The 144179-nt window shown below is 37.5% G+C and overlaps 2 protein-coding genes across 2 annotated transcripts; both read left to right on the forward strand.

Annotated features, from left to right (window-relative positions):
- The first annotated feature begins 20522 nt into the window (after positions 1-20522).
- On the forward strand, positions 20523-76497 carry gabrb2b (gamma-aminobutyric acid type A receptor subunit beta2b). The gene is made up of 10 exons (XM_087807035.1): positions 20523-20712; positions 20865-20962; positions 21146-21213; positions 46429-46649; positions 57872-57954; positions 66340-66477; positions 67152-67304; positions 70385-70629; positions 70714-70854; positions 71653-76497. Exons 1-10 carry the CDS (start codon positions 20639-20641, stop codon positions 71992-71994), a joined length of 1563 nt encoding a protein of 520 aa, XP_087663161.1. The 5' UTR covers positions 20523-20638; the 3' UTR covers positions 71995-76497.
- Positions 76498-108604: 32107 nt separating this feature from the next.
- On the forward strand, positions 108605-109462 carry LOC148066400 (insulin-like). The gene is made up of 2 exons (XM_087807317.1): positions 108605-108788; positions 109302-109462. The coding sequence occupies exons 1-2, from the start codon at positions 108605-108607 to the stop codon at positions 109460-109462; spliced, it is 345 nt and encodes a 114-aa protein (XP_087663443.1).
- Positions 109463-144179: the final 34717 nt, after the last annotated feature.

Raw genomic sequence — 144179 nt, forward strand, 5'->3', positions numbered from 1 at the left:
ACAGAAAAAGCAAGAACATATCTAATGAGAGAGTCTAAGCAGTATGCATATGTATTTCTGTCGGCTTATTAGATGGTAAACGATCACCGAAGGCATAAAAAATATGAATAAATAAATGTAGTAAATGAATACATAATGCAGGTGCTTCTTATCTTGGTTACTTTGTGTTATTTCTTGACTTTTTAATGGAGTTGGTACCATCAGTTGTGTTGTGCAGAAGTCAGGTTGAAACACAGCCCTATTGAACAGCTGTTGGAATTTGCCATTATGACAAGAACCAGCTGATTTAAGAGAAACAAGTGACCATCGTTACTTTAAGAAACGAAGGTCAGCCAGACCGGAAAATTACAAAGTACTGTTTGTAAATAATATATGTTCATTTTTTTAAAGAAATGTGGACGCTTTGGCTCACCTCTCACCAGTTTGGATTGCTGATTGCTTCATGACACATTGTTATTACAGCCACTTGCAAAAGTGTATTGATCATTTTAAATGACCAAACCAAGATTATCTGAAATCACATCTCTACCCTGTTTGTATTCAGTCTGAGTCCCTCTCAGTGAGGGATTGTGACGCTTATTTGCTTAAATGTTTAACCATTTCCAATTGCACACTGTTCATTATTCTTAAGTGGGCTTGTTTTTGACTGGTCTTAAAATACATTTGGGCAGTATTTGGGAACGCAGATGGGGTTCAGAACAAACAACTTGAGTGATTGTTTGACATGTAAAGTCAATGAAGAGGCGCGATAGACGAGAGAAGAGGGATTGTTGTCGATTTGAGGGTCGTCAGAGGCTTCTAATTTGTGTTTTGCGGAGGAAACGAGAGTCATCTGTCAAGGTTTAATAAGGCGTAATTTAAACCTCTATTTGCCAAGCGTTTGCCAACCAGAACCCAGATTACCCAGTGATGTATGTTCAGAGGAAGTATTCAATATAAAACCATTGTTTTCTAAGATACTCTGAGGTTTTATGACTCAAAATGTCCGTCTATTGGGACAGAATTTCGGAAGGATATTGCCTGTAGCTAAGTCAGGGGCACAGTGAATGTTTAGCTTGTTGATTTTTTGACATGTTATTGTTATTTTTCTGGTATATAAGTGTGTACATTTAAAATAAAAATCTAAGTAGTCCCTAATCATTTTTGCACCACGGAACGGTTTATTGTGCATTTATTGTGGTTTATTATACTTATATGAACGTTTTCCCACTAGTTTACAGTTTTATTTTTTAAGTAAACTTGACTGAAATGAGTACCTGCAAGTGTCAAGAGTCACAGGCTAATGTTACTTGAGAAAATACAACATTTTTTCAAAACAAAACACCTGTAAGACAGTAATAATCAATCCCGATAACTAGTGACGGTTAGATGAAGCTTCATGAAGCAGTGCCATGTTGTTTAGAGGTCAGTAGGTGGCGCCATCAGTTTAAAAATGATGTGATGTTTCATTAGAACAGTTTTTCAAAACAAATAGTACAGAGACCGCCATCTAGTGGACTCTGAATATAATGACACTGCTTCATGAAGCTTTATCAACTCATCGCTACCGGTAACCAATGCTTGATGGACTAGTGCTGTTCACTGTACCGGGGGTTGGGGAAAACTTGTCTAAGGGAAGCTAATTTCAATGAATCCCCAAAATAAAGCTTAGTTGTGTATGGATTTTCAAGACATTACAGGGCTGTTTACAAATGTATTTGATTATTGTATTCTGTACTTCCATCTGGACTACTGAATGTTTTGGAGGTTCCTCCTTTTACATGTTTTTTTCAACTGTTGCAATCAGAACAAATAAACTTTGTGTAACCCAGCATATGATGGAATCACTAAACACGTGTGTTGTTGTGGGTCATTCAACAACTCAGTTCAGAGATTAAGTGCAATGAATGAAATGCCATTAATACTATCTGGAGTAGTGGTGAGGACAGTACATAGTCTAATCGCAGTTAGAAACTTTTTTTCGTATCACAGAAGTTTTGTTTCTTTTCGTCCTTCCGCACCAAGGCCACATCATCCAGCTCATCATGGAAGTTAATTTATCGATTTGATCGTTTTGTTTCAGTTCTGCACTGGTTTGTACCACAGATGCTTCTTCATAACAAGTTTGTTTAGATGTCTAACTCGAGCAATTTCTTTTCACACTTTTCCTCACTGAATTAGTCAATCGCTTGGTTTTTTTCTGTTGAAAGTCAGAGCGAATGCACGGTTTGGTAGATGTTCCTCTCATCTACCTTCACACGGGAAGAACCGAGCTCTCCCCAACTTGACCCTCACTCAGGAGACGACGCGTGTTTACCGACAACTCGTCGAGCGCCTTCGCTTGTCTCACTGCGTCCAATCAGTAAATGATCAATGCGCCTGTAGACTTGATTTCAGCAGCACATTATTATTTCATAATAAGTGGTATCACAGTCATGCTATCAATAATTCAAAAATGTTGGAGAGAGGGACGGTTGGGGGGGGTAAAAAAAATATAGGATATTCTTCTGACAGCATTAATATGTGGAGACTGAATATGCAACATAATCCTTCAACTCTGGTCCCTTTGTACTCCAAACAGAAGTTATATAATCGCCTCAAAATATAAATCATTCAGGGATAACAATGGATCATGATAGATTTAGCGGAGTGGGTTTAAAGGAGCTAATATCCGACAGATTCGTCTTCATGCCAAAACAAATACGCAGAGTAAACACACTCACATGGCTACAAATAAGGGCAACGCGCCGCCATCCACCTTGCTAGCGGGCCGCTTTAAATAGCATGCTAGGGACACACCCACCGTGGCATCATTAATCTCTGCTTTTAAAGCATGCCACGCCGGCACACACACCTTCTGTTCGGTATTAACGCACAATCTCCTGCACGTTAAAATGATGATTTTAGACACAGTTGTTTTTAATCACTGAGGACGTATGTCAGTCAAAGCCATGGCCTTGTTTAAACTGGAGCAATTCGGCGGAAACACTATTCATCTCCGGAGCCCTTATTTGGTGTCCAACTTAATGCACAGGAACCAGAATTTTGGCCCAATAAGATGGTCAGCTCAACATAAAAGTTGCCTTATGATCATGTTGATATCATGATAAATACAAATCTCAGTTATTTATTTATTTATTCATTTACTTGTCAGGGACAACGCAGTCAACATAGTTACAATACAATACAATACAAGTTTGCAGTTGATGCGATGCATAAAGAATTTATAGCTTGTGCTGATTTTCAACTCCTGTCCCTAGTAGGTTATAAATGAATATTTGATAAAGAATTTTCTGTACAATAATTGGAAACTTTCAAAAACAATGAGCAATGAAAAACATTTATTTTCTTGAGTCGCATAAAAGTTTATACATATTTTAGGGATTGGAATGTAAGCAGCGCTTTATACTATACACATGAATAAAGAAACCTTTACAACTTTGCAATTTCTTGGGATGTACTTCTTTAACTTTTAAATTATTCTAATAAATTAACCATCACCATTCCTTGGTGAGGAAAATGTTGGTAGATTTAGCCTCCAAAAAAGAAAAACAAATACAAGTACTGTAACTATAATATTTTGTTCAGTAGACTGTGTTTGGCTTCAGGTAAGAATGAGTTTGAGACCCCTGATCTGTGTACGTTTGGCTGACCATAAATTATGAGTACAGCTTCTTTGTTGCCTCATAAACTGAATAAGCAGCATATTTATATATAATATTTTTAATTTACATTTGTAAAATAATTCTTTGGGCGGCAATTTTTCATTAGTTAGTGGCTCACAAAACAATCAACACAAGAACACCAAAAAATAAAAGTTAAAATGATAGTTCACTAAAGATTCACTTATTTTCTACTCACCCTCATGTAGACTAAGGGTTGGGATTATTTTCAGAGAGATTTACTCCTTTTTTGAGTTACACTCAAAATTGTATGTGTATTTTAATGTAGCGCCTGGAGCTTGGTTGTCCTCACTTTCATCTTTGCCAAAAAAATACACACAAGAAATCCAAATACCTCAATGGTGCTCGTCTGTATATTTTAAATGTATCTGTAGTTGAAATTACCAGTTTCTCAGCTACTGCTTGTGTCTCATCATTGAAACTCATTACAAATGTCAGTGGACATCCACAAGATTTGCTCAGTTAGTTTAGCGGCTTCTGCTAAAAAATAAGCTCAAAATAAACAGTTAAAACTTTTTGGGGATAAAATAGAGTTGAGGCTTAAATACAAGATGTTGCAGACAAGATGCATGGCGGTATTTGTATGTAAGTGTAAGTGTGTTTTTTAGATGACGACACTACATTAAAATGGACTTACATTTTTGCCGATAACTTTAAAAATGAACAGATTACCCTGAAAATATTCCCAACCCTTAAACGACATGAGGGTGAGTAGAAAAATGAATTTTGAAATTTGGCAGAACCCTTAAAGAAGGTCTAACGATAATGTAGACCCAGTTAAAGAACTGAAATTCACTAACACCAGCATTGGCTTTTCCCAAAAACCCATGTTTCTTTAACTTACTTGGAAACTTAACTAATAACTTTTTTGGTGGTATTACAGATTACAAACTGTGTATTATTATAAACCCACTTCATTACCTGTAATGAATGATTAGCTTCAGAAAACTCACAATCAGTTAGCAATTATAGCTAAACAGCGGTCATTAAACATCATAGATGGCCACTCTATCTATTGTAATCACCAAACTCTCATCAGACTTGAGGTCGGATGAAGAGGAACTGCGATAATGATGGATTGCGACGCAGCACGCTTCCTTCCACGGGAACAATACGTACGCCAGGGTGGGTAGCAATTCAATTATGTCAATTTAGAGAATACAATTACTTGGTGGAGATAACACAGGATGGTAGCGGCTGTTTAGACGGCGGGAGGAAAGGCCTTCAAGAAGATTTTAATTAGTTTATTATTCAGCAAAAAAGAGCTTAATTAAACATGTCATGATATGTGCCTTGCGTTTTGATTCTCCGCTAACATATCAGCGGCGCGGTGCCATGTCAGCAGATTGTTTGCAAGACTCTTTCCAGGACAATTCTGCTGACTAACGTCAAGCCTCTGAAAGTCTTTAGTTGTTCTTTTTGGGACGTTTTTTTTTTCTCCTGAATATGTGATCTTGTCAATCAAGCAGATGCATAAAAGAATATACTTTAAAAGAGTTCAAAACAGGGATTCAAAGGTCAGTTCTAATGCTCTCGATGTCGATGCTCTCGATGTCGATGTCATCCAAAGTTTTTAAAGTGAGGCTAGTTTTTGTCACCATCGTACAGGTCCAGCTTTGGTAGAACTTTTGTACTTCTACTTGTGTGTTTTGTGTAGGCTTTAATGCAAATTAAGATGTCTATATATTTATAGTTAACGTGCAGGATAGATGACCTCCAATGGGGGCTAGAGCTCTCCTATTTATGCTTTCACTCTCAAGATTGATACTCATTTGTTATCTTAAATCTGTTAGCAAAGTGTTGTAGCTGTTGATTTCTGAAGCATACCACTGTAACACATTCTTCTTCCCTTAAAATACATGACCATCTATTTTTCATTTTCACCTCCTGGTAACCACGTCAATCATCAATATAGTATCTACAGTACAGGCCAGAAGTTTGGACACAACTTCTCATTCATTTTTTTTGTTCTCATGATTATTAACCCAATACACTCCAACTTTAATGCATCAAAACTATGAATGGATACATGCGGGATTGTGTTTTCTCTGATGACTGCTATGAAGGCATTTGGCATTCCTTTGATGAACTTCAAAATAAAGTCAATTTAAATGGTTTTTACTTCACAGGTTTGTCTTTTTAGGGTTACTTAGTGGAATGTATTGCCTTGTTTCACTAACAAGTTGTGACCATTAGTTGTGTTGTGCAGAAACAAAGTTGATACAGACCTATAGGACAAGCTCATAATTCATTTTATTACAAATTAGTTCTACACTTGGATATTAGATTAAACAGATTATATTAATCCCACTGTGGATCTACTTCGGGAAATTGGGTTTCCAGTACACAGCAGATGATAGAAGGTACAAAAGTTCCATAAAAACAAGAACAAGTACAAATGCAAAAAAAGAATGAAGGGCAAGGGATGAAAAAGTATAGATTTAAAGAAAGGATACAAGATTAAAAGAGTAGAATACATTATCCTTCCCTCAGCTCATGCCCCCAAAGTCAGAATTATAAATAATAGCACAAGGAATGAATATTGGTAATATTTAAAGTTGCTATTTATTTATTCAAAGATTATTTTTGAAAATAAATCAATACGTATTTCCACGTACTAACTTATTCCAGAAAGGCAGCAGTTTCTTGACCACGCAATCCAGCTTCTATTAATACACGAAATGCCCCTCGTGAGATGGACCAACTGTACTTCAACAGCCTCAGCATGTGGTCTCTATGGCAACCACTTGGAGTAGGAGAAGCTTGTGTGTGGTGGAATGGATCGCTTCTATTTCTACTCTGAGGGAATTAAAAATAGTTCACAACAGCAGGAAAGTGAATAATATCCCGGGTTAAAGCACACGATTGACGTAAAAAGAAAACCAAGCTCCAAATACACAGAGTCAATTCAGTGAAGTACGTTTATCTTCTAGTATTTTTTACTTAATGTCAATATTTATTTATTGTTATTTACTAGGGATACTTTTGTTTGACTAAACTAACTTTAATGAGCACCGAAGAAATTGTTTAGCTACAGCAAAGAATTGGATCAAGATTTTAATTTATATTTATTTGGTTATTAATACCTTGCTAGGGTTGCTAACTGCTAAATGCAAGCAAACAACTTGATTTTGCTAACCCCAAAAAATAAAATGTTCAATTTTGTCTCTAAACCCCTTTAATTGTCTATTATTTATAACATCTTCTGCTATGACCAATATATATATATATAAAATATATATGAATTATTTATTTTTTAGGGTCATCTTGCTTTGCTTTTGCTACTTTATTTAATTATATATATCTTTCAAAAGCTACTCCTTCATCCAACTTGATCGATTATTTCAGAAAACCACCTCAAATAACTGTTATCCAAAACTCTAAAAATAATCTTAATTCTCTATCGGGGGAGCTGTTGAGCAGCGGATTTCATATTCAATCATCCGTGTTTTGATGTTGTTGTGCTGAAAATCCTCTCATATATATTTAAATGTGCTCAGTATTGTGGAGGTTATTGATTGTGTAAGTGCGTGGGCTTCTTGGTTGCGAGTCTTTCAACACATTCCTGCTTCTCGGCGACCGAATTTGCTCGACAGTCGAACTAAACTTTTACGTTTCTTTTTTTTCACCAACTTCGGAAGTCGGTCAGCAAAGTAGTCTTCCATTCCCTCAACCCCCTGAGCGACACGCCAGCTTCTTTTCCAGTCTCTCCTCCTCACACATGATGAGCTGCTCCGCCACCTCCAGTGGATCTTACATCAGGATCGGAAAAAAAAATAAAAGTCTCTCCAGTTTCCATGGAGACGGAACCATATCATAGTAAGATAAAATAAATGTTGATCTTGTCTTCAGTGCTTTTGTTGACCTCACTACTGATTTCTTCCCCCGCATAGCTCTGGACATCATCCAAAGCGTGCTATGGACTGAATATCGCTAATAACCGTCAAAAACATCTTGTTTACCCAGCAGCACTAGCGTGACTGTCTTTACACAGCATCAATATTAATGTATTATTTATCAGACAATCTTAAAAAATAAATTCCTTCTCAGTCAGATTCTGGGAAAGAAAATAAGTTCGGCTGCCTCGACTGACCTGCATGCTAAAGTTTGCCAAACTCTGCCAACAGCCTCCAGTGGAACACATTGACAGACGAGTCTAGAACTCAAAAGAACTTTTAAATTTCAAATGTAAAAATAATCTTTGTGAACTGGGGCTCAAGGGTTCTAATATTGAGAGCTGGGGATTTTTAATGTTGTTGTTAAAATGCCAATAGCATGTGTGTGTATCACCAATATTAAAAAGTTCACTCCTAACTGTAATTTAGTAACTATTAGTTTTTTTGTATGAAAAATAGTTTAAAATAAATGCAAAGTCCATCACATGTTTTTTTTGTACCGTCTTGTTTTTAGAAAATGCTGAGAAAGAAGGAAAATGTGTTATTTTTTTCATTTAAAAGAAATGTATATTGTATGACTTCAATACAAATAGCAATTTTGTAAATGAATATACGAATACTTGGATAAATAGGACAGAATATCAATGCGTAGTAGATCTTTACGTATTAGTATCTTTAGACAAACACTGTGAACATATGGTTACATGTGACAAGATTTAAAATTATAAAAGTACAACAATAAAAATGGCTTAAAATCAAAATCAAAACAAAATAGAGATTATAATTATGTTATACATTATTATTATATTATAATTATTAATTGGAAATTCTTCATCATTTCCAGTGCAGTTTACGTCTGATCTAATTTTACAATTCTAACCCATGAGTTATCTCAGGGTCAAGGTGACCCAAAGGCTCGGAAACAAATGTGTTTGTGGTATCCCTTTTCTTGTCTCTGGGTCAAGATGAACAACCTCCATCACTGCATGTGTATTTATGAAAGCCAGGGATGTTGTTCACCTTGAACCCAGAGACAACACAAGGGTTAACATTTACCAAGTATTTTTCAAATACACAAATGTACGTATAAAAAAATATTGTTGTTCTGAATGTTGCCAAAGAAAACCCCGTAAAATCCATATTTAGCTTATCTTAGTCACACAATGTCTCTTCTCACACAACTGTAGTTCAAACTTGTACTTTGTGTGTGTGATCGTTGAGTATTCACTTCCGACAAAGTTTGTGCTTAATAGTTAAACTTGCAGGAATAATGGCGTTCAGTAAGCGTAACCTAAATTACAGTGACGTGCGGTCAGGGGAACGGGGGGGTGTTGTTGGCGACGTCTCACCTAGACTGAAACGAAACACTGAGATGACATCCCGGCTTGAATAATTCACCATCATCATTCATTCATAGAGGTGCTTCTCATCATTAATACATTTTCTTGGAATTAAACAGCGGAACTATTGTTTGCCGAAGTCGCTCGGCTTGACACGACGCAGGACTTAACACCGGTTTGCACTCCCGCCGCTGGGTCGCGCTCCGGCTCCGGCGGCTGGAATCACTGCTGGTGGTCATGTGACTTAACCTACTTCAACCGGGTGTCACCGTTGACGCTCGATGATGGGAATCCTTCTGAGGTCACAGCCAAAAAGGTCTTATATAAGACGGGTAGTGTTGGAAGGTCAGTGCCCCAAAGTACCTCCCAAGCGGAATCCAAACTTTGACTTGCGTGTCAGAGCTTAGTTTTGTCTCTGGAAACCCATCGTGCACCAGGATGTTTTCCACCGTTAAACTCTTTGCTACTGTGCTTTTTTGATTTTGTGTTGTGTATGGTGTCTACAAATTTGTGAAGATGGACCACAAATCCATGTTGTTACTTGGCCAGGCGGATCGATACAACCCACACAGGTCTTCAGAGATCCTGGACAATGTGAAGCTTATCACAACCAGTATGAATCACTCTTGGACACCAAATGTGTGATGAAACCCTCCCTATTACTTAATTCAATGAACAAAAAATACAATGTTTTAGTCACTGGAACAGACAACCATTCCATTTTTTTAAGCAGCATTTTTACGACCCTGGGGTTGTTTGTAAATGTGTGTGTTTCTTGTGTGCATGCGACTGCTGTTTTTCCTCTCAGCTTGTGTGGAAGGAGCGTGGCCTAACAAGGAAGCTAACAAGGCAGCCTAGAGATTGGAGACCCATGGTTTAAACAGCAATGGATCCCAGCCTGCTGTCTCTCTCTGAGCACCAAACATACTGTGTTGCTGCTGTGGCGGGTGTTTGCTAGCTTAGTTAGTTTGCTGTGAGGAAATTAATTCAAGTTGTGTTTGCGTCACTCCTTGTGTTTTAGATATTTTATATATTGATTTGACTAGCATTGAAGTCCAGAAGCCCTACTTTAGTTGGTGTAAACCTTTTCATTTATCATGGTTTTTTGCATCTGTTAAAATGTATCTCTTTTTTTTATTGCCAATTTGTTTTGCTCTTAATAAAGGAGATGTTTATTATTTTCATTTTCATTTGATCCAAATTATTAAAAATAGAATCAGTTCTTAACCATGATTTTCAATGTTAAACTTTTTTAAAATTCTGGTTGATATTTTTCTTAATCGACCCATTTCATCTTTATCAACATCGACAATAAAATTAATTAAATACATATATATATACATATTTAATATCTTATAATTAAACATGAATAAGAAGAAGAAATAACATCTTTTTATTATAAAGAAAAATGTGTTTTACATTTTATTCAGGAGATGTTTTGTTTTTTTCCATTTTTTCATTTATTAAACTTTTTTTTAAAAATACAATCAGTTCTTGGGCATGATTTTAAATGTAATTTCTTTTTTTGTATTTTGATTGATATTTTTCTCTACTGACTCATTAAGTCAACATGATAATTAAACAAAATCAAATAAACATTCAATATCGAACAATGAAATGATTTATTTATTCATTTTTTCCTTTTATTCAAATTATTTAAAAAATAATTCTTTTCTTTTACTTTGGTTGATGTTCTTCAACTTATTAACCGTGACCTGACCTCAGGAACTGTGAATAAATTACTATAATAATACTCAAATAAAATAATAACTCTAGTCAAAACTGGATTAAAAAGTTTTCATAATGTGTCAAAATTAATTTTAATAAAACAAAAAAGTCACGGTCAAAGTTAAATGACTTGAAAGAGAAAGAATAAACACCCTAGCTTATAACCCGAATCCAGGAGAGTCATCTTTAATGAAAGAGCCGGTATTTTATTCAACAAAGATGTGTTGAGCAGCACTTGATCTCTTTACAACCGCAGGTGAAAGGAGGTGAAACGCCAAGCGCCGCGTTATCACTCTGTGGCACACCACACAAACCGTGGCCCCCGATCCACGACTCTTCCAAAAGAGCCTGTACATAATCCACCTAATGAACCCCTCCATCACTCCCTCCACGTTGAGAGCGGCTCAAGCCAGTGCACTCGCCCCGACAGCCGTGTTGGCAGTGAACAGTGACCGAGCGCCGGTGGCACAGTGGAGCATTAGGAGATGAAGCGGGTTAGAGGAGGATGGAGGTGGGCGACGGTGGAAGCCAACTGTTTTTTGGTGGCAGCGGAGCCAGAAAGGACTTGATAACCTTGAGAGAGCTGCAGTAAGTGTCTCTTTTGCCAGAAGGAGGGTAATGAGGCAGAAATGTTGGAGGATTGGACTTCCTTTTTTTTCCATTTTTAGTTCCCCTAAATTGAAAGTGGCTACAGCTGAGAGAAGAGTAGATGCTTTTCACAAGCTTGTTGGCCCAACCACGAGTTATTTTACTCTTGACTCTGAAGTCTGGACTTTAAATTACATTTCTACGTTATATATGTCAGGGGGTTCCCAACCTTTTTTTTGTACCACGGACCAGTTAAATGTCAGGATTATATTCACGGGCTGATGTTCAGAGAGAAAAAAAGTAAGAATTATAACAGCATGACCTGCTAAGAACTATGAGTTCTGGACTGGTTACAACAAAATGTTTCTGTATTTGCATCGATGTATATTTGATTGTATGCCGACGATGGTGTTCTGTATGTGTGTCTCCTAGCCTTTAGATACCTAAGAGAGAGTTAAAGGTCACACGCTTACGTTATTTTATAGAAAATCTGCTTTATTTTTCTGAATGAAACACCCTTAAGGCAGGAGTAATAAATAGATTTTTTTTTCTTACGGACCGTAGCACTCCCCGGACCAGGGGTAGGGGACAACTGATTTACATCACATATAGGCATATTAAGAAGAAAATAGAAGTGAAAATATTAAATAAAAATGTAAAATAAAACATTTGGTCTATGAGGATAGTAAACCTAAACAATCTGACCTTTTTAATGTCTTTATATTTATTTATTATTAACCTCTGCAGCTTATTTTTCATATGTATTTCATTTGTATTATTCATTTTTTAATCCATAAGGTTAAAGAAAAAGTGTGGTCAGTTCCAGGACATAACTTCTACTGATATGTTGAAACATAACCTAGAACATTAAGTCGTGCATTTCCTGTTTATCACAATGAAATGAAGTTCTGGAAGTTCTTTGGAATAACTGGCAGCAGTACCACATCAAGCCTAATCTAAGATGATGATTGAGCGAGGGCTGCGTTGACAGACAGGATGTAGCCTCTCCTGATTATTGCTTGATGCGTTTGTTATTCTCTGATAACCAAATCCATTAGCATTCTTCACGAGCTACTTCCTGGCTGGACCGCGGGATGCTGATGACTTGCACACAAGTCGTGATGCGTAGATTGATGACCGGATTGAGTGGTGTTTTTTTTTCTAAACTGCACTTGTTAAACCATCACTGAAGACGTATGTCATTGAAAACAACTTTACAAAAGCACTTCTTTTAATGGAGGGTTAAAGCAGGAGAACATTGTGCTCAATATGTCAGAGACAACAGTTGCATTCATTGCCACCATGGCTTTAGTATCAAAAATACTTCTTGTATTTTAAGTTTCATGAATCTCCATGAGAATTGTCTATATCTTCAGAGCTTGAGAGGTCGTACTCGTACTTTAATAAAATAGTGTTAGTAGCCCATCAACCCTGCTGAAGGATCCCAAAACCTTCAAGTTGTTTTTTTTTCATTGGAGTCATCTCTGAATCTTTTACTATTGAAGAAATACTTTGGCTATTATCAGCAATCACGATGTGTATTTGTTTGAGACAGGTACTTGTATTATTGCCACACTTGTAACTGACCATCAGGCAGCAGGGTTCATGGGCTGGAACCCCCCGCTGATCACAGACCAGGTGTCGAACCACCAGTGACGCCTGAAGCTGTGTCGCTCGACCGGCCATTTAATTGTCCTCCTCTCTCTCTCCTGAGCCCCCTGGATATTTCTAAAGATGTGAGAATAAACAAATCTGATCTGCGTTTTACTCCCTTTGCCAATATTTTTAAATCGGTTGAGCTTTTATTGAGGCTTGTATTATGAAAGTGCCAAGTGGTGGGCAGGAAAAAAGCTTGTTGTTATCATCATTTCAGCCTTTATCTCACAATTAAAGCAAATAAATGCTGTGTTTGATAAAGAAAAAACATCAGTTGTTAACCATGATTTTCAATGTTAAACCTTTTAAAATTTTGGCTGATATTTTTCTTTATCGACCAATTTCATCTTAATCAACACAAGAACAGTACAATTAAAAGAAGAAAATAACAATGATGTTATTGTTTTTGTGTTTTTATTATTAAATCTTTATTTTATTACCTTTTCTTCAGATGATGTTTTTTCATTTATTCCAAAAAATTCAAGGTGAAGTAAACATCGAAGATGCTTTAACACAAGCTGTTACTGCGGAACTACTCTTAAAAAGGTGCAGGTTGTCCTTTTGGTATGGTGTTCCTTCAAGCAGCCACATATGAAACCCCTCCGCATCGTCAGCAAGCACTCAGGTTCACCGATGTTTCGCCCCTTAACCGCTACACCTCGCCTGACTGGGGCAGCGAAGACTGACTAGGCTTTGCCTGCGGAAGGGTTCCAGCCGTGAGCTCTCTTTATCCACAGCCATCTTGAGCTGGATTCGGCTACTTCGGCTATATCCCTTGTGGCTTTCCTTAGTTCTTTGGGCTCCAGCCCCATCCTCTGGAGGATAAAACGCACCGACTTTGCAGGAAAACCGCCGCAGCCGACCTCGATGGGGAAGCTTGTTCCCTGCCATCCTTTTAGGATGGCTTCATCAATCAGGTATTGGTACTTGGCTTGCTTCGATTGATGAGCCAACTCCATACTTTCATCCCGGGGCACTGTGAGCTCTGCCACTATGATGTTTTTTGTGCTCCTGGACAGCAAGACCATGTCTGATCGCAGTGAGGTTGTTGCCACGTCCTGTGGAAAGATGAGCTTCCTCTTCAAATCCACGGTCATCTCCCAGTCAGAGGCACGTTGCAGGATAGAAGGTAGGTGCTTTACCATTCTGCTGGTCTTATGAGACATCTCCCCTTCCCTTACAAAGGTTATGGCTTTGGGAGGACATGCTTGTTTGTTGTTGGCGTTGACCCATTGCTGGTCCACCCAATTGGCAATTTCCAAAAGGACCTTATCATACCTCCATCTGTAGTGCCCTTCTGCCAGCACCTTTGGGCATGCCGTGAGGATGTGATTCATCATACAGGCAGATGCTCCACATTGCTTGCATGATGAGCCTTCTTCTTTGCCCCTGATCTTCAAGTTAGTTGGGGTGGGCAACAGGTCACTCACAGAACGCAGGAGAAAGCTCAACTTATATTGGTCGGTTTGCCACAGCTCCTTCCAAGACAGTGGCCGCTTCTGTGCCTGATGCCACTGCGTCCATCGACCCTAAGTGGTCAGTCCGATTGCCTTCACCCGACGATCCTCTTCCGCTGCCTCCCGGACTCTTTTCACGACAAGGCTTCTTTTGGCTCCAGCATCAGCTCTGCCCCACCTGCTCCCCCTGTAGTGACAAAGGCCAAGGCGTCCCTGGTGTACAACATCTACGATTTCCTGGTGTTTCCAGTGGTATCCCACATCGATCACAGCTCGTTGGGTCTCCCACTTCCTGCCACATTTGATGTTTTTGCTTGCGTGTCGAACCTTCCCCTCCTTGGACAAAATGAGTGTACTGACTGCCCTTGCCTTAGTGGCCTTGAACTCCTCCATCACTGATGAAACAGGCAACGAAAGCTTGAATGTCTTGATTTACAGGTTGACTGCGCTAAAAGATTGAGGAACTCCCTGTCATTTTCGCAGCAACTTGCTGCACAGTCTATCCAATCCTTCTACTTGGGACATGGGAAAGTCATAGAGTAAGAAGGGCCATTGGAGGTGCGGTATGATCCTGTATTGAAAGCACCATACTTTGAATCTCCCAAGAAGCTGGCTGTGCTCGATAGCTTTGAGCCAGATGTTCAGCTGGGCTTTGGTGGTGTTGAGATTGTGGCGGCCCTTTAAGAAGCTGTCATATTGTTTTCCAAGGCATCGAATCCCTTGTTCTTGAATTGTTGGGATTTCGGATCCTGGATACTAAAGGTGTTTTCGGTTGGCTCTTCATTCAGAATGCTGACATGAAGCGACTTTTCCGGCGCCATCTTCTCCAGTGCGCTCAGAATCCACTGTGTCCCCTTGATTGATGGGGTCATAATTCTTTGATTTATTAAAACAAAACAAAAAATCCATTTAGTTCTTAGGTATGATTTTTAATGTAATTTATATATTTTTTTATTTTGGTTAATATTTTTCTCTTTTGACACATTAAGTAAACATGAGGACATGCAAAACAAAAAAGCCTTCTTAGCATTCTTCACAAGCTACTTCCTGGCTGGACCGCGGGATGCTGATGACTTGCACACAAGTCGTGACACGTAGATTGATGACCGGATTGAGTGGTGTTTTACACTTAACAAATGCACTTCTTTTAATGGAGGGTTAAAGCAGGAGAACATTGTGCTCAATATGTCAGAGACAACAGTTGCATTCATTGCCACCATGGCTTTAGCATCAAAAATATAATTATTTTATTTTAAAGTTTCATGAATCTCCATGAGAATTGTCTATATCTTCAGAGCTTGAGAGGTCGTACTCTTGATTCAAGTTTTTAATAAGTCTAAGTAGCCCATCAACCCTACTGAAGGATCCCAAAACCTTCAAAATTCTTTTTTTTATTGGAGTCGTCTCTGAAGCTTTTACTATTGAAGAAACACTTTGGCTATTATCAGGAATGTACCCTGTCTGGCCATGGATTACAACATCATTTTCCTAAATTGTGCTTAAACGAGTACATTGAACGCTAGTTTGTGAACTACCTGTATTTCATATTTTGGTGACGCACTTAACAAAGTATTAAGGATTTTTTCTATAGTCATTTAAGTTTTATGACAATAAAAAAAAAAAAAACTGTAGACTGAAGAGACAGAAATGCTGCTCGAAGTAAACCTGGTTCTTGAGGGTTCAAAATAGGACATTTATTAAATTAATTATATTCTGTACTGTGTTCAACAACAAACAATACCTGTGTTGATTACTTTGTTTATCTTAATGATTTTGAAAAAGAATATTAACATACAGTTTGTACAAAAAAAACCGTGAACTTGTTAATATTAGGAGCGAGGAATTTTTGAAAGTTTTGAACCGTGATCTGAACTAGTTTATTTTAAAAGTAGTGAACTGAACTTTAAAATGGTTCACATAGAAAGAAAACTTTTCTAAAACTGGTGAGGACGACAAGGCGCTTCAACTTTTTTTTTAAAATGGGTGATTAGGCTTTTATTTAGATTGCTTAGATCTATTTGAAAAATATAGTTTGTGGATATGAATGTGTATTTTAAAAGTAAAACATTTGTTTGAATTTCTCAGCAAAAATTCAGATTGAATGGTGAGTTAAATCTAGAGATTGTACCTTGAGTAGTTAGCATCCACGATGTGTATTTGTTTGAGACGGGTACTTGTATTATTGCCACACTTGTAACCGACCATCAGGCAGCAGGGTTCATGGGCTGGAACCCCCCGCTGATCACAGACCAGGTGTCAAACCACCAGTGACGCCTGAAGCTGTGTCGCTCGACCGGCCATTTAATTGTCCTCCCCTCTCTCTCCTGAGCCCCCTGGATATTTCTAAAGATGTGAGGATAAACAAATCTGATCTGCGTTTTACTCCCTTTGCCAATATTTTTAAAGCGGTCGAGCTTTTATTGAGGCTTGTATTATGAACATGCCATGTGGTGGGCAGGAAAAAAAGCTTGTTCTGATCATCTTTTCAGCATTTATCTCACAATTAAAGCAGATAAATGTGCATCTGCTGTGTTTAGTAAAAAATAAAAAAAACAATCTGCCGTTTTCTGAAAAAGTTTACTTATTCCTCAGTCTTGGTTTATGTTCGAATTCCTCTTTTGGTTTAACTGTGTGAACAGCGTCAGCGCCCGAGATTTTATCTGAAGTTGCCAAAGGGGGGTGATCGACACTTCAGAGCCGGCGCTTAAAACCGTTATGGTCCATCATCGTTACCATTTGTGTGTAGTTGTAAGCTCTCTGTCTCCGTGTGGCTGGGAGAGTCTCCCATTACAGGAAGAAGTTGGCAAAATGAAATAAATGAATAAAAACGTGCTGCGATATTCTAGGGGCCGCTATTGCCCCATCATTCTCAGCGTGGTTAGTGAGGCTTCATGAAGCAGGATCTTTGCTCTTCAAACTATGGTAACAGCTGTATTATCATAACATCACATCATATTTGAACTGAGGGCGCCACCTACTGAGCTCTTGAATCACCGACAGTTCTTTTTGAAGCTTCATTGATCCATCACTTGTTCTTCACTCTTCAAATCTCCTCAAAATCACCGTGTTTTTAAATTCATAATAAAATTCATAGGAATAATCCAGCAATGTGTCTAGCATAGGATGTTTATTTATGAATTTGTAATTTAATTACAGTTTTATTATAAAACTTGAATTACTTTTACACCTATTTTACTGAACTAACATGCAATGGAGAGTCTAATAGAAAATAAATGAATTGATGTCTTTTTTTAAAATAATTTCCCTTATTTTAACATTAAAAAAAGCTATATTTTCACATGTATATTTCTGTTTCTGATTCTTATCTATAACTAATGTCAATTTGCATGTCAATTAAACCAAATAGGTAAAATAGAAACAGCCTAAATAGTATTATGCATACAATATATATACACAAATTGATTGAAATCTTGTATAAATAACAAAAATAAATAATTAAAAAAAAATGTAACACACTAATCCGTACCTACAGTATCAAATTTTACATTATTTTGATTTTCAAATCATCAATAAATTATAAAATAATAAATCAATCAAGTTTCTGGTTCTGATTTTGATATAATCATCGGATTAACCTTATTTGTTTCATTAAAATATAATATTATGGGTTTTTTTTTAATTTAATTTTCATCTAAAGAAAAATATAGTAAAAGCAGGATTTTCTTGTATACAAATCGAAACAAAAAATATGCAAATTTTAAAGATTTATTTGCTGAACCACATACCCTGTATCACATCATAAAAAGAAAAAAAAACAGTTACTAAATTAGAAACTTAAGTATCACATGGGCTCAATTTAATGTTGTCCTTGATAGCTTATTGGCTAACAGTAGTGATGGTCCGCGAAGAAGCTTCATGAAGCAGTGTCATGTTGTTTAGAGGTCAGTAGGTGGCGCCATCAGTTTAAAAAGAATGTGATGTTTCATTAGAACAGTTGTTTAAAACAATAGTGCAGAGACCACCATCTAGTGGACTCTGAAAATAATGACACTGCTTCATGAAGCTTCATCAGACCATCACTAGCCAACAGTGCTGCCGTCGTATATATATAAATATATATATATATATGTCTAGATATTTATTTTCAATATATAAATTGTATTGCTTCAGTTTTTTCATGGCAAATGTTTCTGAACTGTCGTGTATGAATAATGACTTTGTTCAAACTTAAGTAAATACATGTTTCATTCTTCAGCTCGTCCAAGGTGTTCCTGTGCGAGGGGCCTGGGTCTCACCTCCTGTATCAATGCTCCTGCAGGGATCACTGCCCTGGCATCCGCCTCTGATCCCGGCGTATCTGTGACCACGTCGACGCCGCGGCGCTCGTCCTGTTTTCTGGTGCGTTTCACGGAGAGTGGAGGCTTCACTGCTTCCCTTGGTTTGTGCCCGGAGCGATCCGAGCGATCCGAGCGAGCCGCCGCGATGAGCACGGAAGCCTGACGTGTGAAGATGGAAGCGTGCCAAAGTGGGAAGCCACGGAACGCTGCCTCTGTGTTCGAGCCGCTCAGACGACAGATAGTGTTCTTTGCAAGATAGTGACTGTGAGGAACTTCAATATTTATGACACTCAAACGTTGTTTTTATGACTCCGTTTGGAAGAGTTTTTTTTACAAGTGATATCTGACCCTTGTCCGGTTCAAGTTGTTTACTGCATTTCCCACCTCAGGAACAAATCCTTATTATTATGTTTAATTATTTTTATCACCCTGTAACATCGGGATGGACTCCATCTAAGACATCCTGCATACAAGTATTTGTAAATATTAATAATTTACTGTCATTAAATTGTAGAATTGTGGAACTAAACCTCAGATTGACAGCAGCACGGTTAGCCAGTGATGGTCTGATGAAGCTTCATGAAGCAGTGTCGTTATTCTCAGAGTCCACTAGATGGCGGTCTCTGCACTATTTTCCTTTGTTTTGAACAACTATTCTAATGAAACATGACATCCTTTTTAAACTGATGGCGCCACCTACTGTCCTCTAAACAATATAACACAGCTTCATGAAGCTTCATCAGACCATCACTACTGTTAGTCAATAAGCTAACAAGGACAACATTAAATTAAGCCCAGGTTATATAAAAGTTTCAAATAAATAATAATAATGATAATAACTGTTTTTTTTTCTTTTTATGATGTGTGACAGGGGATGTGGTTCAGCAAATAAATCCTATCCTTTAATATTTGCATAATTTTTAGTAAGTTATGATTTGTACGCAAAAAAAAAACATCATTTATAATCTTTTATTTTTTAGATTAAATTTAAATAAAAAGAAACACAACATAGTATTATATTTCAATAACATAAATAAGGTAAATCTATATTCGGGTTAAAAACAATGTTTTGATGATTATATTAAAATCAGAACCAGAAACTTGATTTATTTATTATTTAATCATTTATTTATGTTGAAAAAATTAAATTTGTTACTGGATTAGTATGTTAAACCATTTTTTTAATGGTTTATTTTTGTCATTCATAGAAGATTGTAATCGATTTGTGAATATATTTTTACAAAAGTGTATGCAGAATACTATTTTAGGTAGTTTCTGTTTTACCAATTTGGTTTAATTCTCATTCTTGTATTTCAGGTGTAATAGACACAACATAGGTATTTTTCTGTCGTGGCAGTACCGACTAAAATAATAATAATTATAATAATATAATAATAATAATAATAATAAGATGACACACAAAATGAGCAATAGAAAAACAGAACCAAGTGTTAAATGTAATTAAAAAAAAAAGAAAGATAACAATAATATTTACTATGAAATTGAAATATTATTCACAGTAATGTTTTGATTCTATGATGTATTTATATTGAATCATTAAATATACTTATTTTTGTCAGAGCGACAGCCACGTGATTGACATATGGTTTCTGCACTATTTTAAGACCCGACACTTAAGTGAAGGGGAATCCATCTGTTTTTTTTTGTTGTTTTTTTCAAAAAAGCTGCCTTGCTCAAGGGCAGCTCATTAGGAGAGACATCCCTTCCCATCGCGCTGGACTCAAAACCATCTCCTACACGGGGAGACCCTCGTGTTTCCCTCCCTGGAGACTCCTGTTTCTTTTTTTTTTTCTTTTTCTTTTTTTTCTAAATCCAACCCGATGCTGAATCCTCCTCCTCCTGCCACAACCAGCGGCAGCGCTGCCTCTTAGATGTTGTGGTCCGGCGTGCGCATGCGCCCGGCATTGGAAATACTGCACTGGCAAGTTGTGCCTCGTCTGTCTGTGAGTTGAAGAAAACAACCCAAAAGAGGTGGAAAACAGTCCGGCGACCATGGCTGTGAGCGGGACGAGGGGTGCGATCGTCTGGATGTTTCCTCTGGTGGTGGCGACGGTGTGCGCTCAAAGGTACGTCCAGGATGCTCCACTCCTTTTTTTTTTCTTTTTTTTTTTTTGAAGTGTTGTCGCGGAATTACTTGGAGACTTAAAAAAAGAAATGCTATTTAATCCACCGTGTTTTTCTGCGTTTTTTCTCCTCCTTCCCCCCCCACCACACACAGTGTCCGTGTCAATGACCCTAGTAACATGTCTGTGGTGAAAGAAACGGTGGACAGGCTGTTGAAAGGATATGATATACGATTGAGACCTGATTTCGGAGGTAAATCTTTTATTATTATTTTATTTTTAAATACTAGTAATTGTAACCACGTGCCTATGAAATAGATTTTTTATATATACTTACATTAAATAGAAAAAAATCGGTTTATCCGTAACTTTTAATTGCTTTAATTCTAATATTCTAATATTATTTTTGGTATAATATGTACTTTCTACTCTGTAGGTTTACCGGTTGGAGTGGGCATGAATATAGACATTGCCAGCATAGACATGGTGTCAGAAGTCAACATGGTAAGTATCACTTTTCCTTAGTTGGATAAATCTGGTGTGTATGGGACGTGAAAATGGTGGGGAAATACCCACTATAAGCACCGGGGATTCCCCCCCTTCTCTCTCTCACGCCAGCGGAGGTGCTTCACTCACCATCGATCTGTGGCTGAAAAAAAAAAAAGCCAGTGATTGTGATATGAATCTATGATCTCTCGAGAACTCATGGATCGACATTGTTTTTGTTTTTTATTTTTCCTTACATTCCTTAGTGTCTGTCGTCAACCCCCCTAAAAAATAGCCATACAAATAAAATAAAAGGTTCACTTCTCATTCGGGGGCTTTGTGAAGATTTAAAAAAGTGACTCCGTGTGAGGGATTGTTTTGGAGATTGTCTGTCACAGCTGCTTTATTTGTGCCTTTGCTAGAAACTCTGACAGTAAGAGAACTTGAAGGCAGTGCAGATTAGAGGTGGAGATCGACTTTTGCTTCATACAAGTGCAACCCCTAGCGTTCATATGGCGGTACTGCGTCCGTGGGGCCAGAAGAGGATGGATTTGCTTTTTCTTCAAATGCGTTTTAACACATTCACTGATTGGTCTCAAAATGGCCTCTTTTTTTCTTTCTTTTTTTTTGTCTCCTGGTGAGTCACGCACTGATGTCAGGAAGTCATAACACGCCGGAATATTTTCGGCAACATGACCCAGAGGCTTTTTGCTCGTGTTGTTATCTTAGCGCTCTGGTGGAATATGTAGATGATGAGAGATAAACTTAGAAACAATGCTCCCACGCAGAGGACCGGTGCAGACACAACATGCATCGCTCACGGAACACGCAGCCCTCCAGAGCCCTGCACGGCCTGGAATTTCTAATTAAACATTTCTTTTTTTTAACTCTGCAGCACCGGCTTGAAAGCTGTCTAACAAAGTGTGTCTGCATCAAAGGAGTGTATTTAAGTGATGTTCTGTCGGCAGCGAGTGTAGTTGTGAACTTATAAATATATAAAACGTGTAAAATTATCTTATCATGACATCCTTTAACTATGTGAATTGAACAGAAATTGAGTATTGAATATATAGCTATATATTTTTAAATTATTCTTAACAAAGATGTGGCCAACTTTTTTTTTAGAAATAGCACCTCAAACATGAATTTATTTATTTATTTAAAACACATTATTTTTACTTAATTTATTATTGAAAGTTATGTCCTGGACACTATACTATATATTTAAAACTATTTACCACACCTTATTTGTTGTGGATATTCCAAAGACATGGTTTCTTTAACTGCCATGACTCAAACACTTACAGGAGCCAAGTTCTCAAGCAGGCACATACTTATTTGACTTATTTGCTCTTTTTGTTACTTAATAGAGTTAGTTAATCTCAACTTTACCACCTGTTTTGCATAACACATGTTAAAACTACATTTATTTTTTCAATACAGTAAGATAAAGTGCTATACCTGCTTGCTATAGCAATGCTACGGTCATTCTGAGACTACACTTTATATTTTTGTATATTCTGAAGATTATAATATACATCCTGTTAATGTCAAATTAAATATCAAACCTGTCATTTGTCATATATTTTGAATGTATTTTGTGTATCTTCAAAAGAATACTGCTGGTTTTGTAGGATGACAAACTTAGCAATCAAAGCAACACAACTTGAGGTCTTGTGGTGACAAAGAAAACACTTTAAGCAGCACAAACCTACATGTGGTTGAAGTCCAAGATGGTAGTTTGATTAAGAAAATGCTGGACTGTCCTGTCTAGGACTGATGGTTTGGAAATGTAAAGAGACATTGACAAGAATGTTAAAAATGGTAAAAGAGGAAGACAGTTAATTAGGTTCATAGTTGAATGTTTATCTAAAGATGAAGGCCTTAATAACCATAGAAGAAGGAATCAGGAGTTAAGTCAGTTTGTGAAATGTTTTTTGAATTGTCTTTAGTTACAATAAGCCTGATAGAAGCTCAGGCACCCCTGGACTCAGAGTAGAGCAGTTGCTGTTTGGGCTTAGCATCGTATTTTGAAGTGTGTACCAGCAATAAGTGCCAATAATTTTGTCGTTTCAGGTGCGCTAGAAATGTATTTTTGTTTGATATCCAGCACATGTTAGCAGAAACTCATCTTTATTAAGAAATCTTGTTCTTTTGGATGGATTTCGATTTTTGAACTTTCAGGGTTACCTACTGCCCCCTTTTTGCGTCAGTTGTGTGATCTTTAACATTGCAATTTGGCCATGTTGTTTTGTACTACTGGCACCTAAGTTATCATTGGGACGGCATCCCAGTCCATATTTTAAAAAATGTACCTGAGACCACCAGGGAGTCTAAAGTTAGTGACAAGTCAAAATGGATGCTCAGATCCCCAAGTTTTATTTAAATATGCCCTTTTCCTTCCAGATTACTTTTCCCTGCATGGTAAACTCCGGGCTCAAAATCCATTAACGTGCTGCAACTTATCGCCCAACTTCTGATTCCACTTCAACTTGTGTGTTTGATAGGAGCGACTCGTAAGAAGTCTGCTCACGGAAACACTCATCAGGTCGGGGTCCTGGTTAACTAACAACACTGTTTCTGTGTTTTCGCCGCCTCTCTCTGTTCAAAAACACATGACAAAATGCCACTCTCCATCCAAAAATACAAAGCCCGTACCTCTTTGATCCGCTCTCTCTTTTGTCCCTCTGAAAAACACGCCTTTAAACCATTACCGACCGACCAATCTCGTGCCACGCGTCGGACAACTTTGATCTTAACACCCCATCCTTTTTTTTTTTTGGGTAGAACTGTAACCACTTTTAGAGATGGCAGCTGACGTAGGAGTACTTTTCTTTTTATTCCATTTCGTCGCTGGTGCTGGTGAAAACCTCCCCGCGGTCTTTAGAAAACACATGATGAAAATGGAGAGATGTCACTGAACTGTTTTCGCTCGCACGACAGCCCACCTATGTTTATTTTTATATAAAAAAAAGATCATTTATTTGCCAGAATATCCTCTTAACCCATTGGTTTTAGCACCAAATGTCGCAGAGCAGGAAATCCATTTAGAGACCACGTCTTGGCCCCGGGTCTACTTTAGATGAGTCACCATGCTCCAAGCCTTCAAGCATGACTGACCCGGAGGACGTCAAGTTCTCTCTGGAGTTCGCCATGTAAGTGCTTTTGATGCCAAAGAGCGAAAACCCCGGTGTATGCGGCGCAAGATCTGCTCGATCAGATACTGGAGTCCACCAAGACCCGGGGCAGACAGTGAGTCATCTGCAATTACATCCTAATTCGTCTGAGGTCGCTCTAACTTCCTGCGTAACATTTCCCTGGAGGGGAACCTCCCCTACATTTGCCGACTTGTTTTTCAACTTTGAACAGATGAGTCGCGTGTTCTCCGAAGAGATGCCTGACTTGAACATGAGGGGAACCATCATAATCAAGTGTCACAAATATCAATGGCTAAAAGGTCGGGTTGGACATCTTTTCTTGAAACACATCATGTAATCTTGCTTGAAATCCAATTAATGTTCCTATTGAAGCTAATTATTTTAAGTAGTAGTGACCCAAAATTCACCCATTTTCTACTCACCCTAATGTTGACTGAGGGTTGGGATTATTATTAGAGTAATACATTCATGTCTTAACAAGAAGGAGTTGTCTCGCCTGCAGTTGATTCAGAACTCTGCAGTGAGAATTCTAACTCGCTCAAGTAGAAGAACTCACATTTCTCCGATCCTTAAAACTCTTCACTGGCTTCCAGTTTCTTTCAGGATCAACTTTAAAATTCTGGTTCTTACTTTCAGACCATTAATGGTCAGACTCCTCCTTACATCAGTGATCTGATCCAGCCTTACACCCCAGCTCGGGCTCTGAGGTCTGTGGATCAGAATCTACTGATGGTTCCACGCACACGGTTCAGGACCAGAGGAGAGAAATCCTTCCAGGCTGTTGCTCCTAAGCTTTGGAATGATCTTCCTCTCTCTTTGCGCTTGATGGAGTCTACTGACTCCTTCAAGAAACATCTTAAGACGTTTTTATTTGTTCAGGCTTTTCCTTGATTTTCTGGAACTCCTGTTGTGTTATCAGTTTTATCTTGCATTTGAAGTTGCATTTTAACGCACCGATTGACTGTCACATCTTGTATTGAAGCCTCGACAAAAGGAATCTTTCTTAAACTTAAAAGTCTATATTTTAAGCTCGTTTGAAGCAGAAGTTTAAAACATGAAGTATTCCGGGTGAATACTGTGATCTCTTCTGTTGGTCGAACGAGAGCTTAAGGTCATCGAAAACTTCCTGAAGGTACCAGCGTGGTGTGTGTCACAGAGACTCCAGTAAAGATAACTTTGAACATCACCCATCTCGTGGCTTCGCAGTGCCCTCAACTCTCTCTTTCTCCCTCAAAACCCTTAATTATTTGTCTTTTCTTTTTTCGCTGAGGTTTATGAATTTACCACTGGCTGTGCGATAACGAGCAGACCAGGGTCAGGAGGATGAAGCTGCTTTTCATTAGGCGCTAGTGTCAAAGTCAAAGCGTTGGACCTTTGAGGGTGGGAAAGTGATATGTGTGCGAGACCAAATTGACCACCTCTGATGGAGAGAAGGCAGGACGGAGCGCGATGACATTAACAAGTTGCCATGCGAAACGCCCGCTGGTGTCGGAGTCGAAGGTCGCGCACCTAGTGCCGCTGAGGTTTTTAAGTCCACATGACTCAGAAGTGAACACACAAAAAGCAGGAAACACACACACTAAATAACAATGTCATGTTAGACTATTCATCCTGGGGAGCATGACCCGGGAAGACACGTGTTGAAACAGAGAACATAGATGTTTTTTTTTTATTTCCTAAAACTCTCTTCTCTAATATTCTCAGCATTTTCTCTCACTTCAGCATCTTAAGCCAACAGTTTTCAACGCCAGAGAAATACCTCGGTGTGAGGATTAGCTGAAGGAGCTCCTTCAAATCGGAAGAAAAACCATTATTGATGCGAATAAAAGGTCAGGGGGAGCTTATTGATCGGGTTTTAGGGCACTTGAATTTCTCGATCTCTTCACAAGCTTACATGGAGAACGGTGCACGTGGAAGGTCTGCAGCTGGAGCACAGAAATAGTTGTTTTTTGTGTAGGATGCAACTGACAGTTGTGATGCATGAGAGGGGAATAGCTTCCCTCAGTGGGTTTGAAGGAGTCCAATAGTAGCGCAATCTATATTCAATCAGCGATCGATCACAGTTTATTCAGCAATATTAGGGAGTCTGTGGCCTAAGATGGTTCAATCTAGAGTGAGAACAAATCTTTTCTAGGAGAACATTCTCCAAATACATGCAGCAGTTGGTTGTTTGGCAGCGTGTAGACCTTTCCAGGGTGTCCTCCACCTCTGGCGCGGCTTCAAAGCAGCACTACCTAGTAATTGTACGTTTTTCTTTTTATTCTTTCTGTGATAATTTAGTATCATGTAGAACCACCACATGACCACCAAATTGCTTGACAATTATATCAAAAGTACATCAAGTTTCTTTTAAAATTCCAGGAGAGTAAAATGGAAAATAAACTTAAAAAGATGACTTGTTTTCTAAACAATGTTAATGCGGACTGAAGTTTCAACAATGTTGCACTGTTCTAACACTGTTGGGGAACTATTATTCATTATAAGTTTGTCACTTTAAGGGGCTCAGGCAGAAAAAGGGGAATGAATAGTGTTAGTTTTGTAAAACTCAAGGTCTAAGGTTGAAAACTGGCTTCTTTAGTTGTTTAATGTAACACTAAAATTGGACTTGTGCGAATTGGTATCATGACTAAGGGACCAGATGTTTTATCATCTGGAAAGTAAGTTCTAATTGCATTAAAATGACAATGTTTTATTCAGGAGCTGTACTGAGTAGTTTGCATTACCCTCAGGCATTTATGCCTGGGCTACACTGGTGGATCCTTTTTTGAGGTTCTTTGCAGAAGTACTTGGGTCTACCCGGATGACTTCTTTATGAGGACATTTTTGGTGTTCGTTATCAGATTGTCAAGGTCTTACAAACCTCCTGGAAGCTGTGGATTAGTAGAGGACGTTCTACCAATGCTAGCTTGAGTATAGCAATGCCAGAAAACTCCATAGAGGAAAATAAAACATCAAGAAACATCTCAAGACATTTTTATTATAGTGTTATCTTGACCTTTTAAGTATATATTTTATTCAGGTTTGTTTGAATTATCCAGGTCCGCTCTACAAATATAAATTACTTTCTTACTTTACTTACATGAAAAAGTATTAAAACTGGAGTCCCATAAAGAAAGCCAAGGAATAAACGGTGGAAAAATACATGTTTTAAACACAATTCCCTGAACCCTCTCATCTTATTTGTTTTCCTCATAAACCGGTTTCTAAATGTCGCCTCCAGGAACGCGTAGAGTGCGTTATGCAACAGAACGAGCGGCAAAATCCAGGAGTGTTCGACTTTGAAATAAAGCTAAAATGGAAAGAAGAAAGACAACAGAGAGTTTTCAGCTCCACTTATCAGAGAGAATGATGGGTTCTGGCTATTCAGATTTTAAGGTGGTTATTTTGCAAGGATCTCACATGTATTGTTGTCTAGGCACTCTGGTTTCTCTCCACAATGGTTGACTGATAGCTTTAAATTTGTATGCATGAGTAAGTTGTGTGTACTTTATCTCTCGCCCTTGGTAGCTGGGACTGGCTTCCCCCCCTAAGAAAAAAAACGCACATTTAACCAGCAGAAATGAAATTATCAAGCAGCCTTTTCATCGCTCACATCCTGACTACTGTGCAGTTGTGACTAAATCCCTCATACTGTCCTACTGCAGCGAATACTCCAGCATCCATTCTGGTTTAATCCACGACTAAAAATAGCCGACTAGAATCGTGAACAGAACAACAACAACAGAGCAGTTGAGATGATGATGTCAATTATCATCTGTCCTTTTTTTTTCCTCAGGTGTCGAGTTTGGTTTTAAATTCATCACAATTGTCGAAGGTATCCTCACACAGGACTCCTGAAACACATTTCATTTTTAGCACTGTGGTGTTCCGAAGCCAATCCCCGACACCATGAAATCCGATGTGTGTATTTATGATGCCTCAACCCTTCAGCAATTGAAACATTCACACCGTAGCTCATCCTCCACTCATCACTCAGTTTCCAATTATTCATCCATACACATCAACATCTTGGACCATGATCTTCCACAAGAAAGATTTGCATAACTATGATGAAAAATGATCTCTTAATCATTAAAAAAAAACTTTAATAACAGTTAGTCTGTTTTTTAAGCTAAATAATGCACTTATAGAGTCGATTAAAATATATAATTATAATCCAATGTCTTTTTTAAATAAAGTTTTACAAATGTAAGTTCCTATTAAAAATTTTAAAATAAATATATTACATATTTATGACAATAACCTACTTAAAAAAACATTTGTTATTGCTATTACTGATATTTAATTGCATTTTATTCATGACATTTTTAAATTCAATAAATGAACCAAATTAAATTAATTTCTGGACAAGAAAGATACTGATGGTTCAACAGGTGGCATTTTTTGTTTTAATTATTCGATTTTTTAAAATATATTTATTTAATACTGATTTATTTAAGTTACTATTAATGAAATTATAGTCACTTGCTAAAACATACATACAATTTAATAATAATAATAAAAAAAGGTTTTCTGATAAGCTCTGTGAAGTGATGATTTGTGGGAACACTTTATCGGGCTTGATCGCACTGAATATAAGATCAGAAATTTAGGCTAAAACGGGACTTATGGATACTTTTAAACAAAACAAAAGGTCAAGTTTTTGTGTTGCATGTAGTTGTTTCCTGCCTACAGTAGTTAATGGTACACGGATAGTAGAGAGATGAGTTCAGGGCGACCTCACCCAGTTAGAATTAGCACATGCAAAACGAGTTCTCAGAGAATCATCCTCTCAAAAACGACTTAACTTCATGACCTTTTTTGAACCCACCTTTAGAAAACCCTCAGTTTTGAAAACCACATCCGGTGGGCAGGTGAAAAAAAAAAAAGACACAAGTTCAGTTCCGAGCCAAGGCAGAGGCAGTTGACGCGTCGCCATGACAAGATTACCACAGTCAAAATCTCATAAGCCGTTCGAATAGAGACGTCAGGATGAATAATGAGGACAATATTATTTCTCTCTGCAGGTGTTTCTGCTTTCAGCGAATTACTTGTGTTAATATCTGATTTATGTCTCGCAGCCCTTGGTGTCTGTTTGAATAAATTATCAGGAGTATTGAACGATCTGTTTTCTAGACTTGAGTTGAAGTTTTTTTGTTCAATAATTAGCCCAATATTTCTGATCTGCTCCTCAGAGTGTTTGCTTCAATTACAGGAACAACAGAGGACCAGTATAAACCTGATTTGGTTTTCTTCTATTAAAAAACAAAGCAGACACAGTGACGTAGTGTCTAGAACAAATACATGAAGGTTCGTGTCCAGCTTGAGGCAACCTGCGTCCTTTCTGTGTGGAGTTTGTATTTTCCGGGTCAGAGACTGTGCTTGCATTCATTTCCATTATATCAAAAGTGTGTTATTTTTTCTTAATTTACATGAGGACAAAATGGGGAACTCTTGTTTGTTTGTTCTCTCCGTGCATCTGTGTCGGACAAAAAAAAAGAGATTGTTGATTATTTTACAGTTAATACATAGTTTTGCACCGGTTCTTGGCGCTCGATCATGGCTGGTTCTGGGAGTGTTTTTATTGAAATATATGTAACAAATAGATGTTTGTTTGCTCACATTGACAGAAGTATTTAGTCTTTTATTTGTGTTTATGTACTCCTGCCCAGAAAAGGACGAGAATAAGTAGTTAAGGGAAGTTGTTCGGTTTTTGTATTTGAAGGAAAAAGTGGAATATAGCCACAATGATTTGACTCTGTTGAAATCCAATTGTTGCATTATCAATAAAATTTGTTGGCAAAAAATAAAATAAAACGTCTTTGATTTTAGATAACAGACAGTAAAAAAAACAAATAAAAAAGGACACCTAAAAGTAAAATAATAAAGTAAATTAATAAAGATTAAACCTTAAATAAAGCAACAACAAAACAAAATTAAAATACACTTAATAATTAGGAACATATTTATTAAGTTTTTTACTTCACATAATTAAATGGAAAAAATAATCAGTGAATTTGAGATTATAGCAAATTTCTAATAAATAAAGGAAAAAGTTCAAAAATAAATTATGTAAATAAATAAATAAAGATATCTGAGAACACAGTGATTTCTTTTTAATTAAAATGTGTAATTTCATAAAAGAGAACAAAAGTGGGGTTTTTATTTCCGAATCATTGAGCTGTTTGACGTCTGTTTTAGGCAAAAAAGTGTGAAGAAGTTATCTGGAACCCGAGAGCAGACGTGCCAACATGTCAGGACGGCGTCTAACGAAGCACTTAGATCATTATTAATGTCCCTAATGCTGCTTATTGTACAATTAGTAGCACGGCTCTAAATGTCAGGGGAAAGAAGGCGTATAATCAATTCCCCCGGGTTAAACAAGCTCACTAGTTAGGCGTCTGATTCACTGCCGCCTGAGACAGTGAATGATGGGATGGATGCTTCGCCGTCAGACAACAACTGCAGGTCTGAGCGTTAAATAGCAGCATCTTGTTGTCCTGTCGGGCAGAATTGACAGCATATTACGCTTGCGTGTTTGGCTCATTTCGGGCTAATAATCCTGACACCTGTCCACTGTGCTGATGCTTTCACCGGCGCGTTGTTGTTGTTGCACGGCGCTCTCGCTCGCTTTTGTGTTTCCCCCGCCTGCTCTGATAATGACATGAGGTTCAGAGCCACGCCGCCGCCGGGATTAGGCCCAGTTACAAATGGAGGTGGGTTAATCGGCTGGCCTCGCATTTCAGGAGGAGGTTTCAGCATTGTTGTCTAGGTAGGGTCGCGCTTATCACAGTGTTAAGGACACGACCTGAGGTTGTAGAGAAGGTAAGCTGCTAACTACTAGCCATGGTGTAAAGTCACTGTGGTTGTACATCTTTTGCGCTTATCATTAGTTTGACAGCTTACACATCCTGTAGATATTGACTTTGTACATCCTATAAGGGTTGAGGTTCTTCGCCACGTTATGATGGACATTTGGCTTTAATTGTCAATAGTAACAGCTTGTACTTGTCAAAAAATCTTGGGGGAAGGCAATTATTATACAACCTAACTTATTAATAGTGCACACAGAACTGCAACCTCCCATGATGCATCACTGCCCAATAGCGAAAGCTGATTGGTCACTACAATATTGATTAACTATTAACACAGGTATGTAAGGAATAAGATCTGTTTTTATAATACAATGAACCAAATTATTCGGGTTCGATCGCTTAAAGTGAAGTTGTACATCTGAAAGTACGAAAGACCGGTCCGCGAAGTACTGTATGACATGAAACTGGTCCCTGATGCAAAAAAAAAAGGTTGGGGACCAGTGTCCTAGATGACAAGCCATATCTCTGTACCAAGAGTCATCATGGCTTAAAAACCAGTACCGGGACCAGTCTCTATCCTTCCTTGCTTGTAGTCTCACTTAACTATTAACAGAAAGTCAACCAAAGCCGCAACGTTTTACCAGGTACATGCAATTCCAGGGAACATTGTTTAAGGCGGATATTGGTTCGCCAACAACTTTCTCAATGCTAGCCTTATTTGGAATGTATTGAATGCAATTTCAATAAAACATACGCACATAATACAGTTTTTTTAATTCCCTATGGGGTTGCATGCTATATTCCTGCCTAGGGCATTAAATCAGCCACGACAGGCAATGCTTTTTATTAACATAACATTGATATTTCTTTTTACTCGAACACTCTTTTGAAAGCAATAGCTTATAGACCAGTTTTGCACCAGTCAACTCCAAAGTCTACGCAATGACAGACAGTATTAACAAGAGCTGTTGAAGTTTGAGGGAAAAATGCTGCAGAATTATCCACTACTCATTAGAAAAATGAACAGAAAACCACCATTTAACAATGTAGACGATCCAATGTTCTCCTCACAGAGCTAAAGAAAACAACCGCACCAATGTCCAACGTAACGTTGCTAACCTCATTGTCACTCCAGAACAATGACAATGACAATAATATACATTTGTACTGCATCTTTTTCCATTCTTTTTTCTTTGCGTAGTATATATTTTTTAAATGGTAAGAAAAAAAATTGACATATAACTGGTAGTCCCATGACTGTGCCTTTAAGGTGTGAAGTCTTATCTTCAACAACACAAACACCTGCGCTAAGGAAGCCACATAATCTGCTCCAGCAAGTATAGATCTGCCTTCACTTCAACGCTGACACATTCAGTGTCAAGGATTTAGGAAGTGTACGGAATACCAACCCCGATATCAGACCTGTGTGATGTGAGCTGGGAAAGCAAGCCATCTGGAAAATTGATTGAAGAGGGACACAGTCCATCACCCAAAACTACCAAATCCTCAAAGGGCTCAGTGTGTGAGTGCGTTATTTAGAACCATCATACCGTGGAGCTTGACTTTAGGGTTGCATCTGCGTCACTTGATGAGTTAAAAGTTCCTAAGTGTTTTTTGTGGAAATGCTTCTTGGATTGTAAATGACCGTGCAATCAACAATGCACTGCAAGCTTCTATTTTTGGAAGCTTATAATCAAGCTAACATGCCTCGCCTGGATATCCAGCTGAGTGTGAGATTGCCTAATCTCGGATCATCCACCTGCAGGTCATCATGATGTTTGTGTTTGTTCGCCACTTGATTGTGGCGACGTGTGCGCGCATATTTGTCCGATACCCACACGAGTTTGATTAGGTTTTTTTCAGATCCGTGTTTGTTTTTTTTTCAAATCTGATCCCACTGTTGCCAGTGATTCCAACAACTGACTAGTGTCCAGACTACTGTTCATATTTCTTGTATAATTGCCACCCTTAAGTGATATTATACAGAAGTTCAATGAATAAAGGGTATATATCTAAATTCAGTTTAACAGTACACACAACAATCGCAATGTGTTAACTTTTTTTGGGTGAGTAGATTTTTTTTTTCAGTATTATTTACGGAACCGGAGCCTGCTAACGTTAAAAAAAACGTAATCATGTAATTTCACAATACAGATCATGTAATAAAGTAATACTTTGGAATCATGTTATAACAAAAATACTTTACTTTCATGAAGTAATGTAATAATTCAGTATCATTTAATAACGTAATTATTTGGAATCATGTTATAACATAATACTTCACTATCATGAAGTAATGTACAAATTCAGTATAATGTAATAACTTAATACTTTGGAATCCTGTTATAACATAATGCTTCACTATCATGAACTAATGTAATAATTCAGTATGATGTAATAACGTAATACTTTGGAATCATGTTAAAACATAATACTTCACTATCATGAAGTAACGTAATAATTCAGTATCATGTAATAACGTAATACTTATGAATTATGTTATAACATACTACTTCACTATCATAAAGTAATGTAATAATTCAGTATTATGTAATAACGTAACACTTTGGAGTCATGTTATAACATTATACCTTACTATCATGAAGTAACATAATAATTCAGTATCATGTAATAACGTAATACTTAGGAATTGTGTTATAACATACTACTTCACTATCATAAAGTAATGTAATAATTCAGTATTATGTAATAACGTAATACTTTGGAGTCATGTTATTACATAATACCTCACTATCACGAAGTAACATAATAATTCAGTATCATGTAATAACGTAATACTTTGGAGTCATGTTATAACATAATACTTCACTATTATGAAGTACCATAATAATTCAGTATCATGTAATAACATAATACTTAGGAAACATGTTATAACACAATACTTCACTATCATGAAGTAATGTAATAATTCAGTATCATGTATAAACGTAATACTTTGGAGTCATGTTATCACATAATACTTCACTATCATGAAGTAACGTAATAATTCAGTATCACGTAATACTGCACTATCATGTATTACGTACTAATTCATTATCATGTAATGTAATTATTCAGTTAATGTTATAACGTAATAACTTGACCTGGAAAAACGCAGAAACACTTCCGCTTAACAACATCGCAATAGCATTTAAAACATTAAACATTTTGGATTTATGACCAGTCATGTAATTAATATATTTAATTTTATACAAAACAGTTAAAAAAGGTTAATGTGCAAGACAAAACTATGGTGGACAACAACAATCCTTTAAAGTGATCCTTGTTTGTTTGACCATCAGTATAGAAAGCACGATCTGTTCTGTAAGGTTTTTCCGGCGTACTTGTCAAAGAAGACGAGTTGTACTTGCAGGAAAAACGCTTAATATTTAAAAAGCAGAAATGCGTTGAATACACACATCGGGAGGCATCTTCTCCCGAACCACATGCATTAATAAAAAGCACTAATTTATTCGCATTGAGGGAAACGCAGGTCAGAGAATCATAGTAAGTGGAAGATAAGTGATCCAGAGCACCTGAACTCTGGTGTAGGTTCTTCTGGAATAAGTGGATAATTAAATGTTTGAATCAGGAAAAACATCCTTTCGTCAGGAACCACGACCAGAGCTATAGCGATGAAGCCTTTATTTTTGTAATATCCGATAACTTCACCATAGATTAACAATCATTTTCTATACGTCTGAGCCTATATGCTGCATATATAGGAGGCAACTGTGACTCTGTGTTTTAAGCTACTTTCACAGACAGAAATATTCCAGGTAAATATCATGAGTTGAGTGGAAAATATTCCTAAACGATAGTCAAAATTAGAATTTTGGGTGAACTATCAACGTAAATCAAGGGTTTATAAAGCAGAGAGTGCCATCTAGTGGACTCTGTAACTAGAAATACTCTTTCATGAAGCTTTATCAATCACAAAGCGTCAGAAACCTCAAAGGAACAAAGTACAACTGATTATTCAGTCAGTGAAGGGCTTTAGGGAGTAAAAATGCAGATTTTAGTTCATGTCCTTTGTATTAATGATCACATATTACGATGACTCCAACACTTGTCTTCTGTCAGGGCCACAAGAGAATGATGTCATGGTGCATGTTAAGTCAAAGTATCGCGAGTGAAGGCCATTAGGGAACAGTCAGTAGGGTAGAGATCAACCGCGCGTCGCTCTAGTCCATCCATAAGCATGCAAGGTTTTTTCTAACCATGAAATGTCATCTTTGTTAAATGGAATGACATTTAAAACCCATCAGATGATTGAGTAGAACAAGTCGTCGCACGTTTGTTCATGATGAATCATAATACCTCACACACATACACAAGACCACGTGTGAGGTTTTTTCCATACCACCCGCTGGTTCATAAACTTGTTTTGTGGATTCAACCCATGCCCTGCTGTCTTCTCTGCGGCGTCTTGTTGTTGACAATGTGAGGCCGATGTATATGACTTCAAAGACCTACTTGGTATAGCAATGACTTAGAACAAGAATGTAGACGTGTTCTTATGCTGAACCATTTATACATTTTTTACCAAAATCACGATCTTGTAATCATGGACATGGCGCTTCTCTACTTACTACTGAAAATGTTTCTATGTCCAGTGCGCCTGAACGTTTTGGACACCTGAGAAAAAATAACGTCAATTAATACTTATTAGTTTCGTACGTTTTCATCTGAAAAAAAACCCCATTATTTTTGAAAAATGTTCAATAAAAAATATCGTAATATGAACTTCTAGTATCTGACAAAAGTTTTTTATTATACTGACAATTTTCACTTGAGATATTCTCGTTTGTCAAATGTAAAATATTTTTGTTATCTTGCCAAAATGTGTTTTACCTGAACAGCCCAATAGATGGCGATATCATTTCAACTTTTTTCCCCCTATCATATAGCCATGATGTATATTATGATAAATTAATTAATCTTTGTAAGGGTTACAAATCTTCAGTTGTATAAAATGTTCTTGCATGTTTTTTACTAAATAGATCAACACATTCTTAACTGACTCACTTCTTAAAGTTTTCATCGTTGCATGAAATTAGTCATTTTTGTGAGTAAGTAGCTTTAGGAAAACTGAGGATAAGATTAAAAAAAAAAGCCATATCTGTCAGAAATTAAAATAAGTGCAATTTTATTTTTCTTAAATCATTATTTAATCACAGATTTCATCATAATTAAGCATTTAAAAAAAACTAAAATATTAATTTATTCTATAAGTTATTCCGCTTCTTAGTATTTTGGAGGTTCATTATTTTAGGCAAAAGTTGTATTGATATGAAGGCTTATTTTACGTTTCAATGTTTCATCAGAATCAGAAATCTGTATTGCCATTATAAGTGGAGAGGGTCCAATAATTATACATTTTCTTTGGTCAATTGTGCAACATCAAGCTATAAACAAAATACAACAACATTTACAAATTGCAGGAAGTGTGGAAGTGGGGAGAATTAAAACAGGTTTGTATTCATGAGTCATTCCTGTATAATTAGAAAACCCCCTAGAAATGGTTTAATCTGGACCCATGGACATTCTGTGCCAGAACCCTAAACAGCCTAACCGGCGTTAGAGGATATTTAAAGCCACTTGTCGTTTTTTCTGAAGCGGTTGGATGATGGAGTGGTGAACGCGGACATATGGAGCAGTGGTTGGAATGAATTTCATCTTCACTGAATCTATTACAGCAAAACTGAGGGGACGTGAAAAGAGGACTGCTCTCGGTTTGCAGATGGTGTTTGAGGTTTATACTTGGAAAAAAACCAACCTGCTTATCAATCCCTTGTTTGACAGCTGAGGTTAAAGGTACATCAACGTCTTCTTCAACGAAACATCCTGTAACACATCTTCCCTTCTCCACCTGCTCCCACAAACACTGAGCAGCCACTCCACTTCTCTTCTGGGACACTAAAGGTGCTCCAATCGACTCTAATAAATTGTATGTAGTCACTACAGCTGCACACCTGCCAACTGGCGGAGCTGCAACACTGGGAGTGCTCTGAAAAGAAAAAAAAAAAAAGGAATACCTCTCAATTTGATTCACCTTCCGGGCCTGGCTCTTCTAAATGTCCAGGCCAAAGTAAACGATTACACATAGTGGGAGCTGAAGAAGAGATGGAAGAGGATCTTGGCTGAAGGACAACCAAAAAAAGGGCAGGTCTTCATCTCATTTCAGACATGATATCAACTAAAAAAAAAAAGTCTTTACAGTATAAAAAAAAAACGAGATTTCTTTTATGAAAGTACTGCTCTTACTGAGATTACTTTTACTCGGTAAAGGCAGGCACATAATCTATTAATGTTTGGCAATGTTGGTGTGTTTTAACCTTGGCTGCCCCCAGTGTAATTGGTTTTAAATCATCTGTGATAAATGCGCTTGAAAATTCAAAGTCCTCCCCCGTAAAACTGAGGCAGCAGGTTGTTAAACTGATGTAGACGTATGCTTCGGTTCATTTATAAATTATCCTAAATGGGTACTACACAAAATTGGAGCATTTCTTTAAGGGGGGGGGGGGGGGTCAAGCAGGCTGACTTGTGCCATAACTTAGTAGTTCAACTATGTGTTTTTTGATTGAATTGCTAGATAAATAAAAATCAGCAAATCATTTATGTAGCATTATTATATAAATCAGAACGTATTTCATATCACTTTGTATTAAACACAAATGGCACAAATGCACCACTGACCAGTTATGTTCCGGAGAAATTAAATAAAACAAACGCAGATAGAAAAATATCAAGAAGGAGAAAAGGAAGACTGAAACTCACAGGTATGAAAGCTCCTTTAATGGACATAGAGACTTTTCATTTGATTTGATTTTTGTAATAATTTCAATTAGATTAGGCTAAAATTATACCTGTACGATTCACTAACTTTCGACTCTCCCAGCAGACTGAGCTATTTATTAAATGTGACTATTTAGTAGTGAGCAGTGTTGGCCTGACGAAGCTTCGTGAAACTGTGTCATGTTGTTTAGAGGTCAGTAGGTGGCACCATCAGTTTTAAAATGAGGTGATGTTTCATTAGAACAATTGTTTAAAACAAAGGAAAATAGTGCAGAGACCGCCATCTAGTGGACTCTGAAAATAATGACACTGCTTCATGAAGCTTCATCAGAACAGTTTCCTTATTTTCGGAGACCACTAGATGGCACTCACTGCTCTAGAAATCCAGCTTTAAACAGTTATTCTCTTGACAGATCACACAATTTTTATACTGGGGGGGCCACCTACTGAGCCATAAAAACTCAACCCAATTGCTAATTATTATTACCTATTCATTATTTTGCCAAATTATGTCAAAAAGACATTTATTTATACTGAGGCACAGGTTTGTAATTTACAAAAAAATAAAATTTAGACAGTGATTTGCCAAAAAGCCCCTGGCAAAAAAACAGAAAACTTCCAGTTAAGGGATGTGTCGCATTGATAATTTGACAAGATAGGTAGACACAATAGAAAGAGCTTTAAAAACTCTGAATTAACTTCTGAATTTATTTTTTCCCAATTAAGTAACCTTAAATCATGAATATTGTGTGATTAATTAATGCTGTGCTGTGCCATGTAAAATATAAACAGAACAGTTTGCTGTTTAACATTATATTTGAGCTACAAGAACTACATAAACCCAGTATCGAAAACAAATTGAAATACAAAAGCTCTCCATAAATCTTGTTTCCATAGGAGTTGCTTGAAAGATATAAATGTTTCATGAGAGATACGCGTGCGTTTCATATGAAATCCGAACACACACTTGTGTGTTACCATGTGAGCATCACTCATTCGATAACGAACCCCAGCAGAAGCTTCTGCGTGGAGATTTACAACACGCTGCGCACAACCTGTTCCCATATAAAGGGCTCAATTGAAAGAAGTCGCCTACGCCAGATAGGTCTGGGGAATATATGTCACTCAGCTCCCTGTGAATCTGCATCTTTTTTCATCAGGCTCCCATGGAAATTCTGTGCCAGAACCCTGACAGCCTAACCCCGCTGTCGGCGTTACAGGCATATTGAAAGCCACTTGTCGTTGGAGGGCTTTTTTGGAAGCGGTGGGCTGACGGAGTGGTGAACATGGACATATGGAGAAGTGGCTGGATTGGATTTCATCTTCACTGAATCTATTAAAGCAAAGAGTGAGGAATGAGAAACAGGACTAAAGTGTTCAAAACTTGTCATCAAGGTCGAGATACGGCATCTTTATCAAACATTTATCTTTTACATTCACAACTCTTATGTGTAATGTGAATTTACTTTAAATACTGACTCTTACCAAGGTCCTCCAGAACCCATCGGAGGCAAGAACACACTATTTTCTCTTTAAAGGTCCCCGCAGGCTTTCTCTGTTTAGTGGTAATGATCTTCAACCGTCAGCCTCTCTCGGTGCTGTCACAATGTATGGAATACTCACCAAGACAGGCTCCTCCGAGATTCAGACGGATCAGGGAGTCGAAGGAATACAAATGAAGGGATATACTGTAGATGGATCAGTTGTCCTTTGATATTCAATAGAGAACATTTGTTCAATATATACTTCTGCAACCAAAATTCAAGATGAAAATAATTGAAAGGTAACACTAAGGGCATCTATACACACACAAAGATGTTAAAAATATTTACACACAACACACACACATCTGCACCAACATTGCAAAACCGTTGAAGCATCGACGAAAAGGTTAATTGACTATTTCAAAATTGATGATACTGAGTTATTTCAGTGCAACAACTTTCCCAGCTAAACAAATGAAAATTTAAGTGAAAGTCTCTTCTATGAGTGGTGATGGTTTGGTGCATGAGCGTTTTTAGTACGTTTTTATCTCTTTTTTCGGAGGGACTCTATGCATCTTAAGTCAAGTTTTATAATTCACATTGATTCTTAACACAGGGGTGTCTATAAAAAGCAATACAAGTGAATTGCTTAGTGTTTAAAACTTCTAAATTCTCAATACAACACCACCAAAATCCCAAATCTTATAACCAATCCTAAAAAAAAGTGTCTGATTTGTTTTCAACTCTTTTTGAGATATCCTGTTTTCAAAGTAAAACTACTAAAACAAAACCTCCACTTCTTCTTGGACAAGAAAAATAGAGCATTTTCAAATGGACACCATTAAAACTGTACTAGATAAATTCAAGACCATTGTTAGGCCTGTCCAGTTTGGTGGGGTGTCTTTAGATCTTCCCAACATCTTGACATTTAGTTTCATTCTCTTCTGTTAAAGAAAGAGCTGAGCCGGAAGACATAGCTTTCAAGGCAAGGCCATCTGGGAGATGCCCTAAGTGGAACCATATTAAGGGAAGTCGGCTAACTTGGTCACTTTATGTGGATAGTATGCCTGTGGCGCCCGATTGTGCAAATGGTAGGAGGTCTCGGGGGAGACCCAGGACAGGCTCTTGAGAAACTTACCAAGAGATGCATTATAGAGTTAAAATGGTTTATATTCCTATAAGTTGACCAGACCCACCGTCTTGAGATGAAAGTACATTTTAAAATGTATTTTTTAATAGATTCTCATTGAGAATCAACAAAGGCAATAAAGCGGGGCTTGAAAGCAATAAAGAAGAGACAATAGATAAAGGAAGAAGGTAATGAAAGAGGAGGGAAGAAAGGGAAGCGATAGGGTAGATGAGGAGAGAGATATGAGGCGAGGGGGGCTTCAGAGATGGGGTCATTCTTGGTGCTGAAATCAGATACTGGAAGTGAAGAGCTGTGAGAATAGAAGCAATTTGCATCAAGCTCCACTGAGCTTTTCAACGCCTTTCATTTACCCCCCTCTCGCACTCCCTCGCCATCCCTTGCTCTCCCCCCCTTCCAGCAATTTCCACAGCTTTCAAATGGAAAACTGACTTCAAGGTTAGCAAGGAACGAGAGATACATAAACCGCAATCGCGGTGGAAGCCGTCCCCCATCATACTTCGCGCCGATTTTTTCACAACCTTCCTCACTCTTTCACACGTCTCTTTGTGGCTTTTTTACACCCTTTAATTGAATCCAATTTGTAGTTTGCCACTGAATAAACTGAAAATGGTACAATATAGCATTGAGGACCTCTGAGAGAACCTCTGGTAGGGAAATCTCTGTGACGGTAGTTGCTGTAAGCCAGATGCAAAAGTTTAGAAAGCAAAAAAAGTTAAATTCAGCATCAGTCGTTTTCCACGGTGACGTCCAGCCAACGTTCCAATTTCAATTGTTGTGTGGTTCCGGGATAACTACCTCTTACGCAGAGGTTAATTGGTGGCAGGTTGATTGGTAACAGGCGTCTCAGCCTCCTGGAACTCCATTAAGCTGAATAAAAGTGATCCCACTGTCCTAATATGACATCATTATGCACACCGAAATTGAGGCTCGAAACAAACGTCTTCAGGGTCAAGTTCACCCCAACCTCATTTCGCACCAGAGACCAGTTTAAAGCAGATATTATTTCACAGACCAGCCCTCAAAGTTTGGAATGAAAGAGAAGAACAAGACCAGGATAGAGAAAATGTAAAGTGCATGACGATTTTTTTTCGTTTCCACTGGTATACAAACTTTTTTTATTTTGCTTACTCAATGACACTTTCTGCTAAAAAATCCTTTGCTATTAATGTCTATTCTTTTGACACCTCACACCACTTTTAAACTGAGGCATGTCACCTAGTGAGCTGGGAAATATGTATCATATTTCTGTGAATCTTGATGTGTCAAGAGCAAATATTACATAAGAAAAAGTCCAGTGGGTTTTTCTTTTGTAAATGAACCACTACTCACTGTAGAACCATTAATAAGACGGAAAATAAGTTTAGGAAAATAATATTTCTGTGCGGCCAGTGGTTTGGGACCCCTTCTCTTATATGTGACTTCATCTACACTTAAGAATAAGATCATTAACAACATCCTGTCTTGTTTCACAGAGAAATTGTGTATGGAAATATATCTGTGCCGTCAGAATTTTTTAAAGCATTTATATAATATTTATAATTAATTATATATTTAATAGTTGGTTCAATCATTTCTATATTGTAAGGTTGAATTTACTATTATTATACGAATTAAAGAATATTAAATTGAAGATTATTATTATTTTAATTATTGTCTCCATCTGTAAAAGAAATTAATTCATTTTGGAAATACTAATACTAATAATTTTAATTAACTTCAATATATAACATTTAAATATAAAAATGATTTAATTCAATTGTAAAAAAAAAAAAAGAAAAATCCATGCGTATAGATTAAGTTTCAATATTTGAAATGTCATGATAGGAAAGTTTTTTTTTTTTTCAAATTTACTTAACCAAATATTATATTATTTGATTGTATGTGTTGTCTTCATGCCAGTTAAGTAAACCCATTGAAGTTTCTGTTTGTTTGAAACCATTGGAGTGAGATAATCTTATGAAACCGCAACAAAGATATAACAGCAACCTAACAGCTGTGATCTACTTTCTCCTTGCAAATGCTAGTTTAAACGAAAAGCAAAGTAGCAAAAATGAAATATTAAGTGATGAAACAAAAGGAAAAAAAGCTGAAACTTGAGCTGGAATGAGCTCGATTACCCATAAACCTCTGGGAGATCACGAGGTACAGCTAACAAACAACTGTGTCATGCATTTATATTTGATGTTAAAGCAGATATGATCACTGTGTTCTCTCCTTTACTTGTCGCCGTGTCAGTCAACATCTTCTTTGTGCATCCTCTCCTTTGTTTTTCTCTTCTAATTTTTCGATGCCTCTTCCACTCGCTCCTCTGCATACTTTGCGTAGTGATGCTCATTATGACGGCTGTTATGACAGCCTCCTCTTACACTTACATGAACACAGCCGCTGCAGTTATTCTGGTGATTTACACTCCCCTTCCTCCTCCTCCTCCTCATCTTCCTCCTTCTTATATGGCTGCTGCTGCTGCTGGGGAGAAAAGAGAGTCGCACCGTGGCTGTCTCAGTGAGGAGCTTTATGTTCTCAGGAAAAGTAGTCACAGCGCTTCACAGAGTCCGTCCCGCTAAAGCAAACAATCCTAAGATAGGCCTGTAATAACGCCGCCTCGGAGGATGACAATGGAGACTTGACAGTGATGGTGGAACACAAAGTGACATGGGAGGTAGTTTCTAACGCCCATCTGTAGGAAAATGTCTAGTTATGACTCTAATCCTCACCACCCGGAAATCTTTGTTACATCCACGGTTAGATCATTTGAGTAAACATCCTCAGAATTAAAACACAAAAGATGAAGCCTCATTGAAGAGATTTGAAGGATCTTCAAAACTGCTTTGTCAAACAGGATTGCAGCACTTAAAGGAGTGTTACAGTCACAGTTACATCACATGTATATTTAGATGTTTTAAAGAATACACAACCAGCATGAGGCCCCTTTCCTGTTTTATTTATGGCATAAAACATGAGGAAATTAAAAAATTGCATGTTTATGTCCTGACAAAGTGATTAATGTGACTATGTTTATGTTTTTATTCAAAATTAAATACATTTTAATTCCATAAAATCCATGTTTATACAGTAGATGTTGAATTGTTAGGTAAAAAAATGTTTTGGTGGTCTAGAGAAATTTTCTGTGCTTGTGTTGGTTTGATCTGGGTACTCCAAAACAGTCCAGAAACATGCATAAGTGTATTTAAAATAAATCTCAACCAAAGTAGCTTGAATAGTCTCCATCACCTGGCATTGATAAAAACAAATAGTATAATGTAGTCATATTTTTTTCCTTTCCAATCCAAACAAATGCAATTCCTTACCTTTTAGGAAAATTTGTAATTTGCAGAACATTTGAAAAAAAGTCAGAGCAGTGGTTTAATATACTGCCCGGTGCGTAATTTATCCCATGATCCTTTGTATGAGATACTTAAACCTGGCACGCTTATGTTTTATTTCAATAGTACTGTAGTCCAAGTGAATTTCTGGCTGAAAGCATTTTGTTTCATCTTTTTTTTCTTTCAACACGACTCGAAAAAAAAAAATCATACCCATGTTTAAACTATATTTTATCTCACTGTTGAGAGCTGTTAGATCACAGGAAAAAAAAAATAGTTCTCCTTTAAGAAGTAATTGAAGACGTTTGCATTCACGTAGATGTCTTCAAAGCTGGGATAAAGGATAATTGTGTAATTGTGTTTCTGTAAAACATCAAAGTAAATCTTTGACTGTGATGGACAAGTGACTGTGATATATTTCCGAGGCAGCGTCTCTCTAGCCACACGTGCAGTTGTTTGCACCAAGAAGAATATAATGTGTGTCGTTACGTAACCATCAACCAGGGATGGAAGTGTTGCGAAAGCAGCACATGGAGCAAAGAATGAGATGCTGCAACAGAGAAGAAAACCAATGTAATTTTTTTTTTTTTTCTCTGTCTCACTTTGTTCAGTCATCCCAGTCCCACGTCTCTCTCTGAGAACCAATTTTATTCCGAGCTTAATTGCTGTGCTGAAGGCGAAATTGTCAAGATAATATGAAAAATTAACTTCTCAAACTCATTTCAACTGCCCAGGGCAAAACAAGCCACGGCCCAAAATGACAAAAAGCCCATCTAAGTCAATCAAGAACTTTATTGAGGAGTCGTGACCTTGTTTCCCTGACTTCGCCAGGCAATATCCACACGTTCAATCCCCAAGCTGCAGTGGGATGTCAGATTTATAGCCTACAGGAGGAGTTAAAAATGCATGTTCAGCCTCTTTGGCAGGAAGTAGATGTGCCACTCATGACAAAATAAGTTCTTGAGACAGCAAGTTTATTTCACTTGGTTTTCTTTCATGGATGATTGGGAGGTTCCATTCTTCCGTCAGCTGAAATAAGCTTTAACTGGTTCATGGTGTCCCAGATTCCCAACCAGGGAACTTATTCTATTTGTTGAATTAATGATAGAGCCACTGTACGTGCTGCAGAATTTTAATGATAGCATCTTGGAGCTCGCACTGGGCTCAGTTTCAATGAGCGTCTTGTTTAAATCTCCAATCGCAACTTTTGACAAGACAAGATGGCAGAATGCTACTGAATTATCAACAAACTTGGTCACTTACTTTGGCTAAAACTTTTTCCAGTTCTTGAAATTTGTAGACATGGATGAGTGTTTGGTTAACAGAAAGTTTGATTCCTTTTGTTTGTATCTTGGCACACAAGGAAGCAACGGTACTGAGGATTTCACTGAAATATTTTGCGTTTTATTTTGCCAAGCCTTAGCTACAAGACGGACCCTGCCAGAAATGTTCACTCTCACAGAAATATCAATAACAAGCTGTTATTCTTCAAGGGCACAAACCACATCCTTCAGATCAAACGCAATTCTAGGAAACCTTTCGCATTTATCGCACCCTATTGGTTGTTGGTTTCAAGTGAAAGAAAACGGGTCTATCAGCTCAAAGATAAGTGGAAGAATGGATTGTGTGGTATCTTATTTCATTATTTTGTTCCGTACTGATACCACCATGTTGTGTTTACAACTCTGGCAATAAAAGTTTCTGATTCTGAAAGTCGAAATGACAGATCCAAAACGAACAACTGTACCTTACTCTAATGTGAAACAAAGTTGGAACTGCGAGCAGGTAGAGCGTCGAAAATGTACCAGGTGGGACTGGAAACGAGCTGACGCTGCTGGCTGGGGCTCAGCCCCTTAAATCCCTCAGGGCTGATTGATAGATCACCAGCAGCTGTGGGACCTGCCAACCGCTGTCGGGAACTGGAATCGTCAAGTGTTAAAGTAAAGTAAATGGCGATGCAGGAAGTACTATGACAGAATAAAACCAAACAGAATTGGATTGTGACATATAAGTTCTCATTTAATATTAACTTACAATGTTAGGGTGGAGTTTCCATGAACCATGATGTTTGCTAATGATATTGGGAATTTCATTGAGAGGGAAATCTTAGGAAAGAAAGCCAAAGATTCGGGACCGCTCCAAATTGCGTAATTGTGGTACCGTATTAACTAAATATTTGTATTATTCAAGAGTAGGGAGGTGAACTCCTGTTCAGCCTGTAAGCCTCATTAGCTTTGGCACCTAGCAAGAGTGTATTCCTTCCTTTCTTTCCTCTTCTGACTCATTCTCTACACGACACCCTTTTCTTCTTAACCTCATGTTATTTTCAAAAGGAGGAAATTCCTCACACTTTGTACCGTCATCCCCTTTGGTTTGTACTTCCACTCTTCTATTTGCATCCATGTGGATTTCATCTTATATTCAAGTCAAGTTCTAACCTGAATGTTGGCCATGGGACCTATTACAGTGTAGCTACATCTTGCTGACTCTTTTCTCTCTCCTTTTTTTTCCCCCCTCTTCTCCCAGGACTACACCTTGACGATGTACTTCCAGCAGGCCTGGCGAGACAAGCGGTTGTCTTACTCCGAGATCCCCCTCAACCTGACCCTAGATAACCGAGTGGCAGACCAGCTGTGGGTGCCTGACACCTACTTCCTCAACGACAAGAAATCATTCGTCCATGGTGTCACGGTGAAAAACCGGATGATCCGACTGCATCCCGATGGCACGGTACTGTACGGTCTGAGGTGAGATAAGATTATGATCTCCCACCTCTACCCTCTAATCTGATGACTTTTCCAGGCCCCAATGGCTCTATTGACAGCAAAGGTTTTGATACTTTAAAATAATAAAATAGACCTTAAAAACAGCTAAATAATATTGTTACGGTATAGATTGTATGTAGATTTTTTTTGTTGTTGCAAAAAACACGCTTATTTTTGGACATTTGTTCAACTCTGTCTCTTATCTCCATGTGACAGTACCACAAGAATGTTTTTCCTTTTTTGGTCACATGGTATCTTCATCTTTAAGACCTTGAAAAACACAAAACTAAAGATCAGGGCAGCAGTCATCACAGCCATCTTCTTCCCCTCCTTTCATCTCTGTCACTGGTGGAGTGTGAGAGGAACCCAAAGGTGAAACAGTCTCAAACATGATAGAGTATTCAAAAGTCACCCTGTTCTGGATTCCAAAATCCAGAACACAGGAGGCAGGGGCTAGTGTATCCTCTCGTCCTCAGTCATTGCCGGTATCTCATGGGATTTCAATGTTCAAACCTCCTCCTGTTTTCACAAAATGTACAAGGATCATGACAACTCAGCCCACTACCCACACTGCAATAAGTCTTTTTATTAAATTATCTGACCATGAATTACGCTCCCTTCTACCTCTCTAATCTAGAAATCATGACCAAATCAGGAGCCTTTTTTGCGTTTTCGTTCAACTATTCCTTACTACAAAATCATTAAATCATCAGCAAACATTATGGACAATGCAAACTCCTCCTTGAGAGCTAATCCATGATGTAATCCAACTCTCACCTTGAATCACGCCTGCAGCTCTTCACCGTCTCAATACCCTCCTACTTGTTTTTGACGTAATCGTGCAGTTCTACTTTCCTCTCCAGAAACCTAGTTACATGGCCATCTGGGTTGAATAAACGCCCTTTTTAAATGCTGACGGAATCTAACACGCACATTGTAGAGTGAAGACAATGACGCTGCACTTTTAGATCTTCTCATCTGATATTCATGCAAATTGGCCTCTGATGTCCAACCTCCCAGGTTATTGAAAACCATAACGGCCGTTATGCCAGCTACCACTGAGAAGTTAGAATATTGGACAGAGGGGGAGCTATGAAGCTCACTGAAATGAAACAAAATTAGTTATAATTGCTCTCTTTAGTCTTCACCTTCCACTCACTGATACAGCATCCGTACTGGTAGTTTTCTCTTGAGACCTTAAATAATTTATGTTATTGTCTTTGTGGTGCTGCCGCTTCACGATGATGATCGCCTTAAATGAAAATTAATCGGTAAAGCTTTTTTTTTTTTCAGCGATTCTTGTGTGCGTTGGGATACCTAGCCTGGATTCTCCAGTTTACTAGAGCACATGTGCATTGCAATACCACGCAATGGTTGGTGCGTTATTAAGTATTTAAAGGGAACAATAAAAGAGCAACAGAGTTTTCTCGCTGAGCTGACTAACGTTGACTATTCCTTTACATCATCCAAAGCATCAAGTATGAGCTTCTATCGACTGACTCCCTGACAGAAAGATGCATTTCTCTCTAGGTTGACAAGGTTTCCAAGACATGAACTTAAAACATACAGTGCAGGCCAGACGTTTGGACACACCGAACAGGATAATTCAATTTTTTTGTAATTTTCTGGTCTGACTTACCTTTGTTTCTTCAAGTAATGATGTTCACTGGTTTTCTATTAATTTAGCTCATTGGTTCTTTTCATTATATGAATTCTTACAGTTGTCCAATATGGCTGTCGGTCTTCTGCAGAAAACAACCGAAAACAATGTCAGTAATTAGAAAAAAGAAGGCTACTTTGAAGAAACTATAAGACATGATTTTTTAAAATTTGCTTGTTGAGTACATAATTCCACATTTATTCCTTCATAGTTTTGATGCCTTCAGTGATAATCTACAATCTTAATAGTCATGCAATTTAAGAAAGCACATTGGATTAAAGGGTGTATCCAAACTTTGGCCTTTACTACATAGATTGGTCACATATTTTAGTGGTAGATTCTGTTAACTGATAATTAGTGTATTGGTATGATAATCATTACCTCCACTATCTGGCTGGAGTTTGACTCGCACTGTGAAGTTCATGATACTTGTTTTTAGGCAATCGTCTTAACCTCCGCAAAAGAGATAGATGTTTAGGTGTTGGTCTCAAAACAGTTCACACAATTGGCTAAATGACCAGCTGTGTTCACCCCATGTGACACTACAAAGAACTGTTTTAGATTCCACCACACCATCAGACATACCTCAACTAAATTGTGAGATGTCACAGAGTTATTAAACACGTCCATGAAGAGTTTTAATTTATTTTAACTATTGTACATCAATAGCTATTTTGTCACAAGAGTTTTCCCAACATTCCCCAACAGACTTCAAAAACACAATAGCAATCAATCATGCCAAGTCTTTTATCACCTGTTTGATATGTAGTAGCAGAAACTGCACTGCAAATGGCTTTAACACACTTGTGTCATAAGAAACAAGGCCTTTTTCTGTAACACCTAAGAAACTACTTTCACAAGCTATTGTTAGTTATCTAGCGTGAACAAGTACAAGAACTGCACCTTAAATCAGGGACTAAACAAGTTTCTAAGAACCACAGCAGGAGCAGTTTACTTCTTAACTTAATGGTTGAAGACGGAGTGCGGGCGCGAGGCGCCAAAGGATGGATAGACTCGGCAGAAATCTCTGTCTTGGAGTGATAGCATGGAAAAAAAGAGAGGGAGAGGGATGATGAAGAGGGACCCACTGGAAGAAATAGGAAACGGATGAGTGAAAAGTGAAAAAGAGTGAGCCAAAGCTGTCAAGAAAAAGACAAGAGAGATAAAGAAAGAGCAATTAAGAAGGAGGAGGAGAGATTGAGGAAGAAGATGAGGGTGAAAGAAAAAAGGGGCAATGGAGAAACTACACTGATGGACCATGAAGATCAAGAAAGAAACAAACATAAGTCAGAAGACACAAAAGTGTATTAGAAAGAAGAGGCAAGTAAAAAGGAGGAAAAGATGAATCCTTTGTTTAACAGAAAGTGAGTGTGAGACAAGACGATAGCATGATAGTATGAGCGAAGAAGTTAAATCAAACACTTTTACTAGGGCTGAGTATTGGCAAGAATCTGGTGAAATGATACAATTTATTGCATAATTAATGTAGTAACAACAATATATTTTTCGTATATTTGTAAGTAATTATTACTTGTAAAGCGCCTTTCACAGACCAGGGTCACAAGGCGCTTAGACAACAAAACAATACAATTTGTATTATTAGTACTTTCCTCTGGTGTTGCAGAATTTACAGACCACTTGAGCTTTAAAAGCTGCTGAAGTCTCCTGTATCCTCTCGTTCTCAGTCATCACAGGTATCTCGTGGGATGTCAACGTTCATTTAGCTGCGGAGGACGTGATGAGTGCTGACATTTAGCAACCAGACTTTTTTTTTTTTAATAATCAATACAGTACTGTCAAATATCGATAAAGTATTGTGGAAAAGATGTATTGCCATAACGCCCCCAATTATTAACATGTATTCAGAATATCATAGACACATTTGTTGGCAAAATAAGCCAAATGTTTACTAGGCTTATACAAGCTATGACAACTAAGTTTGACAAAACAATAAACTGCCCACTTTGTTGAATAAAATATTGACAACTATCATTACAATAGTCACTAGAGAGCTGTTACCTAGAGCACAGGATCAAAATATACTGTCTATCCAAGGGGAAACATCCACTTTTAAAGCTACCCTGAAAATAACACTGACTTTTACTGCATACACATATACTGGTTCAAAACTGCTTGGATAATGTAACACTCTGTACAGGGAGTGTATTTTAATGAATATTTTACTTTTCGTTATACTCAAATCATTAGTTTTTCTGTATTTGTATCATAAGGGGCGTGGCTAACTTGACTGACTAGTAAGCATATTAGCCACGGTAGCCTCAAAAAAATGGAATCAATTGTATCTGCCAATCATGACAAATATCTGGCTAAATGGAAAGACTGCAATACCAAGGCTGATGTGAAGGCAGATTGGTTTAGAAGAAGTAAACTGACGTCACAGATTCTACGCCTACAGTCTTTGCATCCACTTTTTTTACAGGATCTTTCAGAACATCCATTTTGTAGCAGGATCAGGTACACGATAACAATTGTTGACGTGAAACCAAGCACAAAAACTCTCCCACACACCTTATTATTACATAAGCACAAATGAAATGTTAACAAAACTATCACTGCCATTTGAGAAAACAGTCAAAATTGTATAGTACTCAGCTTAAATCACTTAAATTCACAAGTTTCCTCCGTTACTACGCCTGTTATGACCACTGAGAGCTAGTTTCTGTCTTCTTGCGAAACACACACACAGTCGGTACAAATATTACTTTGGATGAAGAGGGATTAGACTAAAACTAGGAGAAGCAATCCATCACCCTCGACACTCAATACCCTTAAGTAGGATGACCAGATATTTACAAACCCAGAAGTGGGTCATGTGAGCTGGCGAATCTTAGCTGTTCCTCATGCAATGCAAGCAGATACAGCTTATCAGCTCCGCTTCCCTTCGCGTTTGTTGTTTCCCGGTAAGTCAAATCCTTTAAACATTACTAGAGCAGTGGAATGTTGAGAATTAAACTAACATCTTCATTGCAATTGCTTAACATTTTCAACAAATATTAACATTTTAGATGTATTTGTATCGACACACACATATTTCACAAACTCAAGTGAATAAACTGCACAAGAATAACAATCTAATTACATTTTTTAAATATATGACAAATACTTAAAAACTAAAATCTTTTTAAAGATTGTATGGTTTCAGCTTATACCCCATATTTGAAGGGATTGGAAGTTATTTAAACCAGTAGTCGCCAAGCATTTGATTTCCACATAGCCACATAGAAAGAAAAAAACATTTTAATTTCTGTGGTATTGTATGTTATAATATGCCTGAAAAACAACACATCTTCACTGGAGTAACAACAGACTGTCACACTTGCAAAGCTGCTTGATTTGTGTACTTAAAAAGAAACATTTAAACTACTAAATACATTAGACAGAGACTCTTGTTTGAGAGACACCAGTCCATGCATCCTGCTGATTCCTAACTGCAACGTTTGATAACGTGCGGTGACGAACTTCAATGTTTGACCAATGACATCAGAGTGGATGTGGTTATGGTAAACAAGATTTAATCTCAGTGGGAGGGGCTTAAACACTTTTTTTTTAAATATTTCATTCAAAAGAGAGTTTTGTACAAACAGACACATACAGTAAGTAAGTAAGTAAGTAAGTCATTTTTATTTGTATAGCGCTTTTCGAGACCAGGGTCACAAAGCGCTTAGACAATCAAAACAATACTCAAAAAAGTACATACTTTAAAGATCAAGATAATACTGAGAACAACACATGAGTTCGAGAAATTCAATGAAAAGCCTGAACAAATAGAAACGTCTCAAGATGTTTCTTAAAGGAGTCAGTAGACTCCATCAAGCGCAAAGCTTAGGAGCAACAGCCTGAAAAGATTTCTCTCCTCTGGTCCTGAGCCGTGTGCGTGGAACCATAAGTAGATTCTGATCCACAGACCTCAGAGCCCGAGCTGGGGTGTAAGGCTGGATCAGATCAGTGATGTAAGGAGGAGCCTGACCATGAATAGCTCTGAAAGTAAGAACCAGAATTTTAAAGTTGATCCTGAAAGAAACTGGAAGCCAGTGAAGAGTTTTAAGGATCGGAGAAATGTGAGTTCTTCTACTTGAGCGGGTCAGAATTCTCGCTGCAGAGTTCTGAATCAACTGCAGACGAGACATGAAAACAAACTGTTACAATAGTCCAGACGAGAAGAAACAAACGCAGATGAGTACAATAGAGGGTCCATCTATTTCAACACATTAGCTGACCTTCAAATTGTGTACTTTCCAACTGCCATCCAGCCCAAAGTCATGTTCCCACATATCGACTTTGATATTTCACTGAACGCTTTGAACCTTAAACGAATTTCTGACTCTGATTTGACCTTACAAGTCTCATCCATCCACAGTCCCGGAACACAGTCGGGTAGATGTGGAGGGCAGGTGATGAAACATATGGGACTCAGTCGGTGCGGCTGGCTGTGTCCTCGGGCAGTAACCAAGCAACTGTGGCCCGCGGAAAGATTGAGCGGGAGATGCTGCTGTGCATCATTTAATGGATGAGACAAGCGGGGAAGTACGTGAGGGTACATGTAGAGTCCAACAGCTGCAAGCGCCGTCAAAACCTCTCCTCTTGTGTGACAAAAATACGGCAGACACACACCAGCATACAAATGTCACAGATATGCATAACCTTTACCTCCCGTTCTTCTCACTCGGTTCTACACCACTGACCCCCCCCTTCACACTCCCCCCCGTTCATGAAAATCTACAGTAATTTACTTCTCGGTTAAAGATAGACCACCACAGGCAGAAGATCCTGAAAAAATACCATCTGACAAAAATAATTAACCTAACCTTCATATGGTTGAAGAAATAAATGTGTTGACTCACCTGGCCTGAAGGTTTCTGGAAAGAGTAATTTTTCTTTAAAAAAAAAATAAACTGGCTTTCTTTACTGGCTCGTTCTACAAAATTAAAGTATGCTGTTTCCAATCCCTTGCAGATGTATTTAATTGATTAGATTGTCATGGTTGCTAAATAGGATCCCCCCTTGATGCATTAACGCTAAACAATCTTCAGAATTAAGGGCTGGGTGATATATAATTTGTAATATGTTTAATGAAATAACTTTTCCTCGACCAAGCATATGTAACATCATTGATGGAGATGGATTTGTTTGTCCATATACGTGCAGCTTATGATAATGAAAGTTGCACCAAATTTGTAACTAAATGCTCGCATTTTGTGACATAATTTGATACAGATTATATCAGATCACATAAAGTGCTACCCCTTGAAAAATTCTAAAATCCAACCTATCAATCATATTGTCTTTTATCCTACTGCCACATGATATCAAAACCTTATCAAGAATATGAAGTAGAAGTTACTCTTGTATTCATTGTGACAACATATACAATATATACAATATATATTCAATAGAAATAGACCAAATATAGTTTCTGAGGGAATTGCAACAATACAATAGCCAACAACAAACAAATAAAAATGTTTTGTCAAACTAAAACATGTGTAAAATCATGGAGCAGGTTGGAATTAGTCCTGAAATTGGCATCAGTCCAGACAGAAGTGTTGTAGATAAATGATCCCGAAAGATTGTTCGGTGGCCTGCAAGCATTTAGAAGTCTTTCTTTTGCCTTTGACTAGAAGATCCAGTTTGCAATCTTAGGTTCAGAGCTCAGGATTATTTGTTATGCCCAAACTGACTTTTAAAATGATCAGTTCAGCTCAGCCCTAGTTTATGTTCTAATTGTGATAAAAAATAAGGATCAAAATAATCCAAAACTATGCTGTTATCTGCTGTCAACGAAAGAGCTCAAGAAGCCGTATTTATTAATTTTTTATCAAATGCCAGCAACAACAGTTTTATATTAAGCCATTCTCATAATCACTGAAGTCGTTTTCTTTTTTAAAAATGTAAGTAAGGTACAGATTCTGTCCAGTGTCTGTGAAGGTTCTAATCCATCCATCCCATGGTTATCCAAGTGGTTCCAAAACGCATCGCCTGGACTGTGTAGAGTTCTTTTTAGATGTTTCACCTCTCATCCGATAAGTTTCTTCACTTCCAAATGAGCTGGGGTTAGGAGTCAGTATTTATCCTGATGGGCCATAGTAGTGTAGTATGTGTGAAAACAATGTACTGACGGAAACCAATAGGTGTGCTAGTCCTGGTGAGGGTCTTTACCACCTAGAGACGCTTGTTGACATTCACTGTTGTGGATTTGTTAGAGACTTTCCTATAGGAAAACTCAGCACTGCATTGTAAGTGCCTGTGAGGTGTTGTCTGTGACCTCTGTTGAGCGAAGGCTTTTCTAGCCAGGGTTTTTTAAACTTCTCTTTCAAGCCAACTTTCCAAACCTGTACGTTTCTGTCCTCAAAAGAGTGTCCTTTAAAGTGAAAAAGTTGTTGTTCTCTGCAAGAGGTCATTTGAGCAAGTGAGGTTTTTTTCTTTTTTTAATTCCCTGAATGCAAAATGGATTGGCACAGCAGTGGCAAAAGTGAGAGAGAAGATTTTTGGGGGGGATTATTGGCGCAGAGCGATGGACTCGGGATGAGCGCCTCCTCTGGCACAAATTTATCTGTGTTGTCAGGTGTGCCTGGACGATTACCCACTGTACTGTCCCACTCCGTGGCTACTCCCCGAGTGGGAGTCAACATCTCACACAAGAAGCCGGCGAGAGGCGGACGGACGATTACTCACAGCATCGCCTTGTGTCTCCTTCACGAGGTCTGATGGACAGCAAAGCCTCATCAGCTCCCTCACACTGTGTCTTTGTTCCCGTCCGTGATTGAACTTTCCATTGAAGTGAAGAGGGAACAATTTTACCGTAGGGTTGATGAGCAGCTAATGGTAGTGAACCAACAGATTTTTTACATGGTCATGACTCATCTTCTTTGTCACATAACCAAAAAAAGCTTTTTTCTATCGTTAAAATCTTTTTATTTCCAGTTACTCTCGATTAGAGCTGGTCACCAAAACTTTGGGGTTTTTTTGGCCCAAACTGTAAAAATTTGGTATTAACTATCGTTTAAAATATAGGTTAATCATGTGATCAAGATATGATAAAGCTGACTGTCATCAATATGTACAGTTAAATCCTCAGTATAAACTGGTGTTGCTTTTCTCAGAAAAAAAAGGAAAGACACAAAAAAGGCTAATAAAAAATGCACCAAATGTTACTTTATTAGTATTGTTGACTAAAACTACTCTATATTATTTACATGAATTACTATTGTTATTTGATTTCACTCCCTGAATAGACTTTCAGTGTGGTGCATTCAAGAGCATAGAAATTTGGCTAAGGTGCATTCAGTAACATCATAAAAATCTAACTTTTACTGTATAAAACCAAACGTAAATCATAAATCTACAATAGAAAACCGTGTTTGCTTTCAAACGAACATGGTATCTCAAGGCTTCCATATTTTAATTGAGAAATTAGGTTTGTCGTAATTGATATTATTCATTTAAAATCAAAAATAAAATATTGCAGGGACTGGTTACTCAAGTGAATTATCAGTACTGATATAGAATCATTTGGATTAATGCCTTTCGCTGAATTAAAACCTCACAACCTTCACATCTGACTCTGATTTCTGCTCCTTAAGTCTCTACGAACATGACATGATCAGCCATGTGAATACAGAAAAAGTGCTTTTTCTATGTTCCACAGACAATGTTCCCTGACAATCTTTTGGTTCACTCCTGCTGTGATGTCACAGATCACCAGAGAGTCATCTTTCTTTGTCGCCGTTCATGTCTGTACTCAAAGCAAATGCTACTTTTCAGAAAAACAAAAGGCTAAAAAACATAAAATGTTCACTAATGGTTCATCTTTTTTAACCTCTTTCAATAAAACATGATGTTTTCATGCTGCCCGGACTTTAAACTGTGGTTCAAATGTGTTCAAGAGTTAAAGTAAGCCTGAAGGTTAATGTAGAGACGGTGAGGATTTTGCGGAGGTAGAGTGGGAGTGAGCAGGAAGTCATACGGGGATTACGGTCCCAAAACAAATCCGCATTGTCCCAGTTTCAGCATCATTCTCAGATAAACACAAGCTCTTCTTCACCCGATCTGGAATGTTTTTGGTAAAAAAAATAAAGGAGCAACTTAGATAATGAATCCTAAAGGTTAGCTCGTCCAAAATTCAAACTTCACTCATTTTCTACTCACCGTCATGTCGACTAATGTTTGGGATTATTTTCAGGGTAATCCGTTCTTTTTAAGAGTTATAGCCCAAAATGCACTTTAAGTCCATTTTAATGAAGTGACTGAAGCTCAGGTTCATCTTCATCCTCAAAATGACGCTCCTAAAAACATCCAAATACCTCCATGGTGCTCGTCAGTAACGTCTATCTTGTATTGAAGCCTGAAAGATTTAAGATTGTTTTTAGCAGACCCTACTTGTACTAATGGTCGGATGAAGTTTCATGAAGCAGTGTCATGTTGTTTAGAGGTCAGTAGGTGGCGCCATCAGATTAAAAATGTCCTGATGTTTCATTAAAACAGTTTGAAAATAGTGCAGAGACCGCCATCTAGTGGACTCTGAAAACGATGCTGCTTCAAGAAGCTTCACCAGACTACCACTAGCTGCAAGGCTAGCATGTTAACTTCCGCTACAAACAAACTTGAAATACAGACTTATTTAAGTTTTTTTGTAACAATCTGTCATGTTGAGGCTTCATTACAAAATTGGATAGGCTTGGTGACAGAAATGCACCAAAGAGTTGCTTGGATGTTTTTGAGTGAGTCATTTATGGAGGAAGACGAAGTAAGTCACTATATTATTGTTAACTTATATTTTGTCTGTAACTATAAAGAACGGGTTACTCTGAGAATAATAATTCCAACCCTTAGTCAACATGAGGGTGAGTACTCGCAAATTATGTTTGTATCACAGACTACATTGTTTTATTTATCCTTTATCCTCCGGCTGACGTACGAAAAGTAAAATCACTTGAAAATCTAAATATTTAATAAAAGTAATAGATAACGTGGAGGAAATGATGATGACAAAGTTCAGTGTTTGGTCAGTAGGAATTTATTTGTGTGGTTAGCGATCTATATTTATCACCCGAACTCTTCACGCATGTCCTCTTCATACCCTCATTTACTTCCATGAGCATCATTGGTTGTCAATTTGCTGACATCTTCATCTCTGTGACCTCCTGGGTCAGTCCAATGGATGTGCAGAACAATCCACGTGTTTAGCTAAAGAGATCAAGAATTAGTTGTCAGAGCAATGTAATGTTAATGTATTTGACATATGTATTTTTTTTGAAGAATAAAAAAACTTGTGTGTTTGGAATATTCATCATTCAATTATTGAATCATTTAGAATGATTCAAAGAAGTATTTGACCTTTTCTGTCTTTTTTTGTCTTGAAGAAACAAATGAAAACCTCCGTCATGTTTTTGAGACCTTCAAACAGGAGATTGAAAAAAATATTTATCACATAACAACACAAAACATTCTTTTTTCTTTTGTTTTAATAATGAAATACTAATTATTGATTTGACGTTATTAAATATTGCTTTTGTTGTTGTTTCAGAATCACAACAACTGCAGCTTGCATGATGGACCTCAGGCGCTACCCACTGGACGAACAGAACTGCACACTGGAAATCGAGAGTTGTAAGTCAATATATATATATTTTCAAATATCTAATTTTCTGTGTTTTTCTGTATTTTTGAAAATATTTCCGTAAATTCGTTTTTATTAAGAGATTATAGATTTTATTTATCATGTTTGAGGTCTTGCCAATGATTAAAAATATGCGGGGCCTGGTCCCTGGTCCTGGTCAACAAACTCTACTTTATTATGAAATGTATTGTCTGAGGTGCTGCCAACTCCATAGCATTGTGGAACCAATTGGTGTGCAATAATGTTGGGTTTTTTTTCCAACAAACCGACCCCTTCCCAGTATCAATACATGGTGGCGGACACAGACGCAGGAATGAGTTTAACATAAAATGTTCTTTTAGTAGAATATGCAAAGCAGAGATCATAGTTACGCCAGCACAGAATTCTAATGAAAGAGAGAGAGAACTCATCTTATCACTTTAGTTGTGTAGATCTCATCCTTGAGCAGAGACTTGCTGGCACCATCTTAAGATGTGTTATGTTTCTCTCATTGTGTAGGCTTTACCTGACCTGAAGTTCATTTACTTAAACATGGAACATAACCTGTTAGTCAAGTGATTGTTTGAAATCTCTGCTAAATCAAGATGATTCACTACAGTAAAATTGTCATTTCCTAACACTTACTACTTAATATATATGCTCTTTATGTTTTGAAATGTGTAATATAATCGGAATTTCGGCTCAAAATGACCGCCATGAACTGCTCTATGTCTCGACTAAGACTGATATTTCGTGTTTTAAGGTTTTATTTGTCTGCAAAAGTCAATAAGGCCATAAACCTAGCGCTAAGTACTCACTTATAATTATGTCACAACAGTTAAAATAGGCTCATTTTCTACGTAAGAAAGTTTAAGTCTAAAGTCTAAAGGAAGGTTTTCTAATGCTAGAGCTATGTAATTGTAAATTATTATGCCCTGTTTTGGCCCTTAACAGCTTCCATGCCATTTTTCTGAATGTGATGGATTGGACGCAAAAAGACGCGACAACCTTTACAAGTCCATGCAACCATGGTAACACGGGACAATACAATATTTTAAAGTAATTTCCCTTTGAATTTTTTTATTTACATTTTCGGGGATTTTCCTATTATGTTTTCTGAGAATGCTTCCTTGTCATGCTAAAGGACCTTCAGGTATAAAAGTAGTTACACATATATAAGTAGTTGTAGATGATGACTTTGTTATTGAATAGAATCACAAGCAGTATCATCATTGAACACATGAGCAGGTGATATAGAAACCACTGCTAGCATAAAATAAGTAAAAAGAACCAAACTGAGAGAAGCCAACTCCCAGGATTCAGATTAAACATCACTGATCTCCTTGGGATTTAGATGCGTTACTGTTGACACACATTCCGGCCGAATGTTTATTAAAAAACGCTCAAACACAAATACCCCCTCCTTCCTTATGTATTAAAGAAAAATATGTCACCATATTACAAAAGAAGAAGATGAGAGCCTCGGGTGTTGTGCTGTAAAGCATTTGTAAACCTCGCTTACGTCCGACTCATTTTCCACCCGTCCCAGAACGGTGCTTGAACAAGTGGTTAATCGGACAGAGCTCAGTGTGAAGTCGCACTTTCAACACAATCAGAGCACTGATTCCAATTAGGTCTGATGAAGGTGTTTTCGCCGCGGCGTACCTCCCGGGGAAGATGACAAGCAGGCGGCCCCGTGGACGATAATGTCACCAAGAAGGTCGAAGCCTTAGCATTTTGCTGCTCGATAATTTGGTTCAAATTATTTCTTTGTGCGTGACCTTATGTGCACCGCTACTGTTTCTTGCTGTGATGTTTTTTCGGTTCTCGCTAAAAATGTCACGTTTGTTTAATCAGCCCGATTAACATTCAACAAAGAAACAGTTTTGCCATTTTTAATTCCTGTTACTCCAGGGTTACAGACATTTGGGAGCGATTTATCTTTGCAAAGGAGCTCAAAGTACTATCTTCAGAGAATCAAAAGTTTATCAGGTTAAAAGGGCGAAAGAGGAGTCTTTTGAAAACATAATTCGCTTTTTAATGTTTAACTACTAGGCTTGCTCTGGAACAGTAGTAAGTAAGTAAGTGTGTAAGTAACATTTGTTTAGCGCTTTTGTAGACCAGAACCGTGTGCGTGGAACCATAAGCAGATTCTGATCCACAGACCTCAGAGCCCGAGCTGGGGTGTAAGGCTGGATCAGATCACTGATGTAAGGAGGAGCCTGACCATGAATAGCTCTGAAAGGAAGAACCAGAATTTAAAAAATGATCCGGAAAGAAACTGGCAGACAGTGAAGAGTTTTAAGGATCGGGGAAATGTGAGTTCTCCTACTAGAGCGGGTCAGAATTCTCGCAGCAGAGTTCTGTATTATCTGCAAGCGAGACAGCTCCTTCTTGTTAAGACATGGAAATAAACTGATGCAATAGTCTAAACGAGAAGACACAAACACATTGATTAAAAGCTAAGTTATTTTCCTCTGTTGAAGGAAACAGTTTCTGGTCAGTTTTCTGCAGTGTTGAACAAGAGACATGTGTTTGTCAAATACAAAACCCAAGTTTTTCAGGATCAGTAGAGGGTTGAAACAACAAAAGTGTATGGATGAAGAAAAAAGTACATCCAAATACCAAGAAAAAAGGAGCAGGTGGATGAAGGGAGCTGAAAAACTAGTGTAATAAACCTTTAAATAGAAGCACAAATATGTTCTATTTTAACTACATTTTAATTACATTTATTATATTTAATTGTTGGAACTTTTTTTTAAAGCATCCCTTTAACCAAGATACATTAAACAATATACAATGTTGAGCATCTGTTTCCCCAATCAAAAGAGTAGGTTTTACTTTTCAAATATGTATCTAACTAGACAGGGGTTTTGGTGAACGATAGCACCCCGAAGATAGCATCGTTCCTTTGATCCAGGGCCACCTTTCAAATATATAAGAGCCAGCGAAACTAAACTAGTTCATGGGGAACTAGTAAAAGGCAGTGTTTCAAAGTATATGCTAAGAAGGTTATCAGAACTAAATTATGTAGTTCCTAGTTCCTGCTGTGCCAATGAGCAATAGTGTGGTTCATGAAAAAGGAAAAAGGAGTGGCCCCTGCACCGAATAGCATAGATAGGCAACTCAGTTGGGAATAATTCAAAACTATACAGTGAACTTTTTTAATGATTGTTGCATTGGTTGCTTCTTGAAACTCTGACTGCCAGAGAGATACTAAATATAAGTGAGTGTGTCGACTTGAGGTCTTTTCCTGTATCTCTTGCCTGACAACTTTTATACCTTTGTGACGCCTCTAAGCTAGCATCATCACATTATGGTAATCCGGGGACATCATGGTGACAGTTTATTTTCTTCCTTTTAATGACCAGAGGATTTACCATGACTGGGACTCTTGGGGAAATACAGGAAAAACACTTTAAATGATCTGAAATGATTTATTAGTTGCACTTTTCTGCTGCGATGTTATAAAAATGGGGCTTTCCAACCTTTCAAGCAGAAGACCTTTAAGTCTCCGGCGTTCTCTATAATGCATGTTTTTACGCAGACGGCTGTAATGCGGCGGACAAGCCTATTCGACATCATTGCAAGGAAATGCCACAAAGTCAATAATTTACACGGGATAACCCCTCGAGGTTCCCGGGCGCGATGACGAGTGCTGTAGAGGCAGCTGTCCAGAATCCCTGGACTGAAATCTAACAATGACTTTTCAGCAGTAGCGCAGTGTTTGAATAAATGATAACACATGTAGGGTCAATCATCCATTAAACACTGAAATCATCACATACATATTCGTATCTTAAAGTACTTGTGTGCCTTTAACCCGATAGATGGTCCCACACTGGACTTCTTCGAGTTTTCTTGCATTTTTGAATTGGTAAAGGAAAGCATTTGATCCTAACTTTTTAGCAGTTATTACTTTGTAATTTCAACGGAAAGACCTCCCTCACATTGATGAGCAAAAGGGAACCGTTGGTATTGTAGGTACTTAAGAGTTATGAGTCACTTACCCTAAGATTTTAGGTTTAAATTAGGTAAAAGGATTGTTGAAGAGCGTAGGAAGTTTATTAGGTGATGAACTATAAGGACCATTACACTGTCAGCACAAAGTACCAACAAACACAGACATAGTTCAAACATTTTCTTCCTCCATTATTCTATTATCTAAAACCAGAATTATGGTAAGTGCCCTTCGCTAAGTTTTGTATGTTCTTCCAGCCAGCTTGGGTTTAATATGACAACTGTGGTTTCTTTCAAATTCCCCCAAACACAACTCTGTGCCAATGCAACAGCTGACCTGGTTGGGGTATCTTGCCCTAAGCAGCTGGGATAGGCTGCAGCCCCCTAAAAACTTGACAAGGGAATAAATGTACAAAAATTATTAAATATGTTTGGAGATTGCTCAGACGCAGTCTGCCACTGTCTTTAAGCTGTGAACATTAAGAACAGTGATCAGAGTTGGTCTAAAGTCACAACAATTTTACTTGCAAGGAGAGTTTAATACAGAGTCCTACTTAAACTGTAAAGGTTCTTAAATAACTGTGTTATGACATGACAATTTAAATGAAATTGAATTGAATTTAGACTTCTTTATATAATGTCCGATTTCACTCTGAAGTAACATCCGATTTGGTTGCATCTTTATACTCCTCACTTATCCGAGAGACAGGAACTAAGTTCACAACCGGACTAGAATAAATTAGAGCTGTACTTAAATGAAGCATACAAAGGTTAGTGTTCTTCCTGATGGCTTATCTGAGTAAACCTGTTTTGTGTCCTTTTGAGAACTCATATCAAGCAATGCTTTTAGACACAAGCTGTGGTTGGACAATTTGATTGAACTCAACGAACTAGCCATCAACTCCACAAACGTTTTTAGGTGGCCAGCGTTGCTTTCATTCATCCTCTCTTCTACTACTTTCTTTAAGCACAGTGCTGTCAATTGTGTTGTCAGTTTTTACAGGATTGTACCTACACAAAATATTTTTTGGATTGCTGTACCGCAGTTAGAGAATAGAGTTGAAGAAGAATATTTTTACTAGTTAAAGTTATGTATACATTTTTTAATTGGCCCTCTCAGCACCTCTTTAAATATACTGGCCTTTATTTGAACTATTACGGTCCTTACTTGTGGAACCATCTTCCTCGGGAGCTGGGGGCTTTAATGTATGGAAAACATGTGTTGGTTTTATTAAAATTTAAAGTATTTCTAGGGTTCTCTTTATCTCCTGTGGTAAAATATTACAAAACAAGTTCAGAGTAAATGGAGTCAGTTCCAAAATAAACTTGGAGAATTAAATACAACACATATCATTTTAGGACAGCCTGTCTTTTTCTTGTATGGAACGTTTCCCTTCCGAAGATGACCGCTGTACCATAAGAATAATTTGTCAACACTGACAACGTGACACGCTCACATCCTCAAACAAGCACACGCGTGCTCCTGAACACACTGAACACTGAGTGAAAGGTTGTAAATGACTGTTATTTCACACAATCGTTGTCCCGTCACAATGAAACTATCATTTCATTACAGCATCCCTACCAAGTAATGCTTAGATTTTCTGCACCAGCGGTCCACATCGTACGGACAGAACACTTTGACTTCCTCGCTCTCGCTTTCTTCCCGTCACTGATCATCTTGGCTCATCCTTTTTTTAGAACTCGAGCAGCCAATAGTGAGAGCTGGCTTTTTTTGGTTTAATTAACATTTAAAGAACGTAAAAGCTGACTTGAAATGAAGTGACGTTTGGAGTTTGTCCTGAAACAACCTTGACTTTAAAAATAAAACGACAGATTGACAGCTTAATAGCTTTATTATTGTTCCGCTTTCCTTTAGTGTTTGTTTATCACCTGCCAATGCTCACCCTCCATAAAAACACATTTAACTTTTGAGCTGGTATGAAAAATGTTCCTGACATGTTTTTATGAGGGGGTTTTTTATCGCACTTCTTATTAATAATCTGACGAAAACATGAGTGACTTTCCGGATGCTGCTAAAATAAAATAACCAGAAAAAAACTGGGTTAGTCCTTCAGGGAGATGTCGACTGTCTCCTCTGTTGAGTTCACGCCAATAGGTGTTTATCCCCTCTGGAAAAGCGTCAGCTTTCCTTAAATAGTTCATTCTATTCATTAAAATCACAGTAACAACATTTAAGTTTTAATTCAAGCTTTAATGTGCTGCTTTACTGTTTTGTTTGTTTGTATTAAATTCATGGTTGAATAACTGTTTATCGTGTGTTTAAAATGAATTACTGAGATTTTGACTATTTAATTAAATTTCAAATTTATAAAATGTTATGTAAATAAATTGTCGCCAGTTGAAAAGTCAATATTCATGATTTATTGCTGGCCCGCAGGGACTTCGAACGGAACAAAAACTTAAGCTAAAATTACTTTATGTATTGTTTTGATTAAGACTCACTCCCTCCCTTTAAACTAAGGGCTGAACCTGTGGATGTTTTATTCATACTGGTCCTCAACATGATAAAACCTAAGGAGTTATGGTCATTTTAAAGGCACGTCGCTGGCGATTGATCGTCAATAATGCAGATATACTGTAATGTATAAAATCAAAAGGACTATTATGGAGGTTTCACCTCTGAGTTATTATCGTCTGAGAACATCATGTTTATTGTCTGCACATGGCAACAGATTAGATTTATTGATGTTCAGAATACGGTGGTTCCCTTGAGCAAGTCAAACACGATTTGTTGTATAGCATGAATTATAAAAATGACACAAACCTGATCACCCACATGATGGAAAGGGAACCCCTAATGCCATTCTGCCACGTTCCATCCCACATGTGGAGTTTAATAAAACATGTGGTGTTTAAATAACTAACGCGTCGTCCGTTGTAGTCTTTAAAACCCCAGCAGTAGGTGTGGAGGGACCATGGACAAGTCCATCAATATTAATAAGAACTTATGCGACCCGTTTTCGCTCTTGTTTGGCCAATCAGTTAGAAGACACTGCAGAGACAGAACGGGGGGGAAATCTGAGAGACTGATGAATCATTGAGGGCTGAGGGCTGCAGATTGAAAAGAAAAGTGAATAAGTGACAAGTACTAATGGTTCGCTCTGATCATTTGAGTTCACTTTAACAGAAGACATGTGTCACGACGTTTGACTGTGAGGCTTCTTTTTCAAATTTTAGAGTCATGACAGGATACGAAATAACTTTAAATCTTAATATCAATCCAAACCTTCATTTCATTAGACGGTATTATAGACGATACAGTAGTATGTGTATCTAGTTCTTTAGTAGTTTTGTATTATAGTCCTATTTAGTCTGGTGTAGGGCAAAGTATAGTCCAGTTTGTTGTATCAGGTTCAGGTACCGGATCCGGTCTTGGTCTCGGAACCACTGATTTGTGGTGTCTGTCTTGTTCTGTTTATTGATGGTCACATTTCAAACGTATGGCCCACAGGCCAAATCTGGCCTGCCAAGTAATTGTATGCAGCCTGCTTCTGGATGGTTGCCCCTAAATCCAAGTAGATTCATGTTCATGTTGATATGATACTGGACATTTTCAGTATCATATCAATTTAACAATCAATTTTTTATATTTCGATGACCTATAAAGATGTTAAGATTAGATAAGGAACATGGATTCAGAGGTCAGAGGACTTCAATAACGCTAAAAATTATCTTGAAGGAAAGGAATTTGTATGGTAAGTGTATGTAGAAGGACAATTTGTTCAACATTTGTTTGACTTGGTGCCAATACTATTTTTTTTTTGTTCAGAATAGTGATGACATTTGCAACAAGCAATGGATTTAGTGTTTCGATGAAAAAAAAAGTGTTATTTACTTTAACCGTGAGCTTATAATGTGAACGTAAAGAAACACAAATCAGATAAGAATTATTTTTATTGCCATTAATAGTGGAAGGTTCCACCAATTGGAAATTTGCTGAAAATAATACCATCTTTAACATAAATAAAAACAGTTTTACCTAATATTAATATTTTATAGTAGCTCTGTACGGTTGTAACGCACAAAAACAGCCAAAACAAAGCCATCTTGGAATAAACAAATTATAATTAAGTAAAAATCACACTACCTTAAAATATGTATGGAAACAAGTTCAACAGGAAACAATAACAGTACTCAGGCACTCTCCACGCTATAATCTATTGCTCTGAACAGATATTCTATCTAACTGAGGGCGCCACCTGGTGAGCTCTAGAAATATGACACTGCTTCATGAAGCTTCATCAGCACATCACTACTAGATAACTCTTAACTTAAAGGAGAATTCTGAAATGTTTCCAGACCAGGCTCGAGACATAGTCTCTGTCCTGGCCGGGAAAATCTTGACGAATGAACTAATAGTCACCGTATATGCAGACAAGTAGCAACGATCCTTCTTCTCTGTGTCCTGACAGATGGCTACACCACAGATGACATTGAGTTCTACTGGCGCGGAGGAGACAAGGCCGTGACCGGAGTGGACGCGATCGAGCTGCCGCAGTTTTCCATCGTCGATCACAAGCTTATCTCCAAGAACGTGGTCTTTTCCACAGGTAAAAAAAACACGGATGTATGACTCTGTGATTGCAGGTTAACTCTAGCCATGTGACATTTATGTCAAGGTCGTCCCTCCGAGACTGAAAACATCACTATTCATTTAGTGACAAACAAAGGACGCCGAGCGATAGGATGAAATATTCATCCGTGGCTTTTTCATATTCATGAATTTGTCATGCATGCAACTATAAACAGGGCAGTGCCTCTGCTGGAGTTTTTCTTTTCCCCGCGATCCAGTAATGAACAGAAGTGCTACAATATGCAGGTTACATCAGTGTGCCACGGCGTTTATCCGCAGAGCTCACTCTATGTAATGAGTTGCACCAACGCTCAGACGCTAGTGAAGGTCTGTTGATTTCATTACCTGGGATGTGGAAGATGGGGATTCCCTCGTTTACGTCTTGATCGCGGGCATCTGTCCAATAAATGTGTCACGAGGATGAGCGATGTCGTCGCAGCTGCCATGAATAACGAAAATATCTTGTTACGCCGTTATGTGATGGCAGCTCATTTTGAATTCAGCAATACATAGTAAAGCTTTCAAACAGAAATCTGCCCTTTTATTTGCTTTAAATGAACTTATATTAAGCAAACTTCGCCATTGTTTGCACAGTTTGATGGATGTGGTTTATACATGCAGTTATGATTGACAAATCCCCCCCTTCGACAGGTTCCTATCCCCGTCTGTCGCTGAGTTTCAAGCTGAAGAGGAACATCGGTTATTTCATCCTGCAGACCTACATGCCCTCCATCCTCATCACTATTCTGTCCTGGGTCTCGTTCTGGATCAACTACGACGCCTCTGCAGCCAGAGTGGCTCTAGGTGAGCACTGCAATACTAAATATCTTTGTGACGTCAGGTTTGGTGTGTGGATATCAGATGACTGTCATTGTTAACCCCCCCGCCTGCCACAAATGATTTACAGCTACTGTTAGAAACCATTTCCTCTTTACATTTATCAGGCATATCAGTCGTTTGTCTGACATTCACATTATTAAAGATACAGATCAGGCATTTATTTCTTTTTCACTTTCACTTAATCCGACGTCATCTCGTTTTCCTGATTCAAAATGTCTTTATCTTCAATTTCATTCTATTCTTATCCGTCCTATACTATATTGTACAAAAATGACAATAAGGGTTAATAATAAAACATTGGTGTAATTCGACATTTGACTTCAATAGGTTTCTCTTAATAATCTTTTCGCAAAATAACTGGGAACACAGAGAACATACCCCTGCCAAGGAAGCTTGCTGATATCTTTAAAGCCCACAAGATGGCAATTTCCCCTCTATTATATATTTCTTTGAACAGATATTATAATGAAACCTTAAATCAATTTAAAACTAAGGGGGGCCACTTAGTGATAAGAGAAATATGATACTGCTTCATGAAGCTTCATCGTTGCACTGGGCATCAAAATCTTGAAAATAAAAGAATGAATATAAAACAACTTTCATGGTTAAAGAATGATATTATGCGTACATGTCCTACTCAATTCCCTGAGACTCAAACAAATAGCACCCAGACCAAGAATCCAACCATTGCGGCAAAAGTTCAGAATCCTTACCATTATATCACTAGTTGTGTACGCCTTTTTTTTAAAAGGTTTAATGCTTCGAACATTCTTACCCGTCAACCCTGAAGCAGCATTGAATGAAATAGTCAGATGGAAGTTGCCTTTTTCATGTACAGCCTTCATTCTAATCATTATAATGAATTAGGTTTTCCGTTTATGCTTGGTTTGAACAAGAATGTCACCTGAGAAGCAGCGCTACAAGCTTCCAAAATCCAGATGGATATCCAAGTGAATCATCTAATCCTATACCCTAGCCTAGATAGTATCAACCATTGAGTTAAGGTTATTTCCTGACCAAAAGACTGTAGAAACTCGTACCATCAGCAGTACCAGTGGGTTAAGTAGCTGTTATACTGTATATTTCACAGGTATATATATATATATGACATAACAGTTACTAAAACTAACTGACATATAGTGGTGACAAGGAAGATTTTTTCTTCTGCTGTGATTGCGTGTCTTTCTTTTTTTTTTGCCCCATTTCAACGCGTCATCCTTTGATTATGTAAGTTCCATGAAGCCAGTGAGATTCGGGAAAAAATAGGCACTTCTACCTCACTTTCAGCCGACACTCCTCCTCCACCAAATCCCGTCCCCGTCCATCACCTGTTTGGACAGACAGGCAATTTCACTGATTGAACATTGAGCTGCATTCAGTGATCCACAGGGAGGGATTTGATGGAAACAAGGTAAAGCCTTCTAACGGTAGCAGGTCAACAGACTTTGTACTGTACTGTATACGTTGGCCCATTCGCTGCCTCTTCCACCACTTTCCTCTGACCTGGTTTAAGGAATTAAAAATGACCCGAACCAGCTGACCACGTATAAAAAAAAAAAATCCTCTGTTGTTGTTGCAAGGGCAGCAGAAAAGGGCTCACACAATCCCCCACTTTGACCTCTTGATGTTTTCGTGACAGCTCAGTCAAATGTTTTATTCACTGCCCAATGTTTACTTTTTAAGACACACAGGTGTGTGGGAGGCTGTGAGGGCAGAGAACTCAATTATTTAATCAGGCGCGCAACATCATAACAAAGCTTAAGGCCTCTCATGCAATTAATAATTCCTTTATATGGATAATTCCACAGAGACAGTGTTGCAATCAACTGCCTCAGCGAGAACATAGCGTGCTGAAAACACATCATAAAATCAGAATGAAAAAAAAATGCTATTGTAACACAACAAATGTTACTTGAAGACCTACTTTTAGCTCACCACACATACACACTGATACACACACACAGAAGATCAGTGACATAAATATTGATGATACGTAAATTAGCTTGACTTGATCTTCAAAAAATAATCTCAGCAACGACTTGACCTATTGGGGAATGTTGAAATACCGTGTAAGCAGGAGCAGGAGAACAAGAAATTGGACGCTCCACATCTTTGAAATAATACAATGGACTTGAAAAGATCTTAAAAGGTGAATAAAAAGAAGCAGCAGGATATAAAAAGAACTTTTAAGTGGACATTTAAGAGAACAATCCAAAGTTATGTTGTTTCTTTGTTTGGTTTAAATCATAGTAATCATTAAATCATTTGTTATCTAGTATTATTAATATTATCCATGTATGTATCTATGTAATTTAATACCTTTTTTAATACTTTCAATTTCATTAGCAACCATCAATTAAATAGCTGGTAGTAGTACACACAGTAAAAGTGAGGAAGGGCCACCTGCTCTTTCTTTTTCTTTTCTTTAAGTGACACATCCTACATAAGTGGATCCAGATGGTTTACTTAGGGTTCTTTTTGTCAACATTTTTTTTACAATGTCATTAAAATCCAGTGTTCTATTTGAGTTATTTTGCTAACCATCATAAAGGTAAAGTTAATATCTGGGGTAGCTTTCCACGTTGATTGGGATGTACAAAGAAAAGTCATTTTATTTGTGTGCACACGCAGATTTATATCATCTGAATATTTTTGTACATGCAACATTTTCTAGATTTGAGTGTACGACCGTTTTTTGTGGAAAATCCACGTACTTCTTCGTACATGAGGCCCCTGACCAGGTTACAAACTGTTTAAATAAATATCAGTATATATATATGTTATATATATATATAAGTAATATATCAATAGGAGCCACAGTAGCTTGAATAACACACATTAAATATTGAAAAATATATATGTCTGGTACTCGGCTGAGTCATCAAAACTCACATAGTGTATTTACCCACCAGATACCTTTTTAATACACATTTTTAGCCATGATAAGCTATATCAAAATTTAGAATGAAGTTACTGGTGATGAAATTCTAATATTCCATAAACATTTTTTTAATTGGGATTAACAACTCTTCCTTTGACAATAGGTATCACCACTGTGCTCACGATGACTACAATCAACACACATCTGAGGGAAACGCTCCCAAAAATCCCCTACGTCAAGGCCATCGACATGTACCTGATGGGCTGCTTCGTGTTCGTGTTCTTGGCTCTGCTGGAGTACGCGCTGGTGAATTATATATTTTTCGGGAGAGGACCACAGCGCCAGAAAAAGGCTGCAGAGAAGTTGGCCATAGCCAACAATGAAAGGATGCGGATGGATCCCAACAAGGTAAGGGTTAGGCTTCCAAAAAACAACTGTTTAGAAAGCAATATTCTTCGTTTTATACATGATTTGGATGATGTGTCTTTGCAGTGGCTAGTGGGCAATGTGGTTGGAAGAGACGACACACTGTACGCAAGAATGAAACAAAGAGATCTGGACGGCCATGACTCCATGTGGGAACCGATCTTCGTGGATGATGCAGGACTCGGCCTCGGCGACCAGAAGAATAAGGTGATTGACGCAATGCTGTACACTAGATTTATTTTCAGAACTAATGTGAAAACCTAACCCTCCTGCCTTATTCACATGTTTCAAATGTTACAGTCTTCATCTCCAAGATGCAGTAATTTTGCTGCTATAAGTTCTTGCTTTATATAAGAAAGAAATCCCAGCGAACAAGAGGTTACGAGAGCGGAGCCCATTATGGCATAATAATTGGCTTCACTCCTCCTCCAGACAACTGTAATCACGTTCCGCCTTCTTAATACAACGAGTCCCTTGTAGGTGGAGATTTCCGTGGGGGTTAATGACACTGCTTGGCCAATCACAGCAGAGTGGGCGTGGTTATGATAAACAAGATTAAGTGTTTCAGTGGGCGGGGCTAAAGCAAATTTTCTAATGTAATTATTTCAATAAGAAGTTTTTTTTTTAGAAACAGACACATACTGATGAGTACAATAGGGTACAATAAGATCCATTTAAGAGACACTTAAATCAACACATCAGTTGCCCTTAAAAAGTGTAGTGTTTCTGCTTAACATTACTCAGTTTTGAACATAAAATATTTAGGTAACTACCAAGTTATATTTAGAAATGTGCAACAACTTCAATGTTTGCCAGAGATATTTTCGTGCAAACCCCCCCATCTTTTATGATGGCATTCACAAAACCCACTCCATGAAATTATTTGGGCTGAATTTTGGTGTTTAGCTCAATGGGTACTGTAGTACAACATTTTTTTGTGTTGTAACTATCACATCATCGTTATTAACTTGAAACCTTAATTGAAACCTCATTCCTCTGCAACAGATGGACCCCCACGAAAACATTTTACTGAGCACCCTGGACATCAAGAACGACATGGGCCACGTTCCAGAGCTGGCGCTGGGTCTGAATGACCCGCGGAACACCATGCTCACGTACGACAGCTCCACCCTGCAGTATCGCAAGGCCGGGCTGGCCAGGCACAACTTCGGCCGGAATGCGCACATGAACCAGAAGAAGAGTCGACTACGGCGACGAGCCTCGCAGCTCAAGATCAACATCCCAGACTTGACTGATGTCAACTCCATTGACAAATGGTCGAGAGTGATCTTTCCCACTGTGTTCTCCTTGTTCAACATCATTTACTGGCTTTATTACGTCAACTAAAGTCAACGAGAGACTTAAAAAGACTTTTAAAGGACACGTCTTCATTTCTTGTTTCTATCAGCTTTGGTTTCATTTTTTGTGATTGTGAAACCATGGATGCAGATTTTTTTCACAACTGGATCCGTCTTTATTTTTTTCGGAATACCACCTTTGCCAGCTAATACATGAAAATCCACAAAGAGAGATTACGAACAAAAAGGTGCCTGTTCCAGAGTTTTATTTTTACTTGAGAATTTACTTTTCCCATTTCTAATTTTATTTTGTGAACCATTTTACTTTATGTTTACTTTGCGGTGTATGAACAATGCCAAAATAGTAGTCACAAGCTAGATTGGCTTTTAATGAACTCCAACTACAAACATTTTATACAAACATAATGTGACCTCTTACCTATAAGGGCCTGATTTTCACATTTTAATTAATCATTATCAACCCAACATTTGGACAGCTAGTACAGTGGTACCTTGGCTTATGAGTACAACACATTTCTGAGACCTTGAATTGAAAGGGACTTTTTACACAGCACGTAAGTGATGGTCTGACGAAGCTTCATGAAGCAGTGTCATGTTGTTTAGAGGTCATTAGGTGGCGCCATCAGTTTAAAAATGATGTGATGTTTCATTAGAACGGTTGTTCAAAACAAAGGAAAATGGTGCAGAGACTGCCATCTAGTGGACCCTGAAATCAATGACACTGTTTCATGAAGCTTCGTCAGACCATCACTAGTTTACATTAGTTAAAATAAAATAAGTGGCATTGCATATAAAGTTGTCTTTTTTTTTTTTTTTCAGTTTGAGTGTTAAAAGCCATACCAGTTAGTGACAGGCCTTCAAGATATCCCTGGCTCCAGATGGAACTCAAGAACACCATCAAAATAGAGATAATGACAACATAAACTGTGCTTACATTTAGTCCACATTAAAAGGGAGAATAAGTGTTCAATGGAATTAACTGGAGCAGATTAAGTATATAAAGGATGTAAGTATGATCAAGGGCTCTGCAAACCTCTGTCCAAGACAAGACCAAGAACATGTAATATATTATAAATAGATTTTACGAAATATTTGAAGGAAGAAAACTACTTTTATTTCAAGTTAAAAAATATATATATTATTTAGTTGATTTATGTATGCTTGATTTATGTCTGCTTACATGGTCTAATGGAAGTACAAATGATAAAATTGAGTTCAGAGCTTAGTCATGGATCCAATAGAACTGGTAAATCAAGGCACCACTGTCATCTTCAGGTTATTTATGTTTCTCAATTAAAACTTTCCTACGTTACTCGATTTAATAGTCAAAATTAAACTTTGGTTTTACATTCCAGTGTTAATCCTTTATCTAACAACTGTAGCAATAGAAGTGTGTTTGAGCAAAATTAAATGATACATTTGTATTCTTTAAAATAATTCACAATCACCTGTGTTGATTTAAATAGATTCACAACTCTCCTCTCTGCTGCTGTGCGACAAGAACATATCTAGAGTTGCTTCACTGATCAACAATGTTGACCTTTCAGGGGACACAGTCTTCCTTACCTTAAAAGAAAATGTGCCGAGTTGACACACAAGAAGCTGATGTTAGGAGGCTTTGAAATGATATTTGCTGTCACTAGGTTGAATCAAATCAACACTATCAACAAACTAAACACTAATTGTTCATCAATTTTACCTAAATCCATCACCGTGCTTTGAATCAAATGTCATAACAATAAACCTGTTTATAGAATGACTAACAACAAAAAGACTACTTAAGTGCAAGAGAAAAAGGGCAGCAACTAACAAAAAGCACAAATAGTCTGGCTGTTTTAATAATGTTTTTCTAGTTGTTCATATATTTATTGAAAAGCAGGTTGTTCTCAATGTATTAAGATTATTACAGGAAACAAACGTATCCTCCTCTTGATAGACTATAAGATAGTAACTCGTAGATTTTGTATAAGGTTTTGTATCTACTGACATCATGATAAAGGTTAGCGTTCATAATTTAGTTTACAGTTAAAAGAATGACAACTTTGAATACCCTTTAGAATTCTAGAAATTGCTCAATTTCTACTCGTACTTTTTGATTATCCAGTTAAGAAAGGTAAACATCAACATCTTGACCCCTCCAACTTGATGGTGCCAAGCGTAACAATAATCACTGGTTTATGCTGAACAACTGAGATTGGTCGGAGTTTGACGTCAAAGATATTGCTTTTGTTACGTATGACCTTGCGAACAATGCTTGCCCAAGAGCAGCGTTGCCTTGACAGCCTCAGATGTCAGTCTACAACCATTCAAAGACATCTGCTGTTGATTAATTTGCTGTTTACGTTGCTCTTTGTGACACATATGGTTCTAGATGTTACCTCCTTGATGGCATTGTTACATCAGTGCTCAAGGCTCTACTAACAAATCCAGCCATCCAACTATATTTACGTGGCTGGTAGTAGATTTAATGACAAATTTTAATATATGTATTAAAATATATTCCGATAGTCACCAATTCATCTGGAAAAATGGGAGTTTCAGTTCCCTTTTGGCTTATCACGATATACCTAGAAATGGTGATTTGCTTTCATTGTAATGTTTGGCTTTAAAGTGATGAAGGAATCTCAGAAACTCATAGAACACAATTGAAGTCTTTCATTTGACCGTCTTGAACCACCTGTATATTGATCAAATTCTTTCTTTAAAGCACTTATAGCAAAATATTACTCATAACCTTTTTCAGCTTTTTTAAAAGTTGAATTTTCTTCACATATACCAATGATAAAGGGCTACAGCTAATAGCTTAGAGATTTTATTTTTCCCTTACTAATAAAATAATCAATTGCTTCCTAAAAATGCAGTGAGCAGATCAGAGTTCGGAAACGAACATGTTAAGGTTTTGAAAAATCACATCCAACTTGTCATTTTTTATTGAGACTTTAGAACATGAGCAAGATTCAAACACTACCCTTTAGCATCTCCTTCAGAAACAATTGTGCTCACAACCTGGGCTACCACTGTACATAGAGTTCCCCCCAAATATAATATATATATAATAAAACCCAAATATTTCCTTTTTCTGCGGGTGACACAAGATAACTGATGAATCATAAGTATCGACATTACTAAAATTATGTTAATGGTAGGAAAAGTACTCTTGGGGATTGTAAACTGTGATCAGTAGCTCAGTAATTGACATTTGAGGACATAAACACAGCAGCACAAAAATAGCTTTGAGCTTTCACCTGTTTACAAACAACTTTAATATTTCATGTTTTGATATCAGAAGAACGGTTTTCATTTTTCCGAGTCAATAGAATCTGGTCAAACCTCTTACGAGATCTAAAACTTAGTGATTTTAGGTTTTATTTCATGAGCTGATACAATGTAAATGTTTTATAGTAACTGCACAAGACAATATAAATATATATATATAAATATATCTTAGAAAATATTATAAATTGGAATATATTAATCTTGTAAATACATAGCTATATTAAAATTTCTACTGAGATACACAATTTTTCAACATTATTTCTACTTTAATCTAAAAAAAGGTGTAAATAGTATATTTTACAGCGAACACATTTGTCTTTTCTTTTTTTCGCTTTTTGCCAAAATTTCGACAACTATTCATGAATGTAGATGTTCTCTGCAGCAGGTATTTGCTGTCACTACATGTCCACCAACAAGCAGCGGAACACGAAAGAGAAGAAAGACTGACTTTCCCTCTTAATCATCTCAGGTCAGCAAATACACCACAGTTAGAAACAAAATACCTACACACACCTTTTTCAAGCAGTTGTCTCCAATTAAGTGAGCGTGTTTCTTCGCTATTATAGTTATATTTCGTGGAGATCTACCGGACATGTCTTGGTGTAAATGCGCGTGGGAGTGTGCGGTGAATTTTCTGTGATGCATTTCCACAGCATGTTAGAAACTTAAAAGTTTGCTTCATTTGTTCACTTTAAATTATCGGTTTGTACTTCACAGCGTTTTCTTTCGATCTATTTTTATACTTCTTAAACTCCTGTGTAGAAAAAAAAAAAAAAAAGTGAATAATCTGTAAATCAAATTTGAGCCATTTTCATATTTATACTGAAGCATAAAACTTCCGGAAGTCCTTGAACAACATGGAATCATTGTAGTCACGCTGAGAGAGAAGCTTTTACACTTCAACCCTCCTTCTCTGAGATGGACTCAGCATTGCAGGTTTAAAAGGAGGGTGGAAAAAAAAGAAGGGAGGTTTTGGAATATTTTCTTGCTTCAAAAATGAGGGACTGACATCTAAATGACACTTTTGGTGACAGTGTATGTTTGCACAAAAACACAGAAGAAGCCTTAGCCTCCTGCTGCCATGGACTTCACTCAGCTCAGCATCATATCGTTTCCCCTTCCGAACCTTGAAGACTTCCTTCATTCCTCACGTGCCCAGATTTGTACCCATCTCAATGAAGTCCTGTAAAAAATACAATGTATGTCTTTACAAAGCAAAACTTATGGGAAGTACATTGTTAATAAATATTGTAAACCGCAGAAGATGTTTTGCGTGGCTTTATTTTACCCTTCGCTGATGTAGCGTCTTTTGGTTAAGGTCCAAACCGGTCACTCTTTTCCTGCTTATCTTCTCATTTGGTAGACCCATGACCTACCTGGTACCTCCATTTAAAACATTCTTTGGCCAAATATTTCCGACACATGTCAGCCCATGATGTGGCCTCCATGATTTTTAACCCCAATACTCTCCCACTACCAATTCTACACCTTGTCTGTGTTAAAGCCTCCTTGAACCAGAACGAATATTGCCACGAAATGACATTTCTCCTCCAAGTCTAAGCCTCGGTCAAGCAGAAACCTATTCTTGCAATTCTTCGAGGCTAACCAACGACATCCAAACGTAGAACCAAATACATTGCCCTTAACAGCACCAGCAAAGTTGGTAACTGCTATCTTATTGGCCTGGACGGTTAGCAGCATCTGAATCAGCTTTATTGTCAGTCGTGTAAGAACAAAATGGGAATTTTGTGAAAACAAACTTTACTTTGGTGATAGGGGATAAAGCAAGACATGCCAAAATTGTCTCACACTAAAAAGGGGGAGGTGGGCGGAGAAAACAGGCATCCCTCCTTTGCTTCTAAAGGGGGCGCAGTGCAGGGATACAAATAAAAACACATAAAAAATTCCATATTAAGACAGTTACAATATGATGGGACACATAGGATGATTGGGAGGAGAGGGGCTACGGTGCAAGGTGCAGCTATGGTCAGTTCTCAAGACCCTCTGGCTAGTGAGTGAGGGCTGTGAATGATAGCCGCAACTTTCTCCCGGTCAGCGTCCCGGTCCTGCAGGTGGACTACATGTGACAGTTCAAATCTTGGGTACTCCTTTTCTCACCCCTCTTTTGTGGAACGTTCTTAACATGTCCTACCTGGCAATGGTAAACCCATGGAGGTGCAAAGCTACAGTAGATATCTATTATTTTCTGTTAAACACAAGATCTTCTGAGATGACTATGTCCAGCAGACACTTCTCTTACGCACCAATTCCACAAGGTCAAGGAAGTTAATCCCCTATCAAACTCAACAATGAACTTCTGTATCTTTTGAAGCTGCAAGTTTGTCATAATAGTTTTACCAATCAACAATATCCACAACTTTACTTTGTGGCCACTCACAGTGCAGTTCCAAGGCTTTTCCTTCCATTACAGGTCATCAACTGTGTCACAACAAAAGCACTTTCCAGACCTTCACATGCCTGAAGAAGAACTTTCCATATCCTTGATTTTCCATTCTATATGTTCTTTCACAGTATGTCTCCATCTTGCATCATGCATTCTTTTCTCTGTGTTTTTATAGTTATTCATTCTCCTCTCTCCCGCTTTTATCCCAGCCCAGGGTGGTGTGCCCCACACCTGGTCCTTCAGCCCCCAGGATACCTGTGTGCACCACCATACTCAACATGTTATACTTTTCAGGTTGAACCACAAATAATACTCAAATGTATAGTTCATCCAAAATTCCAACTTTACTAATTTTCTACTCACCCTCATGTCGACTAAGGGTTGGAATTATTTTCGGAGTAATCTGTTCCTTTTAAGAGTTATAGACAAAAGTCTATGTTCATTTTAACGTAGCGTCTGGAGATCAGTTGACTTCATGCGCAAGATTCAGGCTGGTAGCCTAGCAACTCCCGCTAAAAAAAAAACTTGTGATTCTTTTTGGATGAAGATAAAGCTGGCCTAAAAACAAGCTTAAAAATATAAACTTGGATGTTTTTAAGAGCGTCATTTTTGAAGGAAGATAATAAGTAAGTAGAAAATAAGTAGCATTTGAATTTTGGGTGAACTATCACTTTCATCATTATCTCAGCCTACTTTTCCAGCTCTTATTATGTAAGATTGCCTAAATGACATCAGGATGTAGCTCAGGAATAACTTTTTGGCACCCATAAATGAGAATCATTTCTTTTTGGTCCAAAACACCTTTTCGTTTCACCTACTTCCTTCCTCGCTCCCAGTGTCTCTCGAAATAAAATGTTCCGCAGTCAGTCTTCAACGCCTACATTCGTCAGGAATCCTCGCACCTTCCTTCCGGTTCCAGCTTGTGCGATCAGAACGTATCCGCGGCGCCACATAAGCCGGTTTAATCAAAGGAAACCGCATCAAATGACAACAAAGATCTTCCCCCTTTTGTGCTTCCTTTTTGAATGCGATCACAGCGTGAGATTTGAATCCGAGGCCTGGGACGATGATGGAGTATTGGGTGGCGGTGAATAAGCGGGAGCATGAGTCATGACACAGAACTGTAGGCAGGCTTGGCATTACAACAGAGACATATCAGTCTGACACATAATGCTTCTTTTCATCTGTCATCCGTGACATGGTTTTTTTTTTGGAGTATTTACTGCAAACAGCATCTATGTGTGTGTCTGTAGGTGCGCCACACGTCATCGCTTATCCATATCAGCCAGTGATTCGAATTCACAAAGGGACAGTGTTGGCTTAAGCAGTGTTCTTGCTTGGTGGTAAGTCCTTCAAGAAAGAATCTTATAGCATAAATCAGTGGGAAATTGGATCACAGTGTGTGTCCGGATATTTATATATAGGAAAGAAAAGCTCCTGTTCATCGATGCCACCAGGGGTCTTGTCTGTAAAACATTGGACCACTTGTTGCTGGACGATTATAAGTAATGAAGGGCGCATTTAGTTTGTTTTAAATTTCCTTTTTCATCAAGTCTAGCTGTTTTTTTAAAGGTGTCTTTTTAACTTTAGTCACTTACATATTGTATTTCAACAAAGTCTCATTTCAGTTTATTAAAACCCACAGCATTTTTGCCTTACTTTTGTCCAGGTAATCTAAGAGTAGTTGCAAAGTTTATTTTGGTCATTTTCTAGCAATCATTTTAGAGGAATTACCCAGTGGTGTTGACCAAATGACATCTCATGTACCACAGGCTGGTTTATTGTCTGCATTACATTCGCGGACTGACCTTCAGATTAAAAAACAGTTAAAATAAACTGACCAGGAAAAAGAAACAAGCACAAAAAATACAGCTATACTGTAACGCTGAATCAACAAGATGGTATTTTAAATTGTTTGTGTTTTACTCATTTTGTCTTCTTTACAGACTCATAATATTTAAGTAAACGTGTCTTTACGTGTTAGAGGTCACATGCTGATGTTACTTTGGAGAAAATATGGAAATTCTTTTAGAATTAAAACGCTTCATAGACAGTAATAATGAATACATCAGTGCCTAAAACTAGCCAAAAGCCCTCATAACAAAGGCCTTACGAATATATATATACAGTATATATATATTTAGTATATACCTGCATTCTCTTCTCTACAGAGTTGTTATGCTAGTAAATGACAACAGGTCATACGGCTCTGAGAAGCACAAACCCCAAATACTGCAAAACTATAATAATGTGATTCAACAATATGATACAACCAATTTTACAATTATAAATGTAATAACAGTTCACATTATATGACCAGTATTTGCATTTTATCTTTGTTCCTAAATCCATAAACCTGCGTTGACGAAGAAACGCTTGTGGCAATCATTTTAAAATGAAAAATGTACCAGCACTTGCAATATCTTGAGACACCTGAGCAGAACCAGTGGTTGTTAGATGAGTGAAGAGGAGACTAGTGGTTGTTGTCAGTAGGTCCCCATCCTCAAGAAGCTGGGATAGATTTTAGCCCCCAGTGAAATAGAAGAACAGGAAAATACATGTTAAATAAGAAAAAATAATGAATCATGTACCAAATAGGAGCAGGTTTAAATCAAGACAACCAAGAGACGGATCATCCAACGGAACATCTTTCCTGTACATATCTTATGCGAAAACTATCATTACATCTTCTTCTAATTGGGGAGATGAAAGTACGACTCGCTGACTAAGTCTCAAAGATTGTCACTTTCATACGAGGGAAAGTAAAAACGGGCTCCTGCTCGGATGACTGAAGGTAGAGAGATCACAGAATTTGCAGTAATGATAAAAATGCTGCAGCCGTTACGAGGGTACAAAGCTCTGATTGGAGCTCCCCACAGAAACCCACAGAGCGACGCAGGAACACTGTGATCCGTCAACTGACGCACTGAATATGTGTCTTTCTGCTTTTGTCGTGATCCTTTCAAGTTTGTAGGGGTGGATTCCCTCCATGCAGGATGGTTAATGTAATGTCATGTCTTCTTTTATTTATCTGGCATCCATCTTTTGATTTTTTTCTGTTGTTGCTTCACCATCAGTGTCTCTTTTCATGTCTTCGTAATGACGATTCTGTGGGTTTCTCTCACAGATCATGCTGTGAAATCAATAAAGTTGTGGATCATTAGCAGGCTGCAGATGTACGGTATGTTGTTGGTGTCTTCTGACATGAAATGGCTTTTCTTCTCTAATGACGCCATCAGGATGGACACTAACTTCTACATTGATGAATCAATGGGGGACGTCATGACAACTGAGCTGTTTTGATTAATTTACATCCATATATGTTCTGATGAGTGGTTGGTCGTCTGGTTGATAAAGCATAATGTACTCTTGTTTTTTTCTTCACTACTTATAGTCACAGATTGGTGTTTATGTTCATATACTGTCCCGTTTTCCTTCTGTTTACTACTTCATCCTATTATTTAGGTTTTATACAATTGTAGTAGAAAACCGCTACTTTTTACTTTCCAGAATCAGAATTATTTGTATTGCCATTATTGGTGGACCAATAGGAATGTGTTCAGGTAGATATGTGCAACATTAAGCATGAAATAGTACAGATACCGTTTTTACTTTTCCATAGTAATACTCATATCGGCTGTTAGTTATGCTTTCTTTGCAAGTTCTGATGTCGAGTGAGAACACTGCGACTCATGCAAGTATTTTTAAATACACATGACACCAAAACTAAATATCTGCAGTTAACATTGAATTCAGTACAGATATTTATTGTTTCTCCTCCCTTGTTCTTTTTTTGTATGTCGATGAAGGCTTTTGATACTGCATTAGTTGCCTAATGATACAGCGTCTTAATTTTGAAAGGCCAATAGATGGCACTCTCACTTCATAGTCTTTGGCACTGATCTACTAACTTAATTAAACCTAATAGTGATGTTCTGATGAAGCTTCATGAATCATTTTCATTATTTTTCAGAGTCCAATTTCCCTTTGTTTTAAACAACTGTTCTAATGAAACTGATGGCACCACCTACTGACCTCTAAACAACATGACACTGCTTCATGAAGCTTCATGAGCCCATCACTAGTGTGTTATCTATGTTAATTTAGTTTTATATACTATTTTATATATTATTAATATTTTTTTGATAAAAGAAAAGAAAAATACAAAGAAAATGAAAATATAGCTTTCCAAGTCCACTAGAAGGCAGGTATGAGGTTGTTGTTATTAAAATATATATTTGATTATGTTTTGGCGTTCTACTTTGTTATCACTGTCAGAACTACAGACTCAAAGAAAAGTACACACTTAAGGGGCTGGACTGTCCCTTTAAAGGGAATACCCACAGTAAACATAAGTCCATTTAATCAAGGTAGTGATGCTCATAGAACTATTTTGGTTGAAACATTAAATTAAACCTGTGATTGGATCGAAGATTCAATCCCAATTAGTTTTTCATTCGTAAAAAAAAAAGTATGCTAATGGTTAGCATGAACTATCCGTGATGGCGAAAACTACTGTCAAGTAAGGCAACTGATTTAGAAGTGAACAGACATATCAGGGATCAGAATTTGTTAATAAGTCACAACAATTTTACTTGTACAAGGAGAGATTAAAAACAGAACCCACTCATAGAATTAGAAGTAATTCACTCTGAAGTAAAGGCTGTTTAGCTGGCAATCTTATACTCCATCGTGAGTTATTGATGATCCGGGAGGCAAAGTTCACATCAAATAAAAGCTGGTCTTAAATGAAGCAAACAAAGGTTCGTCTTGTTTTTCCTGAACCTGAATCAAGCATTCAGCTCATACAGATTCATGTCAGCGCCGACGTGTTCTCTGCTCGCACCACGACCACGATGTGGAACACTTGCATCAACCTATTTACAACACAGTGTTTGATGTGCACAGGTTTCGTAATCATTGCTCTCAGCAGATTAGTGCAATAGAAGGATGTTTCATGTTGCTGGATGAGCCTCTCTGCTCATTTCTTCCGAGCTAATTAAACATAGATGGGAATATTGCTATTCGAGCGGAAGATAATGGAACACTATTTATTTTTAACAAACATGGCGGATGTAGTAGAGCATGAAACACAAGGAATTAGTGTCTTATGACTGGTTAATGAGCTTTGTGACAGTATTCATGTAAAAAAATAAGATTCTAAGTGAAAGTAAATTTGCAATTTTATTTCCCGGACTATTTCATGTGATTGTTGCAAGAACTCATAAACCAGGTGAACGCTAGGGAATCTTGATGATGGGACACTTAACAAAGGTTTACTTTTTGGTTGTTTTCTGTGTTTTGCATTCATTTAAAAAATGGTAATTTGCTTGTATCTCTTGAGCCACTATGCCAACTTGCTTTTTCTGAACTAACAAATAGGGGAAAAGGAAGGAAGGAAAAAATAAGATGGATTTTGGAAATGTAGTCACTTAAATAAATGCACTTTCTTGAGACTTTTGCTCAGTGTTTGCAAGTTAAGATCACAGGTTTTGAAAACGTTGCTATGCTTTAAAGCTTACATCATTTGAGGTCCTATTAAAAGTGTAGTAAAGCCAAATTCAATGTTGCAGTAACTCAGCCTGCCTCGCCTCTTGATCTGCATAAACCAGAAGACAACATTTTCTGAGATGTTCGCCATTTTGGATTGGTTTTAAAACCGTGGTTCAAATCACTAGAACACTGCGCTTTGACTCATATTATATTGAATGTATGTTTTTCTCAGCAAGTCAAAATGACATGAGCTCCTTGGCAGAGGTATGATATTTCTAAATACTTTTCTGTTTATTTAAATGTATTTGTTTTACTGGTAATATTTCAAGTTTTATTATTTTTATTATTGCATTATTATTTTGATTATTGTTTGTGACATTTAGTTGAGTTTTAGTTGAACACTTGTGAAAAAAACACTTAAAAACACTTTATTTATCTCTGGGTAAAGGTGACATTTGTTTTCAGGCCTCTGGGTCACAACACAAGGGATACCTCAAACTCATTTGTTTTTCTTCAGGTCAACTTGACCCAGAGATAACAAAATGATTGACCTTAAAGAGTTCTGTCCTTGGTATTACATTGTGAACCAAAGAAAATGGATGAAATATTATTAATTCATATTATAAGTTACATACAAAATACCAGGTTTTCTATGCACTTTTTTTCACCCTCCCCATCTTCAGACGAACTGTCTTGAATTCCCTCAACATTTCGAATCCATTTTGATTTCATAAATCCCGATGAATTACAAAATGGGCCACATTCTCTAAAAGTCATCCATCCCATTAATACTGCATCTCTGCGTGTACATTATTAACACCGTCATGAATGCATGGATGTGAACATGTTTGAATTTATTGCTTTTAATGGTTTATGTTTCCGGATGTTAGAGTGTTTTTCATGTCAACTGCTCGAGACATTGTAGGGACATGTTGTTTTTTTTTCCTTCTCTGACAGGATGTTCTGAAACAGACATCTGAAGCTGCTCCAATGCGTTCAAGCTTAACGTTTTTGTCCAAACAAATCTTTGGATCTGAGAAAAATGTAGATTTACTTTTACTTTACTCACTTTCTTTTTAATTTCTTTAATTCCGGTCATTTTGATTTTCCCAGTTGCTGCTCAATATCAGCAGCTGAAAATATTAAGATCACACAAATCTTTTAGTCTTATTATACTTCTAAATAAATCTACAATGTTTTACAAAACCAACTTTTCCTCTGTGTACCGTGGAACCACAAGCCATGGATTTAATTTCTGTTCAACTGGATCCAATTTCTATTTTTATGTAATTTTTTTTATCAACGAAAGCCAATGAAAACAGCGTCTTCAGTTATGACTCATGTGACCAGGTCATCATATTTCTTGGCTCGACAACAAATGCACTGATTGTTAATCTTCCTCCTGAGTTTATGAATTGAATGAATTTTTGCATTGAATGAACTCGAGGAACTGGTCTCGAAGCCGTGTCGCCTAAGTGCTCCTGCTGAGCGGCTCCTCTGCGAGGGTCCGTTTGCATCCCTGTAGCACAATAGGTTCATACGCCCTGATTGCGTCTCCCTGGCCTTTGATTTTGGGGGCAGCTGAACATTCACATGGAGATATCGCCTTCAGCAGGAAGTAAGCTGCTAGTAATGGACACATCAATCACCCTCAAACATTTATTTTAAGTTCTTCGACTTATCCATGATTCTGCCTAAGAGTCAAAAGTAACTTCAAAAGAAAAAAAATGACTATTTATCTGAATAAACAATATATTTTCAGAGTCTCTGCACTATTTTACTTTACTTTGAACTACTGTTCTCATGAAACATCACATCATTTTTAAACTGATGGCGCCACCTACTGACCTCTAAACAACATGACACTGCTTCATGAAGCTTCACCAGCACATCACCACAACATAATTTTAGATCAAATTCAATTTAGACAAATGTTTATTTGCACATGTCGTTGACGAATATCTGTAATTTCTCTAATAATTCTGTATTTGTAAATTGGAATCTATATATAATGGGTCATTAAAGGAGAGGCGTCCAGGAAATTGTTACTAGGGAACTCAAGGAGGCAGCCCATAGTTTCTAGTCTAAACATAAAATTTATGTAACTCTTCTTCTGAACAAACATAACTTCACAAGCCATGAAATCAAAACGGTTTTACAAAAAGATCTTCTCAAACATGGTATCAAAAAGGCTAAAACTGGAAACTGGAAATGTTTGAAGAACATGTCACCAAAACTACTTTGAAAAACACTTTTACAAGAATCTATTTGCAAACAAAGCGTTGGCACATGACATGGAAGACACACAAGACAAGAGTCAATGGCAAAATAAGAATAGTGTTGGATTGTTAAAGTGATAGTTCACCCAAAATTCAAACTTCACTCATTTCCTACTCACCCTAATGTCGACTAAGGGGTGGGATTATTTTCAGATTAATCTGTTCCTTTTTAGAGTTAAAGACAAATATGTAAGTTCATTTTAAGGTAGCAGCTGAACGCCTGGTGACAAACTTCCTCCAAAACTACACCTAAAAACATCTATATGCCTCTGTACTGCTCACCTATAACTTCCATCTTGTATTGAAGTCTCGACAAGAAGAATTGATCCAGAAAAATGATAGCCTATATTTTACGCTCGATTGTGGCAAACATTACAACAGTAGCACGTCATATAAACTGGAAGTATCGGGGTAATATCGCGAGCGCTTCCAGTGTATACAGTAGACTGTGTGCGCTCTGGAAGCGCTTGCGATATTTCCTGGAGTACTTTGGGTTTATAGCGCCTTAAGTCTTTAAACGCCTGCCATAAACGAGGGTAAAATATAGACAGAAGAGCAGTATGGAGGTAATTGAATGTTTCAATCGTCTTTTTGGAGGAAGTTTTACCCTGGGCGCTCACTTGCTTCATTTAAATACACAAAAAATGTTGTCTATAACTCTAAAAAGGAACAGATTACTCTGAAAATAATCCCAATCCTTGGTCGACATGAGGGTGAGTAGAAAACGGTAACTAACCCTTTAACACCAGATGCAAAGCTACTGCCACTTGTTGTCCACTTGAGCTCAATTGAACTGGAATATAAATGCTAACATTAGAATCTCGATATATTTATAAAATAGTTTCAGGGAAACGATGTTGGGCTGGAATCCCAATTGAAGTGGAAATGGGCTGCATCTCTAACACGCTGCAGAGTCCTACTTTCTCCCACTGGGCTGAGAAACACCACAGCTCCTGTTAACAAACAATGCCTGACACTTTATAAATAAACAAGCTTACAAGACACGCCGACGCAGATTTAGGCGACAAAATAAAGGAGGAAAATGAAGCATTGTGGGCAAACTCTTTCATGTTTTCTGCAGCCTGAAGTTGGAGGAGATCTCAGGGACTAAATCCCGGGTGGATATTGTCAGAAAATTGAATCAAAGCCTCTTGTTTACGGGTTAGCAGCGGCAAAGAAAGAAGGACGACGTGGTAGATCTTAGGTAGTTGGGATTCATCACTTACCTCCCATTGTGGTCTAATGTTAGATTTTCTGTTGAAAAGATGAATATCTGAATCAATTTCAAGGATCAATGAATCATGTTAATCTACATGTCACTATAACTGGCGACTTGGGACCAGTAAGTCAATCAGTCAGTGGTGAAATTGAATTACAAATGAAAGAAATACAGAAATATGAAGCTTTTAAAAATGGATAATTTAACCCACAGGCTCTGAGATTCTTCAGGGTGATAGCATGAAGCAGAGATTGGCACTTACTTGCTTCTTTTTTACTCCACTCTTATAAATTGTTATCCATTTTTACTCATTGAAAGTAATGAAGACAGAATGATTGTCTTAAGATGCAACACTTCTTCAACACTACGCAGCATTCTACGACATCTTCTCGTATCTGGAGGGAACACTGCTGGAAAAATATAATAAGATATTTCATTACACCAATAATTAAAAGCAGACAACTGTCATTGGACCAGTCGTGTTGGAGAGATTGTAACGAAGTCAATGTCGACCATGCTCATGTTTTCTGGTATTGCTCTAAAATCACGAAATATTGGAAGGATGTTGGATCTTGGGCTATAATATTCCACCTGCATGTTCAATTTTGTACCTGGGCTTAAATTCAAACATTGTAAACAAGGAAGACAAATATTTATTTAAAATACTAGTGGCAGCCGCTAAAAAGGCCATTGCCAAAAAATGGCACAATACGAAACCACCAACAGTGGATGAATGGACTCACATTGTCAAACAAGTTTTTGAAATGGAACTTTTAACCCACAGGATAAGGACACAAGAAGACAAATTTATAGAAAAATGGAAAAAGTGGACTCTGTTTACACAACAACGACACCTGTGAAATACTTGGACTGTATCAGTGTGTACTTTATATATTGAAAGATGCATGTAAGAAACATGAACAACCCCCATTTTTATTTTTTTATTTTTGTTTTGTGTTTTTGCGTTGTTGGTTTTTTTTATTTTCTGTGATGTATGTGTGTTTGCCTTAATGTGGAAAATTCTAATAAAACTTAAGTTTGAAAAAAAAGATGCAACACTGTTTGCACTACACACAACATCACATCATTTGTTTCCACCAATAAGTATCTTAAGAAAAAGGCAACTTGATCTTTTGCAAGATATGATAAGGTACGGGGGTCTGAAGATACAGGAGGGTCAAAAATGAGCTTTACCTAGGATTTAAAAAGCATATGATAGCCAATCAAATCCTTCAGAGAAGGCTTCAAGGTTGGCAAGTTTCGACAAGTTTCTTTTATTACCTCCAAAAGATATTGACTCTGATTGGTAAGTGAGCGACGACTTAAAGAAGATCTGATAAATATAAGAGAATGATACTACAGGCGTTGTATGTTGTTTAGAGGTCAGTAGGTGGCGCCATCAGTTTAAAAATGACCTGATGTTTCACTAGAACAGTTGTTCAAAACAAAGGAAAATAGTGAAGGGACTGCCATCTAGTGGACTCTAAAAATAACGACACTGCTTCATCAGACCATCACGGGTTGCAACAGTGCAAATGTTTGAAAAGCCGCAGTTCATTGAGTGTCCACTTGAGACAGGAAAGAGACTGGATAGCACATACACACCAAAACAACAGACTTTTCAATTTAAACAGGGCTTGGGTCATAAACCCTAGGTTCACTATCCTATACTGATACTTATTCTCTTAATATTATGTTGTCAACTAAATGTTCATGGTTTCATCAAATAATCATAATTCAGCCCATCTGGTTTCTGCCTTTTGAACGAAGTCTGGCTTAAATTTTGCTTTATCCGTAGTGCTTGCATTGAAGCCTTTATCGGAGGAGCAGTTGACGCTGCTACACGATCAGGGTAAATCTTGCACATGCACACTTGTCATGTGTTTCCATGAGTAAAGACGCTGGGCAGAAAGAGATTGATAACTTCTACTTCAAACAGACTATAAGTATACAGACTTAATTGTATTTATTTTTTATTCCTCTAGTTACTGATTACCTACCTCCTTTAATACAAGACGGATCGTTATAAACAAGCACTATGGATGTTTTTAAGTTAGTCTTTTTAGATGAAGATAAAGATGATACTTGAGCTCCAGGCGCTACATAAAAATAGACATACATTTTTGCTTATAACTCTATAAAAAGGACCAATAACTCTTATGCTTAATTAGGGTGAGTAGAAAAAGAGTAAAGTTTGAATTTTGGGAGAATTTACAGCATTTACATCGCAGGACTGTCTTACTACCCGTGTTGCTAATTAGCATTAACTCACAGCATCTGACTGATACAAATAACAAGGTGAAAATCTCATTTACTTTTTAGTGTCCCCATCCTTTCCTCAGCCTCGGACTGACTGGAGATATCGTACATCAAGAGTTTCGCCGACTAAAGGACGCTCGTGCCACACTATCATGCATGTTAACAAGGTTGATCCTCAGGAGGAATCCTTGAGAGTTAAATGAACGAACATAAAAAGCTATGGCTGTGCTAATTATAACATCCGACCTGCTCCCGCAGTGTCAAGCTGAGACGAACATCCCAGGGACACTTTAATTAAGGCACATTTGGTTTAAAACACATCAATCTCTAATGTAAAAAAAAAATATTTCTATGATTAATTACGAGGCTTCTACCTGTTTCTGTACTAATTGGGTTGTTTGCTGCCGAAGGGAAGATGCTCTGTGTTCACTGCTATTTCCCTCTCACCGTGGACTCTCGACTCGCTTGAGCTGCTGTTTTGAATTAAAAATAAATAAATAATCATGTAGCCACTAATAATTGTCGCACTCGAGTGAATTTTGAGAGAACACAACAGAGAAATGTCTTTTTTTTTTACTTAGCTTTTCCTGTTTTCCTCGGGCAGGTGTTGCAACTTCCACATTTCAGGTTTGATTTAGCTCATATGTGAAAATATTTCACTTCTGTTGCACATGAGTTACCAAACTGGAATATAGAGTTGTTTTTTTAATATTATGATTATTCTAAGTGCCTGAGGCTCAGAGGGGGGTCCAATGGGAAGTGAACCAAAACTAGACATGGCTTGAACACTTTCAAACACCAGAAGTGAAAGTGCTTTTGTCAACCTTCCTTAACTCAAACATACATGAACATGATCTTATTCTGTTGTCAAACTAAATATATAGATGAAGATGTTAATCACAACAAAAGAAAGAACTTTGTACTTCCCTGGTTTACTCTTTTCACATTAAGTTTGTAGTTGTTCTTTTTTGTTTGCATCCAATAACTTTTTTTAAAGTAGGAGAAATACAGCAGATATGTTCAAGGTGAAATCCAATTCATAATATCTTTGCTTCTCAAGGTCTAATGTCGGCCTTATTTTTCACAAAACTGACTTTTTAGATAAAAGCAGCAAAAATAAGATAGCCGATTCAACAAGATGACAGACAACAACAAAAGTTTTGACTTGTGCAAGAGTAAGAGGCTAAAATGAATTAGTAATAATAAATCAAACAGATATAAGACAAATATATTGTTTTCTTTATGTTTGGCCCATAAACAAACAGGGGACAGGTACCAGTAGTTCGGGACCACTTCGCTTTAGTAATGTTTTCTTATTTAAAAAAAACCAACACTCCTGACTCACTCACAAGTTTCAAATGTTGAAGTTTTCCTCTCCAAGATGCAGTAAGTCCCTCATCATGACCATGTTTTTAAGGTTATTACCTAGTTATAAAGTTCTCCCCCGTCCAAAATCTCCACGAACAAGAGGTTACGAGAGCGAAGCCCATTATGACATAGAGACTCACTCCTCTTCCTGCAGCAAAGAACGTCTGCTTTGTTTATACATCAAGTCCCTTGAAGGTGGAGACTTCCGGGATTAATCATGAGCGGTGACAAACCTTGATGCTTGACCCATAACAACAAAGTGGGTGTGGTTATGGTAAGGAAGATTGAATCTCCAGTAAAGCGTTTTCAGTGGATGGGGCTTATGTAAATGTTCTATATGTATATGTAAATATTTTATTTAAGAGAGTTTTGTACAGACAGATAAATACCGATGGATATAATAGAAGTCCAAGATCAATTTAAGAGACACTTAAATCAACACATTAGGGGACCTTTAAAAACCACAATGTGGGGCCAATACAGGATAAGACTGAGACCAATTTGCCACAAAGAATTAGACAACAACACGGAAAGGGATCGATGATGAAGTGCAACTGCAGTAATAAACCAGGTCCCGCCTCCGAGTATCCAGGGTCTTGATCCTGGGTAAAGAAAATATATGTTGTTTACAGGATGGGCTGGTCCTTCCATTGGTTTCGTCACACGTCTAGGAAATACCTTTTTTCAAGCGAGTGTCATAGTCCACTACCACATGACCTCCAGATGGCCTCTCCAAATTACACAATTACAATTAAGGTGTAGTGTTACTATAAAGCCATTTTCAAAGACTTCAATTGCAACAGTTATTTTTGAGACATAATTTTTTCGGCTATCAGAGTGTCCAGAATAAATACCAAGAAAGACTAGAACCCCGCACAGTTTTCCGAAGCAGAATTCAAACTTGACCGTCTCACTGTGAGGTTATCACAAGATTAAAACATCTTTTTGCACAGGAGCCCTGTATGACCAAGGCGGTAGATGAAGAAAGAGAAAAAACTTGCAATATCAATGAAGCAGTTCAAGGACGGGTCCTTCCAAGTCAAGTCAAATTGAATCAAAGGATGAGTCCTTCTGATGAAAGCGCCCTCAGGGATTTCTGCACAAAATGAATTTGAAGTGAATTAGAAGGATGGTTGTTCACAGGACACGTCCTTGGGAGTTCACAACACTGTAAACGGTGTCATCGTGTGTTTCCTCGACTGCCTGGATCTAGATCGCAACCAAATTTTTTTCTCTAATCCATGCATCGTCTCACTAAAGACGAAGTCACAAGTGACGAGTTTAAGTCACATAACTAGCTTCTTAACTATTCATGAACTCTAATTGACTCCGTTCAACGTGAACCTTCGGAGATTCAGAACCGCTCGAACAAGTGTGCGCAGGAATACGAGGGCTCCCGGTTTCCCTCCGCTCGTGTCTGAGGGTTGCATGAATTACTGGAAAAACATCGGAATTTCCGGCTGCTTAGACTTTTATGAGGCGGCAAAACAACCCTGAGGAGGTTCGTCCTCCTGGTCTGAAGCTGTAATCAATGCACGTTTCCGGCAGCGTTCGAACAACTCCAAAGATAGCAACAATGTTGCAACACAGTTCTTAGAGTGAAAATGACTGAAATCTACGGATTTAAATTATACAATGACCTTGAAATAAACTTGCAGTCAGGACTGCCGGATAAATCGAAGGGACGCTAAAATCTGTGCTAAATAAAGGCATAACTTAAACTTAGCGATAAACTATCACCTAATGGCATTACCATTTTTTCCGGACTATAAGCCGCACTGGAGTATAAATCGCATTTTTGGGGGAAATTGATTTGATAAAATCCAACAACAAGAACAGACATGTCATCTTGAAAGGCAATTTAAAATAAAAATAGAATAGAGGCAACAACAGGCTGAATAATTGTACGGTATGCTTACGTTAACATGACATATTAAGAGTTATTCAGATAACTATAGCATAAATAACATGCTAAGAAGTTTACCAAACCATCCGTGTAACTCCAAATAACTCAAATCCAATGAAATCTTCATCCTCTGTTTCACTTTTAAACAACTCCGCTAACTCCGGAGGTAGAAGATGCGGCGCTTCTACTTCTACGTTGAAATTATCAACACAGGCCTAGAGCGCCCTCTTGCGGTTTAGTGTGAAAATAACATGTGAAATGATATAACGGTAATAATATGTTATTAATTTCACACATAAGTCCAGAGTATGGAGTAAGTGTCCAAACTATGAAAAAAACTGTGACTTGTAGTCCGGAAAATACAGTACATGGTTTCCGATATGCCATGATATACAGTTATGGATGAAAGTATTGGCACCCCTGGAACTTTTCTAAAACATGCACCATTTCTCCCAGAAAAGTGTTGCAATTACAAGTGTTTGTTATGTTTATTTCCTTTAAGTACATTGGGACAACACAAAAGCAGAAGAAAGGAGCCAAATTGTACATTACACAAAACTCAAAAAATGGGTCGGACAAATTCATTGGCACCCTCAATTTAATACTTAGTCGCACTGAAACCAATCGCTTCCTATAACCATCAATAAGATTCCTACACCTCTCTACTGGAATTGCAGATCACTCTTCTTGTGCAAATTGCTCCAGGTCCCTCAGATTTGAAGGGTGCCATCTTGCAACAGCTATTTTCAGATCTTTTCATGGGTGCTCTATAGGATTTACGAACACATTAGTGGCCACTCCAGAATTCTCAAGGACTTTGTCTCCAACCATTTATCCTGCTGGAACATCCATGACCTCTCAGCTTTCTGACGCAAGGCCTTAGTTTATTGGCCAAAAACATTTTGTCAGTCTCCAGATTTCATGATTCCTTGCACATGGTCAAAGCACCCAGTGCCAGAAGCAGCAAAATAACCCCAATTACCACTGGCTGAAGGAGGAGAGAAGCCATTTATACGTCATAATGGACTCCACTCTCGTTACCTCTCTTTAGCCGGGATTTCAGACGGGGGAGAACTTAAAGTAATGACTTCAAAACATTGTCATGATGAACCATTAAACATCTGAGTGAGCCAGAAGAGTTGGGTTGTTACATTAGTTGCACTTTAAACTAGTTCAGGAAAAATATCATGTTTCATGTCATTATGACCTTTTTTTTTGTCAGCTAATTCAAGTTAATGTAGGTATGATTCTAATAATAATGCTGGCCTCAATCATTTAAAAGACCTTTCTTTATATTATTTATATTAAATGTCTTCTCCTCAAATACCAGCAGGCAACCATATGTTTGATATTAATGTTTCACTAAAGGTCTGAACGATGGCATTTCTCTCTCTGAGGTTTTAGAAGACTAACGCTAGCAGCTAATGCTAATTTTCCAAGATTCTCCTCCACATTCTACGAATAAATGTAATAATATTTTGTTACGAATTGCACGCAAAAAAATCCACTCGAATGCATTGCTTACAGTTAATATTTTCCAGAATATTGTATTAGGTTCTCTTGCCTCCACCACAGTGTTTTCTATCTGCAAAAAAATCCTAGCCAGATACAAATGTAATCCTGTTCAAAAGTTTCCAGTAAAGATGAAGATATAGATTGACTTTTATGTTTCTTGTAGAAAATGCTACATCTATTATAGCATCCGAGTGCTTGGAAGCTAACAGGAAACGGGTCCGTGAGACAGAGATAGGGGGAAGCCAGGAGATCCAATAAGCTGGAGAATGATGGCAATGAAAGGCGAGCGTTTGTGACAGGAATGGCGAGTATTGGCATCTAATTGCCTTTGTGTTAAATCGCGCCAACGCCGGTCGGCCATTCCGCTGACCTTTAGACCTTAATAGAAACAGTAGCGGAGGGGATTGAAGGGGCCACCGAGAAGCTCAATGATTTCATGAGGATGGACCGAGATGAAAAGGTGGGAAAGTCGATTGGAAAATATCCTTCCACTTTTTGAAAAAAAAAAGTCAGGAACGGCAAAACCAGGGAGAAGATATGTCTCCATCCGTGGACAATCAGTCAAGCGAGGTGAAAAGGTCAGTTTATTCATCATGAGACACAAAATTTGTCTGGTGCTGATCTGGTTGTGAATAAAAATAAGATTTTCTGTTTAGTTACCATGAGCTCGATTTTCATTTCATTGTCTTGTCTTTAAGATTTAAAAAAAAGGAGAAAAACAATATCAAATTTCGGGTCGATATTCACTTTCTACTGTCACTGTTGTTGCAAAAAATACCAGAAAAATGTATTTAATAAAAACAACAGCATGCAATTACTATCACAATCATGTAAAAAAAAAAATTAAAAAAAATTAACAATTGTCAAAAATTAACATTAACTTGTAACTTATTAGATGCATGTACAAGAAAAAAACTAAAGATATTACATTTAGTTTTTAAGTATATTTGTTTTAATTGCTTCCAAACTACTACAGCCTTGTGGATGATATACACTCTTGAAAAAAACATACTTTGTTTCCATATGAAACACGCTTTTTTATAAACTTACTTTAGTACTTCTCCTTCCCATTGATTAGAGTATGCTACTATAGACAAACAGAATACTACGACACTTAACCAACGTAGCAGTCTGAAGAAAGTCATTTATTTCTCAGTGTGCCCGGATTGTTGACATGGGGATTCATGATATTGTAAGAAAAGTAAAAAATAACAGAAACAGAAATATACAGTTGTTTACACTATTGGTATAGATTCAATTTACATTAACAGGAGCACATGAAAAATTGAAAAATAAAAAATAGACATTGTCTTTGCTGTCATTAGCCAGACATCTTGAAATTAATCGCTGTGAACGGTGAATCTGTGTAACTGCTTTCTGCATTTGTTCACTGTCCCCCTCTATGGCTTGGGATGATGGGTAACTCTTTGAAAAACGGGTCAAATTAGGTAGTTCAGTGTAGCTTAAGTATAGGTTTGCCAGTACAGTAAGTGTATGAAGAAGTATGCAAGATCCCACTGATAAAGTTAATACATACTGATATGTAATAATGCAATGGATTACGTTTGAAAGGATATCGATAAATGTGTCTTCATTTGTATTGTTCTCTTTCAGGATGCGTGCCAGTAGTGATGTGGAGACCTGATGGATGTAATTGAAAATGGCATGTTTCAGTACAATACCATTGTTGGCCAAAATCATTTTTATCTCCCTCTCTTGCTGGTGGAGTTCTTGTCGTTCCTGACCCTCAATCATATGTAGAGAAAAAGACTAACTTCACAGGAAAAGGTAACAGATGTGAAGATTTTTTTGATATAATGATATTTTTAAAGCACATATTCAAGTTGAAATATACTTCACTATCACTAGTGATGGTCTGATTAAGCTTCGTGAAACAGTGTCATGTTGTTTACAGGCCAGTAGGTGGCGCCATCAGTTTAAAAATGTGATGTTTCATTAGAAATTAGAAAATTAAGTTACATCACGATAGATGTTTTATGTTTGTTCAGTGTAGCTAGTGTTTTTCAAATCCCTGTGTGTATAGTTTTGCAAAAAGTGTGTGCTGAACGATGTGCTTAGAATGTGATTATGGACATTTTTTTGATTTTGCTTATTGTCTAGTGCTTTTAATTTTTAGTGTGTAAGACATTAACTTATTTAGAAAGAAAAAAAAAGTGGTAAATCCTAAAATAAATATTTACAAATATATTTTGTCAAGTTGTTCATGTGACTGCTGGCTTAGGCTTTTTTTTCTAATTTTTGTTTGGGTGAATAGTTCACTTTTTATTAGTATTTTTTGTGTTTCATTAATCTTTTACATATTTGTTTAATTAATTTAATTTAATTTAAAGCAACACTGTTGGAAATTGAGCTATTAATTACAGACTGACTGGGTTTTTTGTTGTCATGTAAACTTTCTGTTTTATTGTGAAGGATCATTTTCCTGTTTCTCCTGCCATAAATTGATTCATGGATTTGTTTCACCTGTGTTGCCTCCTGGAGTTCATAACCCTGCCCCACCTTGGCCCGATTGTCTTTCTTTGCTTTGCTCTCTGGCGGTCCTTTTGTTTGCTCTTTGTTTGAGATTGTCGCATTGTTTTTATAAGATTAGATTCGTCTGCCTGCTTCTTCTTGATGTGTCTTTCTGATCTTGCCAGGTTTGTACGACACTCTTCCTGTATTTGGATGAAGAGTAGCTGTCCTTCCTGGACTCTGTACCTTTACCTTGTTTCCCCCAAAACTAGCTTTATCTTCACCAGCCACGACACAACTGTATAAAATTCCACAAACCTGTATTTTCTTTTATAAAAAGAAGGATCTTGTTTGCTTCCGAGTACTTCAAAAAGGACTCTCGATGATTACAATGAATGCAACTGCCGTCTCCAACCCTCTTCAATAACTCAGCTAGAGGGATATAATAAATAAACTTGTTTAAAGTAGAGTAGATGGAAAAAAACGGTTGAAACTTCGCAGCCGTATTCCCAGGAGACTCTGCAGTAACATGTGCTCGTTTCATGTCCGCTCACCAAACTTGAAAGTGTTTCAAGGGTTTTTTTAAAGTAACAAGCGCATCTCTTGTCATGTGCGGTAAATTGGAAGACAGGGTCCCGGAGGTCAGCGGTGTTTCACATAAACAGGCCGGCATGTTAGCGGCACGCGAGAGCGCTCGCAGAGATAAGCACAAATCAAAAAACAATGCCGGGACCCTTTAAGCCTTTGAGCACCATCTGGTTGTGGGCCAATCCAAAAGGAAAGAAGTCCCAGCAGGTCAGGTAGGACAGCTGGATAAACAAGAGATGAAGGAGGACAGGTTTGATGGAGGGAGGGGGGGAACAAAGTGGAGCGTGTTCTTTTAAAAATGACTCGCTTCAGAACGTGTAATTGTCGGCAGCTTAGCCCAGATGTGCTCCACAATGCGGCTTAAACCTGAATCTTAAAACGGAGTTCAAATAATGATGCGAAACCACGTTTGAGATTTTCTTTGGTAAATCTGACAGGAAGTGAAGGTGTCGGACTACGACAGATCACCATAACATTAAACACCGAACGTGTCATTATATGTCACTTTTACTTAATCCGACACAGATTATGTGAATCCAGGAGCTCATTCATTTTGAAAAAACAAGTATTGTACTGCAAACAGGGTTAAATGAGTTTATAAATAGAATACTCAGAATACTAATAAAGATTCAATTCACGGTTGATTATACATGTCGGGTACATTTCCGCTTCATTATTTTGTTAATTATTTTTCTGAATTAAGCAGATTAAAGTCTGTCTTCATCTGAAAGGAAATTAATCTGTGTAAACATTCGCCTCAAAATATGTTTCCTGTTAGTCGTGGTGATGACATAACATAGAAAAAGATTATTATAGGTCAACAAGAATGACATGGAACTTAGTAAAATAGTTATGGAAAAATAAAACGAATATAACAACAGATAAATTGTCCAAACAAAGTAATCTGTTCTTTTTATATTTAATATATTCCACATGCTTCTTGATAAAGCTTCATAAAACAATAGCTATCTTTTTTGTGGCCACTAGATGACACTGTCGCTCTATAATCAACAACTGATGAAGCTTCATGAAGCAGTGTCATGTTGTTTAGAGGTCAGTAGGTGGCGCCAGCAGTTTAGAAATGATGTGATGTTTCATTATAACACTTGTTCAAAACAAAGTAAAATAGTGCAGAGACCGCCATCTAGTGGACTGTCAGAATAATGACACTGCTTCATGAAGCTTCATCAGTTTTTAAGCATTTTTTTATGATATATTAAATAAGATGCAAAACTATCAGAGATCTTAATAGTTTTTCATCCAGTTCTTGACTGACAACATATGACATTTCGCAGTAGCAGAGGCAAACAACAAAAAACTAAAATAAATGCATATTTATAAAAACAAAGGCAACACTACACAATTAAAACCACCACTACAAAACAAAAGTATCATTAAAAAAAACAAAAGACGAAACCACTTTTTACAAAAAAGCACTGTTACAGAAAAACGAAAGCACCACTGCAAAAAAGGACCACTAGAAAAGGAAAGTACGATTACAAAAGCAGAATCACTGCTAGAAAATGAGAGCAACCCTTCAAAAACCAAAGCACCACTAAAAAAAAAAGCAACATTACAAAAATAAAGGCACCATTACAAAATAAAAGCAACATTACAAAAGCACCACTACACAAATGCTACATTACAAAAATAAAGGCACATTAGAAAATAAAAGCAGCATTACAAAAGCTCCACTACACAAATGCAACATTACAAAAATAAAGGCACCATTACAAAATAAATGCAGCATTACAAAAACAAAAGAACCGCTACGAAAATGCTACATTACAAAAATAAAGGCACCAATACAAAAATAAAATACTCTTTACAAAAAAAAGCACCACTATAAAAATGTGAAATTACAAAAATAAAGGCACCATTACAAAATAAAAGCAGCATTACAAAAACAAAAGCACAACTATAAAAATGTGACATTACAAAATGAAATAAAATTTACAAAAACAAAAGCACCACTATAAGTCATTACAAAAATAAAAAGGAGAGAGTGCAGACATGGTCGCTCTCTGCTTCTGTTTTAAAACTAATCGACTCTTACCGTCGCCATCTGCATCTGAATCACTGTCTGTTTTTATTTACATCACCACCATCACTGCCTTAGCTGTCAGCTCTACAAGCATCGCCATGGTAACGCCAATCTCTGCATCTGCCAAGCAGCGATAGCTGTCAAAGTTCAGGAGAAAGACGAGGAAGCAGAGACAGATCTCAGTGAGAGTGAAGCAAACAGACAAACAGCAGCAGGCTGCAGTTGTAATGACCCCGGATTCACCTTGTTTGTTTGTCACACAGAAGTCCTGCAGCGATGTTTACTCTCCAGAAACACCCAGTGAGGCTGAAACCGCCATTATCTAGGAGGTTTAGAGAGAAGGTTTCAGTGGATTTATTTGATTGTTTTTTTTTTACATTTGCCGCTTTACTGTTTTTTGTTGTGTACTCAATTAGGGTCTAATGTGTTGGTGATTATATGTAATGGCTTATTTTCAACAGCCGTGCTAAAGGCTACAGTGTAGGCAGAGATGTAATATCTATAGGTGAAAAAGATGTGTTTTTTGTTTTTATTTTCTACCAAAAATCTTAATCAAAATTGAAACTTTTGTTTACAAAACAAACACATTGTTTTTTTATAATACAACAAATGTTTTGACTGAAACTAGAATATATCTAAATATATGTATTAATCAATCATGCTTTTGTTAAAAACATTATTACAATTATTATTATTATTATTTCACAAGCAGATTTAGTTGTGTAAATTACCAGTTGTTAAATCATTGATTGACCTTGTCACTTTTACTTTATTTTATTGTTTTTTTTTAGATATTAATTACTTGTAGTTTGTGCAAGTTTTTTATGATTCCTGCACTAATTCAAAAGTGTAAATACATGTGTTTTTAAAAGTAATTTGCAATAACTGACACAAAAAAAGTTAATTTTCTTGTATTCTGAATATGTAAAAAACACACAAAAAAGTTTTTGATTCATTTGTATTTTGACATATTCAGTTGCAGCACCCCCTACAGGCGTGGCATATAAACTACTCAATTTTATAACAGAACTAACTTTAAAGGAGATTCATATGTTGGCGATGGATGCAGTCTGGGTGTCACCTCATGGCGCGATCTATTTCTTAAATATTAGCGAGTGCTCAGCGTCCGCTTTGTGTCTAATGAGGTGCGAAGATCATCTATTGTGTCTCAGCAGGAGACACCTGGAGGACTCAGTCATGAGAGACAGATAATCGTACTTCAATTATCAGTCCATCATCGAGGCGAGCGCCGCCGCGACAGCTTCATTCCAGATCCGGCGCCGAACTGCTGTCAGGCAATTCCAGAGTGATTTAGTTTTCACAAAATAAGTCGACACATTATATTTCCTATTTATTACATCACACTGTTGTCGACTCATTATCCGGGGGCCAACCTTTTCGCTCAATCCAAGTGTAATCTAAATCCTCCCGGTGTTTGTGGAAAGTTCACGGCTCTGATTCAGTGAAGTTTATTAGTCTGTGACAGTTTCTCTGATGACAATGTGTGTCTCGCTTCCACTGTCGCGCACAAAGAGGACTTGACGCCTCATTATTTCCATGCGAGGGATGGAACGAACGACTGTCAGCGATGTTTTGTTTGATGGAATCGGTCACTTTCAGATCATCTTCTTCTTTAAGTTCTGCACCTCGACCTTGATCACCCTCTCTTGTCACACCTTTGATGTCCTCCTTTGCTACAGCTATGAACCTCTTTTTTATTTTTTTAATCCAACATCTCTTCATCAAACATCCCTAAATGCTGGCTCAAAATGTTAGCTTTCCTTCGTTACTTTACTAGTTACATCTATTGAGTAATGACCGTTACCAGAGACTCTAAACTATAGTGGAAAACAACAAAAAAAAGCAGCATAACATAAACAGTATACAGTAAAGAAAGGTAGAAAGAAATGAAACTTATGCACAGATTAACAAAAACAAAGCATTATTACAAAAACAAAAGCTACACTATTAGAAAAGGACAGCTACAAAAAGAAAAGTACCATTAAAAAAAAAAGGACCATTCATACATCTACGAAAATAAAAGTACCAGAAATAAAGTACCATTAAAAAAATGAAAGCACTATCAGAAAACAAAAGTACCATTAAACTAACTTGCCGATTAAAAAAAACAAAAGCATTTATTACAAAAGCGACACTATTAAAAAAAGGACCACTAGAAAAAAGGAAAAATAAGATAACAAAAACAAACTGTGAGGCCAAAACAAAAGTACTACCACAAAAGCAAAAGCACCACTACAAAAATAAATGTCCTGCTACAAAAATAAAAGCATTATACCAAAACAATAGTAGCAAAACAAAATAAGTGCAATTTTACAGTCGACAAAATCAACAAAATAGCAATAAAGGTACATTCACAAACTCAACGGAAAACAACACTACGAAAAAAAATGCAAAAATATATGGCACAATGACCTAACCAGTTTAAAAATGTGTTTTTAAGTTGTTGTTTTTTTTGGAAAAAAAGTCAATGGGTTCCAGAGGTGGGGGGGCAGGTTGTTGATGGTGATGGTGGGACTGTTATACTGTATGATAATACCTTCTGTTTTGCTATTGTTAAGATTTAGAAAGTTTGAGTTAAATTCTTTAAAAATGTGATCGAGGGGGAGGAGGTGAAAAAGATGACAGAAAAAGAATAGGACCCAAGACAGAACCTTGAGGAACACTGGTCAAAATGGAAAAGAGATCTAAAGGAAATGTTTTTAACAGCCGGAGAGATAAGATTTAAAGCAGTCAAGTTGGGAGACAGAAATGCCAATGAATGCCAGTCTGTGGAGGAGGTAGGAGTGGAAGACGGTGTCAAAGGCTGCAGTTAGATCGCGGAGAACAAGGATGGATAAGAGTCTGGAGTCTGCTGACATTAAAAGGTCAATGGTGATTACTAGCTGTGATGGGGAAGGAAGCCTGACTGGAACTTGTAATTGCCGGAAAGGTTGATAAAGAATCAAAAGCCAGATTTTTTAAACTGATAAAAAATACACTCCTTCATTCAGGATGTGTTTTAACTTTGTTCAAAATGGCCGCTCAGAAATGAAACTACTTTGTTTGAGCAGCAAATGAAAGCAAAGTTGTGTTGCAGTTTTTTCCTCCAGGTCAAAAAGACCAGAAAGGCGTCTAAATAGAGGAATTAGTCACTATTAGAACTTGTTTATTTGTGGGTGTTCTCCTCCTCCGCCTCCATCAGTGTCCATCATCTGGTTCTCGCTGTGACACCGAGAGAAGTGCATCGGCTAATGTAGCTTGCGTGCAATTTTCCGTGATTGTGTTGCTCGAACTTGATGTCCCAGCCAGTCATTCTAGCGAGTCTGCGGGGACTTATGATGGCGCTATAATTACAGCTAAAGGACGGAGGGAACAGTTTGTGCCCGTGCGCTCATCGCTCACATCTTTGACACAACACTTTCTATCACCGGACGGATTCGGACGCAGGGTTTTGTTCAACAACAGTGTGTGAAGCCACAACTACTGTATGAACACAACTTTGTCGCACATGATTCAAAATAGTTGTTCTTCTACCAGAGCTAATGCTAATGAATAAAGATGTCTGCATCAGTTTGTCGTATGGTGTGTATCGTGTTGTGTAGTACTAGATGTGGCCGTGGGAAATGTTGTGTAAATGTGTGTGTAGCATGTACAAAAGTGGTTAAGTGCTTGTCTAAAGTACTTATATTGTGTTTTAGTCTGTCTGAGTGGCAATCATTGAGAAGAGGAGTTATTGGATGTGTGTCTGTCTGTGTGTGTGTGGGTGTGTGTGTGTACATCACTTTGTGTGTGTGTGTTGGTGTGTGTGCTTGTGTGGATAATTGAGCTTGGTTTTGTCCTTATGCTTCAAATGAGTATGCATGTGTGTGTGCTTCACATTGATTGTGTGTGTCTTTGTGTGTGTTTATATACATAATTAGAATTGTGTGCCTGGTGTTGTCCTTATAGTTCAAATTATTGTGTATCTGTGTATGCATCACATTGTGTGTATTTGTGTGTTTGCATCTGTGTGTTTGCGCATGCATATTTAGAATTGTGTCTGTTTTTGTCATTAAAGTTCAAATTATTGTCTATCTGTGTGTGCATCACATTGTGTGTATTTGTGTGTTTGCATCTGTGTGTTTGCACATGCATATTTAGAATTGTGTCTGTTTTTGTCCTTATAGTTCAAATTATTGTGTATCTGTGTGTGCATCACATTGTGTATATGCGTGTGTTTGCGTCTGTGTGTTTATATACATAATTAGAATTGTGTGCCTGGTGTTGTCCTTATAGTTCAAATTATTGTGCATCTATATACGCATCACATTGTGTGTATTTGTGTGTTTGCATCTGTGTGTTTGCACATGAATATTTAGAATTGTGTCTGTTTTTGTCCTTACTGTTAAAATTACTGTGTATCTGTGTGTGTTTGAGTCTCTGTGTGTGTTTATATGCATAATTAGAATTGTGAGTCTGGTGTTGTCCTTATAGTTCAAATTATTGTGTATCTGTATGTGCGTCACATTGTGTATATGTGTGTGTTCATATGCATTATTAGAATTGTGTCTGTTTTGCCCTTGTGGTTCAATTTATTGTGTATCTGTGTGTGCATGCATAATTAGAATTGTGTGTCTGTTTTTGTCAATTAAATGATTGTGTATTTGTGTGTGCATCTCATTGTGTATTTGTGTCTGCATCACATTGTGTGTGTGTGTGTTTGTGTCTGTGTTTGTATGCACACTTACAATTACGTGTCTGGATTTGTCCTTATCGTTCAAATTATTCTCTATGTATGTGGAATCACATTGTGTGTGTGTGTGTTTTCGTGTCTGTCTCTGTGCATTTGTGTGCATCATTACAATTGTCTCATTTTACCCTTACAGTATGGTTCAAATGAGCTGTGTGTGTGTGCCCATAAATATAATTGTGTGTTGGTTTGTGTTAATGGTTTGATGTGTCTTTTACTCAATGTGATTTCATATGTGCAGGTAGTGTAATTGAAAAGAATAGTGTGTGTTGTTCTACGAACAAGGGTGTGTATTTTTGTTGTAGTAGTATACTTGAACAACTTTGTGCAGATATTTGTGTTTCAGTTTGTCATGAGAACTGAGATGTGTGTTTTATGTGTGTAGAAGTGAATGAGATGGAGATTGTGTTTGAAAAACTTCGACACAAAGTAGTTTTCGGACTGTTGCTTGACCCTGACGGATGAAGCTGGACGATGACAGTTTGCCGTCAGCAGCTCTGGCTTCGGGTTCCTGACTCTCAAATATTTGCGGTGGTGGTCCGGCAGCCTGGGAGGTGTGTGTCTTTTTATCAAACGATGTGTGCTCACCCACTTGTCGCGTTCTGCACTGCCAGTCAACAAGCTCCTATTCTCACTTCACCCTCCATTTCAGGCCGACCGCGTTCATAACCTGCCGGGTTCGTCCAAGCGACAAATGGAACCTGACGTGGGTAAGTGGTCCTCCCGACACTCTGCGCAGGTGGCGTCGCAATCAGCTGTCCCGTCCTCTAAATGCTGCTGACGCCTCCAGTTCCTTAAAACAAATCTGGCAACACTGTCCCAAATTGCTTTCTGTGCCGAGTTACATAAGTCTGAGGGGAAAGTTTTTGGAATTCTCCTGAGCGGTTAATAGAACATTCAGAGACTCGGTTATTCTCGCAGAACTCCTCGACACTGAGTGCAACACTAAGTCAGGCAAAGTCAATGTGTTGCCCTTGTGTCGCATGCTGCTCTATTGAGGTTCCATTATTGATATAGTCTAGCATTACCATCTGTGAGTGACAGTTATTTTGTTATGTACGTTTTTTTGATGATTTCTTTTTCTTTAAATTGACCATTATTATTAGAGTGGACGTTCAATTATTCTTAATAATTATTATTTCTATGTTAGTCTTTGTATTCTTTGTCTTTGTTATTTTTCTATGATCTATGTTCTTTATCTTTATCTTTAGACTTAGATTGTATCATCTTGTTCTTTCTCTTTATGTTCTTGTTCTTATTTTATTTTTGATTTATTTTTTATGAAAAATTGCTGTATTTTCTGTGGCTATTGGAAAAAAGCAATTTCCCGAAGGAGACCTCCTGAGGGATCAATAAAGTTTTACCTTACCTTACCTTATTCATTAAGATTCATGGCACTCCGGTTTCCACCCACGGTCCAAAAACATTCAAAGATTTTTTGCGACCTTTTAGGGTGTCCCTTGCCTCTTGCCCAAAGTAACTGGGAAATAATCCATTCCCCTCATGATGTATTAGAGGTAGAAAATCAATTGGTATTTTTTCCCTACACATACTTATTTTTTATATTTGAATTGAACTTGAATAATAAAAATACAAAGAATAAAGAACAGTTGGAGGCTAAGTAGGGCACTGTTGGGAATTAAACCTGGTCAATTACGTGAGTGACTTACATCCGATAATTAGTTTAATCAAGAACAACAACTCGTGTTACTAAACAGTTTATACCTGCATATGTTTGTTGTGTTGAAAATCTTTTCCGTCATATCGTATCTTCTAGTGAGGCCAGGCGTGACACATACAGTTACATCCTTTAAGTTGGATTTTTACAGGAGAAACTCATCATTTTACCTCGAAAATAAAGGTTTTTAATGAGATTTGGTTTAAAGTTTTTAAAAGGTAGTAAAATAAAAAAAATGTATGAACTTTATCTTAATAGTGTTAAAGGTAAAAAAAAATGAACTAAATCATGTTTTAAAATAATGGCTGAGACTCGCCGTCAACAATTTCTGGTGATATTAATTGAAATGTAAAAAACGCAGCCGCGTCCTTTTAATAAATTAGCTGTATTGGACAAACATGCGCATCTGCTCAAATCCAATCCGCACGTGTTTTTGTGGAGGCGTCGTAGCTCCGGGTCTGCGGCTTTATGTATTCAGTTATTAGAGTCTACTGAGAGATTAGAGCACGGATCAATGATAAGACCAACATGCGTGTAAAAACGAACATGTAAACATCGGGAAAAGCTTTTGATATTCAGTGTCTAATTAAGATTATCAAGAAAAAACAATGTTACAACAATGCGGATCAGCCCGTATTTACCTCAATAAATCGACATAAAACCAAAACCAATGAGCTTCCAATCAGTTTGGAGTTAATCTCTTGTTTATTGCATTCTGTTATTTAATTATTTTCTTTTATTTAAAGACATTTCATTATTACATTTGTACTGCTGAAAGCATTATTATTTATTTATTTTGTGATTGATTCGTATAAATGATTACAAGGCAATGTGAAAAAAATATAACTGTATTACTCTTGTACTTTGAATTGAAAATGATTGTATTTCAGCTCATTTATTTTAAATCATTTGAAAAAAGATGAAAAGATAATATTATAACAGTTTAATTATTATCAGAATCAGAAACATCTTTATTTGAATAAAAAATATGCAGTTTGTTATATTAATGAAATCACATAAACTAAATGAAAATATAAGAAATATTAAATTAAATGGATTCAACAATATTTACTTTTGATTTATTTAATGCAGTAAATGTTGTTTTAACCCTTTAGGGAAGGGGTCTTGAACCCAATTGGGCGAGCGGCCAGAGGTTATATCTTGTTGTCAGTATTTTTTCTTTAGGTTTTTAGTCCAAATTTAATCTATTTTGTGTGGTTTCACTATAATAATGAATCCCTTTTTTCTACGCTTATGTTGGATGTGATGATCTTCATTTCTTAAATAGTCAACATTGTACAAAGACGGATTCCCTTACACTCATGAAGACATCAATGGCCACAGAATAAAATCTCACGAGCAAGTTTGAGTTTGAGACCTGAAGCCAGTGCATTTTAACACACAAACATCGAGCTGAACGAAATGTCAAAAACTCACCTTCTGAACCAAAAAACTTCATCATAAAACCACTCTGAGATCGATCATGAGCGGCTGATCCAGGAACTTTCTTGTAAGGCTGTTGAATAATTGAATGCTTATTATAAAACCACAGACTTTCTGCACGATAATTAATCCAAATGCAATTTTCAGGCCGATATACATTTTTTCCTCTGAATATGCGACCTCAGAGTCGAGCGTCAGAAAGGCATGGCCACAGGCTGTTTGCGGTTTCATCATGTGGTCTTATAATTACTCCACCTGTGTGCGATCAAATGTTCCTTTACTGCCGACCGATTCGGTGAATGTGCGATAGCATCAAATCATTTTGCAACAAGTCATACATTCAAATCCATCCTGCTCCATTATTCATGGACTGATCAGTCTATTTTTCCAGCTGCTACCTTTTGTTTGCGCTGCGGGTATTTGCTTATTGGAATGTAAACTCCCTGTAGAGGTGCTACACACAGGTAGAAGGACGGATGTATATCCACCACAGCGTTATTTGATTAGCAAGGACACAGAGGAACTTCTTTTGACAACTTCCTAATGGCATGAAATATGACATTGAAATTACGTTGCATTCATTTAATACTGTTCAATTCGATGTGATGCATCGGTTAATGCTCTGGAGTCGATGTTGCTTTTGGAATGTTTCCTTTATTTCTTGCTAGCACAAAGTGACTTTCAAGATGGCTGTGTAAAGCTTTAGGAGCTACACTTTGGGGATCCTGGTATGAAGACAAAATTGTTCCATGGAACTGTTTTTCACAACATACCGAGTATTTTATGAGCATAATTTCATCTGGCCTATTGTTTGCATGACACGGGCTAAAGATCTCAGTCAGCAAAGAGGCCCTCAAAGTAGAAACGTTGCTCCTTCTCATCAAAAAGGGCACTTTAAATTTGCTTGGGTGGTTCTTGTGGGACACCTCCTAGAAGACCTGCTTGTTAGGTACTCCATCCATTGCGGATAAAAGGCCCAAGGGCAGACCAAGGACAAACTGGAGAGACTTCTGCTCTCGTTTAACTGGGGAAAAATTTCCTCCAGAACAGCGAGAGCAGCTTTATGGAGAGAGGGAAGTCTCATCGCTCAAGGTCAGCCCCCAAGACCTGACCTCGGATCAGCAGTGGATGATGGATGGATAGTTGATACCCATTGATTAGTTGCAGGAGTTTGGATTGAATGGCAACTAGACCAGTCACGCCAGGTGAAGAATCACAATCATTTGATTGTAATCCTTCAGCACGGTACTGGATAGAGCATTGGGAGCTTCCCTATGGAGATCCCTGGTATAAGGATATGTTCTTCACTACATAGTTAGTTTGTTCTAATCTTTTACGGCATAGTGTTGTGCTTCCTCAGTTTAGGAGGAACTTAATTGGATCTGGTTGAACCATTGTAAATGAATCGCTCCATAAATCAATACCTTGGTAAAATTAAAAGATTAAGTTGGAATTCCTCTACAGGATGGCTAAATTATTACATTTTTACAAGTTTCCCTACTGGACGAATAAAGGTTGATTTAATCTTCTATGCAGAGAAGAATATTACCACCTTTGATCAGATTGGGTGTTAAGGAGTTCATTTAAGTGTGTATGATACTCGTACCTTACAGTCTTTTGCTGGAAGGCCACGTGGTTAGAGGGTGACAACTATTTACCCAAGAGGTGATCAGATCACGACGGCTCATTACCACCGTTTGCTCAACTAAGTGTTGTTGACGATTGTTTCCGACCATTCGGTCAATCAACCGCGATGAGATCCGCTGACTCATGGACGGGCGGGTCCAAAATTTGGGTATTAATTGAGGTGGGTCTCTGAGCCCAACTCCACACTCGACCTGCAGGGACACCTCCACCCATCCATCCATCTCGCCCTTCAACTCCGCAGGTGAGACTTTTTTCTCCCCATGCTTGTCTTGACTTTATATTGTAACTTTGTTCTGTTGTGTTCAGCTCTCCTTCATCATGGTTGCACTGTGGGTCCATTCCGCTTCCCTTCTGGTCCTTCTTCTGGTCATCTCGTGCCCTGGTTCTGAGGCCAATCCGGCCCAGCACTTGTGTGGGTCTCACTTGGTGGAAGCCTTGAATCTGGTCTGCGGGGACAGAGGGTTTTACTATAACCCCAGGAGAGATGCTGAAAAAGCTTTAGGTAAGACTCGCCTAATCTAAAGAGTATTTTTTTTACCTACTTAAATCCATTATCTAGTCCAAAAAAACGTTTTCTTTAGTATATTCACTAATATTTTTTATGTCATTTTCCTGAAATGTATCTTTGTTTTGGGCATTTTGTAGCGGTTTTCTTCCAAGGAATCCTATGTTGGCACTTATTTTGTAATCTATTACATATTTAGTTTACTTTTTACCACTACAAAACTCAATTTACTCCTAGAATAGAATGAAAATAATATAGGTAAGTAAGTAAGTAATTTTTATTTGTATAGCGCTTTTCCAGACCAGGGTCACAAAGCGCTTAAACAATCAAAATAATATTCAATAAAGTGTATACTTTAAAGATCAAGATAAAACTGATAACACAACAGGAGTTAATAACCTAAAATATGGTTTAAAATGTGTATATAAATGAAGTTTACGAAGACAAAATTGTCTGCCTGTAAATGAAAGTTAAATTTTAACAGAAATAGAAATTGTCATTGAACTTTCTAACTCTTTCAATCTCCAAAATCAGGCGAAGGCGCCGCTGAAAACGAGATCGGCGAGTTGGGCTTCAAGGACAAGATGGAGGTGATGGTGAAGCGACAAATCGTGGACCAGTGCTGTAAGCGGCGCTGCACCATCTTCGATCTGGATAACTACTGCAACTAACCAGCTGCTTCTGAAGAGCGCCTCTCAGACAACTTCGCTTCTCCATCGTCTCTGCTTGCAGCGCAGACGTCAAACGTCCTTAATCGCTCTCTGTGAAACTATCATGACTTTTGTTCTGTTGTTTCACACAAATTAAAGTTATTATTATAAGACACTAAGGGAGTTTGTTGCCTTTCCTTTTGACCATCATCAGAAACAAGGTGTGATGTACAATGGAACTGAAATGTTATACTGCAGATGGTTTTCTCTCTTGAATATGTCCTTGGTTTATGACATCTTGGTATCATTCTACAGTGTAAGAAGACTGTATTTCAATAGATACCTGAAAGGTAATACATTGATCTACTTAAACAAAGCTAGCTTCTCCAGCCAAGGTCCCTACCTCAGGCTGCCACCCATCGCCTATTACCCCTTTGGTATTCTGACAGGATGTAAGTCAATGGAAATGAGGTCTTACATTACTTTTTTTCCCAAAGGGTGTAGACCCCGCCACCGGGCACTCCCCATGGAGCCAGGCCTGGTTGTGGTGGCTCCATGGGGAGTGAATCATTCAGGGACCATGAATGACCCTACCAGGGATATAAACCCCTGACAAAATAGCTCTTGAGATCAATGGAACACAAAACCCTTCACCACAGTAAGGTGGTATTTCTTAAGGCGGTCCTGTCGGTAGAAGACTACCAGGATGACACATGATACGGTTTGGCAAGATGCTTCAGTATGGGATTATTAAGCCAAATAATAAAGAAGTAAAAAAGTTTGCTCCACTTCCATGTCCACAGTTTGCCAATAAACTCTCAGAGAGGAAGAAAGGTTGAGTCAATTTCACCACGGCATGTGTCACTAAGCCCAGGACATCTTGGATTTACTTGCAGAGTACAAATTGGTGTCAAATTGGAAGGACGGCTTTGCTCATGGGAGAAACCAGAAAACCCTCTCAAAGAAAGTCATTTTGAAGGCTTCGCCTGTCATTCATGCACTACAACTTCCACACCCTTGAACTCAGCTCTGCTCTGAAGCTGGACTGGAAAAATACTTACCCTAGATTCTCATCTAATTTTCTCTGTGTTCAATTTAATTTAAATTTCAAACACAATACAGAGACAAGTCAGACAGAAGACACTCTCATATTTCTGAATTGATTGTGATAAAACTATTTTTTTTCTTAAATTAACGACAATGTCAATTATTGTCTCTGTATCTGGGGTGAAAACTCCCATCTTTTCTGAGTTTGTATTTGTCTGCTCACGCTTGGTTGCCTTAATCAGAGGCTGTCGGAAAACACTTTCCACTTTCCTCATCCCAGAACCCTCTACTATATAAGAACACTGGGACATTCACATTCCAAGTGAGAGACTGCCTCTATAACATGTCCTTGGTCTGTCTGAAGTCTCTTCCCAGTTGTACATGTTTTAAAAAGCTGACACAACAACTAGCTTATCTCTCGTGTGTAGAAGCAGCAGTTCTTATTCAATTCTCCCCTGAATGACGCTCTTTATTTATTTAAAAAGGGAGAGTTTTCTTTCAAAAAAGGGAGAGTTCAGACACCCTGCAGAAAAAACTTCCTTTGGACATTTATATCGGCAATATAAATCATAAAAGTGTTATCAAAAAGGGGGCTATAAGGTCAACAACTTGGTGATGTAAGTTGACTTATATATAAAGTTAATATAAGCAATTATTTTAAAACACACACACACAACATTTGATTTAAGAACATTATTTATTTTATATTCATATTTGAGGTGATTATTCTATTTCTTTCCAGTGAAATGGCTACTGTAGAGTAGTAGTAGACATGGGAAAACACACTCAATACACCTGTGACACTTTTTGAATCCTTTAAAAAACATTTTTATCACACTTAAAAGAACGGACACAAGGACATCTTATAATGTAGGATTTATTCTGACACAATAACATAAAGTTGTATTCAAATATTCATTTTGGTAATGTAAAGCATATAATGAAATAACACAAAAAAAGTAAACTCAGCAGCAATTCACGCTCACTAATGCGTTTTAAACCCAAACACCTGCTGGCTTTACAGGACGTCACACGTCAGATCGCAGAGAGCTTTTATATGAAACATGATTATATTTTATTGTCTCTGTGAAAGCGTGTGTGTGGTTCAACGACGACTTTTGTTAGAGACCTGCACTCCCCCCTGCTGGCGGCTCCGCACACCTGCCGCGATTTAAAAAATACTCATTAAAAAAGGCAGACAAATATAACCTCACATGCAAGACGTCAAATCTGACAGACCATATTAAAAATGGATAGATATAACGCTGAATTGTTCCTGGTGGGATGATTTAATATGATCCAGTGGCTCAATTTTGAAAGAGAAGAGATGAATAATCGGTGCAGTTACACACTTTCAATGATTATTGCAAAGTTCAGTGCAGCCATAATTATCCAAAAGCAAATGCATTAGAGGTTTTCAATGGCCCACTGTACTCCCCTGAATGCTAATGCAGAAACGGAGTGTCTTAGTATTCCATTTGAACCACCGAGCCTCCATATTGCAATTTCCTGAGTCTTATCTGGAGAAAAACCTGCACTCCAGCGCAGCTTCATGCAGCTCGCTCTGCACACCTGCTGCTATCCCATCTCTGTTTCCATTTGCCACTCCATTTCTTTCATCCCCGCCGTTGTCACGTCACCTTCTCCTCCCCGTCGCTGCAATGTCACAATTAGTATGCTCGAAAACCGGTGAAGGCCCGGCTCATCATCCGTCACTCAGGCTATCAGTCAGCTGTTTCGCTGTCACTCAGTCAAATGATCGGCTCGGCTCACTCACTCGTCCGGGCTCTCACAGCCTCCTCTTTTTTCATTCGCCTACTTTGGAGTGATCGGTGGTTGCGAGGGGTTGGGACCATCCATCCCTTTATCACTAAATTCAGTGAATAATGCTGTCCGAAAAGTAGCGAAACATCAAATCACGTCAAAGTTGTGTTAAGTTTTACAGCAAGTACGACTAACTAACTTTCTGTCGTCACGTCAAAAATGGAGGGTCTAAAGTTAGTGAAGAGTCAAAATGGTGGATCGGAGACACATAATTCTCTGAGGAAAGAAAGGTTTCGAAACCCCATCCAAGTCCATCAGTTCCTTGAGAGTTGCTTGATTCAGTTTCCCTTTCTGCTAGTCAAATCTGAGCTCTGATTGGATAACGTGTGAAATATCCCTCCTGTACTGTAGAAGAAAAGTAGCTAAATTGACTTAACGTGTAAAGTAGTTGCTTATTTATGCATTTATTTTCAACAACTGAGGATGTAAATATGACAAATTATAGCAACAATGCTAATTTATGTCCGTAGTCGCGAGGCTGGTTTTCATTGATCCAGTTTTTCAGATGTAATTTCGAGGACATATATGATAGTGAATGTCTTATGTTGAGCAGTTAATCATTCCAATAAGTAGTTCCATTGACTGAAAATGTGCACCTCTGTGGCATCTCCTGGTCTCCATGAGCTACAGCCCTAGTGACAATTCCACTGACAAACCGGGATTTGATGAAGTCGGTCAGGGGAGGAGGGCCTTAAAATGCAAGACCCAGAACATTAAGCAGGATTTTTTTTAATTTCCAAAAGTAATTCAAATTAAGAAATGTATATTTATCTCAAAAAATGCAGTGGTGAAACTTAAGGATTTTTTGTCAAGGATTTGTATGGCTTTTTTGTGATTCAATGATCATGATTGTCTAAGCAGCAAGTGACCACGAAGTTACACAGTATTCAATGTGTGAGAGAATCATTGAGTGCAAAAACATTTCAGCAGCATAGAGACACAAAAAAGGTGTAGTTACACTTAATCACACTTCTGGAAGATGATTTTTTAAACATACTAAATACAATGGTCCCAAAAACACTGCCCTGGGGGCAGCTAAGGTATGCAGAGTTAGTCCCAGACAAACATAAGAAGATGATGGTCTTTAGGTTGGACTACGAAATGGTGATCGCACCTGCCACTCTCAAGCCTCAGAGGACACGCAAGAACAATAAACCTGCAATTTGTTCCATTTTTAATTTCTAAATATTTCCTGAAATAAACAGAAAGTATTTTTTTTCAGAGCTGTTTGCTAGTTGCTTTCATGTCGCCTGCATTTGCTCACAAAGATTTAGGGTCACGAGTCAAATGTGCACGATGATCTTCAAAGTGAGTGTAGGTGTAGAAAGAAAAGGAACTGTCGCAGATGTATGAAGCTGTGACATCTCAAAGAATAAGATGTGACAGATGTTTGGGTGTCCTAACCTTAACCTTAGATCACATTTATACAAGCAGCTACAATGTTCCTCATTTAAAAGTCTATCACGGTGTAAAACTCTGCAAGACAACATTCAGACCCTGGTGCAGAGGAGAGAGGGAAGAACAGGTTCAGCCACAGAATATGAATTTTCTATCTGCAATGCAGCCACCAGGTAGCACGGCTGATTTAACAAATTCATTCCTTTGAGTGCCGAACAATCAGAGAAAGAGCTACATTAGTAAAAACTATTTACCTCTTACCTTGCAGATGAATGCGAAGAAGAAGCATAGCATCAAATTATTTACAAGAATTCTGTTGCAATGCAAGTGAAAGTGCACAGACCACGAGTCCCTTTCTCTTTTGTGGACACATGTTAATGTAGGCACTTACCTTCAAAGTGTGACGGATGAAGACAGTGGAAATTAGGTAACACAACTGCCATAGAAATATATTAAGTGTTGCAATCCCAGCTCGTCAGGGTTAGGGGAAATAACATAAATAACCAGATGACCGTTGATTTTCAAGAAAATAAATCATTTAATAAGGTAAATTTGCAGTCAGATTAAACAACAAGGAACAACAACTCAGGGAGAAGGATGCTATTCCCAATATAAAAATACAAATTCCAATACAAAACACAACAAATGGGAACTACATCTTATTTTTCAAATACTTATCAACTTAAATACTGGCTAACAGCCGTCAAAAAGTGCAACAAAAAGAAAAAACGCTAATCAAATGCACGCAAACTGTTGGCAAACTTGCCACGAACTAATAACCATTACAAACATACAAACAATCGAGCGAAAGTCAACTCACAGACCAGCGGAATAATCAAAAGTAATGATCCAGGATTGGTGCAGGAGATGACTGACCGGATCCCCTCAAATCAGGACATAACAGCCTAGGGCGGTAACACTCCTCCCCTTAAAACACGAGCTAGCAAGTTTGTAAAAAATAATAAATACAAAAATGTACAAATACTTAATCTCTGGACAGGGCATCAGCAAACATGTTCTCGGACCCTTTTTATTATGGGGTACGTCTAAGGAAAAATCTTGAACCAGTAGAGCCCATCGCATTAGACGCTGTTACTGTTATTCATATGATATTGGAACATGCATTCAATCATTATTGAAAAAGGGGTGGGGGGGCAGCAGGACATAACGGCCAAGGGCCGTTAACATAGCAGTGAAACAGTAGAAGCTCTGGACGGTTTTCTCTGCAACCAGATGGTACCATATTGTGTGTTTTTTCATTTAGATTTCGATCATTTTAAGGATGTTTTTCAGGAGACGGAGTTAGTTGACATGTCAAAAAAAAGGGTGACATCTTTTTTTTTTCTTTAAATGAAGCCAATTTGGAAAAGTGGAAGTCACTTACACACCAAGCCAAAAAAAAAAAAAAACTTTCTAAGACATTAAAAACATAATTAGAGCCTTGAGGTCTTTTACATTAATTTATCATCAACTTTTGATTATACTCCAATTATTCTTTTGTGAATTCACATTAATAACTCATCGGCCAATCATAACTTAGCCCGCCTAAGGTGGCCATCATCCACCGTGACCAGAGATTTTGCTTCAAGAATGTAACTCAAAAAACCAAGTTGATATCTTATACACTCTTGGAACAATCTTCCTCTCTCTTTGTGCTTGATGGAGTCTACTGAGTCCTTTAAGAAACATCTTAAGATGTTTCTATTTGTTCAGGCTTTTCCTTGATTTTCTGGAACTCCTGTGTTGTTCTCAGTATTATCTTGATCTTTAAAGTATATACTTTTTTGAGTATTGTTTTGATTGTTTAAGCGCTTTGTGACCCTGGTCTAGAAAAGCGCTATAAAAAAAAAATATTACTTACTTACTTACTTACTTACTCTATAGTGAAGAGCCTCAGGCCAATATGAGGTTGTTTTTACAAAATGAAAAACATATAATAAACTCATCAGCAATTATATAAACTTATTATTATGTCTATGTAGCCCTGCAACTGTATCATGGACCAGTTCGGAACTAAACCCCCAACGCCAGCTAAGTTCTTCTTAATAAAATATTTCACAACATTTGACGCCGAAGTTGCTACATGCTAACTAGCATAGGCTGACACCAAAATGAAAACAGCCCTTTATCCTTCTTTGTACTGTAGACATATTTCTTTAAAGCTCTGTAGGGCAGAAGACATTTCGCTTCATCATACAGGTCATCAAAAAGGTTGAGAAGATGAAGCCGTGGTGACCCAACAACCACATGTCACAGTCAGCAAAAACACTGACGGATAAACAAGCTGGTTAAAACTGGCCCTCTGGCTGCAACTGAACATGCCAACACAAATATTCTTTGTTTTCTCTGGGCACCGAGCTCTCTCGAGAATAAAGTGGACTCTCCGTACGAGGGCACCAGAAAACAGCCCGGAGCCATCCGCCCATCTGGTTGCATTATGACGGCGCTCGCTTGGATATACTTTTGACACTTGAATGTTCCTTTCTTCAGATATTCCAGCTGCTTTTTTTTCCCCCCACGATCTAGCTCCTGGCTAACATGCCAGCTTTGAATTTGTAACGTAATCAAAGCTCAGAAAATGAGGAGCAGTTACTTCCTGTTTCTCGCTGGTGGCTGAAGAAGTCTGATGTTTTTAGCTTTAATTTGAAAGGTAAAAAATGGACAGTCACTGCAACATCATTCAAAATGATTGACTGGTGGTGTTTTTGCAGATTGCTCTCGTCATTTTGAAGAACATTTAGCCCACCTTTATGAGAACAGTAGTTCTGGATTTGGCTAGTTAAATGATATTTCAACATAATTGTGGCAAATTTTCATGTCTTGTGATTTTATTTTGACACACTTCCTGTTTTGTTCTATTTGTTTGAGTAGGTTCAGAACCTCTGCGCTTGTTGCAGCAACAGCTCTTTAAGCAATTCAGCTGTAGAGTTTAAAGCCACGCCTTTCCCAGCAGAAGGTGCCAGATTATAATCTTTGATTCATGGTATGTCACGTTTCGAATTCTCCTCTTTTTCGACTTTATGGATTTCGTCTTTTTCTGTGTTTTTCCCTGACCTTTGTTTTTCGGTCTTCCTTAGTTTGTTCTCCGTTTAGTTTGTGGTGCTCTTTAAGTTGACTTGGTCTGTGATTTGGACACTATACATTCTGGACATTTCTTCATGGAACTCTGATTTATATTAATTTAGTTGTTCTGTCAATAAACCTGTGTATAAACTCTGTTTTTACCTGTTGATCTGTGATTCTACTACGCATTTGGGTCCGCCTTGTTCCTTGACACACAAATTTCAAAATAATTTAACATTTTAATCTATTAACACTGTATTGTTGTGGTTAAAGCCGGTCAACCGTTTAAGCAACCTTTATACGCAAAGAGGCTTCATCCTAAGATGTCTTTCACAGATAGAAATTTCCCAGAATAATATTCTTATTTTCCTAGACTTATTCTGTAATATATGCCACACTTCTGAGGGTTTTTTTAGTGGCCGCTTAAATAATAAAAGAATGTAAGAATCTTGAATCCATTTTTTAATGATTCTATGACAGGACATGGGCAAAGTGTGCAGAGACTGTATTTTTGCAACTTTGCGAAATGTTTTTTGACAAATTTCAAAATAATACAACATTTTTAACTATTAAAGCTGTTATCACGGTTAAACCTGGTCAATAGTTTGAGCAATCTTCCTCAACAAAGTGACTTCATCCTAACACGTCTTTCGTAAAAGTGGCTCAGTTTCCATGACATTCTTCAGCGAAATAAAACCATTACTTCTTGAAATTTGACTGTACTATTTTTTTTATATATAAATATATGTATATATGTGTCTGATCCTGCCATATAAATGTTTTCCTGAGAATTAATTGGTAATTTTATTAGGTGCTTCCTGTCCTATGCGCAAGAACTGCTTCATGATAGAGTAAAAACTTTAAAATGGTGTTTGAGTACAATTTTTCAGAACGCAGGTAAAAATAACTCAAACTTCACTTCAACTCCAAGGGTAATAGAAAGCCTGTAATGAAGTAAGTCTCGAAGGCGAACACAACAAAAGCCCTCTCCATCAAAAACAACATATTTCCAAATCAATCTCGACTCGGAGAGAAACGAGCTGCTGCTGTTATATTCCATGTACTGAACGTGGGGAATAGGTTCATTATTCCGTCTGTGTTTTGTTATCGCTAAGCCATGCGTGTCCAACATGAGCACCGACCGACCGTCAGTCTGATAATGAAACTGAATATTTCAGTATCTGACAAATCGCACGGTGCAGAATAAGTAGCAGGATCAACGTTCACCTGCACTCAAGACCGTTTCAGACGCCAACATCTGCATAACAATGTTGTTAGCAACCGTCGGACGAGCTCTGGTTCCCTGTAGGAGAACTACTCAGCTCACCTGAGATTTGTTGATGATCCCTCCTTGCATTTTCCACCAATTCAAGTCCTAATAATCCTCCATGTTCCACCTTTTATTTACCACAACAGACACAAAAAATCAGAAATGAGTATATCAGAGGGATAACACTCATTTCTGGATGACCTAAACATCTTCAACTCTTACTTTTCTATCTCTGCCATAAACCAGCAAAAATAAATTATCTTTCAAAATTCAACTTTTCTTCATTTTCTACTTCTTATTCCCTTTGCAGAGTGCGGGCTATCCTTATTATAAATATCCCCTTCTCTGTATAATACACTAATTAATAATAATAATAATGTTTTTTTTTTTTTATTCTTACAAAATACTATTTCTTTAGTATTTTCTTATGCTGTAGATTGTCGGCAATTTATACAGTACAAATGAGGTCTATTTTTAACTTTTTAAAATGAGACTCTTGGTTACATTTTCTGATGATTCAATCACAGGGGCCACATGAGGTCCTATAACTGTTTTTATGCGGCCCTCATGAGGTAAAAGTATGATCATATATATGAAACGCCTCTGATGGCTAACTTACTATTTAAATATATATACATATTAATTTCATTGTATAAAAACAAAAAAATGTTTATTTAGTTTTAATAATTTAGCAACGTAAATTTAGGTTTTTATCATAATTATATTCTATTTTATACAAAATGAAACAGTTGTTAAACTTATTTAGCCATTTTATTAAATGTCATGGCATTAAGAGGACCTTTTTTTTCAATTTGTTCCTTCATTCTTTTGGCTTAACGGCCTTTTGCAAAAGTCAAAGTATATCATTTGTCTCCTTTTATGATTTATATTATCATTTGATATATTATCATTTCATTATCAATCAAATTCTGGCATAATTAGACTATTTTAATCCTAATTTAGAACATTTATTAACCTATTTTATTAATTTATTTTTAACTTTTTTAGGGCAGTAACCTCAAATATAATGTGGTCATATCCCTTGTGTTATGCAAGAGTAAATATAGATGAGAGATTGTGAGAAAATACAAGCAAACATTGATGACCATAACAAAAGACATCATCACTAGATGGAAATAAAATGATTTAAATAATAGCAGAAAACAATAGAAAGTCTTGTCGGCACAGACGACTTCTCCTATGTTCCTACATCACTTCATGAATTCATGAAATCATTATTTATGATCACCGTCGATCATCTCTTCAAACTTCCACTCACTTTCTCATTCCAGTGAAGCTTCTGTCTGCGACTTCCCATCACCCTGACTTTGATATCTCAGAGTAAGAGTGACCCCTTCTATTATTCACACGGCCAATCCATCACGGCTAGAAGAATCTGTGAGATCTTCACACTCCGCTCCATGTGTGCGAGCTGCATCAGCATTATATGTGAAGATTCCACAATATTCTATAGCGCTGTCATCACCGCGTCCTTTCATGTGGCCAAAGTCAAATGGTTACCGTGGTGATGGTGTGTGTTTTCCAAATGTTAACCTCATTAACAATACTTTTTATTAAATAATATTCATTTTATTATTTATTAGATCATTTGTTTGCTTCAATATCATGTTTATTCTTGATATAGTTTTGTACTTTTTGTGTTTTATTTTATTTCATCTAAAAAGTACTGAGGTCTTGTGTGATTCATGGTTTTAGTTTTATAGTAACCACTTAAATAAAAAAAGAATAGAAGAATCTTGAAAACATTTTTGGATGATTCTATGACAGACCTACGACAGTAAAATACAGATACAATTTAATTATTAAATTACACATATAAAAACACCATGAGAAGTTTTTGTTTTAATAATTTATTAAAGTAAATTAAAGAAATAATGGGAATTAAAAAGGTATTTTATCATATTTATATTAGATGTCATATAAAATACAATAATTGTAACTGTTTTCTATGGTTAATACTATAATTTTAATCACCTTCTGTCATAATTACACTCTTGTAATCCCTCATTATTTACCTTTTACTTTAATTTATTTTTCTTCTATTTAAAAAAAAAAGTAATTATTAATTTCTATACTTAATAACACCATAATATGTTTTCGTTTTGTAAAGTAAATTAGGAAATAATTGGAAATTAGCAGGTATTTTATAAAATGTATATTCTAGTTTATATAAATATTATTTGAATAATGTTTTTTTTGTGTGTGTGTTTTTAATATATTTGAAAATGTAAATATTAGTGATGGTCTGATAAAGTTTCATGAAGCAGTGTCCTTATTTATTAGCCCACTAGATGGCGGTCTCTGCACTATTATCCTATGTTTTAAACAACTGTTCTAATGAAACATGACATCAATTTTAAACTGATGGCGCCACCTACTGACCGCTAAAAAAAAAATTACACTGTTTCATGAAGCATCACCAGCCCATCACTTAAATATCTTTCACATATATATATATTTTTTCATAATAACCACACCAAATGATTTGTTCTGTTAAATGTCTCCTGGTATTTTTCCAAATAGTGTACTTTAATTAAAGTTTTTATTCCTAATTTGTTTCATTAGATTTTCCTTGATTTTGCTAAATAATTATTCCCAATCATAACATCATTCGTTCTGTGGGGGGCTAGAGAGAGACAACAGCTACTGACAATTTCGTCATGAAAAAAACTTTTATTTCTACTTTATTTGAGGAAAAAAAACCTGTTTAATGAACATTCTCATTTCAGTTGTAGTTCATCTCACTTCCATCCCTCACGTTAACATTCAGGACTATCGCCAGCTCCACATTTTTGGACACAAAGAAGAATGCCTGAGTTCGGAGGCTGACCTTTTAACCAGTTTGTGGCAGCTCTTGCAGTTTTGACCTTTCTCATTCGTCAGCCTCCCACGGCCCGGACGAGCCTCATTACCTGCTAATTTATGGCTGTCACCTGTCGGCCAGAGGCTCGGAGTTTCCGGCTTATAAATCAAACGTGCTTTTTCAAAACTTTTTCTTTTCTGGACAAGCACAAGTCAAGTTTACCCGGGTCAAAGCTGGATGTTTGTATCAATATGAAAACAGGGTTTTATGGAATTATACTTCCGTACGTCTCCATTATGGCGGGATCTGGCAGCTGTAGAGGAGGGGTGGGCGTTCATCGTTTATCCGACAGACTTGGAGAAGAGACGCGCTGCTGGGTAGACTAATGATGCCGGTATTTTTGGCTGTATTTCCATTACCCTTGTAAATGCTAAAAACCCTAATGACGTAGCAAAAAAAACTCTCAGATATTACTAAAAGGTTTTCATGAAGAGGTTTGTCAGACATTTTGGTATTAAAATATATCAAAGGAGAACGGTAGAAAAACCCATTATTGCGAAATAGAATGAGAGACTTATTAAGCGTGGGTTATATATATTGTTAGGTTGTTCGCCGATGCAGATGATGACCTGAATTTGTCTTACATCCATCTATTCCAGGGACGTGCGGTCAAGGGAGGCAAGTGAGGCAGTGCCTCACCTATCAATGCGCAATCCATCACAAACTGCGTTGATACATCCAATTGACGCGGGCCTGTTGCTGTATCTCTGAATGTCGCCGATATAACACTCACAGATACGTTTATTTGCCTTGGTTTTCCACAGACTGGCTCATGTCTTTAACCATTAAAGTTTAAAGTTTTTAAGGGTCTTGTTTAGTTTCGCTTATCGGAAATACATCCGCAGTGAAAAAGCAAAGCTTGAGGCACACACTAATGAGCCTCCACAAACTACGTCACATCGTCATTGAGGCTGAGAAACTTTTAAAACTAAAGGAAATAAGGTTTTACAACAGTGTACTGGAGGTTTGTATGGCGAAGGATGACGCATGGCCTTTTATTTTATTTACAGATAAAAAGACGAGAAATGGTTTTAATTTCAATCGTATAAAAAAGAGACAAGACTAAGAAAAGTACAATAGAATATTTAATAATTAAATTTTGGCCCTAAATAAAATATTGTTTGTTTTTCTCACGCTTAAATTGACCCATTTAATACTCAATGATTAACTTTTTTTTACCTTGATGAACATTGTTCCGATTTGCGTAAATCTAGCCAATCACAGAGGGCCAATTGACCCAATATTAACCAATCAGAAGCAACAAAAGGCGGGTCTATCTGTCATTACAGCACCACTTGTTTAAGCTGTTGCTCTGGCTTCTTCACTCTTGAGCCAAACTTAAATGTGGAGAGTTCTCGCTAAGGCTATCTATCTGTTCATCAACTAATGCATCCATCCATCACCCATAACTCCCTTCCTCCCTTCCTTTCAAACTATATCCATAAATCCAATCATTTATCTGCCCACACACCAGAGCATCCATCCATCCAGCAATCAAGCCCTCCACATTGCATTACATTTAACCATCCATCCCATCCACCAATTTACATCAATTCATCCACCCATCTTTCTTTCCTCCTTTCATCCATCCAACCTTCCATCCACCCATCTTTGCAACAATTCATCCATCCATCCAGCAATCACCAATCAAGCCAACCATCCATCCATCCACCTTACCTTCCATTTAACCATCCATCCATCTTCCTCGCTTTCATCCATCCATCCTTCCATCAATCCATATATGCATCAATCATAAATAAGCAATCCATCCATCCACCTTACCTTCCATTTAACCATCCACCCATCTTTCTTTTGTCCTTTCTTCCATCCAACCTTCCATCCACCCATCTTTGCAACAATGCATCCATCCATCCTTCAATCACCAATCAAGCCACCCATCCACCTTACCTTCCATTTAACCATCCATCCATCTTTCTTGCTTTCATCCATCCATCCACCCATCCATCCACCTTACCTTCCATTTAACCATCCATCCATCTTTCTTGCTTTCATCCATCCATCCACCCATCCATCCACCTAACCTTCCATTTAACCATCCATCCATCTTTCTTGCTTTCATCCATCCATCCACCTTACCTTCCATTTAACCATCCATCCATCTTTCTTGCTTTCATCCATCCATCCTTCCATCCATCCACCTTACCTTCCATTTAACCATCCATCCATCTTTCTTGCTTTTATCATCCATCCATCCATCCACCTTACCTTACATTTAACCATCCATCCATCTTTCTTGCTTTCATGATCCATCCATCCACCTTACCTTCCATTTAACCATCCATCCATCTTTCTTGCTTTCATCCATCCATCCTTCCATCAATCCATATATGCATCAATCATAATCAAGCCATCCATTCCCCCACCTTACCTTCCATCTAACCATCCATTCCCAAAGCACCATCCATCCATCTTTCTTCCCTCCTTTCATCCATCCATCCTTCAAACTCTCCACCAGTGCACCTATAAATCCACCAATCAATCAATCAATAAATCCCCCATATTAGTTGTTCAATCAAGCACTGATCCCGGTTGAACAATTATAATCATGAATTGATCATTTGATTCAGCACGACATGCTTCTCCTTCTTTCTCAGTTTACGATCTGTGACTAGAATAACGGTCGTTCACTATCAGTCTCCAGGCAGTGATTGGTGTAGCTGTGGATGAATATGACATAAAGATTCTGGAGAGTTTGCCTGAAAGATTCCAGGAAAAACCATTAAGGGGAACTGTCCGCAAAGGTTGTCATCCATCCAGGTCAAGTTTTGAACCTCTTGGAGAAAAGAGCACTAGATAGATTTTTTTAATCAAAGATTTACATCATATCCAGAACATTTTTGAATTGTATGTAAATTATCAGCATCTTCAATATTCGTGTCAATGTGAAGCAGTATCAGAAAAGTAAATATAAATAAAAAACTTCTACACAAAGGTGTTACCATTTCATCCAGAAAAGAGGTCAAATGTATTTATTAATTTCAGGGTGACAAAGATAAACTCTGTCTGTTTATCAAGCAGGTAAATGAAGCCATATAAAGATAAATTGATGAATTCTTCATCATTTTTTTATTTGTATAAAGTCGGAAAACGATACTTATTTGACGAGCTACTTCCTACTATTGGCCAACAACAACTACAAAAACAAAAGAACACAAAGCTCAAACACAACCCTGGAATCAAGACCAAAAAAGAGTTTGTAGTCAGATTCCATTTAATTTATTTGCATCCATTTTTGCGACTTTGTACTTTTAGTTTTAAGCCTTTGCTTAACTTCCAAAGCATTTAAAAAATCAAGCCTGTGAATCTAAACAGACAAAAAAAAGAGTAATTTAAGGTACTTACTTGCCGAAAGTAGGAAAACAAACGAGAGATATTTGTAAAAAATTGTTAAGCTCAGTAACTTCTGGAGAAAAATAGCACAATACAATATAAGTCATTTTTCTCAGACGCTGTTTACCTGCTCCACAAGCTATCTATATTCAAAACAGCATCGCTTTATGTATTATTCAATGACAGCTCTTATTTCTAAAAATGTTGGGAAACAGATATTTTAGGAGGGTATATCACGCTCCACGGAGCGATAAAAAGATGTATCTTGCTCGGCGTCTATGGCAGCCTTTTATGCTAATACATCAGCAGAGTAGAACACAAGCAAACAACATCTTTATCCAATCACACTCCCGCGGAGGAACATCTTCAAAAACCAATACCCCGAAAAAGTTTTGAGAACGAAAAGAAGCAGCGAAGGAGACATGCAAATGTGCGCCTGATGGAACAAAGAACGCCTGTGAGTGCGAGAGGTATTTTAGAGGCTGACTGACTCCAGACAGATAAATATGGCGTCAACTTTGAATCAAATGATAGTTGAACTGACAGCTGACAAAGTTTTACTTTAAAAAGTTACGATATTAAAAAATAAACCTTTTTTTAAACTTGGTACGTTCAGTGTATTCCTTGTGCTAAGTTGTCGACTTATCTTAGTACCGTTCCAAAATCATGCTTGACAAGACTCGGTAGTAAATCATCTTGATCTATCAATCAATTTATTGATATTGACCTTGAACAGATAGGGGGATAGGTTAGGAACCGACCAAATATCCATCCTATCCCATACAACTATTCACACATGCACCGACAGATAATTTGGCGTCGTCATGACACCTCTCTTTTGTGGGAGGAAATAGGAGTCTAAAGAGGACTCTTTCAAAACTAACAGAATTAATTCAAGAATTTTTCTAAGTAAAAGGTGGCCAATTGATTTTTAAGGAGGGCAACATTTGATGAGGATAAAACTTGTGTGGTTAAAATGTGAAAAGTGACATTATACTAAAGATCACAACTTCCTGTTCAATCTTATGTTTACTGTTTTGTTGTTGGGAGTTGATAGGATGTTTTACTAAAGATGTACAATTAGCAGTGAGATTACTGCCAACATTCTTAAACGCCAGGATTTCCACAGCCCGGCGTCGGCTCGTTTACTTACCTTCCTAATATTACTAGGCTAAGTAAATACTTTTTCGTTCCTGGACTCCTATTGTCTCTGTTTTTTCATCTCTTTTAGTTGTTCGTTTGAGATTTTGGGGTTGATTGATTCTTGTATCACAGTTTTTTGTTCATCTGGCGACCATCATCTTCTCCCCCATCGGACCCTCTTGTCACTCTATTTTAGAGACAGCGGGCTGTGGAAGTATCGCCATCTTGTGAATGATTTATGGACTGCTCTACTTCTTGTAATCCTCAAATATTGTAATTTGTGAAAAGTTACCCAGTTGCAAGTTTTTGTTTTCTGTTACCGTGGTAGAACTATAACATACCCTACAGGGCCTTTCTTTGAACACAGATTGCAAGTTGTATTTTAACCTGCATGTTATTGTCCAGCAACTTCCATCTGCAGTCTAATCATCTGGAGCACAGCAGCAATCGATGTAAACAAATTCAATTAAAACACCCCAGAAGCTATTTAGATGTCTCAATCTGTCTTCATCTGAGGTATTTAAGCTCCCGCGCTACCTCTTACCCCGAAAGGGAGGTAACCAGCAGTCATAGTGTCTTGTTTAGCTTCGAGTGTTTTTGGCCCGAAAACCCACAAATCCATAATGGACCTAATTTGGCAAAGTCATGGCACTTTTGGCAGTGTGAGGTGAGCGCCAGATTTCAGTTAATGCTGTGTGCCGTGTCTGCCAGAACATCTGGATATTCTCTTTGCTCGAACAAAAGAAATTCTCATTACATCTTGTTTGCGGTTATTAAGTAAAAGCTAGACTTAATTACACATTGACACTATGTATGACTCATTGTTGTATCTAAATATAAAATATGAATTCCACTTTTTAATGACTGAAACATGAGTTATGAGTGATAACTTTGTTGGCGAAGACTTAAGGACACAATGTATGTATCAAGGTGCATCAGCAGAGGAAGGACGTTGCAACATAATCCCTGAGCTGGACCTACATTTCATCAGACATATAATCAATACTGAAATCAGTCTTCTGTCGCCTTAAAAATGTCACAAGGATCAGACACTTAATGTCAAAAGATGATACGGAGAAAATCGAAAAAACAGGTTGAACTGCCGTCGTTCACAAGTGTCCCGGCACACACTCACCTCAGAAAAAAAGTTTTTGTGGATAATATACCTCAACTTTTATTGGCCAAGTTACACTGTAGAGGAGAAAACACAGATGATAAACAAGATTATGACCATCTGCTAAAGCTGCCGAGGCCATCTGAAGCCCTGAATCGGATTTGAGAGAAAATTAAATCAACAATATATAGGATAATGCAATCTTTTCGAATAAATCGAGGTTTAAAGGGATTGAGTTTTCTCCTTGACAATTTCTTTCCTTGCCATTTGAAAAAAAAAAGATATTTTAGGCGTCCACACGAAAGTTTTATATTAGTTTGTAACTGTTGAGCTTCACAGCTGTTGTCATTTAGTCATTTATAGTTCACTTTGAAGATAGTAGTTTTTGCCCAAAGAGTGAAAGAGGTACAACTTTTGGAGGTAGAAGACTACAGCGAAAGAGGAATAAAATGAACTAACTATTATTATATTGTAATTGAAAACATCAAGGCCTTTGATAGAGGGTGACAGAACAGTGGCCAACCAGTGACAAGATGTATAATTTATAAATCTCTGATTATATAGCTAAGATGGAAAAGGTTGATTGAAAATGGCACACTAGACAAAAAAAATGCCCCCATTCACAGTGAAAATACACAAAAATAATTTTTGAAATTTTATAAATATTGTCAGACATTCATGAAAAAAACTGCAGAAAGACCCCCCAGCCTACAGCCTAGTCTTCACAAGAATTCACCTCTGGTGGCCCCTCGGCCAGTTGAGTTTGAGACCCCGAATGTAGGGTGTCACTTGACTAAGAGAGGTACTGAAGCTTGTAAGTAAGTTCTTATTATTTGTAAAGCGCCTTTCATAGACCAGGGTCACAAGGCGCTTAAACAACAAAATAACACACGGTAAAAATAACATACAAATTTAAAAAACTTTAGAAGGTCAAGACAACATAGTGACAAACACAGCAGCCCCAAGAAAATAAAAAAAATAAACAAGTCTTGAGATGTTTCTTGAAGGACTCACTACAACTGCAAAAGCTACAGTTCATCGAGTGTCAACTTGAGGCTGAAAGTAGTGTGCACACCCAGCAACGAAAAATAACCTGGCCTGTCTTAAAGTAGCTTAAGTCTTTACCCTTGTGTTATCTTTGGGTCAAGGTGACCCAAAGTCCCGAAAACAAATGTGTTTGAGGTACAGTATCTCTTGTGTTGCCTCTAAACAACCTCATATGTATTTCTAGAAGCCAGTAACAGATGGTGACAAATACTTATTTCAATGATTGTTTAAGGCACCACAGAGAAGCTTTACTTTTTCTTAAAATTGCTTACGCCACTTTCATTTGGTTTAAATAGACCTTAATTCTTTGCTCTGTACATCATTGTTGGATCCGGGATTTAATTTACGGGACTCTTTCCGCAGACAATTCAGCCAATAATCACGTTGCGTCCTCAGTCAAGATCTGCTCCAGACTTTTCCATCCACTCGGATGGATGTCGACAGGGTTAAACCCCCTGATATACGAGGTTCTGTTGGTCAGTCCACGAGAAGAGTGTGCCTTGTTTTCTCTGCACAGATGCAGATTGATGTTAAAGAGAGCTAATGGACTGTCAGTTTGAGAAACTTTTGTATCCACCCACAGAAACGGCACAGATTTAGAGGGAGGCGGCCGTCTGAGAGGAGGCAGCCGCAGAATTTATTATCCTGTCTACACAAAACGGCTCATTTCCCAAATCCTCCTGTGATCTGCATCGTAATTGTATCTAAATTTACATCCGCTCGCTTGCTGAGACATCACGACCTTGATGTCTCCGGAAATCCTTTAAACTCTTCACAAAATCGTCTGTTGTTTTCATGCTTACGTCTGTTCTCCTTCGCTCCCATTCTTGTGTAGATTGTGTGGTCTTGCTCAGTGAATTAGGGCTCATTGAAGTTCATCTTAGTGTGAAAGATTTTTAGTGATTTCCTGCTGATTTAAAACCAACATCATTTAAAACCTAAATTGTTTGACTTAAATTTATGTTATGACTCAACTTTACTTCTTAATTAATATTTCCTTATCAAATATACTTATATACATTGAATATGTTTCATTAAATGATTGTGTTTTTGTTTTCAATCAGAATAAAAATGTAATTATATATTCATAAAAAATAATGTCAGATATGTTTAGGTTTTAAAGAAGAGGGTGAAATGCTTCTTTTCCTAACAACAGATTTTAGTGTTTTAATGTTTTTGACTTTGCAAAAAAATACAAATCCTCCCGGATCAATATTGTAGTCAATAAAATACTCAAAATAGTTGTGTTCCTCCCAAAACATTTTAGTTTATATTCAAAGTATTAAAAATACTACTTGGTCACTTTGCATTTGTTCGTTAAGAAGGTTGTTAGGAGTGGGTCAGCAAGCAAAAGAAAATCATATTACCTAATAAAATCTGGGAAACCAATCCATTTTCTCTGGAAAAAATCTATGGTAGAAAAATGAACTTTCTTGAGAAACAGCTCTGTTGGAGATTCCCGCAGTCAGCACCCTCAAAACTTGTAACATCTGTGCGACTATGTCCTCAAACTGTATGTTTTGAGAGTAGCCGTTTTATTGCAGCTTGCCTAAGGCGCATCTGTGCAATAATCACAGCTGTCTAAAAGGTCTTGTGAGGTGGGATGGGTTATCTTGGCAAAGGAAAATTGCTTACTAAAGGGTCTAACTCAACAGCCTGGAGACCAGTTCGCGACCTGGCTACGCTACTTGAGTCTCCACTGGTCGTGGCGACGATTTCTCGACACAAGTTGAGTTTCCAGGGAGTTGTACAGAATTCAAACACATTTGGCCTTTTCCAAACTCGGAGACATCTGAATTCCATTTACTTTGATTTACTTTGTTACCTTGTTCATCTTAGAGACCTTCTTGAGACCAAGAAGAGCGAGGAGACCTTGCGGCCACAGATCAGTCGCCTCTTGTTAAAGCGCAAGTCATTTTTAGTCGTGGCAACGTCTCCAATGGTGAACCACGACCTTTATACAGATTTGTAACGAACATTTGAGAGAGATATTTAAAGATAGTTCACCCAAAATTCAGACTCATCACTCATTTTCTACTAACCCTTATGGAGACTAAAGGTTGGGATTATTTGTAATCTGTTCCTTTTAAGAGTCATAGGTAAAATGTATGTATCATTTTTAATGTAGGGCTGAAGCTCAGTGGTCTTTATCGTCGTCCAAAAATATCCAATATAAACATCCAATTACTCCGTGGTCCACGTCTGTAACGTCCTTCTTGTATTTTAAGCTTGTTTGTAGCAGAAGTTTGAAGAATAAAAAGCGATACAGACAGGAAGTACTCCAGGTTAATATCGTAAGCACTTAAAATATAGTACAAAATGAGTTTGTGTGAACTTGGGGGAAGAGGATTTCAAGAAATTAAAGCGTACCTGGAAGCAGGATGTTCCGGTGAACAAAGTGTGAAAACCGTGATTTGACGAAAAGTCTTTCCTTGCAGTAGAAATGAGCCTCGGAAACGTCGTCATAATTGAAAGTGAGAAGTCAACATCTATTTATGTCATCATGTTCTGGGAATCCTTACTGACAGTTTATAATTTCTAATCCCTAAAAGCTCATTTCAATGCAAATGTATCTCGACACCTTCTTCCCAGCGTGATTTAAAAATTATACAGTCAAGGCAAAGCGCTTAATCAGCACTCTAATAGGTGTAACACGACCCTGATACCCTGCAATTGAAATAATTACAATAATTACACTACAAAGAGACCTTATATAATAGAAGGCATGACACCGGCGTGACAGAGTCGTGATAGCCCAATTTAATTTTCAATATCTCAGCGCTGGGAGGATGATGACGAATGTGCACCAAAAACCCACATGGCTGGTTCCAAAGATTAGCAATGTTTAATTCAGACCGTCTGCGTGCAAAAGTGGTATTTAAAGAGACGAGGAATGAAAGCATCACCGAAGGGGGAGGAGGAACATTAAATGTCACATTATCTCACCGTCTTCTCCCGGCTGTAATCTCTACATGTGTCACGCAGCCATGGGGATCGCATCCCCGGCCCGCTCGCGCTCCCTGTCAGGTAATGGAAATATCACTGGCACAAACACGAAGTGAGCGTGGCCTGAATGCAGAAGAGCTCATCGGGATGTCCGGCCGCCCGTCAGCCTGGACGGATCAGAGCCGAGAACCTTGTGTCCCGGAGAAGGAAGAGACACAACATTCACTCTCATTTGATGGTGAAAACGTGTGTCACCAGAGAAAGAGAGAGAGGGTCTCTGTCACGTATTGGATGCAAGATTCGTTTTTTTCTTCTTTATTAGAATCATTTTCTAGTGATGGTCTAGTGAAGGAAGCTTCATGAAACACTATCATTATGTTCAGAGTCAACTAGATGGCACTGCACTATATTCCTTTGTTTTAATGAAGCATCCCATCATTTTTAAACTGATGGCGCCACCTACTGACCTCTAAACAACATGACACTGCTTCATGAAGCTTCATCACTAGTTTTTTCCTTCCCCCCCATCTTGACTTATTGTGCTAAAAACTTTTTTCTTTTTAAATATATATATAAATATGTCCCTCCATATGTTAAGATAATTACACTTGTAAAGTTATCTTAAGTAGTTATGGTCTGATGAAGCTTCATGAAACTGTGTCATGTTGTCTACAGGTAACTCTTTTTTCTTTGCTACAGGTTTTACCAACAAACCCTCTTTCTTCCCCTCTTTTCTTCATTTGTAGCATCTCTACATTTCTTTCAGTCTTTCCTCTTTATCACATTCCTGTTACTTCTATCCATCCTCGCAAACCCCCCCACATAAGTTTCTATTTCCTCACCACATTTATTCTTTCATGATTTTTTCCGGCCCTTTGCTACCTTTGTGTCCTCCCTCGCTGACTTCCATATGAACTTTACTACTGCGTGACCTTCCCCACAACATCTTTTTTTCCTTTTGCATCCTCCCACTCCACTGGAAAAAGACCAGAGGTGAGCGATATAGTTTCTTCAAGGATTACATCACGAAGGTAGCAAAGAGTCTGTTGTCAAGCAAATGACGGAGAAAAGTTAGAAGAAAAAAAAAAGTGAAGGTGCAATAGACTGGGGGAAAATTATAATGCAAAGGTTTAATAGTTATTATGCCATAAAATAAAGCTTCATAGGCTACAATTGTTGTTTTATCATGCATTATTTCATTTTTTAAATCATATATTAAGCCCCATTTTTAGAAAAAAAAAAAACAATTATTTAACATTATTTTGAAGGCAAGAAAACTTCTACAACAACAACAAAATATATTCAGAGTTGAACTTGTAATGTATAATGAAAATAATCCAATTAAAAAATAAAAAAGTTGACTTTTCCAAATGATAAATGACATAGTTTTACTTTGGCCGCATAAATACAGTCAAACATTGCTCAGATTTTATCAGGATTCGGGGCAGGAAACCCAAATGCAAAGGCAGGAAACAGGATTAATATATAAACTACTTTATTATTAAAAAGGCTAACAAAAAATACAGGCACACGTCACTGATAAAATCTAGCAATACATATAGTGATCAGTTCAGACGAGGACAGAGGTGACACGAATCAGGGCAATCATATCAGGAGCACAAGAGGAAGTGGAAGAACACACGAGGATCTGGACTTCACAATAAAACCAGGAAGTGAGACTCAAGGGAACATAAAGGACAGGACATGACAGATCTCTTCTACCAGGAACAACATCTTTGTTCTTCTGTGATTTACAGTCCAGAGAAATAGAATGTAAACAAATGACAGGTTGTGTTGTTTTAGCATCAATGTAATTGTGGCCCCAGAGCCTCACTTCACCCAGATCTTTTCTACCCAATGAAAACCGTCGAACCGCCTGTTGCCAAAGCCTGATCCACGTTCCATGACCGAATCCCTGCCGACAGAGTCAGAGGCTTGTTGAACTCCCTGCTCGTGTGCTAACTAGAGCATGTGAACAAGTTGTCACACTTGCAGCTCTCCAGGCCGCCTCGTCTCCAACGGCACGTCCTGCGAAGGTCAGAGTTCGCCCTAATCTCCTCGCTTCACTTCTCTCACCTATCGAATCTCCCGCTGACCTCTGGGCGACCTTTCCGCTGAGCTCTAGCTCTGGCCGTCAGTTGGACGGTCGAGGTAGGTCAGCGGAGGGATGTTGCATCGAAAGAAAATTTCTTGGAGAAGAGCTTAACAGAATGTCCTACTGTTCTGATGGCACCTGAAAGCATCACCTCTGATCAGAAGTGACCACTGTGGCTCACAGGTGTCAAAATCAATCAAACGGGGGACCAACATGTTTTTCACAGTCAAGGTAGAAGGCCAAAAAAAATGCTGCATTTACCAAACCATCCATAACAGAATGGTTGGATTGCGATATTGGTCATCTACTTTTTATTGAAATAACTATTTCCGTGTTTGGTAAAGTTAAAAATTTCAATTCATTTGTTTTCCTTTCCCTTCTCTTAAACACGAGGGGCCTCATGTACTTAGAGTTCTTACAGACAGAAAACGTGAGGATACTTTTCTATGTCAAAGTTCATACGAATTAATAATTTAAAAAACGATAAAACTTCAGACTTCTCGAAAAGTTTGAAGGTTGCGTACGTCATTATTATTATTCAATGCAATATTTATCAAAAATTAACATACACACAAGTTTTTGTAGTAACACGAGTGGATATTAAATTATTCACAAACTTATAAATATTCTCATTCACCAAACGGATGATCTGTATATATTTAGACAACATCGATTGTTTTATACTGAATATTTGAATCCGCTATTTCACGCTATTCTGAAAAAAGATTTTAAAAATGATGAGCTTGTTTTTATAATATAACGAACAAAATGATCAGCGTCTGATGCTTCAAGTCTTTCTCTACGAGAATCACAGACGTTCTTGTGGAACAACATCACTTCCAGTCCAATCAAACTGAAGCTTCAGAATGAAAGCAGCTAAAGTTTCCCTCATGTGATCACGTGAAAAATAAACTTATATAAATGCACGTCACATGATTTGTTGACTTTTTGCTGTACTTGATTCCCCTCGGTAAAATCATTCAGAGATTTCCTGATGTTTCTTATCACATTTTTGCTGATGACATCCAGCTCTACTGCTCTTTTGATCCAACTCAGCCCCAGAGGCTGAACAGCTTAGTCAATTGTTTGCTAGAAATCAAACAATGGCTGAGTGAAAACACTTTGCAGCTAAATGTGGACAAAATTGAAACTCTGGTTATGTCTCCTGATGATAAGGTTCCAAGGTTGAGTCAGTACTTGGGTGACTTAGGTCAGTCTGTCAAACTGAGCCTGAGAAACCTGGGTGTTGTATTTGATAAAGACATGTCTCTTGTTCAACACTGCAGAAAACTGACCAGAAACAGTTTCCTTCAACTGAGAAAAATCTCTAAACTTGTTGTCGGAACATGATCTGGAGCTTATAATCCATGCGTTTGTTTCTTCTCGTCTGGACTATTGTAACAGTTTGTTTTCCTGTCTTAACAAGAAAGAGCTGTCTCGCCTGCAGTTGATACAAAACTCTGCAGCGAGAATTCTAACCCGCTCAAGTAGAAGAACTCACATTTCCTTAAAACTCTTCACTGGCTTCCAGTTTCTTTTAGGATCAACTTTACAATTCTGGTTCTTACTTTCAGATCTATTCATGGTGAGGCTCCTCCTTACATCACTGATCTGATCCAGCCTTACACCCCAGCTCGGGCTCTGAGGTCTGTGGATCAGAATCTACTTATGGTTCCTTGCACACGGTTCAGAACCAGATTAGAGAAATCTTTTCAGGCTGTTGCTCCTAAGCTTTGGAACGATCTTCCTCTCTCTTTGTGCTTGATGGATCTACTGAGTCCTTTAAGAAACATCTTAAGACGTTTCTATTTGTTCAGGCTTTTCCTTGATTTTCTGGAACTCCTGTTGTGTTCTCAGTTTTATCTTGATCTTTAAAATATATACTTTATTGAATATTGTTTTGATTGTTTAAGCGCTTTGTGACCCTGGTCTGGAAAAGCACTATACAAATAAGAATTACTTACTTACTTACTTACTTGTAATTTGTAAACAAAAAGCTAGGTATGTGATGTATTGTATTGTAGTATTTCTGATGTCAGAAATGTTTTAAATGAACGAATATAAACTGTTAATCCAGTTTAAATTCATGTTTTCATTTGCTTTTTCTAATCGCGGATGGAAAAATCATGGATTTTAGTTCATTTAAATAGGACTTGGATATGTAAATGAGGGCGTGGAAAGGGACGAACAAGTCTGCGATTCATTCCACATTGATTGGAATGTACAAAGGAAAAGTGCTTGTTTTTCACAAAATCAACATTTATCTTAACAAGCAAGGGGGCCACTCAGCAGGCCATATTTGGCCCCTCTGCTTGGAGTTGGATACATGAGAGTGTTAATAGATGACGGACAACACATTTGTCAGATTAATAGTTGTTGTTTTTTCCACTTTTATCTTCTTTGCTTCAACAAGGAGATTCTAAATAAGCCGATTACCTCAGCTGTTGCCAATTTTCTTTGATTTTAATTCCACACGAGGAACTGCTGGGCATAATCGTAGCAGAAAACACTCGAGCATCGAAGTTATTGCTTCACACAAGAGAGTCGTCGGATCAAAGAACCAGTTTGGATCTGAAATTCAATTATGAAAGGACGTCTTAAGCAGATAAGTGGAAAATGATGGAACTTTTCCTTTGATCAGTATTAAAGGAATTATAAATGCAGAGGTAAATGAGGAAAATATAATCGTATTGATGCGAAAATAATAAAACCTTTAAAGTATTATTCCATTTTTCAGAGAGAAAATCAATGAAGGAAAAAAATGGTTGACTCGATAAAATTCACATTTTTACCAACCACTTGTAATTACAACTAAATCTTTTTATCTATTTTTTTCTGTGGTTAATATTGTATTAACGACTTCTTGTGTGTTTTTATCAGTTTCATTTTTGGTTTAAATCATTTTAGATGTTTGGAAAAAAAGGGTATATATAATAGTACTTTTTTCTCACTAAAATATAAAATCCTACAAACGATAAATGTTAGTGTAAATTAAATTATATTGATTTTTTTTAATATATATATATATAAAACTTTTTCTTTACTATAATAGGGGTTCGACGCAATAGATGATTACAATGACAATATGTATGCAGGCCCCATAAACGTACCTACAAATCACCCAACTTTCATGTCTTTTTTCTTCAAAACAGAAAGATATTCAATGACAGAAACCGTTTTAAAATGTTCTACATCCAAGTTTTTTAACTTGAGTTTATGCAAAGATGGACCGCTTAACAGACATTTAACAATAATGGTGAAATTTAAATCTTAATTTAAGTAAATATGCTTTCATTTATGATTAAACATCTTAAACATAAATTAATTAAAGAAAAGTAACGTAATGTGAAAATTATGTATAAATTATTAAGAATGAAATGTTGTTTAACCTCAATTTGCACGTGTCAAACTCAAACAACAAACATATTGTTGACTTATCTTCAGTGGAGTCTCCTTCTCTTCCTTTCTACCACGTTGCCTCAACCTCTATCTCCTCACTTCCCAAAACTTCCCTCTTTCTAAACTTTATTTATCGCCCTGGTAACATAACATTTAGCTGATTTTCCCTCTCCCCTTCTAGACGACGACTGGTGTGTCGTAAAAATATTCTTGCAGACACATAAAATATTTATAAAGTCAGCGGAGAAACACACTGTGATAATATGGTAATTCAACACAAACAATCGTAAGATATTTTGGAGGAAGCTGTGCAGCACAAATGGTGTCGGGACAATTTCAATCCCAACACACACACACACACGTATCTGAGGAAGGACTGTTTCCACAGAGCAGCCGAGTCATTATTGCCAGCAGCCGAGTCTGCATCTTGATTACTCAGTCTATTACAGACTCGCAACGTGATGCAGCTCCTATCGTTTCATTGTGTTCACCTGGTTAACCGGCTAGACGGGTGATTGAGGTGCGGAACTTTGGATTTCCGACGGAGGCTTTGGCTCCGAAAGAATCACCAGGTTGTATTATTCTGGTATTAAAAAACTCCCGGAGAAATGCAGGGTTTCATAAATATAAGACTGCAGGAGATCAACAGGAAATAGAAAATAGAAACTGAGAAGTTCTAAAACTCACTTGTAAAGTTGACCTGAAACTTCTGTGAATTTAAAATCTCAATTGTTTAATTCCACACACTTTTAAGGTTTTGTATGTGAGGTTATAAGTTTACGTGAAGAGTCGTGGATTTGTTTTATTAATAGGATAGTCTACCTGACTCATGGACTGACCAACGATGAGACATATTTGAATGAAGACCCAATTACGTGCTAGTAAACTAGAAAGGTGTGTGTCCAAAAATACCTGTTTGAGACTGTTCATTGCAAAGTCCTAAAGCAGTGGTCCCCCAACCCCTGTTACTGGGCCACACAGAATTAAATTTCATATAATTTCTGTTTCAATGATTATTTCTGTCTGAAAAGTATTTTATTTTCAGCATATCACTAGTGATTCTTGACTAGTGAAAATGAGGAAAGGAAGTCTAGAAACAAAACCTCATTCCATATAAGTCAATGCTCGAACACAAACTCACACATTGACACAAAGTCTCTAAATGCTAGGACACTCACACATACAGAACAACATCGTCAGCATACAATGAAATACACAATCGCCTTATTGTAACCAATCCAGAGCTCTTGCTGATTCAGCGTTATGGTGAGATGTTTTTTAACAACTTTTTTTTAACAGTATTATTACTTTTTTCTATCTGAACATCAGTTCGTGAATATAATCCTGACATTAAACCTGTCCGCAGTACAAAAAAAAAGGTTGGTATAGTTTGGATTCTAGACACAAATTGTAACTTTAAAAAACCCTAAAACCCCTGTAACCCTACAGACATAAGACATTGACATAATGGCTGTCATGGACTGGAAAAGAAACTCACACAGACACAGAAGGGAGCAGGTTTCAAAATAAATAAAAAAATCACCGGGAAAGGCACACAAGACATAACAATGGCACATATGTAAGGATCAGGGCTTCACCATAAAACCAGGGTCTAAGGCAAAAGGGCACAGAAATGACAGGACAAATGGACATTCATCTTCTGCCGCTTATTTCCTTATGGGCGTCGCAGGGGGCTGGAACCTATTCCAGTTTCTTTGGGCGAGAGGCAGGGGACACCCTGAACAGGAAGCCAGTCTGTTGCAGGAAACACACAGACATTCACACACACTCATACTCACAAACAATTTCCCAATCAACATGTGTATGTTTTGGACGATGTAGTAAATTCAAGAAAATTGAGTCCTACAAACCCGGAACCACCACGATCAGTTTAATGATCTTAAAAGTTATTTTCACATCAGCAGTGATATACGCGTACAGTGTCAGTAACAGTGTGAGATGAAAGAGATGCGATATTTTGTTATTTTAAAAACAGGGGATTGTGATTATCACTCCAGGAGCATCGCTTCCAATGCTAATGCAGACGGCGCGGCGGGCGTGATGCGCGGCGGTTTCGACCGAAAAAAAGTGTCAGGTATCAATGGAATCATGGCACGCTGCGCCGCGAGAGCTCACGCTGGGTTTTCGTTTCTAATCAGAACACGACCCGATGCAATCGGCTGCGCTCACGCTGAGTCTTTTGATTACAGCCTGTGCCTGATTGACCTGACCCCCAGGAGAACCCTGCACTCCGGCGACGAACCTCAAACCATCGTTTGTGGAGATAACGAGAAGGCGTTCGCCGTTAGCGGGGTCCGTCTCAGATACTATGAGAAAGTCGTCCGGCGTTTTCTCATCAAGCTAATTTGTGCATTTTTCATTGACTGATACCCAATTAACCTCTTGGTGGAGTCGATAGTGACATTGATTACCCTTTTTATTTAGAGGTCGCGAGGCTGTCAGGGATCGATGAGCTGAAGTTATGGACGTGAATGTGGGATTTAGGGTAAAGAAAAAAAAATGTTTAAGGTGATATCTTCTGGGCCTGTCCCAGCTATTTGGGGTCAGAGGCAGCATACACATCAATGCCGCTCTAGAGGAAGAATAGGAAAAGCAACTCTGTATAGATCTGCTAAAAGAATGCCTCAAGGTGGAATGGAACCCACAACCCTTATAGTTCCTGAAACAGTAACTAACTTGACAATATTAGTAATGATGGGATGATGTTGTTCAGAGGTCAGTAGGTGGCGCCATCAGTTTAAAAATGATGTGATGTTTCATTGGAACAGTTGTTCAAAACAAAGGGAACTATTGCACAGACCGCCATCTAGTGGACTAATGGAATAATGACACTGCTTCGTGAAGCTTCATCAGACCATCACTAATTGAAAGACAAGGTAAGAATGGACATCAAGGAATGTAATTATTAACCTAAAGATGAGTAAACTACTGTAAAACAATCAAAATTTTGGATTAATGTTTGAATATCAAAACAGAAATTGAAGAACTAATAATAATAAAAGGCAACTAAATGCATAAAAAAAAGTATAAGATCATAAAAAGAATAAAAACGTAAATGTTAAAAAAAGAAAATGATGAAATATTTAATCGAACATTTATAAAACAAGCATAAAAAGAATCACTAGGAAACGTTAGCACCAAATTAATATTATTTTTCTATTTTCAGATAATGGAAAAAGAAGAAAAAAAATGTTAGAACAAATAATGAAAAGGAAGATACTTTTTATTTAAATAAAAACTTTAAACTAAATTATTACAACTAAAAGTAAAACAAAAAACTAAAGCCATTAGCAATGCTGATGGTTACAAATTAAATCAACATGTTTTAGGTTTTAATATAAAATTGTGCTAATTGTGTTGAACTAACCAGCGGAATAACTAAAGAGGGCAGAAGATTTCTAAATGTAGATAAATGAAAGAAAATGACTATAAAAAATATCCACTGATAATCCTAATGGATGCGTGTGTGTTCGTGTGTGTACGTTCTACACAAACAAACAATGATTAATTCACTTGTTTATGCATCTCCACATTATCCAACCACATATTATTGAATTAAAAAAATTAATTAAAAGTTGAATTTATTAAATGTCAAACATTCCCCAAGTCGAAAAACTCCGACTTTGTTTTCGACCTCTTTTGTCGCGCCTCCTCCTCGCAGACGAGTGAGCGGCCATGCCTAATTTGCACATGATCTCTCTCATTAATCTGCCGTCTGCAGATGTTGTTCATTTATTCCATCGACTAACCGCCTGTCGCCGCAGCTGCTGGGGATGGTGAGCGGCGCGAGGGCGCTGGTTAGTGGGAGTTATTTGCGAAGAGAACACTTGTTCTGACTCCATCTAGTTTCACTGCATGTCTGACATTAAAGACTTTGTGATGAAGCTCTTGGGCACTGATTCCTCTCCAGGAGTCTTCTCCATTCAAAAACTTTCATTTTTATTAACACTGAAACATACATTTCATGATTCACAACACTGTTAGATTAAAAATTATTATACACTATACGTATACGCCATACTTAAATTAATACTAAAAAGATAATCAAAATATAAAGTATAAATTACTAGCTTCATCTAAGAGCTTAAACGTTTGAATACACATTCATAATCAACATTTCACTCAGACTGATTTACACTGTTTTCAAGGCAAGCTTGGAACAGACTTAGAGTTATGACAACGGTTATTTAAACGTGTTTGTCTGCCCTTTTCACACATTGGGTCGTGGATCAAAAGAACGAAACGGGGACACACCCGTGAGGGGGGGACTAGGAGACAGTAACCCCCACCGGAGAACATTTGAATGATTAGAAAAGGAAACAAAGTAGGAAGGAACTTGACTTGAAGGAACCAATAGGGCGATAGGGGGAGGACCTCCCGGCTCGGAAATTTGCCTTAAATATAGCGATCTTTCTATCATTCTGGACCGTTTCGGAGCTATCAACCTGTAGAGCTGCTGACAAAGAGCGCCTCCGATCAATCGTAAAAGCTTGTATCTTTATTTGTCTTGAAGCGGCGAATAAACGACCCGTTACACTCTGCATTTACCTTTTCTCTCCATAAAGCAAAGTATAAGACGTGACGTCGTGTTGGAGCGACGGAAATGGACTCAGTTTTAACCGTTTTAACACGTCATTTTAAGTGTTGTGATTCTGCCATCATCATCATCAACATCGACATAAGATTATCACACTTCTTCCAAATACAACCGCACTGGAAAACCCAAGTTCGACCCGTACACACCTCAGGGAGCGACGCTTTGATTTGTCAGCAGATGAGCTCGATGACCTCTTTTCCACCTGCGCCGCAGCTCGCCAAACGTCAGTCATGCGAGAAATGAAAACGTTTGTTCTTTGACGCTCAAGCTAACACGTCAAGTCGACGCAAACATGAATCGCTCAGTTTCTCTACCGCGGGAACATATAATCACATCGTCAAATCTTCTATTCTTGGTCTTGGCAAACCCGCGGTAATAAAATGGGTTTTATGACTGCAGATAAGCCACAGACATGACCTTACTAAAGAACAAACTTGAACTAGATGAAGAAGTCAGTACTTTCTTTTGTGGATTCAGACAATATTTTGTGTTTTCAAGAGAGATATCTACCACAAGAGAGCTATCTATTACTCAGATACAGTCTCAACAACTTTTGACTGTACTTATATTCAAACTTTTTTTCAAATAAAATAGAAAATCTTGGATAAATTGATTTTTTTCGTGATATAGATAGATATCACGAATATCAATTTATCCATTTAATTAATTAATTAACATTTTTTTTTTTTTTTTAAGATTTTCCTTTTTAGTGGGAAAAAGTTTGAATATAAGTACATTCAAAAGTTGTATATATAGGCTCATTATATATAAATATATATAAAAGCTTGCGAACAAAACAAATAGAGCCAGAACTTAAAACAAAAAGTTATTAATACCCAAAGCGAAAATAAAATACAAACACAAACAAAAATATTTCGGGGAAAGTCAGCATGGCGGCTACAAGAGGCGGAATTGTAGCCAGTATCTAGTTTGTAAGTTTCAACAAAAGACAAACAAATTTATTCAAGAAATCAATTTTCTCTGCAGGGCGTCTGGTTTGGACACACTTTTAAGGAGAGTTCCAGTTTAGAAAAACAAGTGGTGGTTGTAGATTTTCCAGCAAAATCAAATTCCCGGGGGGGTCTGAAGTTAGAGGAAAGTCAGATCAGTATATCAGAGAAGATTAATTGTAACCCTTTGTCTTGTGTTTAAGTTTTAATAATAGTGTAACTAAATGAATGAATTGTTTTTTTTCTGATTGGTAGTCTTATGAAATTTGAGTTTCTTTTTTACAGGCCCTTTGGCTATACATTTGGTGGTGGGCATCAAGTAAGATACCCCTCGTATGACAATTAATTGGGTCCACGGAGCCAAAACGATGCGGACCCCTGCATCTTTGAGACTTTGAGACTAAGTCCGAAATGTGTCACATCCCCTGCTATCATATCTGTTTGTTAGACGTATAGAGAACATCTACATTGTTATGTACTTCAGTTGCATTCAACTGCACATTGCGTTTGGTGGGAAGGAAGTGATTGATAAATGAACATAGGAGTTGGTGTCTAACAAGAAGGAGCTGTCTCGCCTGCAGTTAATACAAAACTCTGCAGCGAGAATTCTGACATGCTCTAGTAGGAGAACTCACATTTCTCAGATCCTTAAAACTCTCCACTGGCTGACAGTTTCTTTCAGGATACATTTTAAAATTCTTGTTCTTACTTTCAGATCTATTCATGGTCAGGCTCCTCCTTACATCACTGATCTGATCCAGCCTTACACCCCAGCTCGGGCTCTGAGGTCTATGGATCAGAATCTGCCGATGGTTCCTCGCACAAGGTTCAGAACCAGAGGAGAGAAATCCTTCCAGACTCTCTGTGTTTGATGGATCTACTGACTCCGTCAAGGAACATCTTAAGACATTTTTATTTGTGCAGGCTTTTCTCTGATTTTTCTGGGACTCCTGTGTTTGTCTTATGTGTCTTTTAAAGTATATATTTTAACTGTGTATTGTTTTTGATTGTTCAAGCGCTTTGTGACCCTAGTCTAGAAAGGCGCTTTACAAATAACCTTTACTTACTTACTTACTGACGACACTCTCCACCAGGGGCATCTCATCCAAGAAACGTATTCTGCCGTCCTCCTTGGAAAGGCAAAGGGCATTCCGTGCAAGTCCTGAAGCGGCTGTTTACCAAGTGTAATGGCCGCCCCCGGCTGGATGAAATAGGTAAGCTAATTATACTGAGCCAGAGCGAATCGATCCAGCGGGACAAGCTCTCTAATCACTCGTTTTATGCTGATGAAGTGTACGCGGCCGCCGAAGTCCATCCGTCAACGGAGTGTCGGTGCAATATGCTCGGCTTGTATCGATGAATCATCTCTGACTTTGCTCTGGCAGCCGGAATCTCATCCCATAAGTAGCGCTCTCTATTTTCCAGGACCGCGAGCCGCGTGTCAGCTTGATTTAAGCCGACTCTCCCTCATGGTAACGAACACGGGTTTTGTTGCTCCTCGTCGAGGGCTAATGAGAACACATGAGGGAAAGTTTTGTCCTCCCAGCAGAAAGTCCTGAGAAAACAGATTGTTCCAAGATTGAGTCGTCGTGACCTTTTATGTATTCTGTTTGCTGTCTTCCTGCTACCCGTCTGGACGAGCGGTCCTCATTAGTCTTTGGGATTTTTTTTTTGTTTCGGGTGGGGGGTGCAACAAAGCTGGAGTCAGGGCTTTGATGATGGCGAGGAGCGTCGTCGGGCCCTCGGAGCGACGCTAATTGTCTTTTAATTGACTTCCAGCAGCCACGGATACTTGATGAATTCTCTGCAGACTTGTGCCAGCGCTTCTTCAACTCCTGAAAGGATGTTCAGTTATTTTACTGAATGGCAACAACAGCAAAAAAAATCTTTGCTCATTAATGTGTTCTTAAGACTTGAAGAATGGTTTTATATTCATCTCTGACTGTTGCAAAAAAAAAATACTCCAGCAGATTAATGGTGATTATTTTTCTTCGCTAATGTTTATTTAGATAATCAGTGCTACATCTTTTAATCTTTTTGATTGGATACAACATTTCCAAATGAATATATTTAATTTCACTAGTATTAAATATATTTCAAGTTTTTCTTGATTAATTCTCAATCCATCGACCAATGTATTCACACGGATCATTTTAAAGAAATATTTTATACAGCATTTTTTTTTTCCATTCATGATCTTTTTAGATTTTGATGTCTTTTTAACAAGATTGTACATTATATGTGTTTATTTTTTTAAATCATAAATATGTTATATTTTTACCCTAATGTTTAAATATTTTTGTCTAGTTGTTGTGAAAAAATGGATGATTTAAAAAGACAATTTGTTAAAATGTAGTCTATTTTTAAATGTATCTAAAAACATGTAATCGATTTATTATTAACCACTATTTAAGTGCAGTGAAGATTTTTTTTCAACTTTTGTTGTAAACTTTGTATTTTATTTTAAATAAATGCAAATTTCTAGGTTCTTATTCATTTATTTGTATTTGCTTAAATGTATCTAATTTAAGGGACAATTTGATAAAAGATAATTGCACACTTTTATTTTAGAATTTTATTTATCTGAAA

Source organism: Callionymus lyra, chromosome 14 (assembly GCF_982586985.1).
Source record: "Callionymus lyra chromosome 14, fCalLyr1.hap1.1, whole genome shotgun sequence".
In the NCBI taxonomy this organism is placed as follows: Eukaryota; Metazoa; Chordata; class Actinopteri; order Syngnathiformes; family Callionymidae; genus Callionymus; species Callionymus lyra.

Excerpts from the sequence above, each read along its gene's own strand:
- LOC148066400 (XM_087807317.1), top strand. The coding sequence starts at position 108,605 with ATGGTTGCACTGTGGGTCCATTCCGCTTCCCTTCTGGTCCTTCTTCTG. Across the intron at positions 108,789-109,301 it reads AGATGCTGAAAAAGCTTTAG|AACTCTTTCAATCTCCAAAA; the intron begins GTAAGACTCGCC and ends ATTGAACTTTCT.
- gabrb2b (XM_087807035.1), top strand. The coding sequence starts at position 20,639 with ATGGCTGTGAGCGGGACGAGGGGTGCGATCGTCTGGATGTTTCCTCTG. Across the intron at positions 67,305-70,384 it reads TGCAGCCAGAGTGGCTCTAG|GTATCACCACTGTGCTCACG; the intron begins GTGAGCACTGCA and ends CTTTGACAATAG. Across the intron at positions 70,855-71,652 it reads TCGGCGACCAGAAGAATAAG|ATGGACCCCCACGAAAACAT; the intron begins GTGATTGACGCA and ends CCTCTGCAACAG.